Below are 121,896 nucleotides of genomic sequence, written 5' to 3'. Positions count from 1 at the left end.
TATCTGTATTTCTGTTTTTAAAGTGTGTCAATAAAGATCACTAGACAATCAAATGTCTCACTGTCTCTGCATTTAAAAAATTGGATAACAAACAACTTACTACTCGTGCTGGATACAGTAGAATCCCAAAACAGTTACAACGAAGGATATTTCAGATAGCTGATTTTACATGCACTCTATTACAGTTTTAAAGGGAAGCAATAAAAAAAATTAATGACAGGAAATACCAGTGATTCCTAACCTATACGTCACCATTAGATTTGCTAAAGGTAGTAGAAGTATATTTATGTTACATTTAATAAAATATTACTTCTAAGTCAGCATAAATCACAACAGTTCATATACGCAGTGCCAAATTTGTACTACTCATCACAACATGCATGTCAAGCTTCACTCTTTGTTAGTCAAAAAAAGTAATCTGATGTTTGTTTTACATAGACTTACGTTTTTTGTTATAGCAGGGAGAAAAAAAAAATTGTGTGCCGAGCATAGTGGAAATTAAGTGAAACTTCTTTAGAATCTTTTGAAATGTTTATTATTTCAATGTTATAGTGGTTTAATATGTTACAATTGTTTTACAAGTTTATTACAAAGTTTTTACAGATCTCTCCTTTGTACTCAATGGAGGTGGTTGCATTGCACGTATACGTGCTCTATTGCTTCACAACGTTCACTATTAGTCTTCAGCATGTTGAATTATAAATTTTTTCCTGCCGAATTTTTTTAAGAAATACAGTAAAGAATGACAAAAGAAATATTTTGGTTTTTAAAGCTGAGATATAGCAAATTTAAAATGTAACACATGTGAGTTACACAGTAGCCATGCTGTAGGGGTACTGATTACATCATGCACAGCAGCTACATACAGAGTTCGTCATTGTGTCGCATTTTTGTCAATCCACGGATGCAAGTTACTCCCATGTGAAAACTGCCTTGGGCATACCTAAAGAAGTTTCACTTCAACAATAGGTGGCTCAAGATCAGCAATCTTGAGCTGCTTGTTGTTTCTCCTGCTACAGTACAGTAGTGTATTGTAAATTTTATTTAGCCCTTTATTTGAAAAACAATTTCAGTTGAAAGACAGTATGCTGACAAATACATCAGTATGAATTTATTTCAATAATTATAGCAGGACTGAAAGGGCCACAATGTGGTATACGCATTGAAGTTCTTTCTAAGGAACCACTAAAATCAAATTAATTATAATGTTTAAATACTAAACAAGATCATTTTAAGAATACAATATGTATTTCTTTTCTTTTGGTGTAATATCAAAATAGTCTCCATTCGGCACATTTGATGTCAAAATTTTCAAACCATTTTTCCAGTGGAGGAGACCCTCTTTTCCAGGTATGAATTAATTTGAGTTGCAAAGTTTACTGAATTATCAAAATTGGTTGTATTCTTAAAATACTAAATTCCAAATAGGGGAGAAGTTGGCGGGAATCTTTTTGTTTAATATAGCATGTATTAAGTTTCCACGTGCACTGAAATGCATTTCGGGAACTCAACCTGTATATAACACACTCGTGCGCTCTCCCCCCCACTATAGCTAACTGAAGACGATTTCGAAAGTCGCTCATGTGCAGCTATTAGCTTTTATCTCACTTCATTTAATTTATTTTAATTAGACACACCATAGAATTCTTAGAAAAATTTTTAAAGCCCATAACGTAGTTTTAAATTTATAATTCCTGCAAGTTATTAGAATCTCATAACCACTATGTACGTGGTAAAACTTGCAACCAAGTTTTTAAGTGGATTACAATGAGGTGAGTGCTGAAAAATTAAGCTAAGCTATATCTACGACCTAGTCATTACATCACAGCACATAAGGACTCCTTAAAGTATCATCAGGATAGTTAGTGCTAAACAGGTAGGCTTCCTACATTATTTTGCTTTTATTAATACTAATTTGAATCTGTTACATTTAAAACTAGCAAAATAAGACAAATTTATCTGTTAGGTACAAGAAAATTCCAGGAATGGCTACAGTGAATTGCAGTTGTCATAACTAATGACAAAGCCGTATACCACTGGTTGGTGTGGACCACCTCAAAAGCTACCATGTTTTTGATTTTAATCAATTTTGTGATTTTAACATATTTTACCCTGTATATATTTTTATTGTTTTTTTTTTTTTTTAGTATATTATTTCTATTCACTTTTATTTTAATTTTGTACATTTGCTTTAATACAGTTCCATTGGTCATCAAGTAATTTTATTGTTGATATGTTCCCCAATGCACAAGGTCTTTTCTCTAATCTATGTTCCTTTTTGATGATGCTAAACAGTTAAAAGGTATCTGTTAAGAGAAATAAGTTACAATAAACAATTTCAGAGCCTAAACCTCTTTATTATTGCGATTTCGAAATTCAAAAAACTTGATATACATTAATGTTCAGACTAGTCCAATAGTTATAAAAAAATCAGATCTTGTATACAGTAATTAACTATTAACAGATTAACAAATTAGCAGTCTTGATAATTAAGGATGAGCTCGCTTCATTTCCTCTTTACCATAAATAACAAGTTTTATAAAGACATCATCACTTCAGTTAAGAGTTTGTTGCTGAAAATAATTCATTTTCATGTTTGACTACTTGTTATAAAATGTAAAAAATAAATTTATTTTTTATTCAACTGTCACTGATTGGAAGATTTAATTTCCAAATGCACCACTTTACCTATAAATCGGCCTTAGGTCCTAGGCTTAAGGGAATTGCTTTTAGTTCAGTTCTCATGCACAGAAATTCTCCACACACACACATAACGGTAATGCATACAATGTTCAACAGCCACCATGACAGTGTATGTGGAAAACTACTGTTACAAATCCAACACACTATAAAATGAAGAAAATGAGCTGTAACTGTGAAATCTAAGCATTGCTTCGTCCTCTGTACAAAATACCACAATCCCACTGAGCTGAAAAAAAAAAAAAAAAAAAATAAATAAATAAATAAACACAAAATAGAATACAATATTTACTTAGGGAAAAAAAAATTTGGCCAAGGTAAAGAAAGCCTGCACGAGAAGAATGCAAAAGTTTGATGAAATTTACTGGTAAAAGTACTTTGCCATAATGGCACTTGTATTGTTGCTCGCTCGGTAAACAGACGGTGGGTGTTATTGGTCTGGAGTAGAAGTTGAATCCCACGGGAGCTTGAAACCCTCCCGAAGTGGAGGGGGGGGGGATAACCTGACCTTTTTTCTTTAGAATCACTAATTGAATCACGAACAGAGTCATATTGGAAGTTCTGGCGTCATAAAAAATGTTTGTAACGTAATTTCACCAGTAAACTTTTTCAAAGTTTGCCGTGTTTCTTGTGTGGGCTTCCTTTGCCTTTTTTCCCCCCTTGATAAACAATTTATCCACTAGTCCACCAGTGATTCTAAAGAAAAAAGGTCAGGGTACCCCCTCCACTTCGGGAGGGTTTCGATCTCCCACGGGATTCAATTTCTACCCCTGACTGATAACACGCCCCGTCTGTTTACCGTGCGAGCAACAATACAAATGCCGTTACAGGCTTTCTCGTGCAGGCTTTCTTTACCTTCGCCAAAAACTTTTATTAATAAGTGAAATTACTGAAAGCTGTACAAATAAAAAATAAAATTAATAAATTCCCTATATCAGTGAATTTTTTTTTTTTTTTTTTTTCACCTCTTCTAAAAGATACAAAGAGCACTGAAATTTTTTTATTTTCCCTTTGACAAACTGAAAAATACCTATTGGGTACACGGTGAAACCTGTACACCCAATAGGCATTTTTCAGTAAATAAAATATTTTATTTACTGAAATAAATAAAATAAAATGTCATAAAGAATTATGGCTACATTGTTTTTCAGCTAAGCATAGCCAAATTATAACACAGTGTTCAGGCAAAAAGCATATTGCACACATACTTCAATGTTTAATTTTCCCTCCAGCTTTATTACCCCAATTTGGTCATAAAGTAGTTGGGAAAATACTATATATTTTTTTAATAAGCTTTTAATTCTTAAGATAGTTTTTAATCTGATTATCCCATTTAGAATTCAGAATCAAGAATAATATTTTAAAGTTTCCCATTTTCAACAATATGTTGTCTTTCATCTCAAAAAAAAAAAAAAAAAAAAAAAAAAGAAAGAAAGAAAGAAACTGTACCTTCCAACATACCTGCTATTGTTCTCCCCCCTCCTTAAAATTAAAATTCAAATGTTATGTAAATTCTGAAATTCTTTGCTCTTATATACAATATTTACAATCAAAACAAAACTCCAAATTTAAACTGTTTTTCTGATTGTTAGACATAAACTGAACTTGTTATACTGACAGCAATCTCCACACTCTCACAGATTAAGCACAGGGTTATTCAAAGCCTTAAATCAAGGCTTTTACAGTTATGTTAAAACTTTACATTTAATTTGAAAACTTTTGAAAACATTTGGCAGTTTACTAGTTGGCTTTTTAAGTTAACTTCAGTAGTTTGTTTTAAAGTGACTCAGGCAGGACACTAAGTGAAATTTAATATCTCAGTACTACATAAGTTAAATTTACCTTAATAAATTTAATAAATATTATGTCAGAGTAGAAGGTTTGAAGCACAGCCTGAAATTATACGTAAATTATTTTAATTAAATCAAATTCAATCTAAATGAAGTGATGTGTCCTTCAAGTATTTCAGATCTGCATTAAAATTATGCCTTTTAATCACTATACTGGAACTTCTGTTCTAACTTAAGATGCAATATACTTCTGATAATATAAATAGTAGTATTTTCGCTTGGAATGTCAAGAGACATTAGCATAGCATAAACTATGGAATTTAAATGAAAAACATGGATTATAAGGCTGCTATGAAGTTGCGGACAATTTTAACTTTAACCAGAATTTTCAAATTGATTGATAATGAAATATTATTCAAACTATAAAAACCTTTCTTGTCATTTGGTGTGAGAAGAGGATTCTTAACTATTATATTATTTTAACAAAAAATCAATAAGAGCAGTTTGTGAAATTTTACAGTTTCAGTAAATGCTCCCTTCTTGTGGAAGCAGCAAGAATTTATAACTCAGTTTCGATAATTCCCACAATAGCCTTCAAAAAAATAAATGAAAGATAGAGTGCTCGTGTGACCTGTTATTGCACAGGTTGATAAAAAGAAGGTTCCTATATATATAAGATTACTCTGAAAGTGAATGTTTTCAAAATTAAAGATATATCCCTTGATATTATATACTTGGATCTTAGAAAGGCTTTTGATACTGTTGCACATGGAAGACTGCTACACAAATTGGAGCAGTGTGACATTGGAGGCAAATTGCTGCTATGGATAAAGGGGTGGTTGAGGGGGAGAAGACAGAGAGTGGTAATCAATGGACACTGCTCATCGTGGACTAATGTTATTAGTGGAGTCCCTCGGGGCTCAGTGTTGGGTCCATTATTGTTTTCTGTATTTATAAATGATATTGATGATGGTATATCAAGCTTAATGTCCAAGTTTGCAGATGATACAAAGGTTGGCAGGGTTGTCAAGGACACTACTGACACTATGCTGCTGCAACAGGATCTGGAAAGGTTGAGCAGATGGGCTGAGAGGTGGCAAATGAAGTTTAACATTGACAAATGTAAAGTACTACACATGGGAAACAGCAACCCCAGAGCAACGTATCAACTCTGTGGTACTACACTGACAGTGGTAGAGAATGAAAGGGACTTGGGGGTGATTGTGCAGGCAGATATGAAGTTCTCTGAGCAGTGCAGACGGGCTGCAAGAGTAGCTCATGGAGTATTGTCAATGATATACAGGAATTTTTCCAGCAGGGATAAGGAGGTGATTATTCCATTGTATAAGGCAATGGTCAGGCCACACCTAGAGTACTGTATACAGGTCTGGAGGCCTCATTTCAAGAAGGATGTAGAGCTGCTGGAACGAGTACAGAGAAGGGCAACAAGATTAGTGAATGGAACAAAGGGGTGCTCTTATGAAGAAAGGCTTAAGTTTTGCAAATTACAGTGTCTGGAGACTAGGCACCAGCAAGGTGATCTGATAGAGGTGTATAAAGCCTTGAATGGTTTAAGCATGCTCAATGCTGATGGGATTCTTCCTCTAGCTCAAAAAAATCACCTGAGAGGGCATAAATTCAAATTGAGGAAAGACAGATGTAGGATAGACGTGCGGAAATTTGCCTTTAGCCAGCGGGTGGTTGGTTGGTGGAACAGACTGCCATCCCTTGTGGTGGAGGTTGATAGCCTAAATAAGTTTAAGGCTCAGCTGGACAGGTATTTTGAACGAACAGAGGGGTGAAGTGGAAGGGGTTTTTTTTTTTTTTTTTGGCTGATGCTGCATAAGCTTGCTTTCTTGCATCAAATGCCTCTACTAATGCTAATGCTAATGCTAATATAAAAATTCAAAACAAGCATTGATGGGTACTATACCCAGGGCAGTGAAAAATGAAAAAGACCTGGTGGTAATTGTGCAGTCAGATATGAAGTTCTCTGACCAGTGTAGGCAGACTGCCAGGACAACTCATGGGGTTTTGTTAATGATATACAGGAACTTTGATAGCAGGGATAAGGAAGCCATTATACCAGTACAGGTCAGTAGTCAGGCTATATCTTCAGTACTGCATACAGGTCTGGAGCCCTCATTTTAGGAATGATGAAGATCTGGAATGGGCAATAAAGGGGTGATCTTACCACAAAAAGCTTCAGTTCTACAAACTGCAGCATCTGCAGGCTAGGCACCTGCTAGATTATCTGATTGAGGTATCTAAGGCTTTGAATGGATTGAGCTGGCTCACTGCTGATGGGAATCTTTGTCATGCTAAGTCTACATGCACGAGGGGACATAAATTCAAATTGGGGAAGGATGGTTGCAGAACAGATGTGAAGTTTGCCTTTGGCCAGCAGGTTGATTGCTGGAACCAACTTCTGTTGTGGAAGTTGATAGCTTAAATAAATTCAAGGAAAACTAGACAAACTATTGGAGGGAAAGTAGAGGTAATATGGAAAAAAATTTTTTTTTTGTGTTTTTGGCTGATGCTGTATAAGCTTGCTTTCTTGCATCATTTGCACTATTAATACTAACTACAGGTCGACCATCACTAATCCGGCAGCATTGGGACCTGTGGGATGCTGGATCACCGGTGGGTTATTTCAGCACATACATTTTATCCAACAGCTAACCACCTCCTTGTACCTATAACACGTTGATTGTCAAGCTAGTTTAAGAAAAAAATTCCCCAGGGGCCAAAAAATATTTAGGAAATAATTTGATTAGTAATTCTAAAATAAATATTGTAATGTCAATTTTGTCGTTTTTTCACTTAAAATATATAAAAAAAATATTTTTTTATGTCGCATGTATGTGGCCAATGTAGCCACATTATGTTGGTTACTTTATTTCTTGAGAAGCCGTGTCGGCCACATATGTGTGACGCTATTATGACATACATATGAAGGTCGTTTGTGATTAGTGTATTGCACGTGCGGCGAGCGCTGAAATAAAACTAATTACGATAAAATAAACTCTCAAACATCGTAATAAGTTTGTCAGTATTGTTAGAGATTTTGTGAAAACAAGTTCCTTAGTGCGCTGTATTATCCATCATATTGTGTTGTGTTTTTCCGTAAGTTTGTATAAGTGTGTTGTAAAAAAAAAAAAAAAAAAAATCTAAAAAGGAATGGCTAAAAGAAAATTACTAAGATAAGAGGAATTGAGAGAAATTGCTGGAATTTACAATTAAGCAGAGTTAAACTTCTTACAGACACACCGCTGTCGAGTTTTTTCAGAAGTTCAACTTTATCTGTTATGGACAATGTATGGTGTTTGCGCTTTCTTCTTCTTCTTCTTTGGTCCTTAGCTGGCAGCTGGGGGAGGCGGTTGGCCACGCAACCAGTATGCTGCTGTAGGTGCCGCAGGGTTTCGGACTTGCTCTGTGATGTTCTTCCATACCTTACGATCCATGGCTTCAGTCCTGGCCTGGTTAAGGTCGAGACGTCGGCTCTTCAAGTCATCTTCCACTTGCTTGGCCCACGTTTTCCTAGGCGCGGTCTGTTGGATGCTCCATTGGGTGGGTCGTTGTCTCCAAAGGAGTGTGGATGGTATTCTGTTCGTGCCCATTCTACATACGTGGCCAAACCATCTGAGCCTTCGCTTCTGGATTTGGTCGGCAATGGTTGGTTGCTGTTGACATCTGGCGCGGATGGTATCATTAGTGATGCGGTCGCGAAGAGAGATGCCCAAGATCTGCCGCAGGCATCGCATTTGGAATACCTCAAGTTTGTTCAAATCTAACTTGAGACAAATCCATGTTTCCGATCCGTAAAGAAGAATGGGCAGGATCAAAGTCCGGAAGAGTCGGATTTTAGTCTTTGTGGAAATGTTGGTCCTCTTCCACAGACACCATTTGAGCGAGGCGAACGCAGTGGCCGCCTGTCCAATTCTGCTGTGAATTTCCATGGTGGATGCAACTTTCTTCTCCTGGACCAGCGACCCAAGGTATTTAAAGTCCTGCACTTGCTCGATCTGGACGCCTTCGAGATAGATGGTGGCTTGCGACCCATCTGTTGTCAGGGCCTTTGTCTTACCAGCATTGATCTTCAAACCGTATGGCCGGGCAATGCGGGCAATGTCGTAGAGGATTTGCGCTTTACACCATGAGAGGCACTTTCTTTATGCACTGAACCATGGCTGGGGCTAAATGTGAGCAGGTTATAATAATAAATGCAGAAAAACAAGTGGGAATGGCTTGCCAGTGTTTACGAGTTCGCACCAACAGCTGATGTTGCAACCAATGCCACGAAAACAGAAGCGGCAGGTCGGTGTGTCGACCTGGGAAATTTGAAATTATGTTCACAGAAATTATGTCTGAATTAATGGTGGAACCAGATTACCGGTGGCCGGATTAGTGATGGTCGACCTGTACTATCATTCAAACTATCTGGAATAAGGAATGCCACATAAACTTATAAAGGGAACAGTTTATTTTTATTTACATGTTTTGTTTTGTTTTGTTTTGTTTTTAACTTAAGGCATGGAATCTATGCTTCGAAAAATTCCTAAAGCAATATGCTAAGCCTACAATTGAGAAATGCATGCATTTCTCAATGATGTTAGTTGTGTAGAGAAGTGATTTTTGAAATCACATTACAAGTCATAAATTTAGTGACAGACTTTATGAACTTTGATTATCAACAAACCATTCATATCATGGTTTGAATTTAAGTGACATCAGGACACACAAAGATATAAGGAATGCAGAACTGGAATTTGGGGAGTACAATGTGTACAGAAAGGATAGACAGGACAGAAAGGGAGGGGGTGTTATGCTGTTAATTAAGAAAAACATAAAATCAAAGGAAGTGCACCCAGTTAATATAGATGAACAGTGCTCTGTTGAGTCAATTTGGTGCGAGATAAGCACTGCGAAAGGAAAAATAAGGGTAGGAGTGTGTTATAGGCCTAATGACTTGAATGAGTACAATGAACAATTGTACAGAGAAATAGAGTGGGCCAGTAAATCTGAATGTCTTATAATGGGGGATTTTAACTTCCCAGATATTGACTGGAACTTGTGGGTTGGTCACTCACACACCAGTCAGACTTTTGTGGATTTATTGGATGATTGTTTTCTGCAGCAGCATGTTCGAGAGGCAACCAGAGAAAGTAATACTCTTGATCTGGTTATCAGCAGTGATCATTCGTGTATTAAGAATTTGCAGATAAAGGAACCACTAGGTGGCAGTGATCACAGTGTGCTGAAGTGGGATTTACTCAAAGAGGTAACTACCGTCAGGGGTAAAGGAAAGGGTTTTTGCTTCCGTAAAGGGGAGTACAGTGGTCTCAGACAGTTTTTAAATTCTGTACAGTGGGATCAACTGACGATGTTACCAACAGTAAATTCTAAGTGGGAAGCATTCAAGGAATTAATCGTGGAAGCTACTAGACTTTATATACCGATTAAGAAATATCGTTCAAGGTTTAGGCCTAAATGGTTATCAAATGAACTAATGAGACTCGTGACAGAGAAGAAAAATGCATGGGATGCATATAAATTATCAGGTGACGCAGAAGCCTGTGGCAGATATAAGCTAGTCTGTAATCAGGTCACAAAGGAGGTTCGGCAGGCGAAGGCGGATTACGAGAAATCTTTGGCAAAGGATGCTAAGAAAAACAGCAAGGATTTCTTTACTTATATAAACTCTAAAAGGAAGGGGAAGAATATGATTGGTCCACTTGACATCGATGGTTCGACTGTTGATGATCCTGCTCAGATAGCAAACAAACTGAATGAGTATTTTGCATCTACATTCACACGTGAGGAATTATTACAGTTTGAAAATGGAAGAAGGTTATCAAATTGTAGCAGTGTGCTTAATGATTTTGTAATAACTGAGAGCAAAGTGGAGGAGAAATTGTTGAAGTTAAACATAAGAAAGGCACCTGGGGTGGATGGGATCTATCCAGTTATTTTAAAGGAGGCGGCAAAGCAACTAAGCAAACCCTTAGCCATAATTATGAGAGCATCCTTGGACTCAGGGGAGGTTCCCACGGACTGGAGATGTGCAAATGTGTCCCCAATTCACAAAGGTGGATCGAAGGGTGACACGAGTAATTACAGACCAGTTAGTTTAACTTCTGTTCCGGGTAAAATAATGGAGTCGCTGGTTAAAGATGCATTGCAGGATCATCTAGACAAGACTGCAGCAATAATTCAAACACAGCATGGGTTTGTTAAGGGAAAGTCTTGTCTGACAAATTTGATTGGTTATTATGATGTGGTCACAAAGGAACTGGATGCGAAAAATAATTTTGATATCATATACTTGGATTTCAGGAAAGCTTTTGACACTGTTGCGCATGGAAGACTACTGTACAAATTGGAGCAGAATGGTATTAAGGGTAAGTTGCTACAATGGATAAAAGGATGGTTAAGTGGGAGAAGACGGAGGGTGGTAATCAATGGGTGCTGCTCTTCATGGACTAATGTTATTAGTGGAGTCCCACAGGGTTCGGTGTTGGGTCCACTGTTGTTTTGTGTATTTATCAATGATATTGATGAAGGTATATCAGGCTTAATGTCGAAGTTTGCAGATGACACAAAGGTTGGCAGGGTTGTTAATGACAGTAATGGCAGTGTGCTACTGCAACAGGATCTAGATAATTTGGGCAGATGGGCTAAGAAGTGGCAACTGAAGTTCAACCTTGACAAATGCAAAGTACTGCATATGGGTAGAAGTAACCCCAGAGAAATGTACCAACTGTGTGGTACTACACTTAAGGTGGTAGAAAATGAAAAAGACCTGGGAGTAATTGTGCAGTCAGATATGAAGTTTTCTGAGCAATGCAGACAGGCTGCTAGGGCAGGTCATGGGGTTTTGTCAATGATATATAGGAATTTTGCTAGCAGGGAAAAGGAGGTGATTGTCCCTCTGTATAAGGCAATGGTCAGGCCACGCCTTGAGTACTGCGTACAGGTCTGGAGGCCTCATTTTAGGAAGGATGTAGATTTGCTTGAGCGTGTACAGAGAAGAGCAACACGATTGGTGAGGGGAATGAAGGGATTCTCTTACCAAGAGAGGCTTAAGTTCTGCAAATTGCAGTGGCTGGAGACTAGGCAGCTGCGCGGTGATCTGATTGAGGTCTATAAGGCCTTGAATGGGTTGAGCACGCTGAATTCTGATGGGATCCTTCCACTTGTTCAGATTACGAACCTACGGGGACATAAGTTCAAATTAAGAAAGGACAGATGTAGAATAGATGTGCGGAAATTTGCCTTTAGCCAGCGGGTGGTTAATTGCTGGAACAAACTTCCATCTGTCGTTGTGGAAGTTGATAGGTTAAATAAATTTAAGGAGGAACTGGACAGGCATTTGGAGGGAATGGTGTGATGATTTTTTTTTTTTTTTGGCTGATGCTGCATAAGCTCCTACACTTGCTTTCTTGCATCATGTGCCACTACTACTACTACTACTACTATGGAAAGCAATGATATTCATGAAACACACCAAACAGTATTTGTTTTCAGAGTACCATCTGAGTTAATTAACAGAATCTCAACCATGACTACTATGTATAATGAGACATGCTGCTTTGGCATACATAAATAAATGTACATAAATTGCAATTTCCATATAATTAGAACTACTGAACAAATAGCACCCATGTATGTTGGATGAAGTAATTTCTTTGATTACTAGAATCTATTTTTTTTATATTACACATTTTCAAAAAGTGCCAGATTTTTGGGGTTTTACTGTATTTAGAAAATAAGATTTCTTACTTTTCTTTTTCTCGACACCTCCCTTTCTCTCTCAAGGGATGGGAAGGGAGGAAGAAAAAGATACATACCATTTATTCCATTCATTAAAATACTTAACTTACCAACATAATGAATTAAATAAATAGGAAACTATGATACAGCGTCCATGGAAGTCTTTGACATGAATCACCTAGTAAAAAAGTAGAAAAGAAAATTAATGTTAAAAATTCTACTTTACAGCATGCATTTTTATTTTACAAACTTCAGTTTTGCTTTTAACTACATTAAAAATAACATTTAATAGTCCCCATCAAAGACTGTTATGTTTAGTATAATACTGATTCCGTACACAGCTATTAGATGTAACATATTCAAGACAAACTTAAAGGCTTTGTAATCACGTGGAATTTATAAACAAAGTTTTCAGCTACATACATTTTGTGAATGAGATTAAATATTAAGTGATTACTTGAAGTCTTTTTTTTTTATGGCAAACCAACACATTAAAGGTATTGGAACCTGTAGTACTTTAGTTTATAGATTCCAATACCTTTTGTGTGTTCCTTGAGAAGATAAAAATACTTTTTTTGAGTCTTGAATATCTATGAAATATAATTTTCATAAAATACATGGGAGAGAAAATTGTTCCAACGAACAGAAGTAGACTGGATAAATGATGTTGACTAGTTGAGGCATGTGTTCAGACTGGTTTGAAAGTAAGAGGTGAAATTATGATGCTAATTCAGAAGAACAGTGCCCATGGAAATATCTGTAAAAGCAGGCAGCAAAAACTGAATGTTTGTATGATTCTACTTCTTCCAGTCGCATAGTTCCCCGAGGAGCTGTTGTGGCCACCAACAAATTCCTCCAACTGTAATTATTATATCTTCAGTTAGATATGCCACTCATGTAGCACATTAGATCATGTGCTATATGAGTGGATTCACAAAATGTCATGCCCAAAAGTTCACTGATCCTATCCTTCCACCTAGTTGCAGGTCTTCCTTTAACAGCAGTTTTTGGAGTTGGTTTTGTTATGGTCTCTGTGGCATCAGATAATGTGGTGGTATGCCATCGCCTACCACATGGCTGATTTTGAAAGGGACCAGCTTTAATCATAGGAAGAGTCATCATGCATCCCACGAGATGCTCTTGAAGAGGAAAGGTGACTACAGCAGAGTCCCACTTAGTGCAGAAGGCTGATTACAACTGGTTTTTGCCTGGTTTCCAGAGGTCGTCTATGTATATAAATGGATATATATTATTCATTAGATTCGCACAAGTAATTATTATATCTTCAGTCAATAAATTTATTCATAAGGTGACGCTGTTATCCTTCTTCTGCCTTCTTTGATGTCTAATTAATGTTTGTATGATAGGAAGTGCAATTAGTTTGGAAGTGAAGGATCATATTTTAATCTGAATGCCCTCTTTTGGATAGAGCTAGGAGTATAAGAGAGGTTTTATTTTGGGGAAAAAATTCTCAAATGGGAAAGGAACAGTGTTTGCTGATTCACTGCCTATTGGGAGGAGATGGTGAATGAGTAAACATTTTATTATGATTGTTTTCTTTATATACTTTTACCTTGAAATGTTATCCATGTAATATGTCTCACTTATAAAATTGAATGTTACAGATATAAGAGACAAGTGTTTTAGTCCCAACAGTGTCAAGGATTATTTCCTGTTGTGCAGTCAACTTGACCACATCCAATAAAACTACAAAAAGTACTATTTGTGAAATACACAAAAATTTTATGTTATGCATAAAACTTCTAAATGGCACTGCTGGAAAAAAATGAGACTGTTTGGCATCCCATTTCACTTTGTTGGGTCAATGGGAGGACCTCCTCAAAAATGAGGTTATCCCATTAAAAATGAAATGTTTAGAAGAAAAGTAACAGAGTGAAAGAAAATCCCAACACAGAATATTAAATATTTGTGATATACCAATAAAAGTTAGAAGTTAACAGCAGTAAAGATATGTAATCGTATTGAAGCTGATAACGAGAGCAGCAGACTTTTTTTCTTTTTTTTTGCAAGAAAAAAGGTTAGGACTGGGTTATCTTCACAATTACCCAGAGATCACCATTTATGGATATTTGAAAAGTCATAGAACTGTTTGTGCAGAACAGGGTTTGTTGAACTTAAAAGTTGTACATGGTTTACTACTGTCAAAGAAAAGACTTCTATAAAATATCATTATTAAAAGGATATAGCAAAAGTTAATTTTCTTGAACTTAACCATGCTTATTCAAATAAATAAAATGAATCAACTTGCACGACATATATTGCTTGAAAGATACACTCAGTGACCACTGAATTGTTATCACCTATCTAATATGGTGTTTGGGACACCATTTGTATAGATATCAACCATTATTTGCCTAGGCATTGATTCCACTAGATGTCTGAAAATGTCCATAGGGATCTACAGCCATACTGCCTGAAAGGCTTTCCGCACTAGAAATAGATGACCTATTTCTCAACAAAACATCCCATAGTTGTTCAATTGGATTGAGGTCAGACGAATCTGGAGGTTAATCAAGATGGATGATATCTTCGCTGTGTTCCTCAAACCTCATGCACAGTGTGGGCCCAATGATATGGCACATATCATCTTGGAAGATTCCATTTCTGTCTGGAATAAAATACCATATGGCAGGGTGCACACGATCTCTTAAGCACTGCTGGTAGACCTCACCGGTGAAACGGTCATATGCACGCATCAGAGATCCTAGTTCTTGCCAGAAAAACATGATATGCCCCATATTAAGCAACAACCACCACTTGCCTGCAAGTTATATGGTATAGTCCATTACAGATGGAGTGATCACAATTCAGTGGTGATCGCTGGGTGTATGTTCCAAAGGCAAAGAAAAAAATAAAATAAAATAAAATAAAAAATTATGTGCACGAAAATCACATATTCTTCAAGATCATATTTAGCACTTTTAATAAAGTATAAAAACATTACTAAATAGAAAAACAATGGTGGCTCAACTCCCTCCTCACTCCATGTATGCCTTGTCCTCCTCCCTGATAATTCAGTTTTCTTAAAGAAAGAACTTGTTTCTGATTGTTTTATTTCCTTTTCTTTCTCTTTATAAAGTTCTTTATGACAGGAAACTGGATTTAAAGAAATCACTCCAGCCATGCCTAGCTTTAGAGGCATCTTCATTTGCATTTTTATCAAATTTTTGCACTTCACATGCTTATGTAAATCGCATTAATAAAAGTAAAATGTGTATTAAAACTGATGATATAGTCAGGTTTTTAAAATTATTCTTGAAAATATTTAAATAAATGAAAATGGCAATGAAATTTTTAAAACATTTTGAGAAAATCTCAATAAATACACAAAACAAACTGATTTAACAGCAATATGACCCAATATGGTGTGCACATGACAGACAAATGGTGACAAATTAACAGCATTAGTAGAGGCATATGATGCAAGAAAGCAAGCTTATGCAGCATCAGCCAAAAAAAAAATATCACTCCCATTTCACCCCTCCATTTGTTCGAAATACCTGTCCAGCTGAGCCTTAAATTTATTTAGGCTATCAACTTCCACAACAAGGGATGGAAGTCTGTTACACCAACCAACTACCCGCTGGCTAAAGGCAAATTTCCACACATCTATCCTACATCTGTCTTTCCTCAATTTGAATTTATACCCTCTCAGGTGATTATTCTGAGCAAGAGGAAGAATCCCATCGGCATTAAGCATACTCAAACCATTCAAGGCTTTATACACCTCTATCAGATCACCTCGCCTGTGCCTAGTCTCCAGACACTGTAATTTGCAAAACTTAAGCCTTTCTTCTTAAGAGCAACCCTTTGTTCCATTCAGTAATCTTGTTGCCCTTCTCTGTACTCATTCCAGCAGCTCTATATCCTTCTTGAAATGAGGCCTCCAGACCTGTACACAGTACTCAAGGTGTGGCCTGACCATTGCCTTATACAAGGGAATAATCACCTCCTTATCCCTGCTAGAAAAATTCCTGTATATCATTGACAAGACACCATGAGCTACTCTTGCAGACCGTCAGCACTGCTCAGAAAACTTCATATCTGCCTGCACAATTACCCCCAGGTCCTTTTTGTTCTCTACCAGTGCCAGTGTAGTACCACAGAGTTGATACGTTGCTCTGGGGTTACTGTTTCCTATATGTAGTACTTTACATTTGTCAATATTAAACTTAATTTGCCACCTCTCAGCCCATCTGCTCAACCTTTCCAGATCCTGTTGCAGCAGCATAGCGTCAGTAGTGTCCTTAACAACTCTGCCAACCTTTGTATCGTCTGAAAACTTGGACATTAAGCTTTATATGCCATCATCAATATCATTTATAAAAAAAAAAAAAAAAACAATAATGGACCCAACACTGAACCCTGAGGGACTCCACTAATAACATTAGTCCATGATGAGCAGTGTCCATTGATTACCACTCTCTGTCTTCTCCCCCTAACCATCCCTTTATCCATAGCAGAAATTTGCCTTCAATGCCACACTGCTCCAATTTGTGCAGCAGTCTTCCATGTGTAACAGTATCAAAAGCCTTTCTAAGATCCAAGTATATAATATCAAAGTTATTCCCTGCATCCAGTTCTTTTGTGACTGCATCATAGTATCCAATCAAATTGGTCAGGCAAGACTTTCCCTTAAAAAAACCATGCTGTGTCCGAGTTTTAACTGAAGGCTTGTCTAGATGATCCTGCAGTGCTTCTTTAACCAGTGCCTCCATTAATTTTCCTGGAACAGAAGTTAAACTCACAGGTCTATAATTACTTGTGTCAGCCTTTGATCCTCATTTGTGAATTGGGGTCACATTTACACATCTCCAGTCCATGGGCACTTCCCCTGAGTCCAAAGAAGCTCTCATAATTATGGCTAAGGGTTTTTGCTTACTTCCTTTGCTGCCTCCTTTAATACAACTGGATAGATCCCATGCACCCTGGGTGCCTTTTTTATGTTTATACTCAACAATTTCTCCTCCAATTTCCTCTCAGTTATTACAAAATCATCTAGCTCACTGCCTGAGTTTAATTCACCTCTGGCATTCCCCTTCCTGAATAACTCCTCATGTGTGAATGTAGATGCAAAACACTCGTTTAGTTTGTTAGCCACCTGAGCAAAGATCCTCAACTGTTGAACCATCAATATCCAGTGGACCAATCTGATTCATCCCTTTCCTTCTAGAGTTTATATAGGTAAAGAACTCTTTTCTGTTTTTCTTTGCATCCTTTGCCAAGGATTTCTCATAATCTGCCTTTGCCTGCCTAATCTCCTTTGTGACTTGGTTACAGACCAGCTTATATCTATCATAGGTTTCCATGTCACCTATTAATTTATATGTATCCCATGCATTTTTCTCCTCTGCCATATGTCTGATTAGTTCATCTAACATCCATTTAGGCCTAAACCTTGAACAATATTTGTTAGTTGGTATGTAAAGCCTAGTAGCTTCCAAGATAAGTTCTTTGAATGCTTCCCATTTTGAATTTGCTGTTTGTAACATCATCAGTTGGTCCCACTGTAGAGAATTTAAATACTGTTTCAGACCATCGTAGTCGCCTTTACGAAAGCAATAACCCTTCCCTTTACCCCTGATGGTAGTTACCTCCTTGAGTAAATCCCACTTCAGCACACTGTGATCACTGCCACCTAGTGATTCCTTTATCTGCAGATTCTTAATGCACGAAGAATCACTACTGATAATCAGATCAAGAGTATTACTCCTTCTGGTTGCCTCCTGAACATGCTGATGTAGAAAACAATCATTCAATAAATCCACAAAAGCCTTGCTAGTGTGTGAGTGACTAACCCACAAATTCCAGTTAATATCCGGGAATTTAAAATCCCCCATTATAATACTCTCTGATTTACTGGCTCACTCTATTTCCCTGTACAGTTTCTTATTATACTCACCAGAGTCATTAGGCCTATAGCACACTCCTACTCTCAATTCAATTTTGATCTCCCAATGATTATGTCACACCAAACTGACTCGACACTGCACTGTCCAGCGATGTCGACTGGCTTCACTTCCTTGGATTTTATGTGTTTCTTAACTAATAGCATAACTCCTCCTCCCTTCCTATCCTTTCTTTACACATTGTACTTCCCAAATTCCAGTTCTGCATTCCTTATATCTGTGTGACACCACGTCTCTGATATCCCAACAATATCTGCCTTTGATGTTTTGAGCAATACCTCAAATTCATCAAATTTATTTACCAAACTCCTAGCATTGGTGTACACGCAAGTATACATGCACCTGTTCCTATTCTTAGCTATCCTAACACAACCCATGTGTTTACATATACCGAAATGAATCCCAGCAGTCTCTGAAATACCCTGCATCTTGTTTTCCAGGCTGCTGCTCATTCCAATAGAAGCAGTGCAAGAATCACTTTTACCTCTGCCAGTGGCTACTGTTAATCTATTAGTCCTTGTTTCCCCCCAAGCTAGCAGTTTTACGACCCACCTAACACTGCCTCGATAGCATCAGCAAATATTCTTGCACTCTTTCTATTTAAGTGTATCCCATCCCTGTAGAAGAAGTCTCTCCTGTTAACAAGTACAGACCAGGCTGAAAAAAATTCTACCCCTTGAGCCTTGCACAATCTTTTCAGGGCCAAATTGATCGAAAAGGCTCTCATCATATACTCCCTCCTATCATGTCTGGGCAGAATTGCAGACACTTTCAACCCTAATTTATGTCTTTTTTTCAACAGTGACCTGTACTTGTTAAGTAATTCCGCCAGTCTCCTACTCTTAACATCGTTAGTGCCAATGTGTACAACTATATCACCTTTTGTGCCCTTAAAAGATGATATCTGCTCTACAACGTCATCAACCTTTGCCCCTGGCAGACATACCCTGGTCCTGTTCCACCTATCCTTTTTACAAAGCATGTTCCCCGTTTCCCTGACAATAGAGTCACCAACAACTACTAGTTCCTGAGGGACCAGCGCATTCTGCCTTGGGGGTTGCCGCTGTGTTGCGTGATGACCAAGTGCAAGCTCTGGCGTTGATGTGGGCAGCTGAGAGCTTGATGGGTCCCTCAATTTAGATCCTCCGAGGGCATCCACCCTGTCCTTCAAGCTCTCATATAGGCCCATAACAACGCTGAGTTGTCACCTGATTTCCTTACACTCCTTACATCGCCCATGGCAATATCATGGCGAACAATGGGGTGATGAACAAGAAGGCCTTCCTTTATATATACTGTACAATGATATGATGTGATATTTTTCATATATGACATTCACACAACTCCACTGAAGAGTAGCAAACTTCATTAAAAAAGGGGGGGGGGGAGGTGCAGAAACTAATTCTAAACTGTTTCAAAGTTTAGAATTAGTTTTTGTGTTTCAATAGCTATGGCAAGTATGTAAATTAAAACTAAATTTTAAATAAGGGTTTGCATCTATGTCGGGATGATTTCTTAGTTTTAAATGAAGCAAGGATTCTTAAGTCTAAATGGTTGGTCACTGGACTTGATTTGTCAATACATATATACAGTGGAACTTCTCTATTATGAACTTCTATTTAGCGCATTTCTCTATATTACGAATTTTTTTGCAAAACATTGCACCTTGAAATGAAATTACATGTAAAATTAACGCCATACAGTGAAGCGTTAGTCTCTCCATAACAAATTTTTAAAAAAATTAGTAAAAGCATTTTTGAAGATTTTCAAGCATTTACTTCTAAACAGCCGCTCAAATATACTGCCTCCTTCCTTCCGAAATTGCGGATTAGCATCTAGAATTAATCATCCTTTTAGTGAACACTTGTGGCCATTGATGTCCGTAGGAGGGACTTTGTTTCATTTTTGTTACAGTTATAAAACCAAATGGGTTTTCTTAAAAGTGGTCATAAACTTTACAATAAATAGGGTAGATTTGTAAATTGATGTTGGCTAAGGGGAAAACGAAATTCGCTGTGGTAAACCTTTAGCATGCTGTGGCGGTAATACATAGAATGCTACCATTGTCGGTTTTTAGTAACGCCTACTGAGTGACATTCGCTTCTCACCTCAACTGTGCCACGTAATTGTGCAGTCAGATATGAAGTTTTCTGAGCAATGCAGACAGGCTGCTAGGGCAGGTCATGGGGTTTTGTCAATGATATATAGGAATTTTGCTAGCAGGGAAAAGGAGGTGATTGTCCCTCTGTATAAGGCAATGGTCAGGCCACGCCTTGAGTACTGCGTACAGGTCTGGAGGCCTCATTTTAGGAAGGATGTAGATTTGCTTGAGCGTGTACAGAGAAGAGCAACACGATTGGTGAGGGGAATGAAGGGATCCTCTTAACAAGAGAGGCTTAAGTTCTGCAAATTGCAGTGGCTGGAGACTAGGCACCTGCGCAGTGATCTGATTGAGGTCTATAAGGCCTTGAATGGGTTGAGCACGCTGAATTCTGATGGGATCCTTCCACTTGTTCAGATTACGAACCTACGGGGACATAAGTTCAAATTAAGAAAGGAAAGATGTAGAATAGATGTGCGGAAATTTGCCTTTAGCCAGCGGGTGGTTAATTGCTGGAACAAACTTCCATCTGTCGTTGTGGAAGTTGATAGGTTAAATAAATTTAAGGAGGAACTGGACAGGCATTTGGAGGGAATGGTGTGATTTTTTTTTTTTTTTGGCTGATGCTGCATAAGCTCATACACTTGCTTTCTTGCATCACGTGCCACTACTACTACTACGTGACCTTCCTGTCAATCATTATATATGTCCGTTCTCATCTAACTGGAATCCCAATAGATGGTTTTCATGAATTTTTTTTTTTTTTTTTTTTAATTTCGTTCTTTTAGAACAATTTGTCATCAATCACATACAGCATACATTAATCATAAATTTTCTTTCGTGTATATATGAATGAAAGCAGAATAAAAGAAATCCACAAAGTCATATATTTCTTCAAAGTGATTGATAGGAAAGGTCATGTGATACTGTTGAATTGGCAAGCAAACGTCATTGAGTAGGCGGTACTAACAATTCACTATACGGCCAGTGCAGCGAAGTTTGTGGTGTGTGTATCGGCAAGAGCTGCAGTAGAGTAATTTTTACAATTGCGGAAACAATGTCGAAGAGAAAGTGTTTAAAGTATTAATGATAAAGCAAAGATTGCTATGATATTGACCAGGGTTTTAAGAGAAATATGGGATACCTGCAAGCAGTTTATCTACGATTTTAAAAAAGCGATAATCAATTTTAAATGCAATTGAAGGAGGAGCAGACAAGAAGCGAATTAAGTTGTGTATATACGAAGATGTTGATAAAGCTGTTCTAAAATGGGTGCAAATGATACATGAAAAGAATATACCAATATCGGGCCCAATAATTAAGCAACAAGCTCTGAAATTTGCACAGTCCCTTGGACATACAGAATTTAATGCGAGCACTGGGTGGCTAGATAAATTTAAGAAGTGCCACAGAATTGTGGAAAAGGTTATTTGTGGAGAAAGTGTTAATGTAAGCAAAGAAGATTGCAACAGTTGGAGGATCAATACCTTAAAAGATTTTGGAAGAATATGAACCTAAGGATGTTTTTAATACTGACGAAATGGTTTATTCTTTAAATGTTTACCGAATAGAGCACTTGCTTTTAAGGATAAATGTTTTGGCGGAAAGAATCACTGTGCTAGCTGGAGAAAATATGACAGGAAGTGAAAAATTAAGACTTTTAGTCATCGGCACAAAATCTTTGGAAGTTAACTACACCTTTAATAAAAAAGTGTGGATGACAAGTAATATTTTTTAAGAATGGATATTAAAACTAGACAAGCGTATAACAAAAGAAAAAAGGAAAATCAGGTTGACAACTGTCCGGCATATCCTGCCAGTATTTCTGCCAAACTTAAAAGTGTGAAGTTGTTGTTTTTACCACCAAACGTAACGTAACATCAAAACTCCAGCCAATGGACCAAGGCATTATTAAAAATTTTAAATTTCATTATCGAAAGAGAATAATAATGAAGATTGTCAATGTGTTATCAGAAAATAGAAACTTGGAGGTTACAATTAACCTTAGAGATTGCATCTCTGAATTGGCAAAAGTTTGGACAAACGATGTCACTGAATACACTATTCAAAATTGTTTTTCAAAAGCGGGATTTGCACTGAAGTTGAACAACAACTGGACAAACAAGATGAACTGCCCCTTTCACAACTGAAAAACTTTTGGACATTATTAGAATCGTCCGGAAACATTGAAAATGAAATAACACTGGATATAGTTATGTTTATGTAGATCAAGATCTGACTGCAACAGAACATCCAAATTAAGATGAAATACTGCTGAACAGTGTTAGACGTGACCATGATCATGAAGAAATTAATGATGACGCTGAAGACGCATCAGAACAACCCGTAGAAAAGTCAACTCGCAAAGAAATAATTAACACTTTTAAAACGGTTATGGGTCTACAGTTTTGTGAAAATGTTCCTGATAATGTTTTTAATGCTCTGAACAAATGTCAGGTTTTCTTTGTAATTGTACTGTGCAAACGAAAATTACAGATTTTTTAAATTTGTGATACTTACCGGCAAAAATTGTGTAAACGTAATTTAAATAAGTGTTTTTAAAATAAAATACATTAAAAATAAATGTAGATTCGCTTTCATTTAATTAGATAACAATTTCTAATAAAAAAGACATTTTCTGTATAACGAATTTTTTCGCTGGATTTATTGAATTCGTTATGGGAAGTTCGAATCATATATATATATGATTACAGAGTTCTCTGTAATGGTTTATTTTGTTGTTGCAATAATTACCTTGGCATGCAGAAAAATAAATAAAACCAAGCTACCTTTAAATGTTTCATGAATTATCTTCATTTCAAAACATGTATCTGCATAGTTCCTGCATTGAAATTTACATTTTTTTTATTATTTAAATTTAAATGCAGGAACTATGACAAAGAGTGGCAAAACAAAAAAAAAGTTGCAAAGCTAAATAAAAAAATAAAAGGTAATTAAATGAATGGCCAAAAGGAAGGTACGATTTTATTTTATTTTATAAGGACAAAACAATTTGCCTGCATTTGCTAAGAAGTAAATATGAAATAAATCAATGAGAGTGAAATAATATATACATTATCGTTATCTAATATTCATAAGAAAAAAAAAAAAAAAATTTCCCCGTTGCATGTTAAGAAAAAAGAAAAAAATTGATCCATATACTGTTGAAATTAAAATTTTCAGTCTTCACGATCGACGCTATCAGCAGCAAAACTTTGGATATACCCTAGAAGTGGAAACAATTTTCCACAGTCATAATTTGTGATTTATAAAGTCAACAGCTGTTCAGATCAGAAGAAAAGTGTGTGTGTGTTATGGGGGTTTAATGGCGCACAAGCTGCTGAGGCTATAATACACCTATTCATTGGAATTTATTAGAGATCTTTTAAAATTTATGATAGATTCCAATTTTTTTCAAAAAAAGAGAAAAATTCACTGATGTTTGCATCATCACCAATAATATGTTTTAATGCCATCGGTTCTCAAAGGTTTTTTAGGGAAAGGAGGATAGATGTTCAGTCCTGATGATAGTGAGGGCAGTCAATGAAAATGTGTTTGACTGTTAAATGTGAGGAACAGTGTGGACATTGAGGAGGTTCCTCTCCTGTAAGTAGATGAAGGTGAGTCAGGTATGTATGTCCTATCCGTGCTCGTGCAAGCACTTCTTCTCTTCGTACTGTTTTGATGCTAGAGCGCCAAAGCTGTGGATCCTGTTTCAACTGATAAAGTTTGTTATTGGTTTGGATGTGCCATAGCTCTTTCCACTGTACAAGACATGTTGTTTCCATGATATGATTATAATCAATAAGTTAACGGATTTTTGGCAGTTTTGTCAGCAAGTTCGTTCCCCTTTATCCCCGAATGGGCTGGGATCCAGCAAAAGGTCACTGATTGATGATGTTCCTCAATTTTTAATAAGAGGCTTCTGATTTGGTTTAACATAGGATGGACCTTGCAAGAAAAGTTTTGTATTGCTGTAATTGAGCTCAGAGAGTCCATGTATACTATGTATTTTAAAGAAGGGTACAGATTCAGGTTTTCTAAGGCTAATTGTATTGCATGAAGTTCTGCAGAGAAGCTGGTATACTCAGGCGGAAGGGCAGCAGAAATGATTGTAGTGGGAAACACTGCGGCTGAATGTGATTTGGAGCCATCAGTATATATTGGCAATAAATTAGCATATTTCTGAATATGGCTTTCATGGAGTTGCTTCATGTTAAGTGACGGTAGGTGATTCTTTCTTCATTTCTGTAGATAAGTGTTGGAAGTTAATTGAGGAGGAGGTGTCCAAAGTGGATGAGAGCATTTCATTACTTGTAGCCTATTAATATTAGGAACATTCCATTTCTGTGTTAATTCAATTAGGCGTAAGCCTGCCGGTCTTATTTTACTGGGTTTATTTCTATAGAGGTTTTGTAGTGGTGGATTAAAGAGGTATGGCTCAATAGGATGCTGCCAGCAACTTAGTATTTTGGCTGCATACTTAAGAAGCAGCGTTTTTCTGCGGAGGTAAAGAGGGAGCTCATTATCTTAATGTACAAACTATGAGAAGGAGATGTCCTGAAAGCACCAAGTGCAATCTGCAATGCGCTATGCTGTATAGGATCCAGCCATCTTAGTGTACTCTTCCGGGCAGAATCATAAAGTGGAGCACCATAATCCAATCAGGATCTGATCAATGCTCTATATAAAAGCAACAAAGATGTACGGTCTGTTCCCCAAGACAAGGCAGATAAAGCTCTTAGTATGTTCAGCTTTTTGAGGCAGGATATATGCACAGATTTAATGTGCTCAAGGAAATTTAATTTCCTGTCAAGGATTAATCCCAAGAATCTGATGTTGTTAGTCACTGGAATGGTAAAGTTTGACATCTGAAGTTCAGGATCTGTATGCATTTTCCGTTGATTACAAAAGTGGATTGCAACTATTTTCTGCTGTGATAGACGATAGCCATTTAACTCTGCCCACCTTTGGACTTTATTCAAAGATATCTGCACAGTTGCCGTTCAATGGATCTCATGTTCTGAGAATGGCAAGAAATAGAGAGATCATCGGCATAAAGGTAGGTCTGAAGAGTATTTGGAAGTTCTTTTTTGATGGAATCGATTCTAAGGGCAAAAAGGGTTGCACTCAGTACAGACCCTTGTGACACTCCTTCCTGTAAAAATGTCATAGAAAGCGAGTTGTGGTATCAAACTTGGAATGAGTGAGTCTGGAGAAAGTTCCTGATGAATATAGGAAGGTTGCCTCGTAGACTTAGAGCATGGAGGTCACTGAGAATGCCATGATTTTTTTTTTTTTTTTTTTATGGAAACCCCAAACACAAAAGGTATCAAAACCTATAGTACTTAGTACCATGCATGGGTTGAAGGAGAAGTATGGGGGGGAGGGGGTGCCGGAAACTTTGCTCTAGAGACTAAACATGGGTTTCACCACTTCAAGCCTCCAATAAGCAAAGTGGTGGTATTTTGCTGGTTGATGAAAGTCATCTACCACCTGAATGCCAGGTAGTATCAAATGCCTTCTCTATGTCTATGGAAGCCATAACAAGATGTTCATTTTTTACAAAGGTATTACGAATTGCAGACTCAGCTTTGATCATGAGATCTAAGGAGGACCTGTTCTTTCGAAAGCCATGCTGATTATTACTAATTAGTTGTTGCGTTTCGATGATCCAAACAAGACAATTATGAATAATTTTTTCAAGTAATTTACCAAGGCAACTGGATAGGGAAATAGGTCTATAACTGTTAAAACTAGTAGGATCTTTACCGGGTTTCAAAAAGGCAAGAACTGTGGCATGATGCCAAGAGCTGGGATAAATGTTTTCCATAAATATCCAGTTATAGTAGACCAGCAGTATTTGTAAATTTTTTTCACCAAGGTTTTGTAACATAATGTAAGATATTCCATCTGGCCCAGCGGCGCTGTTGCGTATTGTTTTAATGACATGTAGAAGTTCATGATATTGAAGAGGCTGGTTATACGGAAGGAAAACTGAGGTTCAAAAGTTGATGGCTCGTTGTTCAGTCTTCGTCTTTATTTTCTGAAAATCCGGAGAATAAGTTGATGGCGCTGAAACTTGGGAAAAGGTTTTGCCCAAAGCATTTGCTATGTCCTCGGCAGCAGAGAGTTTCTGCCCATTCCATGAAAGAATTGGTGAAGGGGTGGTTGGAAATTTCCCGGAAATCTGCCTGATTTTCTTCCATATTAACCTGGAGTTAGTGTTTCTGTTTATGGTAGATGCAAACCGAATTCAAGAATTTTTCTTGGCTTCTCTTTGAATGCGACGTGCTTTTGCTCTTAATTTTCTTGTAATTGATAAGATTAGCTGTGGTTGGGGATCTACGAAATAAATTCCACGCTTTATTTTTTAACTTCTTAGCTTTTGTGCAGTCTTCATTCCACCAATAGTTAAGGTGCTGTCGGGATTGGGGATTCGACAACGGAATTGAACATTTAGCTGCAGATAGTAGGTGTGAAGTGATATAATCTATGGCTTCATCTATCGACTGTGTTCTTATGTATTGCTCATCCAGGGTGACAACTGATTTAAATTTGACCCAGTTGGCTCGAGAGAACTTCCATTTTCTGCAGGGGTTTGGCAAATGGTGGTTGTGCAGTGAGCAGATCACAAATAATCGGAAAATGGTCACTGCCCATGGGATTGTCCATAACAGACCATTCCATGATTGGAAACAGAATCAGGGAGCATATTGATAGATTGATTGCAGAGGTTTGTCCATTTGGTAGTTGTATGTGAGTGGATGCACCAGTATTAAGAAAAGCAAGGTTTTGCTTATCCAGAAAGGTTTCAACTAAGCAGCCATGTATATCTAATTTTGTCGATCCCCATAAGGGGTTGTGGCCATTGAAATCACCCAAGAGACAGACAGGGGAAGGTAATTGCATTAGCAGGTTTTCAAGATCTTGGTAAGAGAAAGTATGACCTGGTGGGAGATAGACTGATACTAGTATTAAAGCAATCTGGGTTATCAAACACACGGCAACAACTTCAAATTCAGTTTTCAAAACAATTTGCTTGGTCGGGATCTTTGAGCTGACCAAGATGGCCACGCCCCCACGGGCAGCATTTGAAGTATTACGGTCGTGTCGATAGATGGCATAGTTCTTTATGTTGGCGGAAATTTGAGGAGTTAGATAAGTTTCCTGTAGCCAGAAACCAACTGGAGAGTAGTGGCTAATTAAGACTTGAATATCATTAAGGTTGCCATGAAATCCTCTACAATTCCATTGTAGAATATAAGGCATTACTGGTGTTTAGTAGAAGCTGCATTTGACTGTTTTTTTAATGTGACTGTCTTGTGACGTTCAGGCTTTGGTTTGTCTTTTTTTGAGAATAATGGTCGACAGGTGTCCATTTCTTCTTCCGCATATATTTCTAAGATTGGTTCTTCTTGTCTGGATGAGTCAATTGTATCCATAGACATTTCTTGGATATTCTTTTTTACATTTGAGCTTCGATTATTCGATATAGACGCAATCACTGGGGGAGGAGAAAGAGATGTAGCTGATACTGTAAGTGCAGTATTACTTGCCTGGTTCAACTGTTTCAGGACATTGGACTGTTGCAGAGAGAACAGTCAGAGCCCAGTCAGAGATTGAGGTGTTTGAAGGGACTGTAACATCAGTTTGGGTGGCCACTGATTGCTATTTTTCCGTAATATTGGTGTACATACGTTTATTCATACTGGGAGCAATTAATTTCCATGCTTCTTGAAAGCTTGCTTTATTTTTGATCTTATATTTAACGATTTGCTTTTCAGTTTTCCATCTGTCACATGTCCTTGAGTAGGCAGAATGGTTTACTTTACAGTTGGGGCAAGTCATTTCTTTTGCCAAGCAGTCACTTTGGGTGTGGTCAGAGGACTCACAATTAGGACAAACCTGGTTTCCTCTGCACACCGTTTGAGAGTGGCCATACTTCTGGCACTTAAAACATCTTAATGGGTTAGGAATGTATGGTCTAATGCGGCAAAGCAGGTAGATTTGGCATGTTAAAAGTTAGAATAATATTCCTTGTAGGTGTGAGAGTATTTTCTCTTTTCACCATGATTCTTTTCACAGCAATTATATTTTGATCTTGAAGCTCTTGTGTTATCTCCTCCTCCGTGACATTCAATAGATCCCAGTTGGACATAACACCCTTGGATGTATTTAGGATTGCATGGGGAGAAACATTTACTGGAATTCCAGCAAAGCTTGTAAGTTTTAGCAGTTTCTCTGAATGTCTACAGTTCATTGTTTCCAATAGAAGGTTGCTTGATTGCAGTCTCTTGACTGTCTTAGGAGATCCTGCCAGACTTTCCAGGTGTTTCTGGATAAGGAACGGAGAGAGCTTACTGAGAGGCTGATCTGCAAGAGAGTGCATTATAAGAAATGCAGGACAATTTGTCGCTGAGGAAGTGGTTTTCAACCTCTTGGGTTGCGACGTGTTATGGTCAATGTCTAACTCTGGCTGAGAGCTTGTCGGCTCTAGAGGTGGAAATGTATTTTGGTCCATGTTTGCTCCTTTTGGCCCTTGGCAGATTAGTTTTTCTGCCAAGATTTCCGGCCCCGCCACAGGGAGGCAGGAGCAGTGCCTGGTGTGACCAAAGAAGAAAAGCAATATTTGTGATATGCTTATACTAAGATAGGTTAAAAGCTACAGTTTACCCTGGTAAAGATACATGACCTTGTCCAGAAATCTGAGGGTTGTTGAAGATGGGCAAGAGGCAGCAAGCTTTTCTCAATAGAAATAAGATGACTTTTAGAAGCATTAACCAAGCTTTCTTCTGCTAGCTATAGAGAAGAAAACTTAGTTAATGTTATTGAAGAATTACCTAGAGATTGGCATTTAAGGAACCAATAGTGATAGATACTTGAGAAACAGCTGTTTGTACCAAGCAGGGTTTGTAAGACTAGAAGGTAGTATATAGTGTGTGTTATCGTCAGTAAAACTATGGACAGGATTTCTAGTCAATGGAAAATCATTATCACAAGAGAGGAAAAGAATGGGGGAAAAAAGTAAAAACCTTGGGAACACAAGGATTAGTGAAGTTAGAAAGCCATCTACCATCACATACAATGAACAGTTGGAAAGAAACTACCCATTTACAAAGATTGGTAGGTAGACCACAAGATGGGAACTTTCTAGAAGCTGTTATGCCAATATGATTACGTTGTGCATTAAACGTCAAGGACAACTGCACTTCAGTTACTACAAACTTTTCTATGGAATTTGTTCAAAGATAAGTAATGTAAGCCAAGAAAGCAGATTGGCACACAGAATCCATAATGTTGATCATTAATCAGAAGGAAGATTTTAAGACAGATTGGAAAGATGTTGAAGTGCAACAGGATGATAATCGCAAGGATTTGTAACTCTTTTTTGGAATGAAATGGATACAAGCAAATTTCCACCCAGAAGGATAAACACTAGTGGAATTAGAAAGTGTGAAACGGCAAAACAAAACAAGAGTTAACCCTGAACAAGCTTTAATGACAAGTGGAGAAATACCCTGGAGACTTCTTGGCACTAAAATTGTTTACAATTCTAATCTCTTTTTGTAGGTTGGTTGGTTGATATGTTGTTTAATGGCACAAGGGCTGCTAAGGCCATATTGTGCTGATTCTATTTGGTAGTGCAATTACCAGTTAAAATCTGTAAAATAATCCCGTCTGCTTTAAGAAATAAAAGAACTCAGATAGATTTGCATTGTCTCCAATAAGATGGGGGTAATGTCAAAGGTTCTTGCAGATGTGAAAGCGATTTGAAAATTTAGTTTCAATAATTATTATAATGACTGCAATTTATTAGAATATGCCTCACCGTAAGTGTAGTCTGACAAAATGTACAAATAGGCAGATCTTCCCCCTTGAGTAGATAAATATGGGTTAGATATGTATGCCCAAACGTCCTAGCCAGGATCACCTCCTCTTGCCTATTTGATCGCATGCTTGAGGGCCACAACTTAAGTTCCTGTTTAAATTGAAGCAGTTTATTGCCGCACTGAGCCTGCCAGATTTGCAACCATTGCTCTTCACACACATTTTTTATGACTGATTTGTAGTCTGTATATGGCACTTGGTAGTTAGGAGATCTTGCAATGATTGGATGTTTGGCGGCTTGATCTGCGTATTCATTTCCTTTGATGCCTACATGACCTGGTATCCAACAGAAACTGACTGATTGGTTTACAGCTTGTAACGCAATAATCTGTAATCTAATTTGCTTCAAGATGGGGTGGATTGGTTTGGATGGATTTTTTAACGATTTTATTGCACTCAGAGAATCAGAGTAGATTATAATTCGCTTCCTGGACAGATTAATCACATGATCCAGAGCTATTTTAATCACCCACAGTTCAGCAGAATAGACGCTGCATTCCTTTGGAAGGGACACAGAAGCAGAAAAGATAGAAGAAACTACCGCTGCGCCCACTGTCGTACTTGTTTTTGAGCCATCGGTATATATTTGAAGACACTGAGAATTTTCTGCTACATGTGCAGCAACCTTATCCCAATAGGCTTGTTTTCATTAGGTTTGTTTTGATAAAATGTGGTCCATTGGGGCTCAAATAAGTATGGCGAGATAGGATGAAAAGAAAGACTCCGTATTTTTGCTGCATAGTTGAGGATCAACATTTTCCTCCGAAGATGGAGTGGAGGTTTGTGTGCATCTATATATAGACTCTGTACAGGGGATGTTCTGAATGCTCCTAAAGTAGTTCTTAGGGCACTGTGATGGATAGTGTCTAGCTGAGTTAGTGATCTTTTCCTGGCAGAGTCATAGATTGGAGCTCTGTAATCCAAGTGAGATCGGATTAATATCCAATATAGCTGAAGCAGAGTGTATCAGTCAGCACCCCACATCAATGAAGATAGTACTTGGAGGATATTTAATTTTTTCAAGGAAATGGTTCTCAGATATGTGATGTGTTGTAAGAAGTTTAATTTATTGTCCAGGATTAGGCCAAGAAATCTGATACTATTGGAAAGAGGTATGGTGAAATTTTTAAGATGTAGTTCAGGCTCAGGGTGGATCTTATGTTTTTACAGAAATGAATACAGTTAGATTTTTGTGCTGATAGGCGGTAGCCATTGTGAGACATCCATAGCTCAATTTTGTTAATTGAGATCTGAAGCTGTCTCTCAATAGAATTCATAGTTTTTCCTTGGCACGAAAATCATGAGGTCATCTGCATAGTAATATAATTCTACTGTGCTTGGAATATCATGGATATTGTTTATTCTTATTAAAAAATAGCGTAGGACTCAAGATAGATCCTCGAGGGACCCCTTCCTCCTGTATATGAATTTTAGAAAGAGAGCATTTAGATGACTAACCTGAAAGGTTCTGCCCTGGAGAAAGCTCTGAATAAACAAAGAAAGCCTGCCTCGTAGACCAAAGGTGTAAAGATCCCGTAGAATACCGAAACGCCATGTTGTATCAAAGGCCTTTTCTAAATCGAAACTTACCATACGAGGTGGTCATTTCTGACAAAAGCGTTTCTGATGTTTGATTCTGCTTTGGTCATCATATCTAATGCAGATCTATTTTGCTGAAAGCCATACTGATTTTTATGTAAGATGTTATGTGACTCAAGAAACCAGGTGAGGCCATTTTCTCCAGTGTTTTCCCCAAACAACTAGTTAAGGAAATTGGACAATAATTTCCTGGATTAGAGAGGTCTTTTCCTGGTTTAGGGATGGCTAGTACAAGTGAATGTTTCCAAGAGCGAGGATAAACATGTTCCTCAAAAATTCTGTTAAAAAATATTAAAAGAATTTGTAAAGCAGTATCATTCAAGTGTTTTAGCATAATATAAAATATACCATCAGGGCCAGCTGCACTATTGGGTGCTCTGTTAAGAGCATCCGTTAACTCGGATATAGTAAAAGGCTGATTATATGGAAGAGACAGACCAGTGTTGAAATTTAACTTATACCTTTCTGCTACCACTTTAATCTGTTGGAATGAAGCATCATATGAATTTGCTGCTGAAATTTTTGCAAAGGCTTTAGCAAAGGCATTTGCTATGTCTTTGGAGGAAGACAGTTCCTGTCCATTACAGATCAATATTGGAGAGGATGACAATGAATATTTGCCATTCAGATGTTGGATTTTCCTCCAGATTAATCTAGTATCAGTGTTTTTGGTGATAGTAGAAGCGAACTGTATCCAGGAATCTTTTTTGGCTTTCCTTCTTATTTGTCATGCTTTAGCATTTAGTTTCTTATAATTTATAAGGTTAATAATAGTGGGATGCTTGCAGAAAATATTCCAAGCTTTGTTCTTTTCTTTTTTTGCTCTATTACATTCATCATTCCACCAGTAGTTTTTGCACCTGTGTGGATGAGTCAATGACTGAGGAATAGCTTTGTCAGCTGCTGCTAGTATCCGTTTAGTAATATGGTCATTAGCTTCATCTATTGACTGGTTCAGAATGAAGTTTTTATCTAAAACTGTACTGAAGGAAAATTTTTCCCAGTTTGCCTTAAAGTGTTTGTTATGGCAGGAGGAAATTTGCCTAAATTAATACAAGCGTTAGAGGAAAAGTAAGATGCTAATAAGTCAGCTTTACTTAACAAGGATGCAATATAACATCAGGATGTAGGAGAGGTGACTTATGATTGAACAGAAGTTTGGACCAACAGCACTGGCAAGAGGTCAGAAGGCTCTGATAATATGTGGACTACTGTTTAATGACTACAATAATAAACCTAAATTAATACTTTTAATACTTGGTCCAATTTTGACATCAAATTCAAAAATTTCAGTCCAAATATGACAAAAAAGTCCCACAGGACAAACAGCATAACCTAAAAATATGCAAGAAAGACACTGGTGCTTTTTAATTGAAACATCCAATATACTAATTCATTGTACTTCATTCATTTTATCCCACTTCTCTAGGGTATTCAGTACTTCAATGGCAATATAACATCCATGCTATCCATTTCCATTTAAATTGTCAAACTGAGTCCAAATTTTGTTCTCATTACAGAACAAACGAGCTTTAAATGGCTTTCTCATTCAGGGTTAAGTTAGTCATGCTTGGGTAGAGGCAAAGAGGCCCCGCCCTGCCCAATTCATTTGGGTTGGAAATAATTATAATGATGATTTATCTCAATGTATCCTAGAATCATGGGTTCAAGTAATATGTTATATATTTATTCATACAGCATGTCAGAAATGATAATAAAAAATTTCATGTTTTTAGCTAAATAAGCATGTATTACTTACCTCATACAAGAAAATTTGGTCAAGAGACCGAGGATAATCAGATATCCAATCTGTAAAAAGAACCCACAAGCCTAACGAGAAGTAAAATATACACTGAATAGTTATAATCTGGAATATAATAAGAAGAGGGTCCCAGACAGAATAACGAAAGTGGCCACCCATTTTACTGTGATGAGAACACTGGCCTGATCTTGAAATTAACTTAGTATCATCTTGAATTTATCTAAAATAAAAATCATAATTTTAGTAAATTGTACTTTTACATATAAAATATGTGGGAGAATATGTAATGTGTCTATTCATTTAATCATGTAAAATAAATTACAAAGTACAAATATTTGCTTATCTTTGGAGACAGATAGTAACAAAAAGAAGAAAAAAAAAAACAATTATCACTAGAGCAATCAGATGAATGAGTGAATGATGACCATATGAATATGGATCTTCTTTTACAAAGCAATTTAAAAAAATATATAATCAAATATCTGCAGATGAGCTACAAAATACCTTAAATATGAAATTTCAAATTCAAACCCAGCACATCCCAACTACCTTTTGTGAGCTATACACTAGTATATTAAAAAAAAAAAAAAAAAAAAAAAAAAATCAGTCTCCAATTAAAATTCAGGAAACGACTACAGCAATTAAGTGTAGCAGCACAAGAAAACTCTAAAAAAAATCTTTAAGAAAGTTATCAGCAGAGATAAATGTTTAAAATATGAGCCAAGAAAATCTCGAACCAGGATCTCTAGTTGTTTCCACAAATTTCTTATTTAGAATTGAAATGTGAACATATTATTATATTCTAGTAGGGAAAAGGAAGTGATTATCCCTTTGTATAAGGCAGTGGTAAGGCCATGCCTTGAGTACTGTGTACAGGTCTGGAGGCCTCATTTTAGGAAGGATGTAGAGTTGCTTGAGCGAGTACAGAGAAGGGTAACAAGATTGGTTAGGGGAACGAGGGGTGGTCTTACCATGAAAGGCTTAAGTTCTACAAATTGCAGTGTGTGGAGACTAGGCACCTGCGAGGTGATCTCATTGAGGTGTATTAGACTTTTGAATGGATTGAGCACGATCAATTCTGACGAAATTCTTCCTCTTGCTCAGAGTACGAACCTGAGGGGACATAAATTCAAATTTAGGAAAGACAGTTTTCGAATAGAAGTGTGGAAATTTGCCTTTAGCCAGTGGGTAGTTCATTGTTGGAACAAACTTCCATCTGTTGTTGTGGAAGTTGATAGCTTAAATAATTTAAAGGAGGAACTGGACAAACAATTTAGAGGGAATGGATGCGTGAAATGTTTTCTTTTTTTCCTTTTTGGCTGATGCTACATAAGCTTGCTTCCTTGTATGCCTCTACAATTACTATTAATATATTTTGCTACTGTCAAACCCAAGTAAGCATTTCTGATGACAATAAAAATGCCATAATGCCACTTTCCATGCCTGAAGAGGCTCATTTTAATTTTGAATGGCTAAGTTAACAAAGAGAACTGTATGAAGGCTGACAGATCTAGAAAACATATTTACAACAAAATGAATAATAAAGAAATCTAGTATTAGCTATTAGCTGTAGAATCTTCAAATTATGCATTCTCTAGTGACAATTCATATACATGTATTTAAAAATTTTTGGACTGCTAAACTCAACCACATTTTATACTTCTTCAAGAGGAGTGTTTCCATTTACAATGGGTTTCCTCAGCCTACAAGTTATTTTTTGGTAGGAATTTTTTCCCGCCATAAAATGCAGTTCAAGGTGTCTTGGTCGGTTAAGCCTCGGGCTGTCATGCACTCCCGTACTCCATCCATTCATGTTCTCCTAGGTTTTCCTCTTTTCCTTCTTCCAGGATAGCCTTTGGATATCTGGTTTTTTACATCTGTTTTACATGTCCATACCATGTTAAATGCTTTTCTTTGATAGTGTCAATAATATTCTTTTTCACTTCCATTTTCTGTCTCTTCTAGAAGTTCTTGCTGAGCATCTCCAAAAATCCATTTCTGTGGAGAGCAATTTGTTTTCCACTCGCCTATTCAACGTCCAAGTTTCCGCTCTATACAATAGAAGACTTTGTACAATCATTTGAAATATAAGTTTCTTTGTTTTATTTAGGATATTTTTGCTCCACAGAACAGAATTTAACATGCCAATAGCCTTTCTGCTGTCTGCAATTCTCTTATTGATCTCTGCTTGGGATGATCCATCACTTTGTAAGATTGATCCCAAATATTTGAATTTATCAACTTGTTTGATTTTAAAACCTTCAATATTTAGAATGTGTCCTGATCCTGAAGACAATATTTCAGCCTTGCTAAAATTGACTTTTAGACCCCGTTGTTTATATTCCTCAAACAACTGACGACATGCATAGTCTGCATCTTCTAAGTCTTGTACTATCACCACCTGATCGCCTGCAAAAAGTAAATTGTGAATATAGGTGTTCTTATTAATCGGCAATCCCATTTTATTGTATTTTTTGACCAGGATCTTAGGCAGATGTCGATATAAATTTTGAAAAGTGTTGGTGACATGCAACAGCCTTGTAATAAGCCTTTTGAAGTGTGGAATTCAGCTGATCCCACTTTAATTCTGCATCTATTATTCCTGTAAATTGCCTTAATAATGTTAATCAGTTGTCCATCAATATTTGCCTCTTTCAGTGCTTCCCATAAGTTTTCTTGGAACACTGTCATATGCCTTTTCAAGGTCAATGAAAATCATAAAGATTTCTTTTCCTTTTGATTGGCATTTTTCAAGAATCTGTCGCACTGTTGAGATATGGTCTATACATGACCTCTCAGCTGAAAAACCACTTTGTTCTTCTGACAGCTTGATTCGCGCTTCTAAATGGTTCCTGATCCGTTTTCCAAGAATCCTTAACAGCGGATTCAAGACGCATATTCCTCTGTAATTTGAACAGCTTTTCCGATCACCCTTCTTATAAATTGATGTAATATATCCTGTTGTCATTTCTTTCGGTATTTCTTCTCCTCTCAGTATACCTTTTAACAGTTTTTGTATCAGAACAGCCACTCCTCTTCCTACGTATTTCAGAAGTTCCATATAAACTCCTCCAGGTCCAGGTGGTTTGCCATTCCTTCCTTCCTTCCTTCCTTCCTTTAGCAAGAGTTCCACTTCTCTAACAGAAACGTTTAAGCCCGAGTTTTCTACACCAACGTACTCTTCCCGGTCTTCTTTTAAAAGTTCTTCATAGTACTTCATCCAGTCTTTCAAAGGTATTAATTACAAACCAGAATTGTGTTTATTCTGTTTTCTAAAGTCTTTAAGGACCTTCCATGATTCCGCTGATCACTCGAAGCCCAATTTGCTATTAATAGTTGCGCATTTCCTTTCCCATTCTTCATTTTTTGCTTCTACTACCAACTGATTGGCTATTTTCTTCTTTTCAACATAAATGTTCCTATATGCATCATTCCTATCACCCAGCCATTTCTGATATGCAAGTTTCTTTTCCTATACAGCAGTTCTTACTTTCTCTGTAATCCATGTCTTTTTTGGTCCTTGCTCTTCTTTTTGCCTAGGATTTCATGAGCTATTTTTTTTACAATATTTTTTAAATATTCATAGATTTCTTCAGTATTACCTTTTATCTCTATGTTAATTGCAGCATCCAATCTCTGGGTGAAGTTGTTTCTAATGCTGTCGTCCTGAAGTAGTTCAACATTAAATTGATCCACTTGTAGCATTTCTCCTTCCCTGCATTGTTGGTTGTCCACACTTATTTTCTTAATCCAGTTCTACCTCAGTGTTGTTTTAACAAGAAAATGGTCAGATCCACACTTGGCTCCTCTACAAACTCTGACATCTTTCAATACATATATTCCTGAATGTTTTGAAATAATGTAATAGAAGATGAAATGCATAAGGCATAATTTCTTATGGGTTTAGGTAATTAACTATATAATATCGGCATAGATACACCATAAATTTGAACTACATATGTAGTGTAAAGGAATCATTTTAATTGTATCTCATATTGTGAGTGCCTTCACGACAAGATAGCTGGTATTGAACTACTTCAAATAAATAAAACTTCTCTAGTAGAGAAGACTACTGTTACTTATTTTTAGTGGATACCACCACCCAGACGATCGTTTCAAAGCTTAGTGGGCTTCATCATCATCAGTGGGTGGGCAGGTACCCTGGTAATGCAACATGCTATCACAGTTGCAAAATTATTTCCACAATATGAGAGATGCCAAATGGTGTTGGTAATAATGTATTAGAAGACGAAATGCACAAGACAATTTCTTATGGGTTTAGGTAATTAACTATATAATATCGGTGTAGATACACCATAGTTTACCCATAAATTTGCACTACATATGTAGTGTAAAGGTATCGTTTTAATGGTATCCACTGAAAATAAATAAATAACAGTAGTCTTCTCTACTAGAGAAGCATTATTTATCTGAAGTAGTACAATACCAGCTATCTCATTGTGAAGGCACCCACAATATAAGATACAATTAAAACGATGGCTTTACACTACATACATAGTTCAAATTTATGGGTAAACTATGGTGTACCTACACCGATATTATATAGAAATAATGTAATCTATAACTGATCTAATTTGTCTTGTCTCCTGTGACCAAGTATATTTATGGATATCCTTGTGTTGGAAAAATGTGTTGTTTATTCTCAAGTTGAACTGTTCACAAAGATTGAATAGCCACTCCACTCCAAAAATGGTAGTTTGGTTTTGGTTTTTTTTTTTTTTAGGAGCATTAGCAACTAAGGCCATATTGCTCAGGGATATGCAGTGGTCATTCCCTGACCTTTCCACATCCTCCGTATTTGGTGGTGACAGGCTCAAATCCTGGTCTAACCAAGAAGTGTGTGCTATGCTGCTGCTTCTTCCCACCTGGCTATGGAGGCGCCTCCAAAAATGGTAGTATTCTCCCATTATTTCCTCTCCACATCCTTTTTTCTTTGTCTCCGATAACACAACAATGTCTAAATTGAATTTTTGCAGTTCATCTGGAAGAAAGTTTCTTTTAGTTGAAAGACCTTGAATATTCCAGCATCCCAAAATCATTGTCCTTTTCTGTTTGCTGAGTCATTTCTGAAAGTGCAGTGTTTTCATTTTCACTTGTAGGTCGTTTAGCATTTGTGTATTTTTTACACTGAATGAGGAGCTAGCCCATTGCAGCAATCCCCAACCTAGAGAACCAGGGTATCTCTCTTAGTCTGGCCCCTACCCTTTGACCTGTCCGACTTGGGAGGCCCGACCAATAGCTAAGCTACTGCCGACTTAGCTCTCCGGATCATCGGAACACACACGCCCCACCCACCGCGACAAGGTAGAGAATATCATCGGGGGAGACATTTTATACTTAAATAAAATTACTAAGGGGGTTGAAGAAAATGAAGTGCAACCTTCTACAACCTAGTGATTTTATTATAATTCAATAAAAACTGGAATAAAACTGAATCAATGCTTTAAATACCTGACAATTAGCATAATCTATTACCATTATTTACAGTCCAACCACCAAAATTTGCCCACCTTGAGTCCTGAGCCAAGACAGATCTTAGAATTTTCTGGATTTCAATTTGGCATATTATAGTCATGCATAAATGGAGAGAAAATGCAAAAATACTATATTTACATATTGCAATTTATTGCATACAGTACAACACTATGCACTGTATTGCACAATAGATCCTACATAAGGGAAAAGTAACATACAGTGTGCTTTGTCATTCCTTTCTTCTTTGAATCGCTGTGTGCAAAGAATTTAAACAGTGAATTTACTCTGCTCTTCTTGTTCAGATCATACATAACATGAACCAACACAAAGTTCCATTTGTCTAGTTTCTTAAACAATATAACCTTTTTCACAACAGATTATGATCTATTTTTAGCATTTTAAATACGGTTCCTCTGGGCCATTTGCTTTTCTTTCAGGTAGCATACTTAAGGACAAATACTGGCTAAATATACTAATAAAATGGATATAAATATGGAAAATGATGATGAAAACCAAATGGAAATGCTGCATGAATACTAATTTGAAGGAAGTGCCAACATACCACTTGGGTGAGTGGTCAAACCGAAACTAAAGTTTATGATTTGTGGTTTGCTGGATTTATCAATTTTCCTGAAAATAATTGGAAAATGGGCAACAACAATGTTAGATAATGGACTGCCATATCCTGGAAGTTTAACCATACTTTTTTTATTTCATTATATCAATCACATAAAGAAGCTGTCAAAGAACTTGTTAACTACTTTCTCAAAGGTAGCAAACAAAAAAAAAAATAATAATTGTCCTTATATTAACAAAATAATCATATGAAATAGCACAGCATGACAAAGAAAGTGTATGCTCCCACTAGAATTGGCTGCCCTTTTGTTGAATGACAGTGGGGGGGGGGGGAAGTAAGTCTTTTTTTTTTTTTGGTTGCTCCACCATTTTTCTGAAACATAGATTGGAATAATAAAGAATCTTAGTGAGTAATCTCCTATAAGAATTTTTAACTTGCAAATAAAAGTTTTATTTATTATAAAATTAGCATTTCAACTATAGCAATTCTTTATTTTTTTTGTTAGACAAGCACAGAAAATGCTAACTACTTTTCCTAATATTTACTATATAGTATAGTACATTTATTACTATAACCTGAAAATTTCAGAAAAAAATATAAGTTGAAGATTAAATTCATGGGTGTTCAGTTTGATGAAACATTCTTTCAACAGGATGGGTGCTAATCATATATAGTGAATGCAATTCTGGATGTCACCAATTGAGAATTTGGTGACTGTGTTATATTAGATTGTTTCTCTCAAAGTTTTGATTAGTTATTATAGGAGTATCTAAAAGGCCAGAAACAATCCCCACACAGTTGATGAACTGAAAGAAAAAAGTGCATCTATAATCATTAGAATCACTGCTGATGTTGACTACAAATGGTCTGAGATGACAGTCATTCATGAGTTGCTGATTTGTTAATAAAACCAAAATGACCTGCACATTTTTAAGTATATAGAAAAACACGTGCAATTTAAACTGAAGGATCTTTTTTGATTGCCACCATTAAATTTTTTAATCAACTTTGATAACCAACCTCAATGTTTCTACCAGAGGTTACTTAGTGAGGCAACACTTTTCAAATGGCAGCATGGCAAAGTTTTTGATCTCCAGTGAGAAACAGACCTCAATCAATATTTTTAAATACTGGCCAATGCATAAGGTAAATATGCAAGTGTATAGAGGTGCCATAATGCTTCAGGAACAGCAAGTAAAGGATTCAAATGATTCCTTGATGGTGGTAGAGTTGATCCTTTGCAGGAAAAAGTGCAACTGATCAGTGAGAGGCCATAATGATAGAATTGTTGTGATACACTCACTATGAATACACTATTTTATAAGTTTGCAGATGATACAAAAGTTAGTAGGATTGTTAAGTACAGTACACTACTGCAATTGAAGTTTAAAATTGACAAATGCAAAGCAGTAACCCCAGAGTAACGTACCAACTGTGTGGTACTACACTCAGGGTAGTGGAGAATGAAAAAGACCTGGAGAGTAATTGTGTAGTCACACATGAAATTCTGAGCAGTGTAGACATGCTGCCAGGACAGCTCATAGGGTTTGTCAATGATATACAGAAACTTTGCTAGTAGGGATAAGAAGCTGATTATCCCTTTGTATAAGGTGATGGTCAGGCCACACCTTGAGTACTGCATACAGGTCTGGAGGCCTCATTTTAGGAAGGATGTAGAACTGGTGGAACAAGTACAGAGAAGGGCAATGAGATTGGTGAAGGAGAACAAAGGGTTGCTCTTACCAAGAAAGGCTGAAGTTCTGCAAATTGCAGCATCTGGAGACCAGGCACCTCCAAGGTGACCTGTTTGTTTGTTATTTGGTTTTTAGGAGCATTAACAACTAAGGCCATATTGCTCCGGGGATATGCGGTGGTCATTCCCTGACCTTTCCACATCCTCTGTATTTGGTGGGCACGGGCTTGAACCCCGGTCTAATCAAGAAGCGTGTGCTACGCACTGCTGCTCCTGCCCACCTGGCTACGGAGCCGCCCCAAGGTGACCTGATTGAGGTGTACAAGGCCTTGATTGGTTTGAGCAAGCTCAATGCTGATGGGATTCTTCCTCTTGCTCAGATTACGCACCTGCGGGGGGCATAAATTCAAATTAAGGAAAGCTAGTTTGTAGAATAGATGCGGAAATTTGCCTTTAGACAGAGAGCAGCTGATTGCTGGAACAAACTTTCCAACGGTCATTGTGGAAGTCGATAGCTTAAATAAATTCAAGGAAGAACTGGACAAACTTTTGGAGTGAATGGATGGATGAAAGGGGAAGTTTTTTTTTTTTTTTGGCTGATGCTGTATGAGCTTGCTTTCTTGCATCATATGCCTCTACTAATGCTAATTTCAGGGCTAAAATTGCATATATTATAAATGAGATGGTACTGTACTTATGCCATCTATAGTACCATCATAAAATCCGAAGGAGAAGAAATTTCACTGTTGTTATTAGGTGCTGTTGTTGCTGTATCACAGTGCATTAGGAAGGAAGGAAAAATGCAAATATAGCAAACTTCCTGAAAAACAGGACAAGCTTTCCTGAGCATTCTATTGCTATGAATTGAATATGTTTCATATAAGTGTTTCATGGAGCTAAGGTACAAAAGGTAAAGTGCAAAACTTCTTCACCACTTCTCATTGATTACTCTGTGCATGCTAAGTGAACTGCAATCAACCAATTCCAGGATCAGCATTGGAGGGAGTTCCCATCACATACTCCTTGGATCAGTGATGGTCCAGGGTAGTTGTAGAAACATCAAATGTAAGCAGAACCAGAGCTTGAAGGAAGTTTGTGAGTTAGTTCATTTCTTTTCATAACTTGCATGTGTATTACATGATATTAATAAATGGAATAAATTAGCAACTAACATTTTAAACTAGAAAGCTTAAGTAAATTTAAGAAGAGTGGAAAAATACCCAGATGAAGCCAGGTGGTTTATTTTTATTATTACTTTTTTAAGATCGATGCTGAATAACCCTGAATCTCTTTGCATTAAATATGACATATTACTACTAATATACTTGACTTGATATGCAGCAAGTACCAATGGCAATAGGAGGAATGTTTTCATAAAGAAAAAAAGAACAGTTTAGCTGTGGTAGGGCTTATTGTATAGGTACATCAGGAAAAAAAAAAATGATAAGTCTTGTGAAAGGCATTAGTCTCTTAAACTGCAAGGCTACCACTATGCATTTCCAATGCTGCAATACTAAAAAGTAATGCCTCTCCATTATACAGGGTGAGCATAAAGTCTTTCCTTGATTAAGAAAATTATAACTTAAAAACTATGCTAGATAGAAACTTTCACCTTGTGAAGGCCAATGTTTAGAGTTTTTTGCACTGTACAGTTGCACAACCTGTGGACGATCTAGGTAGCGCTGCAATCACTACAATGGATACATCACTGCAATCGCCAGTATCAAATTGGCGTCAATGAAGGAGAAAGCTCAGTGTGTTTCATGGTTTCATGAAACAAAATCGCCAGTTACAATTCAGCGAAATGGGCGAGATCTGGCGATTTTGTTTCATGAAACCATAAAACACACTGAGTTTTCTCTCTCATTGACGCCATTTTGATAATGGCAATTGCAGCAATGTATCGATTGCGATGTATCCATTGTAGAGCTACTTAGATCGTCCACAGATTGTGCAATTGTATAGCGCAAAAAACTCTAAGCATTGGCTTCGTTATAACACATGGTGCAAGTTTCTATCTAGCATAGTTTTTAAGTTATAATATTTCTTAAATCAGGGAAAGACTTTATGCTCACCCTGTATCTCTCTCTCTCTCTCTCTCTCTCTCTCTCTCTCTCTCTCTCTTAAGAGAAGTATTACTTTTTAGTAGTGCAACATAGGGCAACTTGTGGTGGCAGCTTTACAATCAATGCCTTTCACAAGACAATACACTTTTTTCCTGCCAGTGCTATAAAATAAGGATGCAAGTCCTGCCACTGCTAAACTATTTAGACAGGCTCAGAGAGCCTCTTAGCTTAATTTTAGAAATAAAGAACATGTGGCAAGTCAAACATCCATCCTTCCTCCACAAAAAGTAAATATAAAAAAAATTACACTAACAAATTTAATATAAATAAATACCCAACGTAAAGTTCCACATAAAGAAAATTTGGATAAAGTCCTAGCTGTTGAGAACCATTATTTGCTGCAAAAGTGGTATCTAACAGATGCCACTTTTGCAGCATCTATTAGATACCAGTTATTCAAAGAGGAGTTAATAAAATTTTTTTTGAGGGGGTAAAAGGTGCTGGTGGTGTACTTATTCTTTTAAAAAAAAAAAGGCTTCAATTGAGGAATAAAGTTTCCAAAAAAGCACAATTTAATGTTAGAACTGTATTATTTCCTGCCATCCTTTAATTTGAAAAGCTTTAATGAGTTTATTATGTGGACATTACTGATGGGAACATAAGTCGCTTACAATTTGATGGCAATTTCAGTCCTCTTCATCTGCTTTGTACCTCATTTAGGAATTATACCATAAATTAGTATTGTTGCTGCTGCTGGGTTTTAGGTACATTGGCAACTCAGATTATACTGTGTATCATGTGGATGCGTACAAGTGTGTCTTTGCAGGACAATCTGCATGTTGTGTAGGTTGATTAGCTAACTACAGTCTTGGCTGAAGAGTCCCTCACACATTCCTCTTGTCACTGATAGGGTTCAAACCAAGACCTGTCCACTATAATGTCATAGAGGACATATTATAAATCAAATGGATGATGTTTTTTGTTTTTTTTTTTTTTTATCTAAACCCCAAACATGAAAGGTATTAAAAACCTTTCACAGTACTTCAACCCATGCACAGTACTTAGTACAGTACATGGGTTGAAGGAGATGGGGAGGGAGGGATGCCAGAAACTTTGCTCTGGTGACTAAACATGGGTTTCACCACTTCAAGCCTCCAATAAGCAAAGTGGTGGTATTGCACTGGTTAATCTTTCCCAAATTACATCTAAGCTGATGAGGAATAATCAAATTCTAGATCTTTTCTACTTGAATATGACTCATATATATGAATCCAATTGTTGTTCAATTACTTATATTTTTGATTCTCTGAAAATTCAATTCCCTTTTCCCCATAACAATATGACACACTTGTTCTGAGTAACAGACTCAGAATATAAACTATCCTTCTTCCCTAAATTTATCAACCTTTTTTGGCTTTAGAACTATTGCAACTCTTTTCATGGCATAACTGAATTAAAAGCCAAACTTCTCATAAGTTGGCTAAGCTGCATTGCTAAGGTGTTGACCAGCTGAATCTCATAAAAACTCTATTCATTCCAAAGTGTGGTCAGCTACTGAATTGACTGTAGCATTGAAAAAAAAAAGGGAAAAAGAGTTTCTAAATGGGAAAATTCAGACTAATAGGCGACACCAGATATACCCTCCAGAAACACCCACCTACCTCGAAAACTGGCTTCAGTTTTTATGCAGGTTTGATAAGAATAATGAAGTCTTCTTTTTTTTGAAGACAGTACCTTCACAATGCCTTTAAACAGCTTTGAATTCGATACACTGATCATCAAGAAAAGAAATAAATGCACTTCCAACTCCCAGTATTGCAGAACCTGATATGATTCCCACATTTATATTTAAGACTTCTACATTGGGGATGTCAAACACAGAAGTACTCAGGGGCCACATAGACAGTTCTTGGGGAGCTAGAGGGCTACATAAACAGTTCTCAGGTGGCTTCAGAGTTGACTAGTGCACAAACAGCACATCAGTGGTATTATTCAACAAAATATATTAAATATTTTCTCCTTGCACAAAAATACACTATGAATATTTGTAAAACTTACAAATTCTATTTAAATTTCATATTAGTGTATCTCCTTTAAGTGTCACCATTTACCATTTGGATTGATCATACAGTAAAATGTGCTGTAAAAGTTGACAGTGTTTGGAAGGGCTGCATGCAGCCCCCCGACCACCAGTTTAACGTGCCTGCTCTACATTCTTGATACAATCCCTGATATTTTTAATAGATATTTTCGAGATAATTTGGTTACATATAAAATATTTCCTCTCACCAAAACTCAGAATCCTGAAATGAAAGACAGAAGTGCAGCCCACTGAAATCTCATTTGCCATTTTACATTTGTAGATCGATTTCAGCCGAATATCATATACACCTAGATGACACAGACTGGCCTTCCCAACTTTTAAACTTGCTTTCCAAAAAGTTTAAAAGTTGGGAAGGCCAGTCTGTGTCATCTAGGTGTACTATGATCATTCGCCTGAAATCCGATCTACTAAATGTAAAATGGAAAATGAGATTTCAGATCCCAGGGCTGCACTTCTGTCTTTCACTCTTCCAGGACTATCTGAGCTTATGGCTGAGCAGGAATTTCTCTTATATGTAACCAATTACTCTAGAAAATATTATTAAAATTAATCAGTGTTTGGAAACAATATAATAACATATTTCACTCTGGACTCTCAACGATTAACACTCAGAAGTCAGCAAGTTTCCATTAACGTAAAAAGTAAACTTTTCAACTTTTATTTGTCCTTACTCTGTTACTGCACAAAAAAGGTGTCTAGTTATACACAAAACTTCATTTCAAAAGACACATTATGACTGTTTAAGTTAACGCAATTAGAAACACATGCCTATTAAAACAAAATCTTCTGCATACCTCAGATTGTTCAATAATAATAAAATATATAATTTTATTATTATTTACTAATTTATAAAATTTTATAAATCTACTAAATTTATAAAATATATTATTTACAATTAAGCCATAGAGCATACAAGGAAGTAGATGCTCTATGGCTTAATTGTAAATCAAAGTTTACATGGCCAAAATGTTAATCAACTATGTGCAAAAATGAAAGTTACACAACAGCTGAGAAACTAATTCAAGTTAAATAAATTACTGATGTTCAAAGTTAGGTAAATGGATCACAGCATACTGCCTAAAGTTTGGTTAAGGTAGCATGGCACACTATAACTTTTTTTTTGGTAGTTGTTGGCGCATCGGCTTCTGTGGCCATAATGCACCTCCCAAGGTTTTTGCAGTACTTTGATCCAAGCCCGAGGCGGGATTCAAAACCGCGACCTTTGGGTTGCCAGGCAGGCACTTTACCCACCTGGCTAGCCCGGTCAGCCACACTATAACTGAACAGAATTATCCATAGTGACTGTTCTAAGTACTCTGGGTAAGTTTTTCTCATATCAGTAATCGAAATCATTAACAGTCTGAATATTAACCTGGAACTTTTTGTTAAAGATCTAAAATATTGTAAGCAGTGCATGTTTATGGTACATCAGCTGGTCAAAACTCGAATTTATATGAAATGTTTTATTTCTTGTTATCTTGTGAATACTTATATATGTCGGAGATCATTTATTATATTGTCATTTCTTTTATTAAATATATTATTTACTATATTCCATGTAAGCCTATCTGGCCTGCGTAGCATACAGAAAATGCCATTTATATGTATACCATAATCGGCATATATACACACAGTACTGCCATAAATACTGTCACATGTGTTACTGTATGTAGCCACAAAATGAAAAGACACAGGAATTCAAAACTCTGTGGGTTTATTCTTAAACACCCAAGAAATGAAGCAACAAAGCACTCATTCAAAATGTCGCCCCCCCCCTTGTTTTTTTATACAAGACCTCAAACGTTTCGGCCATTCACCAACATCCAGCGGGAAATTGGCCACAGCATGCTCCAGTGATCTCGTCAGGCTCTCCAATGTGGCATGCCTTTTACCATAGACCATCCCTTCCAAAATAGCCTATAAATGGTAATCAAGTGGATTAAGGCTGGCAGGGGGCCATTCATCATGCTTGATGAACTCAGGCACATTCTCTGTCAGCCATGTTTGGGTGATCTTTACCTTGTGGGCAGGTGTTGAGTCCTGTTGGAAGATCCAGTGCTAACCATTAAAGAGAGTCTGATTGAGGGGTCTCACATGCAGCTCCAGAATATCATTCAGGTACACCCTTGCACTGGACTTCACCCCCTGAACACAAAAATGCATCTTTGTTACACCTTCGTAAGAGACTCCCCACCAAACCATCACTGATGCTGGATGGTAATCCCTTTCAACCCTTTTAATGGCCCTAACACGCCTCTGCAGAGTTATGGGCATACACCTTGTCATTTTGACAGTTGTAACTCTCCTCAATAGTAAAAATCTTTTCATCTGTGAAGAATATCTGTCAATGCTTACCATTCATGTACTGATGCTGCAATGCCTCTGATCTTTTTTGCCCTCGTTCCATCAGAGCTGAAATTAGGAACTGTCCTGTTCTCCTGTAATAGGCACTCATCCCTAGATCACTTTTGATTATGCGTGACATCGATCTTGGTGATATTTCCATTTCTCTGGACATGATTTTCTGTTTTCGTAGGGATTCCTACGAATTCTGTTCTCCACTGCCTTGATAGCAGCAGGCAGTGGCATAGGAATGCCTAGTCACTGGGGCAGGTGCCGAGGGCATTGGTATCAGAGGGGTGCCACTGACAGACAATATCAGTTCCATGTCAAGCTATTTTGACACCTGAGGCTAGCTGATGAAATGGCGCCCATAGATGTTGCATCAGGATGAGAGCAGAGGGCGGGGTGAAAATTAATTTTTGCCAAATGGCGTGTTTTCAGAGGGCAATTCAAACCTGCATGCATCCTTAAATCCGAGTACATACTGCATAGCAGCATACATCTATTTGACTTCCAGAACGCAATTTCAAGGGACCAATCAGGTGACCGCTTCGTCGGTATATGCTTGAATGCACAACACTTCACCATTCAAGAACTGTATATGTTCTGAGATACTGAATAAGTTTGAAGTTATTAATAATGTGTATATACTGTTTTTGTGCCATATAAACAGATGATCGTGCATATTGTAATTTTTAATTTAGGTGATACAGAAGCCTATGGTAGATATATGCTGGCCTGTAATCAAGTCAAAAGGGAGGTTAGGCAGGCAAAGGAAGATTGCGAGAAATCTTTGGCAAAAGATGCAAAGAGTAACTTATGTAAACTCTAGAAGGAAGAGGGTGAATCAGGTTGCTCCACTTCATGTCGAGGATTCAACTGTTGATGATCCTGCTTAGGTAGCTAACAAACTCAATCAGTATTTTGCATCTACATTTACAAATGAGGAGTTTTTCTGGGAGGGGAATGCCAGAGGTGTATTAAACCTTGGCAATGAGCTAAATGATTTCTTAATAAATGAGAGCCAAATTGAGCAGGAATTGTTGAAGATAAACATAAGAAAGGCACTTGGGGGTGGATTGGATCTATCCAGTTATATTGAAGGAGGCAGCAAAGGAAGTAAGCAAACCATTAGCCATAATTATGACAGGTTCCTTGGACTCAGGGGATGTACCCATGGGCTGGGGATGTGCAAATGTGACCCCAATTCACAAAGGAGGATCAAAGGGTGACACAAATAATTACAGACCTGTTAGTTTAATTTCTGTTCCAGGGAAATTAATGGAGGCACTGGTTAAAGAAACACAGCAGGATCATCTAGACGAGACTTCAGTTATAATTCAGACACAGCATGGGTTTGTTAAGGGGAGGTCTTGTCTGATCAATTTGATTGGATGCAAAAATTTATTTTGATATCATATACTTTGATCTTTGGAAAGCTTTTGATACTGTTGCACATGGAAGACTACTGTACAAATTGGAGCAGTGTGGCATTAAGGGCAAGTTGCTAGAATGGATAAAGGAATGATTGAGTGGAAGAAGATAGAGTGGTAATCAATGGACAATGCTCTTCATGGACTAATGTTATTAGTGGAGTCCCCCAGGGTTCAGTGTTGGTTCCATTTTGTTTTCTGTATTTATTAATGATACTGATGAAGGTGTATCAGGCTTAATGTCTAAGTTTGCAGAGGATTCAGATATTCACTTCAGCGAAACAACAGATCACCCTTTGTTGGGGTACAGGAAAACCACTCTCTCATAAAACTCTAACAGGGTGCTTACAGTAGAAGATTAACCAGAGCCTATTGTCCGAATGTTGAATACCCTTGATCTGCCCACTGGCTATGGATACACAAAAAGTAGTTGACCAGCTTGACTTCTTGGTATGTGGTAGTAGAGGTATATGATACAAGAAAGCAAGCTTATGTAGCATCAGCCAAAAAAAAAAAATAATTAAAAAAAAAATAAATAAAAACCCATTTCACACATCCATTCCCTCTAAAAGTTTGTCGAGTTCCTCCTTGAATTTAGCTATCAATTTCTATAACAGATGGAAGTCTGTTCCAGCAATCAACTACCCGCTGGCTAAGGCAAATTTCTGCACATTTATTCTATAACTGTCTTTCTCAATTTGAATTTATGCTCCCTCAGGCTCGTAATCTGAAAAGTAGGAAGATCTTAATCCCATCAGAAGAATTAAGCCTGCTCAACCCATGATTGATTTGATTTGGTAGTTGTTGGCGCATCGGCTTCTGTGGCCATATTGCACCTCCCAAGGTTTTTGCAGTACTTTGATCCAAGCCCGAGGCGGGAATCGAACCCGCGACCTTTGGGTTGCCGGGCAGGTACTTTACCCACTCGGCTAGCCCGGTCGGCCTTGCTCAACCCATTCAAGGCCTTATACGCCTCAATCAGATGACCCCCCTCGCAAGTGCCTACTCTCCAGAAGCTGCAATTTGCAGAACTTGAGCCTTTCTTGGTAAGAGAGAACCCCTTCGTTCCCCTCACCAATCTTGTTGCCCTTCTCTGCACTTGCCCCAACAGCTCTACATCCTTCCTAATTTGAGGTCTCCAGACCTGTACGCAGTATTCAAGGTGTGGCCTGACCATTGCCTTATACAAGGGGATAATCACCTTCTTATCCTTGCTCACAAAATTCTTGTATATCATTGACAAGATCCCATGACTTGCTCTGGCAGCCTGTCTGCACTGTTCAGAAAACTTCATAATTGACTGCACATTTACTCCCAGGTCTTTTTCATTTTCTACCACCCTAAGTATCATACCACACAATTGGTACGGTTCCTTTTCTACCCATATGCAGTACTCTGCATTTGTCAATGTTGAACTTCAGTTGCCACATCTCAATCCATTTGCCCAAATTTTCTAGATCCTGTTGCAGTACCACACTGCCATTACTGTCATTAATAACTCTGCTAACCGCTGTATTATCTGTATATTTGGACATTAAGCCTGATATACCTTCAATAATATCATTGATAAATATACAAAACAACATTGGACCCAATACTAAACCCTGGGGCACTCCACTAATAATATTATTCCACAAAGAGCAGCGTCCATTGGTTACCACTCTCTGTTGTCTCCTACTCAACCACCCTTTTATCCATTGTAGCAACTTGCCCTTAATACCATACTGCTCCAATTTGTACAGTAGTCTTCCATGTGCAACAGTATCAAAAGCTTTCTTGAAATCCAAGTAAATCACATCAAAATTATTTTTTGGCCTCCAGCTCCTTTGTGACCACATCATAGTATCCAATCAAATGTGGGACAGGAAGTTGGATAGGTTTTACGGGTACCACTAAGTTGGTAATCTTTTAAGCCAAAGAGATTACCATTGTGCTTAGCAACAGTACGTACCCAGTTAAGTCTCTTATAATCCGTTAACCACATAATCTCATATAGAAAATTTTCTTTGTTCTACAAACACTATTTTAAATGTAATTGCAAAGGTGAATTCAAAAAAAATTCACTAAACAGAAAAATCTGGTATAAAGAAGTTCATTAAACAAAGATCAGACTGTACTTATTTATTATGATAATTTTATTTACGTGCCTTTTTACGATGGCTTCACTAATTATCGTAAAAAGGCGAGTAGCCACGAATTTGCCAAGGGAGCCAAACACCTAGCTATGCCTCTGGCTGTAGGGGGTCCTCACAGTTCTTGCGTGGCCAGACTGGGGCCTGTCATCAATTCTCTGTTGTTCATTGTACCTATCAATTGCCCTGTAGACGAATATTTGGCTTATTCCAAGTGGTTTCAGAAGTTTGAAAATTGTAGGTGCATCATGTCTGGCCTTATGAAAACTTATGACAGTAGTCCTGTTTTCTTTATCTCCCCATTCCATTTTCACTGGCTTCCTTTACTAGTTGATGATACCTGTTAAAGAAAACCATACATTATTCAAAACCTACAGCTCTGTGATATAATTTTCTATTTTTACAGGAGTCTTACTTTCGTGCAGGTATATATGGCAGTACTGCGTATATATGTGAGTGTAATAATGAGGTTGCTTGTTTATTTATTTAAAAATTTAGGAAAAGCAATCTGGTCTGAAATTCATCGAAACGGCCGTTATTATCTTTTTTTTATGAAGTGTCATGAGGCTCATGTGTGCCCATCTTTGAAGTTCAACATTTCATGATGAAGTCTATGCGTATGCATAGCATATTCTGCGGCAAACTTTCGCAGCACGGTGATTCATTATAAGCGTTTACGAATTTTTATTTAATAGCAGAAATAAACTGCTGACACTCACATTTTTAAAATGTGGATAGCTCACCGAATACGAGTTAGGTACGTCTATTCTAATGAAATTCTTCAGTTTGCGACGCTGGCTATCCTCCTTCAAAATAAAATACAGAATCTTAATAAATTTAGTTACATATAGGTCCAAATTTAAAACGTAAATCTATCAAAATGCATAGCAATAATTTCTTAACTGCATACTTTTCTAGCTCTTTCAACAGTTGTATTCTATCAAACTTTCTCAACACAACATCTTCCAAATATTTCAATATTACTAAGTAAATTTACCAGAGCCACAGGTTACTACACATACGGAAGCGGAAGCATACTATACTGCAATTCACACATTCTATACAAAATTTTGATTATATACTTCATATTGAAAGTAATACGACTATATAAAATACATAAAAATTAAAATACACGTAATTCTAATAATTCTAAACAATAAAATCAAAGCCGGTAGTGGATTAAAATTTAATTCGTAAAACTCTGTAAATTACGCCATATTGGATACCTTGCGGCTCCTTGTGAGGTAGTGAATGTTTACATTTGGGACGATTTGTAAGATCTTTTACTTTACTGAATGTTACTTTTTAGTCAATAGCTTGTAAAGGAATTTCTTGTAGTATTTTGTTAAAATATTTTCTAGAATTAAATTCTGAATTTATAGTATTGAGTGTGTTTATACGAAATAATTTGTTTATAATCTATGGTAAAGGTGACCGATGTTGTAACGAATTTGTAAATTAAAGGTAACAGATTCTGCGGCCTCACCATTATCTCCTTTACAATAAATATTCCTTATTGCACTTTTTTGGCCAGTTTTATGACTCCCATGTGCAGCAAAATTTTCACTTTGAGTCATTAAGAATTAATCTTTAAAAATTAGTTTAAAAAAAGTGCTATGAATGTTCGATAGCACTTTTTAAGCGAGCATTTTCGATAGCACCTTTTAATCTAATGGAATATATTTTATTATTATTATTCATATGGTGCAAGGAAGCCTGAGGCTTATGCTGCACCAGCCAAAAAAAAAAAAAAAAAAAAATCCGAGTTACTCTGAGAGAGAGAGAGAGAGAGAGAGAAAAGTAGAAAAGAATCACCGAGAAAGAGTGATAATATTCAGCTCAGGACCCTGGGTGTGCCAAGCCCATACTCACCAGATGTGAGCCCCTGGGGTTATCTAATGGAATATATTATTTTCAATTAATGGAACTCCTCTTCAACTGGATAAAATTTATTTATTTATTTAAACAGCTTGATTAGATTAATCATATACATTGTTACTGTTGAACAGTGTGGATTCTATTGCCTTGGTACTTATACTAAATTTATTCCTAAGCCAACTGGTTAATTAAATATAGGGGAGGATCAGGGTAGATCGAAAGCATTAGCATTATGAGCGACAGTGGTTTAGTGGGTGCAAGCAGGCAAAATTTATTATTTAAACTACATTTTTTTTGTAAAGGGGTGAGGGAAATTAGTATCACATTTTGTTTACACAGGAAAATTGCCAAGAGTTGTTACTGGGGGAGGATATTTGCTATGCATAATTGATAATAATTCAGTATCGGTTCTTACGAAGCATTACAAGTTCTCCATCTGGAAATCGTCCTGTTACGTTTTAAATTATGTAAGTCATCAACAGTATAAACACAAATCATAGTCAAAACATTAGTATGGATATAGGCAGAAACATCAAATAAATGCTATTAAATACTAATTAACATATCTAAACAAGTACTAAAAATGCATCAGTAAAATTTTCTGAAGTTAAAAAGTTAATAAGGTAAGCAGATTTCAAGAACATATTTTTAGAATAATATTAACCAGATAGCTCATACAGTCACAGTCAAGAGCACATAAGTTTACAGATGCTTCCACCTCAATGCTGTTTATAACACAGCATAAATGGTTAAAATTATGGGAGGTAAGTAATATTGAAATAAATTCATCTATAGAGGTAAATCTATTTTGTTTCAGCATTATAGGGTTTTTATCTAGGGTTTCTAGGGGAGAAAAAACAAGTTTCATTTTTCATTCCAGATCTTTGGTTCTCCAGTGATCAGGCATTAGATTAATAAATGATGCTACAGACTTTACAAGAGGGAATTAAGGGGGATCCATCCAGTTAAGATTTTTGTATATTTGAAATCTGGAAATAGAAAATTGGAAGTTGCATTTTATATTGGTAGATAGCAGGGTTCTGTATTCAGCAGAGAAAAAGCTTTTCAAATCGGAAACAGCATTGACTGACCAGATTCCAACTGCATAAAGTATTGACATAGTCATATGTAAATTAATACATTTCATTGTAATAAAAGGACAGGGCACAAATTAAATTTTGGATATGATTCCACAATTTTTTAAGGAAGTACATTTCAATTTCTTGATTTGAATGTTTTTTAACATTCAAATCAAGAAATTGAAATGTGATTTTTATGTGAGATTGGATTTTTAGCAAACACTACATGAGCTGATTTTTGGGATTTGATTTGAGGATTAAAAATTTTGAAATTATTAACTATTAACAATAGTTCTGAGTGCATATAAACTATTATTTTATTTAATTTCCTGAGCCCTTGAGAATCCACTTTCAGGCCTGTTCACGTTATAAACTCATCTGATTGTATACACGTTTTATACAAGGTCTCCTAGCAGAAACCTACCAAACTTCAAGGTTGATTTGTCAAGTGATTTTAAGCAAAAAAAAAAAGTTCAACTGGGGTCTGATTTTGAATTGTTATGGAGCTATGCTGCTTGAATTTTAAGAATGGCTATGGAGTTTTGAATGATAAAAATAATAACAATAAGCAAACACATGCCTAATATGTACAAACATTTAACTGATTAGTACTAGGTACGTGTCTGCATATTCTTTAGTGCCATTCAAAACTCTATAGGTATTTTTAAAATTCAAACAGCCATAGCTCCATAACTGATCAGAATTGAACCCATGTCGTGATATGAGTTTTTTTGCTTAAAAAACTTCATAGACTTGATTTCTGAAGTCCTTAAGGACTTGAAGAATCAAGACTAGAAGTTTTGCAGATTCCTCCTAGGACACCCCTTAAATTAAAGAGATATTGATTTCTCCTGGGGTAGCATACACAAGTACTAGTATATACATTGTGAGATTTAATGATAATACATGACCACAACACAAAAATTGCGGAGCCTATTGTTAACTGTGGTGTTGTTATATCAGTTGACTTAATTGGTCAGCAGTGGTGCCATTAATTGTAACAACAGTGGCGCCATTAATTGTAACAACAGTGGCATAACTTCTGCAAAAAAAAAAGTTTTTGTGTTTTTTTTAAATTCTGCCTGGTGTATAGCAATGCTTTTACTAATGGATTTTAATATTTATTAAGTGCAATTTAAAATTTTTTAAAGTAAAAAGGTATTTTTCATATCTCTTATTTTCAATGAAACAGAACATTAATTTTACTAAAAAAAAACATTATAAACATAAAATGTAAACATGAAACTATTAGCATCTTCCATTTTTTTATAAAATTATTAAATGCATGAACATTCAGCATTATGTAGGTCCACATATTTCTGCATTAAATATATATTAGATGTATATATACAGAATGTGGGTATGAAATGGTAGGGAAAACTCCAAGACCCTGCCTTCTTTGCTTCTAGTAATACGAGAAGCAAACGAATGAACCAAGTTGGCCCACCAGATGTGAATGGCATAAATATTTATGCCCTGTAGCTGAAACTGAATAAGTATTTTGCACCTACATTTGAATGAGAAGTTTTTAGGAGTGAGAATACCAGAAGTATACCTAATTCTAACTGGGAGGTAAATGCTTTTATGATAATTGAGAGGAGGAAAAGTGGAAGAGAAAAATTGTTGAAGCTAAAAATAAATAAATCACCTGGAGCCGATGGAGTACATCATTTATAATTAATTTAGCAAATAAATAAAAGTTAATCACATTAAGAAATTTAAAAATTTTTAATTTTCACAGAGTTTGTAATTATCAATGGACCATCCAGTATCATAACATGAGGTTGATTAATAATGGCCACTTTGGGAACTTTGCATTATATGAATATAATTCTAACAAGCAATGTAAGCACTGATATTTTCACTTCGTCACTTGATCGGCCGTTCTAGAATACTATTTTTTTTTAGTATACCTTCTCCACCCAGTAGGTGACTGACTTTTAATTGCAATTTATAGAACCCCAGACTTCCTTGGTAGGAATATATGTTTCTGTGCCTCCCGCTTCCCCTAACTAATCTTGTTGCTCCTTTCAAACAGATCTATGAGGTTTCCATACCTGTATACAGTATTCCATTTTGGCACCTAGATCTTGAACAAATTTGTTGAGACTAGTACTAACTTTTTTTTCTTTCATTCTTGTATACAGTGTAATGTCAAAATAAAAGAATAGCATTAAAAATTACACAGTTTTAGTTTCATGCCTTTATTCCAAAAGTATTGAGCAGTTACAAACTGTAATATCACACTTACTCATCTGACTTTTCTGGCCCACCTGCTAATATAGATGTGCCTAACTTGTGACCATGTGGGCAGCTCTAAGCCTTATGTTCCCCATCTCCAAGCTTAAAATTAGTTTTTCACAAAATGTGGTTTCAAACTGACTTCTGAAAATATCTGTTTTTAATAGTATTCAGTTTTTCTATATTTCTTTCTTATGATGTTTTATGTATCTTTTTTAGTACAGGCAACCTCAGTATAACATGGTACTTCTACAACACAGTTTCATTCTAACATGATTGATAAATTGTGGAAATCCTTGCACAACACGGTACATTTAACACGATTAGAGAATTTCGGCAAACCTCGCATAACAGGGTATTTTTGAGCTTTTGGGCAGGGGAAACCTATTATGGTGGATATAATTTTTCAACATTTCCACTCTTTTTGAATCCCTGCTGTTGACTCGCTAGTCAAAAAAAATTATTGAGAAATCCATGTATTTTATTTTGTTGGGAAATCCCCATGTTACGTTCTGTGCTATTGAACTTGTACTTGTTGAACATGTGGAAAAATCTAGATTTCCAAGTTTTATTACTATTGAATAGCACACCAGGCCATCCAAAAGATTTAAGTTCCAAACGTTGAAGTTATGTACCTACCACCACAGTTAGCATTAGCATAGACATTTGATGCAAGAAAGCAAGCTTATGCAGCATCAGCCAAAAAAAAAAAAGAAAAAAAAACCACTTCCACTTCACCCCTCTGTTCGTTCAAAATATCTGTCCAGCTGAGCCTTAAACTTATTTAGGCTATCAACTTCCACGACAAGGGATGGAAGTCTGTTCCACCAACAAACCACCCGCTGGCTAAAGGCAAATTTCCGCACGTCTATCCTACATCTGTCGTTCCTCAATTTGAATTTATGCCCTCTCAGGTGATTATTCTGAGCGAGAGGAAGAATCCCATCAGCATTGAGCATGCTCAAACCATTCAAGGCTTTATACACCTCTATCAGATCACCTCGCAGGTGCCTAGTCTCCAGACACTGTAATTTGCAAAACTTAAGCCTTTCTTCATAAGAGCACCCCTTTGTTCCATTCACTATTTTTGTTGTTCTTCTCTGTACTCGTTCCAGCAGCTCTACATCCTTCTTGAAATGAGGCCTCCAGACCTGTATACAGTACTGTAGGTGTGGCCTGACCATTGCCTTATACAAGGGAATAATCACCTCCTTATCCCTGCTAGAAAAATTCTTATATATCATTGACAATACACCATGAGCTACTCTTGCAGCCTGTCTGCACTGCTCAGAGAACTTCATATCTGCCTGCACGACCACCCCCAGGTCCCTTTCATTCTCTACCACTGTCAGTGTAGTACCACAGAGTTGATACGTTGCTCTGGGGTTGCTGTTTCCCATGTGTAGTACTTTACATTTGTCAATGTTAAACTTCATTTGCCACCTCTCAGCCCATCTGCTCAACCTTTCCAGATCCTGTTGCAGCAGCATAGTGTCAGTAGTGTCCTTGACAACCCTGCCTACCTTTGTATCGTCTGCAAACTTCGACATTAAGCTTGATATACCCTCATCAATATCATTTATGAATACAGAAAACAATAATGGACCCAACACTGAGCCCTGAGGGACTCCACTAATAACATTAGTCCACGACGAGCAGTGTCCATTGATTACCACTCTCTGTCTTCTCCCGCTCAGCCACCCCTTTATCCACAGCAGCAATTTGCCTCCAATGCCACACAGCTCCAATTTGTGCAGCAGTCTTCCATGTGCAACAGTATCAAAAGCCTTTCTAAGATCCAAGTATATAATATCAAAGTTATTCCCTGCATCCAGTTCCTTTGTGACTGCATCATAGTATCCAATCAAATTGGTCAGGCAAGACTTCCCCTTAACAAAACCATGCTGTGTCCGAGCTATAGCTGAAGTCTTGTCTAAATGATCCTGCAGTGCTTCTTTAACTAGTGCCTCCATTAATTTTCCTGGAACAGAAGTTAAACTCACAGGTCTATAATTACTTGTGTCAGCCTTTGATCCTCCTTTGTGAATTGGGGTGACATTTGCACATCTCCAGTCTGTGGGTACCTCCCTTGAGTCCAAGGAAGCTCTCATAATTATGGCTAAGAGTTTGCTTACTTCCTTTGCTGCCTCCTTTAATATAACTGGATAGATCCCATCCACCCCGGGTGCCTTTCTTGTGTTTATCTTCAACAATTTCTCCTCCACTTTACTCTCAGTTATTACAAGATTCTCTAGCTTACTGCCAGAGTTGAATACACCTCTGGCTTTCCCCTCGCTAAATAACTCCTCATAGGCGCCTCTGTAGCCAGGTGGGAAGGAGCAGCAGTGCGTAGCACACGCTTCTTGATTAGACCGGGGTTCGAGCCCGTCACCACCAAATACGGAGGATGCGGAAAGGTCAGGAATGACCACCGCATATTCACGGAGCAATATGGCCTTAGTTGCTAATGCTCCTAAAAAACCAAATAACAAACATAACTCCTCATGTGTGAATGTCGATGCAAAATATTCATTTAGTTTGTTAGCTACCTGAGCAGGATCATCAACAGTTGACCCATCGATATAAAGTGGACCAATCTGATTCATCCCCTTCCTTCTAGAGTTCACATAAGTAAAGAACTCTTTGCTGTTTTTCTTTGCATCCCTTGCCAAAGATTTCTCGTAATCTGCCTTCGCCTGCCTAACCTCCTTTGTAACTTGGTTACAGATCAACTTGTATCTATCATAGGCTTCTGTGTCACGTGTTAATTTGTATGTATCCCATGCATGTTTCTTCTCTGCCATATGCCTCATCAGTTCATCTGACATCCATTTAGGCCTAAACCTTGAACAATATTTCTTAGTTGGTATGTATAGCCTAGTAGCTTCCAAGATAAGTTCTTTGAATGCTTCCCATTTTGCATTTGCTGTTGGTAACATCATCAGTTGGTCCCACTGTATAGAATTTAAATACTGTCTCAGTCCATCGTAGTCGCCTTTACGGAAGCAATAACCCTTCCCTTTACCCCTAATGGTAGTTACCTCTTTGAGTAAATCCCACTTCAGCACACTGTGATCACTGCCACCTAGTGGTTCATTTATCTGCAGATTCTTAATGCATGAAGAATCACTGCTGATAATCAAATCAAGAGTATTACTCCCTCTAGTTGCCTCCTGAACATGCTGATGTAGAAAACAATCATCCAATAAATCCACAAAAGCCTTGCTAGTGTGTGAGTGACCAGCCCCCAAATTCCAGTCAATATCTGGGAAATTAAAATCTCCCATTATAAGACTCTCTGATTTACTGGCCCACTCAATTTCCTTGTACAGTATCTTATTATACTCATCAGAGTCATTAGGCCTATAGCACACTCCTACTCTCAATTTTGATCTCCCAATGCTTATGTCACACCAAACTGACTCGACACTGCACTGTCCAGCGATGTCCACTGGCTTCACTTCCTTGGATTTTATGTATTTCTTAACTAATACAAAGGGTACTAGGAAAGTTTTGCAATACAGCTTTGTTTATTTAATTTTTTCAAAGTAATTTCCTCTACATTCAATACACCTCTCCATCCTCCGAAACCAATCTTTAAACCAGTTCTGCCAAGTTTCACTAGGGAGTAAAGCACACTCGTTGTCCCAAGCCCGTAGAAGGTCCTCATCACTGGAAAACCGCCTCCCTTTTAGCTTCATTTTCACATGCGGGAACAGTGTAAAGTCGCAGGGAGCAAGGTCTGGACTGTAGGGAGGGTGCTCGAGAAGTTTCAGTCCTGTCGTGGTCAAATATTCGGTGCAGGCTTTGGCTCGGTGAGCTGGAGCATTATCGTGATTTAGGTACCAGGTGTCCATTCTTGACTTTGGCCGCAGGTTCTTCATAGATCCAATGACTTTAGGCAGGCATTGTTCAGTATACCACTTAGCTGTGACTGTCTTCTGCATGTCCAAAACGACACGTTCCACAATTCCACTCGATTTGAAAAATACAGCTATCATTTTCTTCTTTACAGATCGGGATTTTCTGACAATTACGGGTGTGTCGTCATCATCAAAGACCCAAACTTTGTTTTGAGCCTTGGTCGGCAGATCGTAATAGTACAGCCAAGTCTCGTCACCTGTCACGATGTTGTTCACATACCGAGATTGTCCCTTATCAAACTTTTTTAACATCTCCCGGCACCAAGTCACAAGTTGTGTCATCTGCTCTTCAGTCAGTTGATGCGGCACCCAGAGAGAACAAAGTTTCTTCACGTGCAAATGATCTTGCAGAATCGAACGAATTGCTGGTGCATTTAGGCCCAAAGTATCCTCTATCTGTTGGTAGGTCACTCGCCTGTTTTCGTCAAGCATTTTCCTCACAGCAGTAACGTTTTCCTCCGTAACTGACGTTCGTGGCCTTCCCGGCCTCTCAGAATCCTCCAGAGTGAAATTTCACCTTTGGAATTCTCTATACCACCTGAATATCGTTGTACGATGTGGATAATCATCATCTAGTGCAAGAGTCATTTCTTCTAAGCACTGATCTATGGTTAAACCACGCACGAAATTATACTGCAAAACTGTCCTTATCTCATTTCGTGACCACGATGCCATCGCAAGCACTTTAAACTCTCACTACTAATGAATAACTAAGCCCATCGACTTGGCGCAGCGGCTACTATGCACGTATGAACATGTCTCAACATGCAGCAACAAGCAGCTTCCTGTGATTCATTGTTGCGTCATATTGCAAAACTTTCCTAGTACCCTTTGTAGCATAACCCCTCCTCCCTTCCTATCCAGTCTATCCTTTCTGTAGACGTTGTACTCCCCAAATTGCAGTTCTGCATTCCTTATATCTGTGTGACACCACGTCTCTGATATCCCAACAATATCTGCCTTCGATGTTTTGAGCAATACCTCAAATTCATCAAATTTATTTACTAAACCCCTAGCATTGGTGTACACGCAAGTATACATGCACCTATTTCTATTCTTAGCTACCCTAACACAACCCATGTGTTTACTTGTACCGCAATGACTCCCAGCAGTCTCTGAAATATCCTGCGTCTTGTTTTTCAGGCTTCTGCTCATTCCAATAGAAGCAGTGCAAGAATCTCTTTCCCTCTGCCAGTGGCTACTGTTAATCTATTCGTCTTTGTCTCCCCCCAAGCTAGCAGTTTTCCGCCGCACCTAACACTGCCTCGATAGCATCAGCAAATATTCTTGCACCCTTTCTATTTAAGTGTATCCCATCCCTGTAGAAGCAATCTCTCCTGTTATCAAGTACAGTCCAGGCTGAAAAAAATTCTACCCCTTGAGCCTTGCACAATCTTTCCAGGGCCAGTTGTACTAGGTTAATACAACTTCTTTCATCCAGCCATTTGATCAAGGCATTATATCTACCTTTAAAACTCATTACATCAGAAAATCGTTACAATGATTTTGGAAAAAATTGATTCTGATCTATTGAAGTAATGGAGGCATGGAAACATTTCTTGAATGTGGACTGTATCAGAATCATAACTTTATCACTGAAAGAAGTAGTGGTCAATGTTAAATGTGTGTGGAAAAATGTATGGCCAGAGTCAGTTCATTCAGGAAATATGGTCGAACCGGCAGAAAACAGATTCGGTGCAATAGTAGAACTTGCTGCAGTGGTAGGAGGGGAAAGTTTTGATGATATGACTACTGAAGCCCTCGTGGGTAGCACAGTTGATAGAATCGCCATCCTCCCAACACCAGGTGGAAAAGACACTAGTTCAAATTCCATCGGTGACGGGAGGAATTTTTACGGGTCTTTTTCAAAACGTGGCTGAGTTAGTCAGGCTCAGGCAAGGGTAACATGATTTTTTCTCCCAGAAACTCTGGTTTTTCATCCAGCAAAATAGAAAATCGACCTCAGGACACACTCAATTTATAAACAATATACACATAGTAACATGGCCTTAGTCGCTATGTTCCTAAAAAATTTTTAAAAAGATATGATTACAGAAGACATTCAAGAATTACTGGTAGAAAAAAGAGGCTGGCGAAGCAGATTTGCTGGAAATGCCATCAGAGGTAAAACGAAATCAATCCAGAGGATGATAGCACAGATGAAAATTCTAAACTTACAAATTTTACACTAAAAAGCATACAGGAAGACAGAGTTAGCCGAGCAATTAGAATCTTATTTTTTGAATGCAGATTCTTGAATGAAAGGAGACCAAAGTTCAAAAGGGAGCTTCCAAAATGCTTAGTTCCATACGATGAAATTTGCAAAGATTTATCAAGCAAAAGAAAACAAACCCAGATTACTGATTTTTTAAAGACAGCAGAAGATACACAAAATCTAGAATGGTGTATTTTGTTAGTTTTGTTAACGAAAAGTGTATTTTTGTTAGCTTTTGGAATGTAATCCCCCCTTTTGTACTTTTTCTTAGTCCTGTGTAAAACGGTTTCGCACAAAACGACATCTTATAGGAACCTAACTACTGTGTTATATGAGGGTTACCTGTATTTAATATCATTACATCTATATAACAAGAATGTTATTAGTTTCACTAGAGTATGCACATCAGGTTTCTGGGGGCATCGGCAAGAGGAGTCTGTCAGCAGCATGGTGTGATGATGGGTATCAGTAAGGGTGCTTACACGTAGAACGCAGGTGACCGCTTACTTGGAACCAGCAGCGATACGCAGCTAAAGCTTCTCACTGGGTATGAACACATAGAAAGCAGTGACCGGTGCAACTTCTCACTGGGGTAGGTTTTACGGGTGCTACTGTATTGCGGAACGTTAATCCCTTTAGCTCTCAGGTAAAACCGCTACCGTAAAATTTTCGATTATCTCTTCCTGCAATTCAGTGGGTGTCCCGTAATTTTCAGGTGAAACCTTATCAAAAGATAAATAATTAGGGGAAAAGAGAGGGAGTGGGTTGTTTACTAATGCCCATTGCAGGACATTCGATTAAATATTCGTTGGAATGAGCACTGAAATAATTGAAAGAGGAAGGGAATAATGTTGCTGCAGGGGAAGAATTAAAAATTTATCGAAGGGAAAAAAAAAAAATGCTAAAGTTGCGAAGTGTTCAGAAGTTACTACACATAAATACGCGTTATGTATTAATAACAGTTGAGGAGAATGAAAAAAAAAAAAAAACTGGAAAGATGAGAGGAGGTAGCATAGCTAAAAATCGAAAAATTAATAATTTTATTCTCTTCCCTCCCTGTTGGTTTGATCATTATGTATAATTTCACAATTTTCGCTCTTCTGTCTTGCCATGCCATTTTTTATCATTATTCTCATTTAAGTTTATATCTCAAGCGTCATGTAGAGGAAAATGCTTTTTGCTGCCTCTGATGTATGTTTTACCCTTTTTTATGTAAGATTCAGTTTCTAATTATTTCAAACATTATTCAATTATAAGTATATATATATATATATATATATATATATATATTGAAATGAAATGTATATTTATTTTCTTGCCCAATTATCATCTTTTTCTCTGAAAAATTCCTAAAAATTCATAATTTGGTCATATAATCTAATATCATCGATTTTCGATTATACAGTCCACACAAAATATTTATAAAAAAAACTAAAAAAAAAAAAAAAACCCAGCGTAATACAAATATTAACCAGGTTATATACTTCTGTACCTCATACCATATATATTTAATATAAAATAGATTTCATATATATATATATATATATCAAAGTATTAAAGATATTTTACTGGATTTATACGTTATCGTTATATATATATATATATATATATATATATATATGTATATACACACACACACACACACACATATATACAAATTTTTTTTTTTTGTATATATACATAAATAAATAAATTTTCTGTTTATACTGCAGGACGACCGAACAGTCAGAGGAGTTTACAAGATACACAGAATACAAGAAACAGCATATTTCCTTCCAACATTTCTCCACAGCATTCCTGTTCGAATGTAGTTTTTCAGTTTTATCCCATACTGGTTGTCGAAGATAAACTTTGGAAATAAGAGCTTCAATGTCCATGTTGCAATGAATGTGTGGCGTCGACAACCAGCGAGCTTAAATAAAAATTAATTTAAGCAAGCAGGTGGGTCAGCACAACCAGCACTAACCAATTCCGATACGTTTTTGCGGACCCCCACTGTCTCGCGTGACTTGGTGGACAGGGGGATGAATCGCATTTTCCATTAACGGATTAAATTTCGATGATTATCAGTGATTTTTAGGTATAGCTTAGTAATGAAAATCATACAACATACATTTTTCATATTAATTAATTTTCATTTAATGTTAACTGCAGAAGGAAAACCGAGATGAATTAGAAGGGAGGAAATATGAACCGACGGGTGTTATCAGTTACTGTCTTCATTTAAAATATAATGCATATTTTATGCACCGTGCAGGCTGCAATTTGTTGTACAAAGCAAAACAATAAGAAACTTTTTTAAAAAAAGTTTCTTATTGTTTTCAATGATAATAAAATTTAATGTGATGTTTTTAGAAACAATAAGTATAAATCTAGAAACTGAAGTAATGAAAAGTTCAATTTAGATATTCTAAAACTATTTCTTCGTTGTCATAACGATTATTTATTTAATTTTTTTTTTCAAGATTGAAAACAATAAGAAACTGATGGGCATACCCAATGTCTGTACATTACAGTAGACAAAATTTTGAATATCATAATTTATGTAACGAATTGGAAGTTTCTAAATATTTAGAACGAATAGAGAAACGCTGTTTCCATTTCGAATAATAAAAACACTGACTGACCAACTATTTCTACATACGGTATTTATTAGCACTTTACAAATAAATATAAGAAGAAAAGGAAGAACTGTTGTTACTTTGAGAAAATAAAAAAATATAATGGTATTTTTTTTATTATTTTATATATATTTTCAGTATTTCTCCATGGTATTTAATGCAGTTTGACACTTTTATCCCATATTGCAGGTTTAACATAAATCCATAAAAGTCAGTCTGAAATCAAAATTTCAGTATCCATGTTTAAAACTTTTGGATTACAAGTTTTTTCTACAGCAACAGCAGTTCTAAAAATTGCCTGAAGGCCAGATTAATATCAGAGGTGTGAACAACGCGTACCCAGTTGAGTGACATCTGTACTTCCCTGAGACCAGTAAGCTTAAATTGTTGAGGTAAGCTGGGAGATTAAAACAAGAAGTGATGCCGCTGTCCACACGCTCTTATTGTATGCACTCCCATTGACTTACATTGTTCATTTAGGCTGCTGTTTCCAAGTAAGCGGTCACCTGCGTTCTACGTGTAAGCATTCTGCGTTCTAAGATACCTGAAACATCACCTGAATGTATAGTAATGTTAGGCGAACAGCCTAATAAAGTATATTATTAATTTCACTTGGTATTAGAGTGGTATTAATATAATAATAACCTTAATGTTATTAGTTTTATGTAATATTAGTTGGATTTTTTATTTAATTATTACCTAAGGCGATTATTTTGCATGAAGCATGGGACTATGCTTAAGATTCACTATTGAACAGGTCAGTGCCTTTACACCATTTTTGTTCATAGTAAACTGTCCAAGTTGATAATTGGTATCATTTTAATTGTATTTCATATTGTGGATACCTTCACAATCAGTGGCTGAAATATTGCACTGCTTTGAATAAGTAATGCTTCACCAGTGGAGAAGACTAATGTTACTTATTCTCAGCAGATACTCACCCAGACGGCACTGTTTAGTAGCTTGTTGGCTTACTCATTGGTTGGTGGCAGGTACCCTGTTGCAATAGTCACAACCCAGTTATGAACTATAAGTCGACAATATGAGATATGCCTGATAGAGTGTAATAGTATAAACTAAGGCGATTATTTCGCATGAAGCATGGGACTATGCTTAAGATTCACTATTGAACAGGTCAGTGCCTTTGCACCAAGCTTTAAAACGGTGCCGTCTGGGTGGTTGTATCCAACAAGAATAAGTAACATTAGTCTTCTACACTGGTGAAGCATTACTTATTCAAAGCAGTGCAGTACCTCAGCTGCTCATTGTGAAGGTATCCACAATATGAGATACAGTTAAAACAATGCCAGTTATCGACTTTGACAGCTCACTACGAACAAAACATGGTGCAAAGACACTGACCTGTGCAATGTTTAATTATTATATGTAAAAAATAAAACTGTAAATTAGAGATGGATCAAAAATTATGTATCTGTTACTTTGTCACTGATACTACAAAGTTACTGTCAGTTTACAATATCTGTGAAAAGTATCTGCTACTGAATCACCGTTTACTTGTAACAGGTACTGTACATCTGAGTATTCATTATGAGTACAAGTGCGAATTGCCAGCTACAATAATTCTGGTAAAATATTTTGAAACAAGAAAACTTTCTTTTTGCCATCCTCAGTTTTTGTGAACACTTGATTTAGTAGTATAACTGATTACAGTTACGCTACTGAATAACTGATTACAAATTTGGTTATTATGAATACACGTGTACACACACACACACACATACATACAAGTTACCGGTAACCTGTCATATGCCTTACATTTCATAAGTATCACTCTTAAGTATTTAAGAGGAGTTTTATTAGTGGCAAAACTTACTGATACGTTTAAGCTGCAGTCATAGTTATTATTATTATTAGCTTTATGGTGCAAGGAAGCCTGAGGCTTATGCTGCACCAACCAAAAAAAAAAAAAAAATTCCCAAGTTACCCCGAGAGAGAGAGTCGAAAGTAGAAGGGAATCATCAAGAAAGAGAAGAATGATAATATCCAGCTCAGGACCCTGGGTGTGCCAAGCCCATACTCACCAGATGTGGGCCCTGGAGAGATTAAACCCATCTCCAACGTACATGTTGATCAAGATAAATAAAGCAGTAAGGAACTGTTATTGCAGCCTTTAGTGTTTTATCTGTTTTAGCCCCTAGCAAAAAAAAAAAAAGTTGGATGTCCCTACACTAGTAGATTAACTGTGATGCTGGTTTATCGGCTGCCATATCAAAATATAAAAATTAACTTGCTCTTCTCTCTTCTTGCCACATGATAATCCTCAAGTATAAGCAGAAACTTTTCTTTCTTTTTTTCAGTAAATTTCTTATTAATATATAGGTTCACTGCTCATCCATTATAATGGTTGTACCTGCAACAATGACTTTCAAATTGATCTGCAGAAGTTACAACATTACTGGTATGGTTCACAATGTACTTGGTTTTTGGAAATTCAGGTTTTGAAAATACCGTATACAGCTGCTTCTGTATTGCTTTTATCCAATCTGAATTTCATTCAGTTGAATAATACACATTTTATGTAGAAGGGGGAAAAATCACAAAAAAGCCCATTTACAGGCTTGTGGTACCATTTGTCAAAAGTATTGTGCAGTGAAAAAAAAAGAATGATTAAATTATAAACTGTACAAACTGTTAAAAATAATGGTGCTGAAGGGCTAGTAATGCAAAAAATAATAGCCTTCCTTAGTCAGTTGATAGCATTGTCTACATGAGATGTAAGCTGTTTACACAGATGAGGAAATATTGACCAAGTATTCTTGAATCAAATATTGATCAAGATTCTTGCACTGCTTCTATTAGAACGAGCCGCAGCATGGAAAGCAAGGCAATGAAGATTTCCAGGACTGCTGCTGCTGGGGGTCATAGTGGAACAGGTTAGAACATGGAACATGGACTGTGTTAGGACTAAGAGTAGAAACAGGTGCATGTATATCAATGCTAGGAGTATAGTTAATAAATTTGATGAGCTTGAAATGCTAGTCAAGACATCAAAGGCAGATATTGTTGGGATATCAGAGACGTGGTGTCACGCAGACAAGCAGTGCAGAATTGGAATTTGGGGAGTACAATGTGTACAGAAAGGATAGACAGAACAGGAAGGGAGGAGGGGTTATGCTGTTAGTTAAGAAACACATAAAATCTAAGGAAGTGCATCTAATTGATGTTGGTGGATAATGCAATGTTGAGTCTGTTTGGTGTGACATAAGCACTGGGAAAGGAAAAATGAGAGTAGGTGTGTGTTTGTTATAGGCCTAATGAATCTGATGAGTATAATGAGCAATTGTGCAGAGAAATAGAGTGGGCCAGTAAATCAGAATGTCTTATAATGGGGGATTTTGACTTTCCAGATATTGACTGGAACTTTTGAGTTGGTCACTCACAAACTAGCAGGACTTTTGTGGATTTATTGGATGACATGTTTTCTACAGCAACATGTTTGAGAGGCAACAAGAGGGAGTAATACTTTTGATCTGATAATCAGCAGTGATTATTCATGCATTAAGCATTTGCAGATAAAGGAACCACTGGGTGATAGTGATCATAATGTACTGATGTGGGAATTACTTAAAGATGTAACTACCATCAAGGCTAAAGGGAATGGCTTTTGCTTTCGATAAAGTGACTACCGGGGTCTCAGACAGTTTTTAAATTCTGTACAGTGGGATCAACTGATGATGTTACCAACATTGAATTCTAAATGGGAAGCCTTCAGGGACTTAATTTTGGAGGCTACTAGGCTTTTCATTTCAACTAAGAAATACTGTTCAAGGTTTAGGCCTAAATGGATATCAGATGAATTAATGAGGCTTGTGGCAGAGAAGAAAAATGTATGGGATGCATATAAAGTATCAGGTGACACAGAAGCATATGGCAGATATAAACTAGTCTGTAATCAAGTCACAAAGGAGGCTAGGCAGGCGAAGGCAGATTACGAGAAACCTTTGGCAAAGGATGCAAAGAAAAACAGCAAAGAGTTCTTTACTTATGTAAACTCTAGAAGGAAAGGGATGAATCAGATTGGACCGTTTAACATAGATGGGTTGACTATTGATGATCATGCTCAGGTAGCTGATAAACTGAATGAGTATTTTGCATCTACATTCACACATGAGGAGTTACTCGATGAGGGGAGTGCCAGAAGTTTGTCAAACTCTAACAGAGTGCTAAGTGATTTTGTAATAACTGAGAGCAAAGTGGAGGAGAAATTGTTGAAGTTAAACAAAAAAGGCATCTGGGGTGGACGGGATCTATCCAGTTATATTAAAGGAGGCAGCAAAGGAAGTAAGCAAACCCTTAGCCTTAATTATGAGAGCTTCCTTGGACTCAGGGGAGGTCTCCATGGACTGGAGGTGGGCAAATGTATCACCAATTCACAAAGGGGGTTCAAAAGGTGACACAAGTAACTATAGACCTGTTAGTTTAACTTGTGTTCCGGGGAAAATAATGGAATCACTGGTTAAAGCAGCATTGCAGGATCATCTAGACAAGACTGCAGTAATAGTTAAGACACAGCATGGGTTTGTTAAAGGGAGGTCTTGTCGGACTAATTTGATTGGATACTATGATGTGGTCACAAAGGAACTGAATGCCAAAAATAATTTTGATATATAGCTTTCAGGAAAGCTATATATCAAATATATATCCTGAAAGCTTTTTATATATATCTGAAAGCTTTTTATAGAAATATATATCCTGAAAGTTGCCCATGGAAGACTGCTGTACAAATTGGGGAGGTATGGCATTAAGGGTAAGTTGCTACAATGGATAAAGGGATGGTAGAGTGGGAGACAACTGAGAGTGGTAATCAGTGGACACTGCATTGCGTGGTCAAATGTTATTAGTGGGGTTCCCTAGGGTTCGGTGTTGGGCCCATTGTTTGGTTGTATATTTCAACAGTGCCTTCATCAATATCGTCAATGATATTGATGAAGGTATATTAGGTTTAATGTCCAAGTTTGCAGATGATACAAAGGTTGGCAGGGTTGTAAACGACAGTAAAGACAGTATGCTACTCCAACTGGACCTAGAGAAGTTGGGCAAATGGGCTGAGAAGTGGCAACTGAAGTTTAACATTGACAAATGCAAAGTACTGCATATGGGTAACAGTAACCGAAGAGAAACCTACCAACTGTGTGGTACTACACTCAGGGAAGTGGAAAGTGAAAAAGACCTGGGGGTAATTGTGCAGTCAAATATGAAGTTCGCTGAGCAGGGCAGGTCATGGAGTCTTGTCAGTGATATATAGGAAATTTGCTAGCAGAGACAGGGAGGTGATTATCCCATTATACAAGGCAGATGTGGAAAGACCTGTACACAGTACACCAGATGTGGTCAGGCCACATCTGGAGTACTGTGTATAGGTCTGGAGGCCTCATTTTAGGAAGGATGTAGAGTTGCTAGAACGAGTACAGAGAAGGGGAACAAATTGGTGCTCTTAACAAGAAAGGCTTAAGTTCTGCAAATTGCAGCACCTGCGAGGTAATGCGATTGAGGTGTATAAGACCTTGAATGGGATGAGCAAGCTGAATGCTGATGGGATTTTTTCTCTTGCTCAGATTAAGAACTTGAGGGGGCATAGATCCAAATTGAGGAAAGACAGTTGTAGAATAGATGTGCGGAAATTTACCTTTAGCCAGCAGGTAGTTGATTGGTGGAACAGACTTCCTTCTTTTGTTTCGGAAGTTGATAGCCTAAATAAATTTAAGGCTGAGCTGGACAGTCATTTTAAACGAATGGAGGGATGAAATGGGAAGGTTTTTTTTTTTTTTTTTTTTTGGCAGATGCTGCATAAGCTTGCTTTCTTGCATCGTATGCCTCTACTAATACTAATGCTAAAGTATTGGCAGTATAACCGTAACAGTTGTCCCGGAGGAAATTTCAGATGTCTGTTCAGTAAACTGTAGGTAGCAGACCTACCATTGAAGTACTGAGCAGTAGGCTATTAACCTCTCCTGCCGTAATTAAAATATTTTTAGATTTCATGTAGGAAATAAACAGATAGATGGAAAAAAATAGAAACAGACGTGGATTGGTTAAAAGAAAATGCAACTAAGCAGAATAATATAATAAAAAATATCAATATGAAATGTAAGAGGCACATAAAGAAAATGAGTTAAATCAGACCTTACACAAAAAAGCATAAAATTAAGAATAATTACAAATAAAAAAGGTACTAAAGAAACAGAACATTTTATTCAAATGCATAATGGAATTTGTAGAAATAAGAGAATTCAGGTAAGAGTAATGTTATTTGTACACGAGGAAAGACAGTTGTAGAATATTTCTCATTAAAGTTATTGAAGTGAAAGAATATTGGGAGTTTGTTTAAAATTGATATGTCACCGTAATTGCAGTTTGTCCCAGAAGAAAGAACAAGAGAAAGTGAACTTGTTTTTATAAACAAAGTCAGAGAACTTCAAAAAGTAATGATGGGAAATAAAATGCATTGTTTGGTTTGCTCCTTGCTGGATAAATAATGCTCACATAGAAAACCAGAAAGTGAAGATAGCAGTTGGAAATTTCAGTAAAGCTGTGAAAAACAAAAATGGAACAATTCATTGACTTTTTGCTGTATAATGGTCTTAGAATTATGAATATCATTTTCAAACCTAAAGATATACACAAATGTACATGACTAGCAAGAGATTATAAATATTTAATTGATTATATTGTAATAAACTCAAAATTAATTTTAAATGTCAGAGTATATAAAGAATTTGAGTTAGAAGCAGACCATTATATGGTTGTAGCAAAGATAAGATCAGAACCAAGGCGGTTACACAAAAGTCAGGATAATGAAAGTTCAAATATTTTAAAGTAATATTATTAAATGTGTTTTTTTTAATGAAAACTCCCAAATACAAAAGGTATTAAAGCCCTATTGTACTTAGTACCATTCACAGGGATCGAAGAATGAGAAGATTGAAGGTACTCCATGACATAAGACTTGAATTTCTGTAGCTTGCAATTTTCAAGAAATTCATGTGGAGGAAGGTTGTTCCAGAAAACAGAAGTTGAAAGGATGAATGAGGAAGAATAAAAAAACTGGTTGTTTGGGTTTATAGTTGGACAGTAAATGGATTCTGACTAGTTGCAGCATGTATTTAGACCGGTTTGAAAGAGAGTGGGGGAATTCCAGATGCCAATTCAGAAGAACAGTGCACATGGAAGTATGTATAGAAGAGGCTTGCTGCAGAAACAGAATGTTTATGATATAGAGAATGAAGAGACTTTGTATGAGATGGGTCATTAATTAACCTGACTATCCTCTTTTGAATGGAGTCTAGAAGTCTGAAGTTTTGGGGGAACCGCCTCAGATGTAAGAACGGTTTTCATGGTAGGGCAGATTTGAAACTTATACAGTGTGAGTAGTTGTTTAGAAGAAAAGAAATAAAGCAAGTGAATGAAAAATTCCAGTGTTTTTAGATGGAGAGGAAGCAATATTTGTGATGCTTATGCCAAGAGAGATTAGAAGTCAGGGTAATCCTAATACAAATATTTGATCTTGTCTAGAAATCTGAGTGTCTTTGAAGATAAGCATAAGAGCAGTACACTCTTTTTTTTTTTTTTTTTTTTTTTTTTTTTGCAAGATATAAGATAGGATTTAGTTTTAGAAGGATTGACAATTAAGGTAAAGAAAGCCAACACGAGAACCACGGCAAACTACGGAGAACTTACCAGACAAACTGGTTTGCTGCTACCACAACTTTGCACTGCATGCTCAGTAAACAGGCAATGTGTGCTATTGGTCTGGAGCAGAAGTTGAGAGCGATATATTGATTGACACTTAGGCGTGACAGGTGATGTACTCGTTGGTGCATGGATACAGCGGACGGTAACATCATAGCATTAAGTGATTTATTGACATTATTATACATAATCTTTTTCTTTTCCTATTATTTCCTTATTAAGGAAAAGGTTTCCTTACCTGATTAAAGGTTAGGTTAGGCAATAATAAGAAAAGAAAGGGTTGAGCTTTAGAACAGGGTGCACATTCCAGTCTGTTTGGTTAAACTGTGGTGAAATTTGGTTTTTTTAATAGACTAATATTTGACTAGTATCAATTTCTTGCAATTCTGAAAAAAGGTTAGGTTAGTTTACGCTACTAATTTGGATGGATACAAGCGGAAAAACTGTGACTGTATACGATACTGTGCACTAAAGATTACGGATACTATCAAAGAAAGAAAGAAAGATTCTTTATCTCAGTAGTTCTCAACCGGTGTGCCACGACCCTTTTCAAGTTTTAGGAAAAATTCTATTGAGTTCAATGGCAATCACTATTTTGTCTTTTAACTTAAAGTGTGACTTGAGTGACAAAAAATTGTGAACCACTGCTTTATATATATATATACTCTGTACTTCTAGCATTGGCATACATGCAAGTATACATGCACCTGTTTTTACTCTTAGTAGCCCTAACATAGCTGATGTATTTACTTGTTCCATGATGACTCCCAGCAGTTCTTGAAATCCCCAGCAACTTCGGGCTATTGTTAATCTATTAGTCTGTGAATCCCCCCCCCAAGCTAGCAGTTTTTTGACCTACCCAACACTGCCTCGATAGCATCAGGACATATTCTTGCACTCTTTCTATTTAAGTGTATCTCATCCCTGTGAAAACAGTCCCTCCTGTTAACAAGCACATACCACAGTGAGAAAAATTCTACCCCCTGAGCCTTGTACAGTCTCTACACGGCCAAATTGATTGACAAGGCTCTCATATACTCCCTCCTATCGTGTCTGGGCAGAATTGCAGACACATTCAAATTTAACCCCAACTCATGACTTTTTCAACATTCACCTCTATTTGTTAAGTAGTATTTGTGCAGGCCAAGATTTCTCAAATTGGAAAGTGGAATGTACTATGTTTTCATCAGTAAAACTACAAATAGAATTTCCAGTCAATAGAAGACAGTCATTAATGGCACCTCCGTAGCCAGGTGGGTAGGAGCAGCAGTGCATAGCACATGCTTCCTGATTAGACTGGGGTTCAAGCCTGTGACCACCAAATATGGAGGATGCGGAAGGTCAGGGAATGACCACCGCATATCCCCAGCCCAGATAAAGGGTGATGGTTGACATCAGGAAGTGTATCTGGCCGTAAAAATTTCATGCCAAAACAGTAAAAATGCTGACTTCATAAGGTCGAAGGCGAGGACAAAAAAAAAAAAAAAAGACAGTCATTAATATACAAGAGGAAAAAGAACTAGACCTTGGGGAACACTGACATTTGTAGAAAAGTTGGAAGACAGACAGCCATCTTCCATCACCTGCAGCAAACAGTCTGAGAGAAAACTGAATACCCAATTGCAAAAAAAAAAAAAAGTTGGGAATTCATAAGGTGGGAGCTTGATTAGAAGATTTATATGCAAAACATGATGAAAAGCTTTAGAAATATCAAGAGCACCTGCTTTAATTTCACCAAACTTTTCCATTGAATTTGTCCATAGATGGATAACATAAGTTAATATGTCACCATTGGATCAACACTGACAAAATCCATATTGGTGATCAGCTAGAAAGTGTCAAGATAGTTTAGGAGTGGGCAGTTATTGGATTTATCCATTAGTGTAGAAGTAAGTACAATGAGATGATAATCGGATGGGAGGGATTTTTCACCCTCTTTCAGAACTGTCTGGATATGAGTAAATTTCCAAGCAGAATGAAAAATACCAATGGAATGTGACAGAAAACGGTGACAGAGAACAGGTTTTGAGAACTAGTGGAGAAATGCCATCAGGACCTGGAGCTTTCTTGGTATCAAGATTATTCAGAATTCTTTTGACAGAAGACCACAGGAGGCATTGAGTGGAGTGTACTGGGAATGGTAGAAAGTGGTTTGTCAAGGTAGTTAATACAAGAGTTAGAATAAAAGTAGAATGTGAATGCTAGTAAGTTGACTTTATCTTAGCTGAGGAAGTAATAGAACCATCAGGTTTTAACAGAGGCGGGAGTATAGATGGAGATGGACAAAAGTTGTGACCAGAATGCCCAACTGTCATTTTTTTTTTTTTTTTTTTTATGAGAACCCCAAACACAAGAGGTATTAGAACCTATAGTACTTAGTACCGTGCTTGGGTTGGAGGTTGAGAAGATGAAAGAAGATATTTGTTGACATTGGACTTGAACTTCTGTAGACTGTAATTTTCAGGAAATACGTATGAAGGGAGGTTGTTCCAGAAAACGGCAGTTGAATGAATAAATGAGGAAGATGAAAAGTTGGTTCTGTGGGTTTGAAGTTGGACAGTAAATGGATGTTGGCTGGTGGCGGCACGTGTTCGGACTGTTTTGAAAGAGAGAGCGGGAATTATAGAAGCCAATTCAGAAGAACAGTGCCCATGGAAGTATCTGTAGAAGAGGCATGCAGCAGAAACAGTACGTCTATGAGAAAGCGAGTGGAGAGACTCTGTTAGAGATGAATCATTAATTAACCTAACTGCCCTCTTTTGAATGGAATCGAGAAGCCTGAGAGAGGTTTTGGGGGCACCACCCCAGATGTGGGAACAATATTCCATGGCAGGGCGGATTTGCGATTTATACAGAGTGAGCAACTGTTTGGAAGAAAAGTAATGGCGAGAGCGAAAGAGAAAACCAAGTTTTTTAGATGCAGAGGAAGCAATATTTGTAATGTGCTTGTGCCAAGAGAGATTAGAAGTCAGGGTAATCCCCAAAAGAGATATGTCATTTTGCCTAGAAATCGGAGTGTCACTAAAGATAAGCATAGGAGCAAAAGAATCCTTTTTGCGAGATATAAGACAAGACTGAGTTTTAGAAGGGTTGAAATCAACTAAGTTGTCTTTGCCCCATTGGAGAAATACCTGAAGATCGGCATTTAAAGAATTGGCAGCAGATTTTCGAGAACTTGAAGCTGATTGAGCAGGACAAGGTTTCTCAAAATGGAAAGTTGAATGCAATGTGCTATCATCGGCAAAACTATGGATAGGATTTCCAGTCAATGGAAGAAGGTCATTGATATACAAGAGGAAAAGAGTGGGGGAAAGAACTGAACCTTGGGGGACACTGGCATTAGTGGAGAAGTTAGAAGACAGAGAGCCATCTACCATCACCCTCAGTGAGCAATCAGAGAGAAAACTGGATAACCAATTACTTAAAACAGTTGGCAAACCATAAGATGGAAGCTTGTTTAGAAGACCTTTATGCCAAACACGATCAAAAGCCTTTGAGATGTCCAGAGCAACTACTTGTGTTTCACTGAACCTTTCCATTGAATTAGTCCATAAATGGGTAACATAAGCCAGAACATCACCAGTGGATCGACACTGACGGAATCCATACTGGCGATCGTTGATCAGATGGAAGGTTTCTAGGTAGTTTAAGAGTTGGCGGTTAATCGATTTCTCCATTACTTTAGAAAGAGTAGAAGTAATTGCAATGGGACGATAACTGGATGGGAGGGATTTGTCACCCCTTTTAGGAACTGGCTGGATATGAGCAAATTTCCAAGCAGAAGGAAAAACACCTTTGGAATAAGAAAGTGAAAAAAGGCAGCAAAGAATAGGAGTAAGTTCAGGAGCACAGGTTTTGAGAACAAGTGGAGAAATACCATCAGGACCTGGAGCTTTCTTAGCATCAAGATTCAACAAAATCCTTCTGATATCCTTTTGACGGAAGACCACAGGAGGCATTGAATGGAGCGTGTTAGGAATGGTGGGAGGTGTTTTACCAAGATCATTAATACATGAGCTGGAAGAAAAATGGGATGCTAGCAGATCAGCTTTATCCTTGGCTGAAGTGACAACAGAACCATCTGGTTTGGACAGAGGTGGGAGCAGAGATGGGCAAAAAGTTGCGGCCAATAGCTTTGGCAAGAGACCAGAATGCTCGGCTACCATTAGGGCAAGAAGCAAGTTTTCTACTCTTAGCCTGTTCAAACTCTAGTTTGGACTGATTAATAACTGCTTTACAATTGTTGCGAGCTTTGGTGTAGGCAGAAAATGAAACTGAAGAATTAGAAACAAGCCAATTACGATATGCAACATTCTTCTCTTGGACAGCCTTAGCACATTTATTGGAAAACCAAGGTTTAGATAACGGACGAGATTTTAAAGTGGAGTGTGGGATAAAGGATTCCATTCCTGCAAGAATAATTTCACTGACACGATCTGAGCAAACATTGACATCAGAAGTTTTGAAACAGTAATCAGACCAAGGAAAAGAAGAAAAGAAGTCTCGCAGGTCATCCCATTTTGCATTCTTGTAATGCCAAACAATACGAGGTTGGGAATAGCCACGAGATAAAGGTTCCATTGGAGAAGAGACAATCACCAAGTTGTGATCTGAAGTGCCTAAAGGACCTCTCACTTCGATCTTGTACTTAGAAGGGTTGTTTGTGAGAAAAAGATCAAGTGTATTGGCTGTATGATTAGGATTGTCCGGTATTCTTGTAGGTAAATGAACAATCTGTGCTAGGTCATTAGTAATTGCAAAAGCCTCAGCATCTCGACCTGCTGGGTCAGTGTGACTAGAAAATGGAAGCCAGCTGGAGTTGTGAACGTTAAAATCGCCAAGGAAAATAACTTCACTGTTAGGAAAGTTGGACTGGAGAAAGTCAAGTTGCAAAGAGAGGAAGTCAAAGAGCTCCAAGTGATTAGTGGAGTTGGGAGAACGGTAGAGACAACAGATGAATTTGACACAATGAGGTAGAGAGATTTTAAGCCAGAGAAGATCAAAGAGAGGAGATTCCAAATTGCCAAGTCTCTGACTGGGAATATCAGAACGGACATATGCACAAGTACCACCTTTGAGGCAAAAGGAATCATACAGCAAATAATTTGGACATCTGAGATGAGTAGTAGTTGAATCAACTGATAACTGAGATTCAGTCAGAAAAAGTACATGGGGTTTGGAAGACTGCAAGTGGAAATGGACATCGTTGAGATTGGAATTGAGACCACGTATATTTGTGAAATTAATTAGGAAGTCCTTGGGAGGTTTAGATCTTTTTGCAGATAAGCTTGCTCTATTATTTTGACAATTCATGGTGTATTCAATGTAAGAAAAAGTGGGTGGGACATGCTGTATGAAGTAATGAAATTTTATGGATATGGCGTACACGTGGTAAGAATATACCCAGATCCTTGACATAACGTGTCCTCGACAATGCTCCCCGCATACACACTACTCGGACTCCCTCCAGTCACTATCTGGCAGAGTAGAGGTAGCAAGATTATACACTAGCTGATCTGGAAGCCTCCTAGAGAGTTACCAATAGGTTTGGTCCGGTGTACTATCTAGCGGCCGGCCTGCGAACACCGTTTTAGAGCTGTACCCTCGAAATGTAAGGAATATTGGATCTCGCCACGACATTCATCATAACCTCAAAAATCATCAATCATACTGCATGATGGAAGAGATAGGGAAGGGTTGGCCAGAACTTAGCTCTAGAGACTAAACATGGGTTCCACCACTTCAAGCCTCCAATAAGCAAAATGGTGGTATTTCACCGGTTGATGAGAGTCATCTACCACCTAGTACTGCCTGGTAACATAGAGGGGCGGCGTTCCTCCATGTGGTGTGGGCGCCACACCTCGACCCCTGCTTACGTTGGTTCACACCTGGGTGGTCACCCACCATGTACTTGTGCATGGAGGTTATACCCAGGATTACTAACAGTCCCACCATCATGAAGGTGCAAGCAGAGGATTTGGCTGTCATAGACCGTCCGGACTTCACCGAAATTGGGTCCACTTGACTTAAGTGTCACCCGAATATCAGTTCCATCAGCGTTTTAGACTCCCAGGTAGCAAGAACAGCTTGTCTGGCATATCTGAAAGAATGTCTGTGACAACCTCAAGAACCTCAATGTCTGTGACCTCAAAGGACTCAACATTTGGACAAGAAGCAAGTTTTCTACTCAGCATGTTCACAACCAAGTTTGGATTCATTAATAAGGCCTTAAAATTGTTGTAAGCTTTAGTGTAGGCAGAAAATGATGGAGATTTGGATGTGAGTGAGTTGCAGTATCAGTTAGCATTATGAGAAAATAAAGAAAAGATTAAAGTTAGAACAAAGAGAGAGAGAGAGAGAGAGAATGTAGACAAAGTGTGGATGAATCTGAAGGCAATCAGGATAGCTTCCACAGAAAGTTTAGGATTCAAAAAACAAGATTAGACAATAAAGCAGTACAATTAGAAATAGAATATAAGAGAAAAAGTGTAATAGCAAGAAGAGTAGAAAAAAGAAATCGTGCTATCTAGAATAAGAAGGGAAAAAATGGAATAAATGCTGATGGTATCCTTACTCTTTCTCAGATTACATGTGCACAATGGGGTATAAATTTAAATTGGAAAAGGATGGTTGCAGGAGAGATCAGAGGGTAATTGACTTTTGGAACAAATTTCCATTGGTGTTGTGCAAAACCAAAAGTAGTTTGAATAAATTTAATGATGGATTAGAAAGATTTAACAAAACCCCTGGCAAATATGTTTAAATTTTTATGAATCAATATATAAAAGAAAGTACTTTGTGAAAATAAACAGAGTTCCAGTTGTGAAATTGTATAAGGCCACTTCTTGAGTACTGCATACAGGTCTGGAGGCCTAAATTTAAGAAGGATATAGAGCTGCTGGAACGAGTACAGAGAAGGGCAAAAAGATTGGTGAGAGGACAAAGGGGTGCTATTACCAATAAAGGCTAGAGTTCTGCAAATTGCAGCATCTGGAGACGGCACCTGTGTAATCTAATTGAGGTTTTTAAGGCTTTGAATGGATTGAGCAAGCTCAATGCTGATGGGATTCTTCCTCTTGCTCAGACCACACATTAGGGGACACAAATTCAAATTGAGGAAGGACAGTTACAGAATACATGGTTGGAAGTTTGCCTTTAGCCAGCGGGTGGTTGATTGTTGGAACAAACTTCCATTTCTTGTTGTGGAAGTTGACAACTTAAGTAAATTCAAGGAAGAACTAGACAAACTATTGGAGGAAATAAGTGAATGTTGTGTTATTTTTTTTTGTTTTTTCTGATGCTATATAAGCTTGCTTTTTTACATTGTTTGCCACTGCTAATGCTAAAAAAAATGGTTGGAATGTTTTATATATTTATGGAAAGATTATAACTAAATATGAATAAGTGCTAACTCAAAATTAGAAACACTTTTAAACAAAGAAATAGAAAAGCTCCTGGGATAGATAAATTAAACTTGTAATTAATTAAATGTGCCGGAAATAATTTTAAGCAAGTTAATGTACACAGTGTATTACATTTTAGTTATATAATATCGGTGTAAATACACCATAGTTAACCCATAAATTTGATCCACATTTGTAGCGTAGAAGGCATCGTTTTAATTGTATCTCATAATGTGGTTGCCTTCACAACAAGATAGCTACTATTGAATTACTTCAAATAAATAACGCTTCTCTAGTAGAGAAGACTACTGTTATTTATTTTCAGCGGTACCACCACCCAGACGATCGTTTCGAAGCTGTTTGGCTTTGTCATCAGTGGGCGGGCAGGTACCCTGGTAATACAACAAGCCTAGTACATTTAATTTTCCAAATACATTACCACCACACCCTTTTGGCATCTCTCATAATGTGGAGGGTTAACTATGGTGTATTTACACTGATATTATATAGTTAATTATCAAAACCCATAAGGATTATGCCTAGTGCATTTAATTTTCCAAATAAATTACATTTTAGATACGTTACCAAATAGTAACATACCTGAAATATATATTAATGTTTTGTGAAACATTTTGCCCTCTCCCCAAGAAGTCAGGGTCTTGGTTTATAAGGTTGATTGCCAATGTAGTAAATGCTATGTAGGACTGACAGCAATCTGAAGCTGACATATTCCCGCTAATTGGAAAAACACTGCCCTTCAGGACAAACATCATCAGTCAGTTATTGCAGATCTTTGAAAAAACTTCACTGGTTTGTTTTATAGTAACTTAGATGGGATACTAGGTAAAAGTTTAATACCGTATTTCTCCATGTATAAGACGCACCTTAATTTTGGGGCCCGAAATTTAAAAAAAAAATGTATTACATAAAGTTATTGAACTCAAGTTTTATTCATCATAAAATTCATACAACTCATCACTGTCAAAACTCCCATCCATTAGCTTGTCCTCATCTGTGTCTGATGACGAATCACTGTCTTCATATATTGCCCCGTCCTCAGTTCCATCTATGGCATTTGAAATGCCACACTTCTTAAATGACTTGACAACGATCTCAATCTTGATATTATCCCAGGATCTTTTCACCCAGGTACAAACGTCTCCTATAGTTGGTTTCTTCACTCTTCCTGCTGGTGTCAAATTGTCCCCAGAAGACTTCATCCATTGGTTCCATTCGTCTCTCATGGCAGCTTTGAAGGGTTTGTTAATGCTGACATCAAGTGGTTGGAGCTGGGATGTCAAGCCTCCAGGTATGACGGCAAGTTTTGTTTTTTGCTCTGCAGCAATCTTCTTTGTATTTTTTGTTGTGTGCCCTGAACTGATCAAGCATCAATAGGGCAGGTTTGCGTAAGAGCCCACCTGTTCTCCTGCTCCAAACTTTCTCAAACCAGATCTTCATCCCATCCTGATCCATTTAACCCTTGTCATGAACGTGGACAATCACTTCTCGAGGAATGTCTTCTTTTGGCATTGTTTTGCGTTTGAAAATCAGCATAGGAGGCAGCTTGGTTCTGTTGGCACAACAAGCTAGAACAACTGTATAATGGCTCTTTTCATGTCCACTTGTCTTCACAGTTAACAGTTCTGTTACTTGGGCCATCAAATTGAAGGGGGACTTTGTCCATATTTGCAATCTGTCCCAACTGAAACTGATGTCTTCCGACATTGAATGACAAAACGATGAAATTCAAGGACCTTCTGCTCATTGCTTTCAGGCATCTTTTTGGCAAGTCTGGTGTGTGTACGCATGCTTAGTCCATTCCATTTCATGAACCTGAAGCACCAATTGTGTCCTCCTTTGAAATCAGTAACTTCTTTTTCATCAGCAATTCTTCTTGCCTCATGCTGAACCATCTTTGTGGACACAGGAATTCCAATTGCCCTTTGCTCCTCAATCCATATCTTCAATTCCCTCTCTAAATCAGGCCATTTTGCTACTTGCCTTCATGGCCTTCTTCTGCCATGGCGTTTTCAATAGGGTTTCTTCTTCCTGTAGCCAGTCTCAGATTATTTTCTCAGTTGGAGGAGGACCAAACTTACGTTCAGCAGCACGATTTCCATTCACTTTTGCAAACTGGATCACTTTTAACTTGATTTCAGCACTGTACGAAAATCTTTTCTGAGCCATTTCTGGGCAGAACGTGGCAAAACGTAACCTAATATACCGGTAACAAGTGCAAAACAATGAGCGCAAAGACAACAAGCGTGAAAAAGCGCGAAATGCAAGTAAAAAAATCTACAACCACTGTATAAGACGCACCCAGTTTTTAGACCCAAAATTTTTCGAAAAAAGGTGCGTCTTATACATGGGGAAATACGGTATATCTTTGCATGTAAATTGAATTACTTGAATCAGTTTAATACTTATTATGCCACAGCAGGAGGGTTTAAGTGGGGCCTAAAACATGGTTTCGATTAAATGTAAATTATCTAAATTAAATGAAATCTGTTTTTCAACTCTAATGCCTACAACAAAGTGTCCTTACAAATATTCCATACCTATATTAAAGTTATTCCCTTTAATGACTGTATCAAAAACTGAAATTGGCTGCTTTTTGAACAGTTTTTCAGTTTGTGATAGTCTTTATTTATTAAGTATATGCAAATACTTCTATTTCAATGAATTGATAACTTGCATAAGATTGAGGATGTAGTATGCTAAACTTTTTTCACTTCAAGTGTGAAATTAGAGTAATTAGCACTGTATTGACATAGAAAATCTCAGTATTAATAAATGTATAGGGTCCTTGGTGCTATGCCACCCACCACGAAAAGAATATCGTAATATAAAAGAAAAATATACAACATTCTTTTGACCACTAAAATTTCATTTTAGTAGGTATAAAATAATGCAGATAAAGGTAACAAAATATATTCAAAGTATAGAATATTTGCCAAACATTACTTATACACTATTTATTTTTTTCAGAATCAAGAATGGCAAGTCATCTTTTAAAAGTAGCCAATAAACAATTATCACAGAGAGTAGTAACATGCTTAATCACTCCACGTGTTAGTTACCACATGCGTCCTGATATTGGAAAAAGGGAAGTGGTAGGATTTGGCTTGAATGGAGAACCAAATTATATTGATCGTTTTGACTGTCCTATGCCAGCCATCCGATTCTCTGAAGATACAAAAGAAATATTGGCTTTAAGAGAGAAGGAAAAGGGAGATTGGAAGAAATTAACATTGGATGAGAAAAAAGCTTGTGAGTATATAAGCTTAAAAATAAAAGATAAGAAAAATTGTAGTTATAATCTATTTCTTGGAAGCAAAATATATGGTAATGTGGGACCTATAGGTTTCGTTGAAATCAAATTATGAAGTTGCAAAAGATACACTCACTCTTTGATAACACTAGGTGTAATGCAGGGGTCGGCAACCTTTTTTTGAGTGAAGAGCCATTTTGATCTAATTAAAAAAAAAAAAAAAGAATCCGAAGAGCCACACCTCAGCTCAACCTGGGAGATGGGGGATTTTAAGAAATGGAATAGAGTGGGAAGGTGTTTTATTAAAAAATATATATTTTTTGAAATATTATTTATTAATATTGAAAAAACTTAACAAACATCCAATTAGGTACGAATTACCATATTTTCCAGCTTATAAGACGCATGGGCATACAAGACGCACCCTAGTTTTGGCCACATATTTTGAAAAAAATAATAACCCTTCTATTATCCTTCGATACTGTTTACGGTGAAACTAAGAAGCGATCTTTTACCGACTGATGTAAACAAATATGGTGACGTGGCATGATACGAGACGTAATCAGGGGGTAGGTATTAAAAATAAATTAAATGGAATTACATTTATTTAAAAAAAATTTTTTTTAATGGTATACGCTTGGGTAAATGTTCAACCAATAATGAAATGTTTGTTTCTGAAAAAAGCTGACAGAAGTAACGTAACACCCTAAGACAAATACGGGCGTCATTTTCTCTTTGTAAAAGACAGTTGGAATTGTAAAATCCCGATCCAGTCTAATTAGCCCGCCATACCATAAAAGCGCGAGATCATAGAGGAATACCATAAAAGTGCGAGATCATATTATAGAGGAAGCAAACACATGGGAAACTGAAACAAGTTTTTACTTACGTCTGATTGTGAGATTCATATCATGCAGATTTCAACAAATTTTCCACAAAAAAAAGATTACTGGTATGTATTGTTGCCATAGATTGTAACCACCGATAATTGCTAAAAATATATTTAAACAGATAAATCTTAAGTAAAATTGGTGTGAATTTCAAAGGGAAGTTTTCAGAACTCAGTTTACCGGCACTGCGTCATCGAAAATGCATTGCCGGTAGTCTTTAGGCCTAATCTGACATTGACCATATAAGACGCAGGGTGATTTTCCGAGTATTTCTTCGCGAAAAAAACCACGTCTTATAAGCTGAAAAATACAGTAATATCTTTTGCTGCTGAACTTCTTGAGTGAGTCTCTCAACATCAAGCGAGTATGCCGTAATTTTCATCTTTAAACATGCTGAGAGACTTGCGTTGTTCCGATGGTTTCTCGATTTATTCTTAATGTAGTTCATGTTCGAAAATATATGCTCATAGAAATACATCAAACCAAAAACCAAGAGAAGTCCAAATGCAAATATTTTCAAATTTATATACGTGTCCGGTAAGCTACTCCATGCATCGAACATAATTTGGTCTTGCTTTTTCAGCTCATCTATCACCATCCATTTGTGTGGAATTGCAAGGGTAGCCTTTTGCCTCTCCAAATCCTCAATTTCAGTTTTAAGGTATTTTAGTCTTGCACTCCACGTCTTTGATTTTTAAATCCTTTAACTCAATTTCAAATTGTACTTCATCAATTTCAGGGAATGGAGAAAAATTTAACTGAGAAGTACTCACTTCAAGAGGCTTCGTTACAAATGCTGATGTTGTCTTTTCCTTCCTAAAATCCTCAAATCTACAGCTAAATTCAGTACGTAATTTTGACAATCATTTGTTGAAAAAAAAATGGCAAATTAATAGGATTGGGATTATTTTTAGTACCTCCTTGATATATTTTTAACATTGAAAAATGTAATAATTTGCCACTTACTATGTCTCCTTCAAACACAATTTGTGTTTAAACGAAAGCACTTCTTCCAAAAGCATAACTGCTGTGTGTTACTTTTTCCTTGTAAATTCTTATTTAACACATGTGAAGTCACATCTGCCATGAAATAGAATTTTTGTAATCAAGTGGTGCCTTCTAGCTCTTCATATGCAGCATTCATATCCTTCTGTCTTAAAAATAATTACATGTTTGCGAGCCACAGGTTGCCGACCCCTGGTGTAATGTGTATTATATATTTGTTAAGTGAGCACATATTAGGTTGACAGTTTGAAATCCTGTTCTAGATTTATTCTCAGAGTTAAGAAAAAGGTTAAAAATGTGGAAACTTAATAAAAAGTAACAGTCAAGCTGTAAATCAGAAATGAAATATCTGTTATATAAGTCATATGTCCTTAAGACAAAAGTAATAAACCAGGTCCTCCATGACAGCATAGTGGGTTAAATACTTCACTTGTTTGGAGAAGTCTAGATTCAAATGACAATTAGGCGCCTCCGTAGCCAGGTGGGAAGGAGCAGCTGTGCATAGCACACGCAAGGCGCCTCCGTAGCCAGGTGGGAAGGAGCAGCAGTGCGTAGCACACGCTTCTTGATTAGACCGGGGTTCGAGCCCATCACCACCAAATACGGAGGATGCGGAAAGGTCAGGGAATGACCACCGCATATCCCCGAGCAATATGGCTTTAATTGCTAATGCTCCTACAAAATAATAATACAATACAATAGGAATGCATAGCACACGCTTCTTGATTAAACCGGGGTTCAGGCCCGTCACCACCAAATACGGAGGATGCGAAAAGGTCAGGGAATGACCACCACATATCCTCGGAGCAATATGGCCTTAGTTGCTAATGCTCTTAAAAACCAAAGAACAAACTTGTCAAATGACAATTAGACTGAAGGATTTCTTATAAAGGCATCTTCAGTTTGGTCTGTAGTTAGCAGATCTCAGCCAGATTAGCTAACTGATACTGAATATTTTAAAAATAGTAATTATTGTTTAACATGTTTTCTGCTTTTATGCACATACATGAAAACACTAGGAGTGGTGTTGTGATGCATGTTAGAGTTCAAAGGGTATCCAAGCACTGTTCCATAATGCACATGAGTGGCCATTCTTAAGTGGTGTTTAAACGAGTGCCATAAAAGTAAAGGATGTGAAATTAACTACTCAGTATTGGCATACTGATTGACCTCTTCGCAGCAGCACTACATTTTTCTTTATAAACTTGCACACAGTTTTGATTTTTGTTGGGTTGATGTTAGTTTATGTACATGAATAAACTTTTTATAAAATTTTAAGATTTGTTCTGACTTACAGCTTAGTACAAAATAAGTGTTCACTTTTAGTTGCAAATCAACATTCCAAACTTTTATTTTCAACCATTATTTATGAATTTTCAGAATGCTGAGGATGTTGGAATGTTGATGTTTTTTGACATTCAAAAAATTATGGCATGCTGGACACACTTTCTCAAATATAGGTGGAGTGAATGTATTAGTAATAGTAGCATATGTACAAATTGAATAAAATCAATGATAAAAAAATAATGAAAAAATTCAGAAGAACCTCTGGGATCCCTTTCCTGTTTCACAGAATATTCTATGAAACCTCTGCTCTGGACAGTTCTGTTGGATATTTCTTAATTCGTGCTAAAATATTGTTAATATATTCCGTCATAGCTAGCTGTATGATGGGATCGCAGTTTGTGCTGTCTCCTCACGCGTACAACCGTTATATTGCTGCTTTTTTTTTTCTTAAATAAAATTGATTTATATTTGTTTCAGAAGTACACCGAGAATGGGGAAAACTTTTTCCCATTGAGCAAAAAAGCATTTGATTAGACAAATTTTAATTTAGAAATCACCAAATCATCTAAGCTTAGTCCAATTTTAACATCAACTTCAAAAATTTCAGCCAAAATACAACAACAACAACAAAAAAAAAAGTTCAAGACAATAGATAGCCTAAACTTAAAAATGAGTGACAGATCCCAAGTGTCTTTAATTGAAGTACCCTATATATATTATGTTTCAATTCTGTATCATAGATATTTGCTTATTGTTATTGATTACAATTTTTATCCTGATATTCTGAATCAGAAATTATCATTGATCATTTGCATGTCACTAGTATTGTTGGCCAGATTTGCTGTTGGAATTCATAGTCACAGAGGGAAGTTACTAATTGTCTTTCTGGTGCCTTACAATATGCATAACTGATACACAAATAGATTTATACTTCACAACTGTTGAAATTGTAATAGATTTATATAAAAAATTGTAAATCAAAATGTACTCACTGTACCATTATAGATTTCAATTTGTATGACGTAATCAAATAATAAAATGTCTAGGCGCCTCCGTAGCCAGGTGGGAAGGAGCAGCAGTGCATAGCACACGCTTCTTGATTAGACTGGGGTTCGAGCCCGTCACCACCAAATACGGAGGATGCGGAAAGGTCAGGAATGACCACCGCATATTCACGGAGCAGTATAGCCTTCGTTGCTGACGCTCCTAAAAAAAAACCAAATAATAATAATAAAATGTCTAATTGTGGCAATAAATGTATGGTGGGGACTTCATATTCATTTATATTCTTATAATATCTGAAATATTCTCTCCTTGAAATATCCCAATAGGAAGTAGGCTGTCACACTGGTCCAAATTGGACAGCATTGGCATACTTTGTGACAGAATTTTGTTATTAAACAAACCTTGGTAATACAATAGAACCTTTGGAATATGTAGTCTTATTACACTACTTTTTGAAACGATAGCAAATCAAGGTTGATACTGGATTCCAAGTCTTAAAATCATACTTTTCTATCCGTCACACCCAAAACTTTTGTTTATTGCCATTTCATATATGTAATAAATTAAATGGTTAGATGAACAGTTGATTATCCTCTATATTATAGTGCTGCTACTACCATTACTTCTGTTAACATTCTTAGTGATATTTTGTTTTAGTATTTCTGTCATTTCAGTATAACATGCATGCACTGATAATGTGTTTGCTTGTTGTATAAGGTTTGGTGTGTGTAGCATTTTTGAAGCCTACCACCATATGGAATGTACATAGTGGGTTACACAAGACAAATTGCAATGTAAACAATGGTGAAAAACTTCTTTCATAGCAGACCATTTAATTACAAGCAGATCAGTTGTGCTTATTATGATTACCAAGTCAGCTCACACTGCCAGCCCACAGACTTTTTTACTGTTCCTTTATTTTTTGGTGTGGCAAAAAAGTAATGACACTGAATTTAAAAAGAAGTCTTAACACGAGTACCGCTCTGGGGGACGGCACTAGAGAAGCATATAAGTATGATCTTGGCAGTCCCACCAACCCTAATCAGTTGGCCTTAAGTTGCTTTTTTGTATGGATGTCCTTTGTGCATCATGACAATAAATGTTAATAAATCTGAATGTGAACCTTCAGAAACCAAAGAATGGAAATGGATCACGTTTTGTGTAAAGCTGGGGAAAAATCCCACTGAAACACGAAATGTTATAAAGCTTATGGGATCATTCTCTGTCTCGAACACAGATATTTCGACATTTTGCAGAGGGTAGAGGAGAATGTATCAGATGATCTTTGAAGTGGATGACCAAAAATTACCTGCAGCCTCGAATTTGTGAACGAAGCTTGCATGCCGATTAACACTTAAAATGCTAGTGAGTTGAATATGGAATTGATAAAGTCTATAATTACCACAGATTTGGGGGTGGGGTGGGGGAATTTGCATGAAGTTTGTTCCATGCTGTTTGCATGATGAGGAAAAACCTCAGACAATTGGATGCTTGTAAATATTTTGTTTAAACAAATGATAGTGAACCTGGTTCTGTTAAACAGCATTATTACTGAGGGTGAGTGTCCCCAAGTTGAAATTGGGATTGAAAGGATGCTGATTTGATAGTGTATTTGACATTCAGAAAAATGACAGAACTAAATACTATCACAGCAAAAAATTTTTTTAAAAGATTGTACAAATGCTGTAACAAGCATATTCAGTCTCCTGGGGACTATTTTGAGAGAGATAAGAAAGAAAATATTTTCTTATAAATATTTTGCCTTATTTTAATTCAGTCATTACTTTTTTTTTCCATACTGTGTACATATGCATGTACTTTATTGTATGTTGGAAATCTGTGGAATAATAATAATTATTATTATTTATTTTTTGTTTCAAATCAGTATATAGGGCCAGTTTCTGTCAGACATTTGCTGAAATGAAAGCTCCAACTGGTGAATGGAAACAATATGTAGCTGGTGTATTAACAGGCATTTCTTTTGCTATATGGGTATTCCTGTCACTTAAAATGTATGGTAAGTATTACTTTTGTAAAGTTTAGTTTATTGGATTTCTTTATTAAGGACTTGTCAAGTGAAGGTGGACAAAGACCAGAGTGTACTTAAAATTCTTATTTACTTAAATGAAATCTCCATAAGTCATTAAGGCACATGTTCCAAGTTTCACTAACCAGTCAATTCCAGTGTATAAAATGATAATGTTTCAAGTTGTTGACTGAAAACATCTCAAAAGATTCTTAAACCATCATTCCTGAACTTCTTAACGAGTCAATCTTTACAAAGCAGGAATGGAATCAATAAGAGCATTATTATACTTCTTATTGAAACAGTTTAAAGTTTCCCAAATAGGAATTGCAGTGTGGCAATGGATAATGTCATGAGGAGATAAAAGGCTTATAGCTGGAATTTTATTGCTTGTAATAAATGTTCTGGTGGTGTGCCATGGTATCTTTCAGCAGTGATTGTTACCTCATGGTGAAAAAATTTGATCTGTGTCAGTTTGCAGTGATCAGTAAAAAAAACATCTGCATCACTACATTTTATGCACTTAGGGCCCACAAACCCTTAAACCACCACTGGGAGTCTACTGTACAATCCTTTTCCTTAGGAATTCCTTCAGTCTTTAGGTACATGTGCATACAAACAGGTATGCATTCGTTGTTCATCATATAGTGCATTAATTGTGCACTAAAAATGTTAATTGTGAGTAATATTTGTTGACATTAGATTTGAACTTCTGTAGATTATAATTTTCAGGAAATAAGTATAAAGGAAGGTTGTTTCAGAAAATGGAAGTTGAATGAATAAATGAGGAGGAAGACAAGTTGGTTCTGTGAGTTTTAAGTTGGACAGTAAAAGGATGTTGCCTGGTTGTACATGTTTGGACTGCTTTGGAAGAGAGAGAGAGCAGGAATTATAAAAGCCAATTCAGAAGAACACTGCCCAGCCAGTGAGTGGTTGATTGTTGGAATAGGCTCCGATCTGCTGTTGTGGAAGTGGAGAGTTTGAATAAATTCAAGGAAGAACTAGACAAATTCTTGGAGGGTATGGATGGGTGAAGTATGTGTTTTTTTTTTTTTTTTTTGGCTGATGCTATATAAGCTTGCTTTCTTGCATCCTTTGCCACTACTACTATTAAGTGGGTGGGCACACTTGAGTTGCAATTGTTCAGTAAGTACATACTTATTTTGTTTGCAGTTATTTTAAAAGATTTTATATTATCCATCATATTAAAAAGAAAAAGAATTGTTCTTTCAAAACAACAAAAACTCAAACTCATTAATAAACGTGAAAAAGGTACTGGAGTATCAACTTTAATGAACGAGTACAATTTTGCTGAACAAGGTGTATGAAATTTAATAAAGAATAAAGTTAAATTAATCGGATTTGGTAAAGTTTCAGATAGTGTTAGTGGTATGTCAAAATGAAACTAGATGAAAACTTTTACATATGGTGAATTAGACAAAGTGATGGTTATATGTTTTAATCAACAAAGGGTACAAGAGGATCCAGTTTCTGGGATAATTTGTGTCACTCAAACTAAGAATTTTTCCCAAGAGTTAAAATTACCAGGGCAATTTAATGCATTTTCTGGTTGATTGATAAGATTTAAACAGTGACACAGTATTAGACAAATTACCATCCCCAAGGTGAGAAACTGAGTTCTGATGAACCTGCAGCAGACAAAAAAAATTTAAGCACCAGTTTCAGCAATTCATTGAAGAGGAAGAGCTCGTACCAGAACAAATTTTCAATGCTAACAAAACCAGTTTGTTTTGGAGTGTTTTCCACACAAAACTGAACTGAGTACTTCTGGTTACAGAGTTCCTAAAAAAAAGTTGACTGTTTTATGTTGTGGAAATGCTACTGGAACTATTTTTTTTGAAACCCTGTGTAATTGGTATTGCAAAAAAACATCATGCTTTTTCTGGAATTGGTGTTTCAAATTTATCCATTTGCTACTACAATAAATCAGCTTGGGTGGATGGTGAAATTTTTCTGACCAGTTTACAAAGAAATTCATTCCAACAGAGCATCAACATTTAAAATCATTTAATCTACCAAAAAAGCCGTTTTACTTTTGGACAATTCTTGTAGTCACCCAGCTGAGGAAATTTTAAAGTCAGATGATGGGTATGGTTTTGTGAAATATTTGCCACCAAATGTGACAGCATTAATATGACCATTGGACCAAAGGGGTGCTCAAAATTTTAAAGAAATTTATAAAAAAAACCTGTTACATAAATTAATCTGGAAAGGTAATTCATTGTCATTTTGAAAAAATATGATAGTATTGGATGCTATTTATGAAATTTCAACATAATGTTGAACATCGATCAACGTTGTGGACATTGATCAAAAGCACAGCATTACAAATACCATTTTGGAAAACATTACACGTAACTGCAAAAGACGAAGAAGTTATTAGTGACTAGACTAATAATGATGTCTTATATGATTTAAGACAGACTGAAGGTTTTGAAATTTTAGATGAAGTTGAGTGGCTTAACGCAGATGAAAGTTTAATCTGCCATGAAATATTATGTGACGACGAAATAGTACGTAGGGTTATGAACAAAGAAGGGCCGAACAGAAATGAAGACTCTGATGATGCAGAATAAAATTTATTTCCAACAAATAAAATCTTGCATAGTACTGCTTTGTCTCGTGGAGGATCTGCTTGACTATGCAGAGCAAGAAGACATGGCTCTTGCTGACAAGACGACATTGTGTAATTTAATGTTCTTCTATTTGTTGAAAGGTCAGTGATGTAAAGAGACAAACTTCTATACTTTCCTTTTTCAATAAATAATAGAACATATGGATACATGCATGTACAGTCTGTCCTCGTATAGCACGATAGTTGTGTTCCTAGAAACCCTCGTGCAATGCAGAATCGTGCAATATAAACAACAGGCCCTATGGGAAAAGTGGGGTTAGGTGCCGACCACCCAAGATTGAACACACATTTGGAACCAAAACATTACCAAACACAATAAATAATCGGTAATTTTAATCGTTATAAAATACTTATGTATTTTATAACGATTAAAATACGTAATAAAAAATATAATATATTTTTTATTATAATATAATAAATATTTTTTATTATTTATTATATTATAATAAAGTATTTTTAGTATTTTTTAATACTAAAAAGTATTTTTTACAAATAAAATACGTATTTTATTCATAAAAAATTATTATATTAAATAAAATAGTCGTAATAAAATGCTTACGTATTTAATTACGACTATTACGTAATAAAATATTGCTAACGCTTTTGCTTCTATCGTAAGCAAACTTGTTTTTTGTTCGATTTTCTATCCAAACAGATGACAGCCGTTCCATCTCTTCCAATTCTTGTGTCTTAATCTAATCGATTTTAATTACACTTTGAGTTGTTCCCGCTATGAAAGTTGTTTTTATTTTCTCCGCATTCTTTGTAATTCTCGGCGTTGCCTCATTTAGGTCTGTAGCACGTGCAATATCACATGGTCTTTCATTTCGCTCAAAGCGTTTCACAATTTCATATTTTTTCTCTATCGACAGAGGCAGACTGGCCATAAGCCTTACCTGGGAAATCCCGGTGGGCCGGAGGCCGGTGTGATTTTGGCCATAAACTGTAGTATGAGGCCACTATAAATTTTCCCGGGTAAGAATTTTTGATCCAGTCCGCCTCTGTTTATCGATATTGCTTTTTTTCTCTCTCTCTCTCTCTCTCTCTCTCTCTCTGAATCTGCAGTGTGTTCGCCAGGGCGCTTCCTTTTCACACCTTAAGTATTTTACTAATTTTTAGGGAATAAAGCGCAATTACAAAACGAGGAGGCACGCTTAAACATAAACAAAGCTGCGGGCGTATAGCAACTGAATAAACAACACCGTAAAGGCCGAGATACACTATTAACACCCCACATTTAACTAAAGCACATTTCTGGGGGTTACTACCATAAAACAATAAAAACAATTTCCAGTTCGTTTCTGCTAGTGGAATCTGTTATAAACTGGTAGTAAACTCCATCTAATTGCATTTGCGATTATATCGATAGCTGGAATTGTGTTGGTTTTTACGTTATTATGGTGAAATGTGTTTCCCCTTCACTGATATAAAACACATAAATACATTTTCAGAATCTTCTTCATTCCTATCGTGTTGCGTTCGGTTGGGGTGATTCCGCGTTCGACTGCCATTTCTTGTAAACACAAAGGCGAATCGTGTATAAGCGAATTCAGTTCGTGTTATGTAAGATAACGTTCCCCTATTTATAAATCGTGTATGATCGAATTCGTGTAATGTAAACACGTGTTATACGAGGACCGACTGTATACAATTTTTATATATATATATATACAATATATATATATTAAATGCATATTGTTCATAATACAAATTTTTTGCTTATTTTGGGGAAATTATATAGGGAAATTTATTTCCCAACCTCCCTGGTTAATCAGGAGTCTACTTCTGTTTGTTACATTGCATTTCTGTATCATAGATATTTTCATTTATTTGTTTGTTCAGTAATGTTGCTAATTACAGTTTTCATCCTTAATTATCTGATGCTGATGTTTCTTATTGTGATAGGAAGTGGGGGATGTTTTCACCACATGTGTTTTTGTGTTTGACTTTTAGAGATAATGATGGCACTGCGACTCATTCTTTGCAACAATATAGTCACAAAAAGATTCACTAACTTTCTGATACTAAATAAGGTTTTATTTGTTGATGTCCATCTAGTGTATCATTTGATCTGGACTTCTTTCCAGTTATGAACAGCTGCCCTTCCTAGGTAATGTGCTCAATAAACTTACTTCACACAATGATAGATATCAGCAGGTTTATTTTCTTCAGTTACCAGAAAACAGATTAGGCATATTGTTCCATTTGTATTTCTCCATGTTGGGATTTTGATGGTTTAAAGTTCATCAGATGTACTGCAAGCTGGTACTATATATTGTTCACTGGTGCAAGATCCTCTTTTAATTTGTACACCTTATACCCTGTTTCATAAGAAAATTCTTGATTTCTGAGGATGAGACTGATTTTTAATAAAATTTTAAATATTGTAACATCGTGGAATTTTCTTGAATTCAAGCACTGTATTGCAGATTTATGAATAGCATTGTAAAAGTTTTGTTTATGCAAAACCAATATGCAACTTGGAGTTGCACAGGGTCAATTGGAACCCAATGATTTTTAGCTCTTTCACACTCTCTCCAACCACTCTGTCCACACAACTAAAACCCAACATACCTTTAAAGAAAAGTATTTTCTCTGATTTCTATTTTTAAAATTCAAGATATCTTCATTAATTGTAGAGCAAACAGGAAAAGTGTGGGAGCAGGTATCTTTTTCTGCCACGTTTTCATCCAGAACACTGTTTTGTATTCTGGCTGAAAAATTGGCAGAAAAAATACTGCTATTAGGAGAATTGAAGAGCACAACTTAATCACATAGGTTTAATAAATAAAATAAGAGGAACACTTCACTGCATGTAATTAACTTGAACTTATAAAGTTTTTAGATGTGATTAATAACCACACATTATAATCTCTTCAAGATGTTTAACTTCATATGGTTATGTATGTCTTTTTTATGATCATTTAGTTTTCAAGTATTTAATAAATTTAAGTAAGTGCATTTAAATAAGTTTAATGAATTGTTTTTTTTAAATAGATTTCTCTAGAGAAACTTTCTTGGATGTATATTCATCTGGTAATAATAATAAAATTTCAAGGAAAATGATCTATTGGTAACCATGATATAAATTGTCAAAATTATTAAATCATATCAAAACTTTGCATCCATTCTAAATTGCATGCAAAAGTATGAAAAAAAAGGTGTCCTGCTCATAAAATTTTTTTTCTTATAGTATCTTTCTAATATATTCTAATAGCATATCATCTTACAACAAACTTTTAAGGAAAGATATGTTTGGCAGTTGTGGTATAACTGTCAAAAATGTGTTGGATAGAAACTTTGTGTTATATGCAAATGAGAATAAAAAGGTATACACTACTCAAAGAATTGTTTTGTGAAATCCATTTTGTTGTAAGATCATTATTTAGTATGCACTTTACCTAAAAAAAAAAATCTTTGGCTGCTTTTCTTTCATTCAGTTGAAAGTATTTTGTGCACTGGTCATAATCGAATTGTTTTTTTGAAAAATATATTATGATATGCTCTTATTTATTATGATACACTCTTAATCTGTTAGCAAAACTTCAAGGAAAATTATCTATTGGAAGCTGCATCTTAGAGTGATAAAAACTGGTGTCAGAAAAATTTGCATCTGTTTTATATTGTGTGCAATGAAAACAGTGTGTGTGCCAATCATAAATTGGTTTTTACTAACCATATTGTCATAGCATCTTTCCTGGGTGTATATTTGATCTGGCAGCAGAAATTATAAAGGAAAAATTATTGGTGGTAACATTAATAAACTTACAAAAACTGCTACTATAGTTTTTAAATTAGAGCCTTTTCCAGTTGCCTGCAAAAGGGTTAAAAAATTATACAGCCAAAATTTCCATTGCCTATTTGTGCATTATTGTTACCAATTGAGGACCTGTGGTCTAACCTTTGGGGCTCATAAAGCCTAGAATCTTCCTTTATGGAGGCCTCAGAAAAAACTAGCTTACTGCCTGATTGGTTACTTATAGATATGATTTTTTGATTTTCTTAAAAAATTTCTAACTGCAAATTGTGGAAAACTTAAAAGTATAAAATTTAATTTTCTATTACATTATTAAGTTATTAATAATGTCTGTAAGTTATTTTATAAAATCCTTTCATGCTTCTTTAAAAAATGAAGAGCTCTCTCTCTCGCTCTCGCGTCCAGAACTGTCAGAAGCCTTACCAAATTATCAAGTGTAGATTTTGAAAGCTCAAAATAAATCTTCAAGTCCTTGGTTATCCTTTTAATAAAAGTGATTTTAGACAAAGCAGCCTCTGTAGCCGAGTGGTCAGGAGTGCAAGTGCAGTAGCACGTGCTCTTTGAGTAGACAGGGGGTTCAATTTTAGCAGTCAGGGGCTTGAGTTCAAGCCCCTGACTGCTAAATACAGTCTATCTGCCAACCTGCACTGGACCCGCGTGGCAGATTATGGTCCATTTTTCTCAACATGAATCATTCAGGAGGCTTCCATCTAGCAGTGGATTGATAATGGCTGCAGTTTACCCTTTTTTTTTTATATATCTTCTGATTATTATAAAATAATCACTATGAGTATAAGATATTTGTTTTCTTACTACTATTAGGCTACTCAACTTAAATTTTTATTTTTTTGTTTCTTTATCAGTTTATGGTCCAATGCCTGACTCATTCAAAGATGAAGCAAAAGCTGCTCAACTTGAAAGGATGATTGCTATAAGAGTTAATCCTATAGATGGACTCACATCTAATTATGACTATGAGAAAGGAAGATGGAAGGAATAAGTGATTGCTTTCAATGAAAACAGTTATTACATACTTATGTCTCTTTCTTTGTGGTTACTTAGTTTTTGCCACTAATGCTCATTTAAAGCGACTTCAGTCCTTCATTTGTTTGTGATCTTCATTACAGTTCTAACAAAGTAAATTAATTGCTAATATCATTTGTATTGAAAGTACCCAAGATCTTTTTTCTGGCTAGTCATTGTGCTGTAGCCAGCATAGCGGAAGAGCATAGTGGTTATCACTAGTGTACAGACATTTTTGTTATGTATTACTAAGGCAGATATCAATATTGTATTATTATTTGCTAGTTCTGTATTAAAATTCATTCTGTGATTATTGTTATATGTCTGTTATTGTTGTTATATTATTGTTAGTTATAAAAAAAATTGATTATTTCTTTATAACTAAGTACATTATGTGAAGAGTTATAGTTGAAGAGTTCCTAGTTATCAAGGTTGCAATAATAATTATTTAGGAACTTCTTTGAAGATAACTCACCTCTTTATTTTGCTTGTATTTAAATTTCCATGTGGTGAATTTTTAAATTAAAAGAAAGACTATAAAGTTAAAAATTGCTAAAACTGCTAATGTTGACCATAAAACACAAAACTGAAGAAAATAACTCTTGAAAACACAATGACAAGGGGAGCACTAGTTTTTGATATGTTGTTATGAGTTGCCATGTTAGATAGTGTGCACACAGAAGACAGAGATTTAAATATCAGGAGTGATCTTGGTGAGCAGGAATCTTGTCTCATTGGTTATTTTTAATTTTGTAATCTTCTTTCTTTTAATTTAAAAATTTACCATATGGAAAATTAAATACAAGCAGAATAGAGGAGTGAGTTATTTTTAAAGAAATTCCTAAATAATCATTATGATAACTAAGCACAGTAAACTTTTTTTTTATCCACCTGCCATTGGACCTTTGAGTGGCTGGATAATCAAAAATTCTGTTTGTATAAGAGTATAATCAATCCACACATGGAGGATCCATCATAATTAGGAGCTGGTGGGCCATTTTCTACTCCCCAATTCCACTGAGAATATTCATACTGTAAATTAGGATAATTGTCAGATTTCTTTTAATATTCTTTATTGTCCTTGATAGATGTAATTTAGTTTTATAAAACGTTGAGCACTAATTTATTTGTGCCATCTGTAAATTTTAGCTATTTGAGTTTAAATGCAAAGATTTAATTAGTAAAAAAAATACATATAAATCTGTATATTTATTGATAAACTCTGAGTCACCCAGTATACTCAGATTACCAGTGTCAGTTGCCTTTTCTTGTCAGTAGGATAGTTCCGGGCACACCACACTAAATGAAAGCATGTATTGTTGTGATTTTACCTGTGCTGTATCTGTGGTTCAACACTGCAACTCAGTTCAGCACAAAAGTTATCAAAGAAATTAACAAAATAACTACTAAAATCACAAAGTACTTAATATAATACTAAAATCTTAACCTAGAAGCTAATGCAAAGCATCATTTCAGTTTGTAGGATTTCACCGAAGTAGGTGAAATGGCATCGATTTTGTTACATTTCATATTGTGAATGCCTTCACAGTGAGTTGCCATGATATTACCCTACCTGGAATAAGCAATGCTTCAACAGTATAGAAGACTAAGGTTACTTATTCTTGGCAGATACCACCACCCAGATAGGTACCAGTGATACAATGAGTTACAACCCAGTTATGAAGTATAACTCCACAATATAAGAGATGCCAGACACCATGCAATAGTAAAGACTAAAAAGGAGTTTAGGGCTGAAAGTCTCAGACTGTGGGAAGGTTACTAGACAAACAAGTCGACACAAAGCATTATTTTAATTTGTAGTAAATCACCGGAGTAGATGAAATTGCATTGTTTTTGTTACATCTCTATTGTGAATGCCTTCGCAATGAGTTGCCATGATATTGCACTATCTCGAATAAGCAACACTTTGCCAGTAGAGAAGACTAACGTTACTTATTCTTGACAGATACTGACCACCACTGGCCATGCAACAAAAACAATGCCATTTCACCTACGTCAGTAATTTACTACAAACTAAAATGATGCTTTGCGCTAACTTGTTCATCTAGCAAATTTCATAGTCTGAGGCTTTCACCCCTAAACCCCCTTTTTAGTCATAAAAGCTAATTGAATTATTACATTTCATTACGACTTCATTACTAATTAACAATTAGAATACAGCAGACTCTCGATTAACCGGGGCACTTCAAGACTGCAAATTTAAAAAAAAAAAAAATCAACCAGAAATCAAAAATTCAATAACTAGAATAGGTATAAACAGATATTTTGCAAGCCGTAAATAAGCGACAAGCGGCATTATAAGTCGTCATTGGGAGATTAGTGTATCTATTATCTTGCAATTCCCGCTGTCTTCACATCCGCCGCTCAAAAAAAATAATAATAATAAAAAAAGAGACCAAATATTTAATTTTAGTGCGCCACGTCGATTGTTGTGTTCCATTGCAGTGCAAAAGGACAAATTTTGTTTCGTTATTTATGTCAGGGATGTCGGAATTTTTTTTATAGTATTTTTTTTTTTTTTTTTTTGTTTAGAAATCGCGAAAATGATGGGTAAACGCAAAACAGTTCCGTATTCATTTAAACAAAAACTTGAAATTATTCAAAGGTTTGAAAATGGTGCATTTGTTAAATCTCTTAGGAATCATTATAATAAGGATGTATTAAAATGGCCAAACATTAACAAGTATCGCGCAGAATTCAGATTTGTCAATAATAATATAGTAGCAATATGTTATTAGTCATTCCCGAGTTACATAAAACTCAATGAAGTAAGAAGTCCTGGAACGTGTCTCTTACGTATGTCGGGGACTTTTGTATTTTTGGATTAACTGGCAAATCAATTATCCAAGATTTGTTTTTTACCATCAATCCCGGAAAATCGAGAGTCTATTATATTTAGATTATTTAAAATTTTATGATGTCACATTGCAGCTAGTCCTACTTGTGCTGGTAGCATAAAAATACAAAGTAACTATATACACCGCTGAGCCAAAACATTATGACCACCTACCTAATGTAATGTCGGTTCTACACATGCAGCCAAAACAACTCGTACCCAGTGAGGCATGGATGCTTGTGGTATCTGGTACCAACATGTAACCAGCAGATCCTTTAACTCCTATAAGGTCCGTGGTTGAGACACTGCAAATTGGAGTTGCTGTTTCAACACAAACCACAGATGCTCAATGGGATCAATGTCTGGGGAATTTAGAGGCCAAGGCAATGCCTGGAAGTCTTCCTCATTTTCCACAAACCAGTCTTGAGCAATCAGGGTGGTGTGGCATGGCGCATTATCCTGCTGAAAGATGGCACTGCCAGAGGGGAAGACCATTGATATGAAAGGGTGTACCTGGTCAGCAATGATGTTTTGGTAGGTGGTAGACGTCAGAGGGCCCGACACATGGATGACTGGACCCGGGATATTCCAGTAGAACATCACCCAAAGCATGACACTGCCGCCACTGGCTTGTTTTCGTCCCACGGTGCATCCTTGCACTATCACTTCCCCAAGTAAACAACGCACACATACCTGGCTGTCCACATGGTGCAACAGGAAACATGATTCATCGGACCAGACGACCATCTTCCAATCACTCAAGGTCCAGTTTCCATGCTCGTGTGCCCATTGTAGGTGCTGGCCACGGTGAACCGTGGTTAGCATGGGCACTCAGGGCAGCCTGCGGCTATGCAGCCCCATTTTCAGCAGGGTTCGATGTACTGTGTGTGTTGTGACACATTACTCCCGTCACTAGCATTCCAATTACTGGCGAGTTGTGCCACGGTCACCCTTCTGTTGCCACGTACCATCCAGGTGAGCCTTCTCTCACCTTGAGCATCAATGAGCTGTGATCATCCAACACCCCACCGGCAGTTCATGGGTTTTCCCTCCTCGAACCACTTTCAGTAGGTACTAACCACGGCTGACCGTGAGCACCCCACCAGCCATGCCATTTCGGATATGCTCTGACCCAGTTGTCTGGCCATTACAATTTGCCCTTTGTCAAACTCGCTTAAGTCCGTTGCCTTTCCCATCTGAAAACAAGATCAACACTGATTAACGGAGCTCAATATCAGGTGTTTTTTATACTGTGTCCCAACCCGTGCATGCGCCTGCAGTTGCTTCGATTTGCATAACAACTCACTGGTCATAATGTTTTGGCTCATTGGTGTAAATAATCAAGCTCTTACATGTGTCCATCCCTCTGGTTAGCAACTTAAAAGTGAACTATCTGTATCTTTTTGGGTGCTTTGGAGGTTACATCAAGTAAGGTAGATCATTGGTTGAGATACTAGAGTAGGTTGATTGGTTGGGGGTTAGTTGTTTGATCATTAATTGAACCAGTCTAGTGAGCCCTGTGATCTTCACTGTCCTTGTATACATGTCAATTTCTTGTGGTACCCTGTGCATTTTTGGTCTGCAGACATAACTGGATCTGTTGGAATATCTTGTACTTGGAGTTGACCTGTGATTATGAGCAGGAGGAGATTGAAGAAAGGATGAGAAAAGAGCCCAAGGATGGGAGAGAATAATGGCCTTCTTTGTTGATGTTTTTGTTTGTGACAGATTGCATGATTGTCTTCTTCGTAGTCTCAGTCTGAATCAGTCCTAGAAGCATGTGTCCTATATACAGTGGGTTTGTGGGGCTTCTGAGTATGGATATATTTTATTTTTATTATTAGTATTATTCAAAATATATACAGTGTGCATAACAAAGGACTATTGCAATAAACAGTTACTATTAAACATGCATGGCTCTTGTACAAATGAGTGTTTAGTTTATAACAGTAGGGTTCCTGTTTATACTTAGCTCTTTCTTGCTTCTCTCTCTCTCTGAAATTTCCTTTATTATTTTGTCAAATTCCAAGGGCTTTGCTACCCCATTCAATAGTATTTATAGACGAGTAGAATTTGGCACATAAAGCTGTTTCTCAACTGGTCTGCAAACGTAATGGCAAATAACTGCCAGTAAAAAAATAAAAAAAAAAGAAGCAGGGTCCTATTGGCCTAAGGACAACCCTAGTCTCAGTGGTTTATCGAATGTAGTGTCACCCCCCCCAGTTTTGAAATTCATGTCTGAGTCTCGTGCCCCTTCATTCTTAACATCACTGCTTTTCCCACAGAAATATGTAGCTTCAGATTTTTTAATCCACTTGGAGGGGGAACCACCCTACTTTTAGAACTTTTTCTTCCAATTTGACAGAAGAAAAATCAAATAGTTTTGTCATTGTAGGATGATTAATTCAGTCATATTTAGAAAAAAAAAGCCCCAAAATATCTCTGCCCTCCCCAATCCTGTTTCAGACCTGGGTCAAAAAAGGTTGTCGGAAAAGTAGGCAGTGAAAGTGTTAAATGGAATTTGCAGCACAGCTGGCCAGTGTAGTATTTGCTGTGTTAGCAGTTTTTATTTTGCCCCCCCCTCGCTTTATAGGGTGGGGCAGCAGACGGAAAAAAGATCAGCCCCTATCATCCAGTAGAATACCACAGGCAGTGTCCCATTCCAGCCACACAGGATATCCAACAGATTCAGTTTAAGTCATCTAATCATCATTACACCTGTGATCACCAGTGACATCACAAGGCTCGGATGATCAGCTCAACTGGTGGCCAAACAATCCCCACACCAAAGCCAGTTAATGCACCTAAGCACCTAAACTAGTGATCCATCTACTTGCCAGTATAGCCATCAAATAACCATATTGGAGGCAAATTTCCATATTTTTAAGTTCCCAACTATCAGAATGGAAGCACAAGTACTTTCTTATACTCAGCCAGCGTGAGTTGTTGATAGCTGGAACAAGTTGCTCTTGCAGGTAGTTGAGGCTGACAGTTTGAATAAATTCAAAGGTCAACTGGATACTTACCTTTGTGAGGAGGGAAACATATACTTTGTGTTTTATTATATACTTGGGTTTTTTTTTTTTTTTTTTTTTTTTTTTTTTGTGCCAGTGCAGCAAAAGCCTGTGGCTTCCTTGTACTGTATGGCAAATGCTATTGCTTTTAGCTGCAGTGTAAAATATTATGAACTCTTACTTAATCTAAATATTATTATTATTAATCACTCATGAAAGTACACAGAGTTTTACTGAAATGTATGACTAATGCTTAATGTTCAGCTAAATTTTTTTAAAATAAATCGGTTTAATAGTATAGAGAAGTGTCCTTTTCATAAATTAGAGTTTATACATATATTTAAAGTGTTAAAAGAATCCTCTCTGTGCACATACTATCCTATGTATAATAACATTGAAATCATTCATGTCTTTTTATTAGCTTGCACTGCACAGGTAAAATCACATCAGTATGAAGTATCAGTATAAAGCATTTTATAAAGAAGTATAAAGGGTTCCTCCTTCCACACATAACCTAAGTAAAATTTTCTTTTAACATGTATTAAGAGGAAATTAGTTAAATAACCTTGATAGAAAAAGCAGATTACTAACATTACAGAAGGCAACAAATAGTATTTTAAACAAGTAAATCACAATTTTTAGTATTCTTCTAGGGAGATTGGTTAACAAACTGCAAGTGATATATAAACAGGCCGTCGTAGCCTAGTGGGCAGGCATGCGGGGTGCATAAGTACACGTGCCTTGAGTGACCAGGGTTCAAACCCGTGACTGCTGAATATGGTGCTGTTTTTTGTATTCTTGTGAACTCCTCTGACCATTTGGTTGTCCTGGAGTATAAACAGAAAATTTATTTTTTTTATTTATTTTTATAATCTTCAAACTATATGAGTGATGAACTTTCTCATTTACATACATATATATACACATTCCTTCCTAAAAGTGGATAAGAATTTTGTGAGTAGTGCAGACAGTCTGCAAGAGTAGTTCATGGTGTCTTGTCATTAATATACAGGAATTTTTCTAGCAGGGATAAGAAGGTGATTATCCCCTTGTATAAGGCAATGGTCAGGCTACACCTTGAGTTCTGTATACAGGTCTGGAGGCCTCATTTTAGCAAGGATGTAGAACTGCTGGAACGAGTATAGAGAAGGGCAATGAGATTGGTGAATGGAACAAAGGTAGCTCTTACGAAGAAAGGCTTGAGCTCTTCAAATTGCATTATCTGGAGACTAGGCACCTACGAGGTGATCTGATTGAGGTGTATAAGGCCTTGAATGGTTTGAGCAAGCTCAATGCTGATGGGATTCTTCCTCTTGCCCAGATTAATCACATGAGAGGACATAAATTCAAATTAAGGAAACAGTTGTAGAATAGATGTGCAGAAATTTGCCTCTAAACAGTAGGTGGTTGATTGCTGGAACAAACTTCCATCTGTCGTAGTAGAAGTTAGCTTAAATAAATTCAAGGCAGAACCAGACAAACATTTGGAGTGAATGGATGGGTGAAATGGGAATGATTTTTTTTTGGCTAATGCTGTATAAGCTTGCTTTCTTGTATCATATGCCTCTGCTAATGCTAAAGTTTAGAATAACGTTTAATTTTTCTTAATTTTAAAACTTTTTATTAAAGTAGGACCAATGGTTTACCAATTTTTATTAAAATATTTTCTATTATGTATTTAAAAATTTCTAGAATATTCGAGAATATTTCAGAAAGGTGACTTCAGTAGAATGTTGTAGAAGATTGTAGGTGATTTTAGAGTGTTTTGCAATAATATAAATTGAGAAGTAAGAGCTGTAACTTATAAACCATTCAATGAGATTATGGCAGTTTAAAGGACAAACTACAATCAGGATGACCATATGTAACAATGGAATCACAAGATAAGACCATAACACTGATTTCTAAACACAATCAACAACTTACTGCACCTGAAATCAGAGCTAAGTTCAATAGGAACTGAGAAACTTCCATGTCTACATCTGCTGTAAAGCTTCACCTTAAACAAGCAGGACTTCACAGTTGTGTAGTGGTCTGAAAACCCTTATTAAAACCAGAAACTTGAAAGAAACAGTTGGCTTGGGCTAAGAGCCAGCAACATTGGACAATTGAAGAGTGGAAAAATGTACTGTGGATGGTTGAATCCAAATTTGAAATTATGTTTTACTCACACTGAAATACATTGATGTTTTCATTTAATTAATTTATTTATAAACAAAATATCTTACAGAAATTTGCCCTCCTAATAATCAGATGCATGTGCTGAGCAATAAACAAATATTTCATACCATACTTTTTGAACATTTGGTATAAATTTCAGTTGCTGATATAAGAAGTGCGAAAAATGGAATGAGTGAATGTCTCGGAACTACATATATGCCAGCATCGCAAAAAGCATGTGCAAATATAAAATGCTTATCAGTAAGCTGTACAACAGAATGTGGATTTAGTGCATCGAACTTCATTAGTTCATTACTTGATTAACTGACTTGTAACAGTCTGCCAAGTGAACACGTACTAACATGCTATTTAACCCAAAATAAATATCTTAGCTACTTAAAAAAAAAAAAAAAAAGCTGAAGCAAGTGGCAGGCATGGGGCTAATGAAAATTCAGGGTAAAAAAAGAATTTTTTGTAATGAATTATATGCATTCCACTTGTAGAGTCTGTCTACAAACAGTTAAAAGAGCTTAATAGCAAAATTATAACCCCAGGGGCTCGCATCTGGTGATTTTGTTGCTTGGCACACCCATAGGATCCTCGGCTGGATATCATCATTATTCTCTTCCTTGGCGATTCCCTTCTATCTCGACTGGTGCAGCAAAAGTCTCAGGCTTCCTTGCACCATATCAATCTTGGGAAGGCGTAGTCACTCTCTTACGGCCTGATCCAGGTCTTCTCTTCACATTACCAGTTTCAAGCTTTGATTTCAGCACCCAGGATACTGTTGACTGTTGGCAGCCTATTTTATCAGCGATAGCATGCGTAGAAAGCCCTTCCTGGGACAGAGCAACAGCTACACTTTTTTTCCCTTGGTGTCTACTGAACATATTGAGCCATATTTACACTTCTGCAAAACAGTACTAATAAGCGTGTAATACCATTCCAACATCGTAATTATAGATACGGCTGATGCAATACCTTTGCTTTGCGACAAATAAAATGACTAGTCAAACAGTATCTTATACGTTTCACTAGAAATGTTACTTTTTTTAAGGTGATGCAGTTGTTTTGTCCACGACTGTAGTAGACATCCTAGTTGATATCCCCAGCTAACCTCATCACTTCAAGCCAAAACTTGCATACTAACATCAAACTTGTATGCACAATGTGATGAATTTTCTTTTTCACTATACCAATGGTAGATGTTGCATGTGATAAAAACAATGTAACAGTAGACCAGACGGACCTAGTTCAGACTGTAAACTGGTAGCAGTGGTGCTATGATGTGAGGAATTGCATAAAATTCAGTGTTTAATGACAGCTGTGAACAATCAGAACACTAATGATGATCAAGTGTACATGTACATTGTTGTTTTTTGTCTCCAATGGCAATTGTAGCTTTTAACAGGATAGCATACCATTTCACAAGACCAGATATGCAGATTGGTTTGCAGAATATTCAGATGTTACCTTTTTTCCCTCAGCCTACTAAATTTTGATTTTAGCAGAGTCGTGCACCTGGGATGGTGTAGACAGCCACCAGCCATTACGAAGTAGTTATGGAGTTCTGCAAACAACTTGGTCAGCCATGTCTTCGAATATGTTTTTAATCTGGTTTTCCTCCATACCATGGTGTGCACAGAGGTTCAACACCTTAATAGGTAGATGGTCATGTTTCAGTTAATAATGATTTTGTGTAGTACATAGGTGTATATACTTACCTTAATTGATAAATCATATGAAAATGAGTTTTGCACACAATTTGACTGTGCATTTGTGGTGTTGCACTAATACCTGCTTTTAAAAACAAAATACCTGATTTTTATATTAATCACAAATGTTGCTAAAAGCAAAGGGTCTTATACCTTAAAAATTGTGAGCTATAAGATTTATGTTTTTAAAAAAGTGTTAAAACTGGACATTAGATCTGTATGCCATGGGGTTGAGCATGTTATACTCTACAAAAACGCTGTCTTTATGTACTGTTATAATATACTCATGACCTTAGGTATTATAAAAGTTATTGGTCATCATTCTTATAAACACTTTTACCATACCATGTGGAAAACATCTGGGTTTAAATCCTGCAAATGGGAGAAATTTTTTTTCATGTTAGTATAACCCTTGATTTCAGATGAGCATTACACAGCTCCCATCCAGAAACTAGGTGCTGTCATCCAGCAAAAAAGCGAACTGACCATAGAATACACTCAATTTGTCTTCGATGCTTAGATGTGAAAAAGTAAAACATTTCAGAGGGTTATCTGGTGGAAAATTGAGTAGCATTTATCATATTAAAGAAAATTATCCCTTGGCTTAGAAAATATGTGATCACTATTTCCTTATTCATAAATGTCATTATAGATTTTAAATTAACTGAAGTTGAGAAAGGATTGCCCGATTGTCATCTCATTTGTTTAATATACATGAGCATGTCAAATGAAAATGAAATTTCGACTGGTACTAATTTTGCTGAATCCAAAATTTTTCCTTTGTTCTAATGATGGCAGGCACAGAGTTCCTAGGTGAAGCAATGTGGCATTTCTTCCAAACTGCATAGTGTATTACACACTGGTGATGAGTTAGTGATGTTTTGGGATGCTTTAGCTATTATGAACTGCATTCTCTGCTTGAAAACCAAAAAGAATGAATCAGGCTGGCTATACAAATATTCTAGATCAGGTTGTGCCTTTGCTGAAAGTTTGAGGACATGATTTCAATATTCCTGTATTCCCAGATGACAACTGTCCAGTTCATGGGGCCTCTACTATCTTAAACGGGCAAGAGAAACATGAGGATATGGTAGGGCATTTAATTGGCTAGCCAAGTTAGCAGATTTAAATCCTACAGAGAATGAATGGGACTATTTTGAATAGAAAGTGAAAACAATAGCATTCACAATACCTGAATGAATTACATGCTCAGTTGTTTTCAGAATAGCCTGATTTACTAATGAGAAGTAACAAATTGTAGGATCGGTTACAACTTAGAAATGAAAATGCAAAATTTTTCAATTTTGATTTTTTTATCTGGTGTCTATTTGGAATACAGGTAAGGTCCCTAGATGGATTACAACATGACTGTGCAACAAGAAGTGAATGATTGTAGTTAGTGGTTACTCCAAAATAGTCTTGAAATAGTAGTTGTCCAAGCACCGATACCTAAGGTATTAGTGCTTGGACAACTACTGTTTCTGATTTTCTTAAATGACAAAAAGATACAAGTCTTAGTGTCAAAATTTGCAAATGATATCCCAACTGGGGAAGAATAGCTATGATGTATTAGTGTTCCTTCTGGACAACTTGGATGGGCTTCAGGGATAGTCAGTTTAAAGTGAAGTATGCTTTTATGCTGCAAGAGTAATACTCTTGATCTGATTATTAGCAGTGTTTATTCATGCATTAAGAATCTGCAGATAAAAGAACCCCTAGAAGGCAGTGATCAGTGTATTGATTTAGAATTTACTTTTTTAGTTGTTGGTGCATCGGCTTCTGGGGCCATAATGCACCTCCCAAGGTTTTTGCATTTTGTATTCTGATCCAAGCCCGAGGTGAGATTCGAACGTGCAACCTTTGGGTTGCCAGGCAGGCACTTTACCCTGTCGGCTAGAATTTACTTAAAGGTACAATTACCATCAAGGGTAAAGAGAAGGGTTTTTGCCTACGTAAAGATGACAACAGTGGTCTCATGCAGTTTTCAAATTCTACACCGTGGGACCAACTCATGATGTTGCCATCAGCAAATTCTAAATGGGAAGCATTAAAGGAATTAATCAGAAGCTGCTAGGCTTTTCATGCCAAATAAAAAATACTCTTCAAAGTATAGGCCTAAATGGATGTCAGATGAACTGATGAGATTTGTGGCAGAAAAGAAAAATCCATGGGAAATTATCAGGCGACACAGAAGCATATGGTAGAAATAAACTATGTAATCAAGTCCCAAAGGAAGTTAAGCAATGAAGGTAGATTACAAGAAATATTTGGAGAAGGATTCAAAGAAAAACAGCAAAGACTTTACTTTATGTAAACACTAGAAGGAAAGACATGAATCAAATTGGTTCACTTGATATTAATGGTTCAAATGTTGATGATCCTGCTCAGGTTGCTGACAGACAATCTGAATGAGTATTTTGCATTTCCATTTTATCAAACTCTTACACAGCTCATGGGGTTTTGCCAATGATATACAGAAATTTTTCTAGCAGGGATAAGGAGGTGATTATCCCATTGTATAAGCAATGGTCAGGCCACATACTGCATACAGGTCTGGAGGCCATTTTAAGAAGAATATAGAGCTGCTGGAATGAGTACAGAGAATAGCAACGAGATTGGTGAGGAGGGGAAATGAAGGGATGCTCTTATCCAAGAAAGGTTTCAGTTCTGCAAATTGCAGCATCTGGTGATTATACACCTGCAAGGTGATCTGATTGAGGCTATGAATGATTGAGTAAGCTCAATGCTGATGAGATTCTTCCTCTTGCACAGACTACACACATGAGCATAAATTCAAATTGAGGAATGGTGGTTACAGCATAGATGTGAAGAAGTTTGCCTTTAGCCATTTGGAGGTTGATTGCTGGAATAAACTATCATCTGTTGTTGCAGAAGTTGATACCTTGAATAAATTCAAGGTAGAATTTAGACAAACTGTTGTAGGGGCAAAATGGTTGGTCTCTTTTTTGGCCGATGCTGTATAAGCTTGCTTCCTTGCATAATTTGCCACCACTAATGCTAAAATGTAAAGTTTTGAACTTGGAAACAAGAATCCAAAAATAATACACTTAGAGTTATTGAATCTAAAACAAGAAAGCGATTTGAGAATTGCAATAAAAGTAAGTGTCAATAACGGCAGCAGTGTAATGGTGTGGGGAGTGTTTTCGTGGTGCAAATTGGGGCCCTTGATACCAATGGAGAAGTATTTGGATACCACAGGCCATCAGAAACAAGTAGATGCAATAATAGTGACATTAGCATTAGTTGAGGCATATGATGCAAGGAAGAAAGTTTATAGAGCATCGGCCAAAAAAAAAAAAAAAAAAAACTACCCATTTAACCCATCCGGTCACTCCAAATGTTTGTCTAGTTCAGGCTTTTAAGCCATCAACTTCCACAACAACATGTGGAAGTCTGTTCCAGCAGTCAGCTACCCACTGGCTAAAAGCAAACTTCCACATATCTATTCTACAACTGTCTTTCCTCAGTTTGAATTTATGCCACTCAGGTTCTTAATCTGAGCAAGCAAAAGTATCTCGTCAGCATTGAGCCTTCTCAAACCATTCAAGGCCTTGTACACCTCAATCAGATCACCTTGCAGGTGCCTAGTTTCCAGATGCTGCAACTTACAGAATTTAAGCCTCCTGGTAAGAGAACCCCTTTGTCTCCTCTCACCAATCTTGTTGTGATTCTCTGTACTCGTTCTAGTAACTCTACATCCTTCCTAAAATGAGGCTTCCTAAAATCCTACTTCACAATTAATCCCAGGTCCTTTTCATTCTCCACCTCCCTGAGTGTAGTACCACACAGTTGGTACGTTTCTCATGGGTTACTGCTACCCATGTGCAGTACTTTACATTTGTCAATATTCCTATCACCTTGCAGGTGCTAGGAATTCAGGTGCTTCAGTTGCCACTTCTCAGCCCTTCTACCTAATTTTTCTAGATCCTGTTGCAGTAGCATACTGTCTTTACTATCATTAACAACCCTGATATACCTTCATCGACATCATTAATAAATACACAAAACAACAATGGGCCCAGCACGGAACCCTGTGGGACTCCACTAATAACGTTGGTCCACGTAAAGCAGTGTCCATTTATTACTACTCTCTGCTGTCTCCCACTCAACCATCCCTTTTTCCATTGCAGCAACTTACTCTTAATGCTATACGGCTCCAATTTATACAGCAGTCTTTAATGTGCAACAGTATCAAAAGCTTTCCTGAAGTCCAAGTATATGATATCAAAATTATTTTTTGCATCCAGTTCTTTTGTGACCACATCGTAGTATACAATCAAATTGTTCAGGCAAGACTTCCTCTTAACAAACCCATGCTGTGTCTCAACTATTACTGCATTATTTTCCCCAGAACAGAAGTTAAACTAACAGGTCTATAATTTTTTGCGTCACCCTTTGAACCCCGTTTGTGAACTGGGGATGCATTTGCACATCCCCAGTCTATGATGGACCTGCTCTGAATCTAAGGATGCTCTCATAATTATGGATGAGGGTTTGCTAACTTCCCTCGCTGCCTCCTTCAATATAACTGAATAGATTCCATCCAACCCAGGTGCCTTTTTTATGTTTAACTTCAACAATTTCTCCTCCGCTTTGCTCTCAGTTATTACAAAATCATTTCGCTCCCTGTTAGAGTTTAGTAAACTTCTGTCCTCCCCTTTCTTACAGAATTCCTCACGTGTGAATGTAGATGCAAAACACTCGTTCAGTTTGTCAGTTATCTGTCTGAGCAGTATCATCAGTAGTCGAACCACCAACATCAATTGGATCAATCTGATTCATTTTCTTCTAGAATTTACATAAGTAAAGAAGTCTTTGCTGTTTTTCTTTGCATCCTTTGCCAAGGATTACTCGCAATCAACCTTCGCTTGGCTAATCTCCTTTGTGACTTGATTACAGACTAACTTACAGTATATCTGCATAAGCTTCTGTGTCACCTGCTAATTTATATCCATCCCACGCATTTTTATTCTCCGCCACGAGCCTCATTAGTTCATCTGACCTCCATTTAGGCCTGAACCTTGAACAGTATTTCTTAGTTGGTATGAAAAGGCTAGTAGTTTCCAAGATTAATTCCCTGAAGACCTCCCATTTAGAATTCACTGTGCCTTTTAGCCTTAGTTTCTTTGGTCCCAAAACAATCGAAGAACATGACAAATTGCCATGTACCCTGTTTCTGGATGTGTCTTAGTGCCAAAGCAACTACAGTTAGTGGCCACTTATATTTAAAGCCTATAAGTTGCGTGAATTCTGTGGTCAATTTGCTTATTTGCTGGAAGTTAAAACTCAAGTTTCTTGCGGTTGGGAGAATCATGCAACCTTTGACGAAGACTCATTCAGTCTTGGGCTCATAAAAATTTCATCTTTCCAGTGTGGAAAAGAACACAAACAGCCCTTTTTCACAACATGTGGAGGGACAACGGTCACAACCACAGAATCAATTGCATGGGCTTAATCATGGGTGAGGCTGACTAACTCTGCCACTTTAGTGGGCTGTTCCAAAGCCACTGTAAAGTATACATGAAATGACGATTTTGGGAGAAGAGAAACTAGCCCATCACAAGTAAATACAGTAAGTTGAAATAGATGGCCACAGAAGGGCTGGGAAAATTTTTGATGGATGATGTGACACACTCTGTACTCTATGCAGTACAAATGAAATCTCGAGCTAATTCCGTTACTGCAAATGATGACTTGCGTAGTGACAGGAATGTCATGACTGGATATCTGGTGAATGGAAAATGAACTAAATATATGTAGCTTGACACATGTAACTTGGTGACTGATATGTTCTGCAGAATGTTTTGTTATGAACCTTTGGGTATTTTGATTATGTGCAATGCATTCCAACTGTTATATGGACTGCCTTATTGCAGTGACATTGTTGCAAATAAAATAGGCCCATCAATGTCCCTGTTGTTTCGAAATAGTAATGAGATCTTTATGTCTTCCATCTAATGCAGCATTCTAGATATGTGCACACTAATTAAACTTCCACATTGTCAAGTTCTGACTACGAAAACGAGTGAAAGGTCAGAGGCTAACTGTTTAGTACAGCATGGCGTTTAAAAAGTAGAGGCTGTTAATATATATTTCGTGAAGGCAACTCGCAATTTTAAGTTTCCTCCCTGTGTGGCCAGATACATCTTCCTTTGTCATTTTGTGAATTCCCCAAGTAGGCTGTATGATATTGAGTCTAGCCCCGGCTTAGATGTCATAGTTCCATTAAGCTGCTACTTCTATGGAGGCCCAAAAAATTTCATATTTCACTAGTTTCTGAGTATATTATTAGATATTTATTTCAATGGTTATATACTAGTTCTTTTTGGTACTTAGTATTTGCTGGTACTATCAGGATTGTTCAGATGATTGATTCTTATTAATACATTTCGAGTTTAGATTTTTAGGTTTAAGATGGAGTCAATCTGTTGTGTCTGTAATTTGCGTGTATTCTATGGTTCGTTTTACTGTTTTGTACATAGAGTTTCCAAAAACTTGGAATCTCTTGGGAACCAAGTTGCCAATTTTTTCCTCTCTGGAATCTCAGGATTTTCAGGTTCTCCTCCCTATTGAGAAAACTTCAGGTTTTCCGAGATGCACAGAAAACAACTTATGAATATTAATTATTATTATTATTAGCTATATGGTGCAAGGAAGCCTAAGGCTTATGCTGCAACAGCCGAAGAAAAAAAAATTCCCTAGTTATCCTCAGAGAGAGAGAGAGAGAGAGAGAGAGAGAGAGAGAGAGAGAGAGAGAGAGAGAGAGAGAGAGAGAGAGAGAAAAGTAGAAGGGAATCAACAAGAAAGAGACGAATGATGATATCCAGCTCAGGGCCCTGGGTGTGCCAAGCCCATACTCACCAGATGTGAGCCCACCGGATGGAAAAGGCCCACATCGGGTGGAAAAGGGCTGAGTTCGAATACCGACAATGATATGAGTAATTATTATGAGCTTTTTTTCGCAAGATGGCTGAGTTAGTTCCAGCTGAGGGTGACATTTTTTCTACCGAAACTCGGGTTTTTCGTCCAGCAAACAGGTCAAAGAACCAAAAAATACATGCAATTTACAGACATAGCATATGTGGCGTAAAATGGTCTAAGTAGCTGATGCACCTAAACTCCTATAGCAACACACCATGGAGACCAAGTATTGAGAAGATGGTCTGGGTGAGACACAGTCGGTGCACTAAGAACCGAATGTCCTCTTCTGAATATGGTGCATCCTGCATACTAGGATGTCTTTGCGTGTAGCACATTGGTTATAATCACTGTTCTCCTCACACCAGCTGGAAAAGGCCTTGTTCGAATCCAGTCAATGACGGAAGAACTTTTAGAACATACGCAATTTACAGGCACAGTACACAGGGTCGATGAGGTAATTCTCTGATGGCCCTAATATAATTTTTTTTTTTTTTTCGCTTTGTACCTGATAACTGCATTAGGGCAACAAATTAAAGCACGAATAAAATTTCAAATTCATTTTAAATACAAATAAAAATAGAAAACCAAGTATTTGCCACTTACGAAACAAAACAATATAACTTTGATCTGTAAAGAACGCCACACAAAACTTGTTACAATATGCAAATTACGATAACAAATTTGGCACCTCTTATTCTTGTTTATTATTTATTTATTATTTTATTTTTGTTTTCTTTTAGAAGCATAGGCGACTAAGGCCATGTTGCGCCGAGTATATTTTCTATAAATTGCATGTGTTCTGAGGTCGATTCTCTGTTTGCTGGACGAAAAACCGGAGTTTCCAGGAGAAAAAAACCATGCTACCCTCGTTTGAGACTGACTATCGGCCACATTGAAAAGAAGACCCAGAAAAATTCCCTGCGTCATCGACCAGATTTGAACTCAAGTCTTTTCCACTTGGTATTGGGAGGACGGCGAACCTACCAACTGTGCTACCCACGAGGGGATTATTCTTTTAAATTTTATTTTATATTATCATGCAAATTGATTCCAAAATGTCTGACTAAAGCTGAAAGAGTTTTATTTTATTTTATATTATTATGTAAGTTGATTCCTCAAGGTCTGACTGGTACTAAAAAGTTATCTTCACAAAAACATAAATGCTTCCCTACTTCCACCATGATTGACAGCCATGTTATTACTTTTGGTAGTGATCCTGGAAAGCATTCTTGTAAAAGTATTGAAAGCATTGTGTGACTTTAAAATCACAGGAGGTGTTCAAAATTGTCAGGTGGAGTGGAATAATATGCGTTTATTGAATGATGAACAGGTTCAAAATGACCAGGAGTGTTTCAAATTGTTCGATAGCTAGACACGATACATTCCTGAAAAAACCTTTGTTGCTAACTGGTAGTCAGGCCAGAGAGTTTTTGGTGTTCCCACACGTAAACCTACACAGGATTAAAATCTGGTAGGCATGGTTACCTCGCATTCGGTCCATCTAGTTTATCCAATGGCCAGATAACAGGCGGTGAGCAAACTAATGAGTGGCAGTATTAAAATGGAGGAGGAGAGCTCCATCATGAATAAACCACATTCGTTATCCCTGTAATGGTACCTCTTTGGGCGATGCAGGCAGATTGTTTTTTAAAAAAAAAGAAAAAATATATATGCAAATATTGCTGCCGCGTTTGTATGGGAAAATTTGGGCCCATTTAAATAGCCACAAAATGATATCGGCTCAAACGTTGATGGAATATTGTTGCTGATGCAGAGATTGGACAAGTTCAAATCCGAGGTTGTGCTCGTATTACTTCCGTGCAAGACCCTTATCTGGTCTTAACCATGAGATTTCATAGACACTTCCCGGCACAGTAACTTGAGCTTTTTGAATCTACACAAGGGCTTGTATCCAAGCGTACTGTTTATGGAAGGCTTCATGAAGGGGGGAGGGGGGAGGCAAAGGGTAAATTCAAATCTGCTCTTTTGTGTATGAATTAAGGGTAGGTTGGTTGAGAACTAGCACAAACTCCATATTAACAAACAATCTCCCTAGGCTCCTCTAATTCCTTTCTCCCCTTCGGATATGGACCTGAACATGTTTCTGTTTTTCTGCACAGTTGATCTGCGTGTCTGCCTACTCCTCGAAGCTCCTGGTCAAGAAAAAAGGGCTCGCCACAGCTACTCAACTGGACCCAAGAGTGATTAGGGGAGCAGGTGGGTCAGCTGTACTGGACGGCTATTGAACGAAACGATTCGAAATGGTAGCTTAATGGTGTCGACTGGAATCATTGTAAATAGCCATACAGATCTAAATGTAAACATCTGATCTTAATACCTTACTGAGATGAGAGATGAGGACTGAGATGCTCGTAAAGGTATTGAGATGAGATTCTTTATCTTTATATTCGCTATTTTGTAGGAGATATTGTGCCAAGCTTTCTTTTAATGGGCGATAATACATGTGCTCAGAGAACTCTCTTAATTAACCAATACTTTCAGAGGGAGAGTATGTTCAATGTGGAATCGTCTGCGAGATTTTCATCTCATTGAAGAGAGCATGCATGAATTGTTCTAGATAAGAGGGTTGCTAGTCATACTAAATTGATGCTTCCATCACGTACCTCTTATCAATGAAAGGATTCGAACCCAGACTTTTTCTCCAAGGTACCGTAGGACCACGATTATAACCACTGTGCTACCGCGATTACTCAGTACGAGGAACTGATTTCTTGCTCACATTCTTCCCACAGAGATCACATTCCCATGATTATGCAATAGCATCCTGGGCCTGCTGGGAATAGGGAGCCCAAAAACGTTTACTAAATGGATAAACTATGTTTAAACATTCAATAAACTTTTTTTGGGATGGGGAAACCATTTAGTAAATTGTAGGTAGGTAGTAGTAGGGTTTTAGGCGCATCAGCAACTATGTTCCTCGCCTGAGACCGACTAACTCAGCCACGTTGTGAAAAAAGCCCATAAAAATTCCTCTCGTCCTCAATGAGATTCGAACTCTGGCCTTTTCCACCCGGTGTGGGAAGGGCGGCGATTCTATTTAGTAAACCTTTTAATTAACCACTTAAAAACTTTTTAGTAAAATATTTTTATCTTCTAGTAAACCTTTTATTAAACCATTTAGCAAACTTTTTGGGGACCACCACCTTTTGTGTCTTCGGGGCCGACTACTACACATCCAGTACGATGTGAAGGAGTATGGTTTTCTTCGTGAATTATTCCAGGTTTTTTTTTTTTTCAGCTCACACAGCATGCAAATTGGCTTGCGAACCCATTTCTACAGAAAAAAAAATATACTATATGGATTATGAACGATAGGCTTTGTTACCATTAAATGAATAATTTGAATTTCATGATCAGTGTGTTTGGGCGATAGCACGATGGTTATAAACATTGTCCTTCCCACGCCCGGTGGAAAAGGCCACGGTTCAAATCCCGTCAATGCCGCTAGTTACTTTTATGGAGTTTTTTCACACTGTGGCTGAGTTAGTCACTCAGGCATGGACAAAAATATCCCCCCTGAAACTCCGGTTTATCGTCCAGAAAAATGACAAATCTACCAGCGAACACACGCAATTTCAAGTGCATCTCCCTCTCGTTTTTACACAACTCTGCACATCCCTATTAGAGGAAATTCATGGATTATTAAAGCACCACTCTTTTGGCTGCCCATGAGTTCATTTGCAGAACTGTAATTTCAAATCCAAATTTGAGGAAGACTTGATTGAGTCATATAAGGCTCCGAGAGCGACAGTAAAATGAATGAAGACGAAATTTGCACTGTTATAAATGATACCAGAAATGAAGAGAAATAAATTTAAATTATGGGCAAGAGATTTAGAGGGGGATGTAGGCAGGCCACCATAGTCGAGTGGTCAGGAGCTAGGGTCTGTAAATACACATGCTGTGAGTGACCGGGGTTTATACCTGTGATTGCTAAATACCGTGCTGTTTCTTGTATTCTTTCTATTTTTTTCTTTTTATCTTATTATTTATCTTTTTTCTTATTATTCTTTTTATCCCGAAGTATAAACAGAAAATTATTTAAGTTTTCTTTTAGTCAGCAAGTTGTCAATTACCAGAATAAATTAGTTCTGTGGGGTAGTTGAGGCTGACAGCGTGGGGAAATTCAATTGTCAGCTGGATAAGTACCCAAGTGAGGAGGGCAACACTAGGTTGTTTAGTTTTGGTGTGAAAACATCATTGGGCTATCAGCTGAGTAAATCTGATCGGTCACGAAAAATTCGTCACGGAAGTGACGTCGAATTCCGCCAGAGGCGCTTCCCACGTTAGTCTGTGCCGAGCACGCATTAGTAGTATGATTCGAATGCGTGACGCATAATTCGTGACCGGTATGACCTTGGGAAGAGGTTAGCAAAATCCAAACCAGTAGTAGCCTAATTACCATTTGATTGTAGCCATTTATCGAATAGTATGACGTCACAATCATACTTTCTGCAGTTACTACTGCAGAAAGCATGATTGTAACAATGCAAGTATTTGTCAAATGACTGCAACAATACAAATATTTATCAACAATTTCTTTTTTCGTCTCGCATTTTCGTTACATTCCATTGATAGGTGCCGCTATAGAAGTTTTCATAAAGAAGGATGTTGAACCATTTACTGCGAAATTTTATTTTTATTTATTACAATTTCTATATTTTTTTATTTTTATCATTTATTTTTTAGCAAGTGCAGTAAAAGCCTGTGGCTTTCTTTTATTATAAGATTAATACTAATACTAAACCGTACTATACTTTAGAGTAAGATATAGAAACATTTTATGAGAACACAACTTCCTGTCAATGACATTTGACACGAAGTTTTGTTTTCACATAGGTTCCCTCCCCCTTGTATTGCTTGTCCTGAATTAAGTTATTTTAACAAAATAAAATAAAAAGCCTACTAAATATCTTTAATATATATATATATATATATATATATATATATATATATATATATATATATATATATATATATATATATATATATATATATATATATATTAAATAAATAATTTTCTAGCGAATTGTTTCTTTCTCCACCTCATTACTTATAGCGCCTCAGTAGACTTTCCGGTACTTCAGGTCAAGGACCGGTACCTGGTAGGTTAACATGTTTTCTGACGTCACCTCATGGGATAACGTAAACCAGTAAGATAAACCTTTTTTTTTTTTTTTTTTATGTGTACGAGTGTTACTGAACACCCTCAGAAAGTTCAGTTCTTGTACCTTATCTTCCCAGCCATCATTTTGTGTTTGGCTTTCTAAGCAACAGGTTGTCTGTCCCTCACGTGCTTGCGCGTGCGTACAGCGATCACACCGTAATAGCAACGCGCCGGCGCCTACTGCCGAGGATGATCGTACTTTGAAAGCGGGGGAAAACTTGATTGACAAATGTTTAACTCTCACCATTATCCTGTTGTAAGCAAGAAAGATTATCGGACATTTGTGCTTCTTAAAAAGGGATTATCTCCTCTCCACTCAAAGTGAATTAAAAGTAGTTGAGCAAAAGAATTTTACATCTGGTAAGTAGATTCGATTATTATTAAAAATTAATTAGTTTTCTTAATCCTAAACCGTTCTTTTTTTGCCATTTTTATTGCATGCTTGGTATGCTAGGCGTTGTTAAACAAAACCTGTTTCCAAAGTTCGAACACGCCCCGTTTTATGTTACTGTTTTATTTCCAAGTAACCGGAAGTTGGGCCATACAGGAACTGGAGGTGTTAGTGTGGTATTCAAGTTGAATTTTATATATTGAAATATTTAATCACATCTTCTTCCTTTCTTCAATTTTTAGGTGTAATTGTTTTGTATATTTTACTACAGAATTTTTATGATCAACATTAATTTTACTTTCAGCTTTTCTTAGTATTTCTCGAATTTGAGAATTCGTGCAACACCTACGCTTTCGTATGTTCACGTGACTTCCTTATCTAAGTTATTTAAAAAAAAAAAAAAAAACTGTTGAGATTAGTACCTTTATCTAGCTGTAAAATTATTGTTACCAAATATAAAATTTATAGGTAGAGTATAGATAATAATTACAAAATAAGTTTAAAGTAATAATAAAATTTCGATAAAAATATTGAATATAGGGGACGCTTATTTATTTTAATTATTAGACATTCCAAATTTATCGACGTAAAAATATACAGTAATAATAATAATTTGTTGTGTTCTGTAAAGTTAAAATAATGTTCATTATTTATTTATTTATTAAAAACTCACTATTAAAATTATTTAACATCATATGGAAAAATCAAAAGTTGCATAAAATATTCTAATGGCCAATTATCAGACCCAATTAACATCAATAAAGGAATAAAACAAGGACGTGGACTGTCCAATAATGATTTCGGAATAAAGATTTGAATATGGCTAAAACAAAAGCAACGATGAACAAGTATGCCACAGATAGGGATATAATCATTGAAGGGGCAGTAATTGAAAAGGTGGATTCATATACTTATCTTGGACAAGTCATTAGCTGTAATAATGATAAATGGCTGGAATTCAAGGGAAGAATAAATTTTGGATGGACAGCATTCGGGAAATATAGTCACATACTGAGGAGAAATATCCCAATTTGTCTGGAACGTAAAATAATGAACCAATGTATATCCACCACTATGACATGGAAGTGAAACTTGGTCACTCACCAGAAGAATGGAAGAGAAGCTGAGAACTACACAGCGAAGAATGGAACGAATTATTTTAGGAATCAGACTGTTAGATAATAAGAGAAACATGGATTAGGCAGTAAACACAAATAAAGGGCATTCTTATCAAAACTAAAGAACTGAAATGGACTTGGGCAGGACACATAGTTCGAAGACATGATGGCAGATGGACTGAGAAAATTAAAGAATGGTACCCAAGAGGAGCCAAAAGAAAACCTGGAAGACAAAACGGAGATGGACAGATGAAATTCATGAATTCGTGGGTAGTAAATGGATGCCATTGCACAAAACAGAAGGAACTGGAAAGTTTCTAGAGAGCCCTTCATCCTGCGGTGGATTAAAAATGGCTGATGATGATGATAATGGCATAAGCAACAGATACCCAAAGATTGGGAAACAAGAACAGTAATCAATATACACACAAAGCTGCTGTCAACTGCATCAAAGCTATACTCTAATATACTAAAAAAAACAATAAATATAGTGGCCAATTTTTAGAAGAAGAACAATGTGGGTTCAGAAAAGGAAGAAGTATAATAGATTCCATTTTCTCATTACAGCAAATTTTGGAGAAAAGAAGATAATTTAACCTATCAGCATTTCTGATATTTATTGGTTATGAAAAAGCATATGATAATGTAAACCGGGAAAAACTTTGGCAGATTTTACATGAAGAAAATACCCCAACCCAACTCCAGAAAGCGATACAAAGCCTGTATAAAAACTCAGAATTTTGCATAAAATATTCTAATGGCCAACTATCAGACCCAATTAACACCAATAAAGGAGTCAAACAATGATGTGGACTATCACCAAATTTATTTAATATTTACATCAATAAAATTATTAAAGAATGGAAACAAACAGTTAACAATGGAATACAATTGAATATAGGAATAAAATCCAAACTATATTATATGCTGACCATCAAGCTATAATTGGAAAATCGGAAGATAAACTAAAGATAGCAGTTAATGAACTGAACAAAACAGGCAAAAAGTACGAGATGAAGATCTCTACCTCAAAAACAAAATCAATGGGATTATGTGGAAAAAACATACAAGAGTCAAAATTGTTACCGACGACAAAATAATAGAACAAATATCCGATTTAATTTAATATCA

At 36.7% G+C, this 121,896-nt stretch overlaps 2 protein-coding genes across 2 annotated transcripts; one reads left to right on the top strand and one right to left on the bottom strand.

Moving 5' to 3' along the window:
• Positions 1–2,505: 2,505 nt before the first annotated feature.
• Positions 2,506–52,195, bottom strand: Sys1 (Sys1 golgi trafficking protein). The gene is made up of 4 exons (XM_090378689.1): positions 52,110–52,195; positions 33,544–33,766; positions 12,374–12,441; positions 2,506–2,929 (listed from the first exon to the last, which is right to left on the bottom strand). Exons 2-4 carry the CDS (start codon positions 33,703–33,705, stop codon positions 2,689–2,691), a joined length of 471 nt encoding a protein of 156 aa, XP_090234815.1. The 5' UTR covers positions 33,706–33,766; positions 52,110–52,195; the 3' UTR covers positions 2,506–2,688.
• A 398-nt stretch (positions 52,196–52,593) lies between these two features.
• Positions 52,594–97,693, top strand: LOC150082550 (cytochrome c oxidase subunit 4 isoform 1, mitochondrial-like). The gene is made up of 4 exons (XM_090378688.1): positions 52,594–52,663; positions 83,449–83,730; positions 89,804–89,935; positions 97,221–97,693. Exons 2-4 carry the CDS (start codon positions 83,457–83,459, stop codon positions 97,355–97,357), a joined length of 543 nt encoding a protein of 180 aa, XP_090234814.1. The 5' UTR covers positions 52,594–52,663; positions 83,449–83,456; the 3' UTR covers positions 97,358–97,693.
• The last annotated feature ends 24,203 nt before the right edge of the window (positions 97,694–121,896 follow it).

This window comes from Mastigoproctus giganteus, chromosome 7, assembly GCF_048544385.1.
Source record: "Mastigoproctus giganteus isolate SK-2022 chromosome 7, ASM4854438v1, whole genome shotgun sequence".
NCBI lineage: Eukaryota > Metazoa > Arthropoda > Arachnida > Uropygi > Thelyphonidae > Mastigoproctus > Mastigoproctus giganteus.
Note: the sequence above shows the minus strand (reverse complement) of the source record. Positions and strands in the feature narration are given on the sequence as shown.

Excerpts from the sequence above, each read along its gene's own strand:
- Sys1 (XM_090378689.1), bottom strand. The coding sequence starts at position 33,705 with ATGGGTGGCCACTTTCGTTATTCTGTCTGGGACCCTCTTCTTATTATA. Across the intron at positions 12,442-33,543 it reads ACCAAATTTTCTTGTATGAG|GTGATTCATGTCAAAGACTT; the intron begins GTAAGTAATACA and ends CTTTTTTACTAG. Across the intron at positions 2,930-12,373 it reads TTATTTAATTCATTATGTTG|CTCAGTGGGATTGTGGTATT; the intron begins GTAAGTTAAGTA and ends TTTTTTTTTCAG.
- LOC150082550 (XM_090378688.1), top strand. The coding sequence starts at position 83,457 with ATGGCAAGTCATCTTTTAAAAGTAGCCAATAAACAATTATCACAGAGA. Across the intron at positions 83,731-89,803 it reads ATTGGATGAGAAAAAAGCTT|TATATAGGGCCAGTTTCTGT; the intron begins GTGAGTATATAA and ends GTTTCAAATCAG. Across the intron at positions 89,936-97,220 it reads CCTGTCACTTAAAATGTATG|TTTATGGTCCAATGCCTGAC; the intron begins GTAAGTATTACT and ends TTTCTTTATCAG.